Source organism: Schistosoma haematobium, chromosome ZW, assembly GCF_000699445.3.
Source record: "Schistosoma haematobium chromosome ZW, whole genome shotgun sequence".
NCBI lineage: Eukaryota > Metazoa > Platyhelminthes > Trematoda > Strigeidida > Schistosomatidae > Schistosoma > Schistosoma haematobium.
The window spans coordinates 30,572,765-30,716,943 of NC_067195.1; the positions used below are offsets into that span (position 1 = coordinate 30,572,765).

At 34.0% G+C, this 144,179-nt stretch overlaps 3 protein-coding genes across 3 annotated transcripts; 1 reads left to right on the forward strand and 2 right to left on the reverse strand.

Moving 5' to 3' along the window:
* Positions 1-877: 877 nt before the first annotated feature.
* WDR13 (WD repeat-containing protein 13) lies at positions 878-15,656 on the forward strand. The gene is made up of 5 exons (XM_051211000.1): positions 878-2,011; positions 9,526-10,102; positions 10,624-10,720; positions 12,440-12,801; positions 13,979-15,656. Exons 2-5 carry the CDS (start codon positions 9,719-9,721, stop codon positions 14,936-14,938), a joined length of 1,803 nt encoding a protein of 600 aa, XP_051071029.1. The 5' UTR covers positions 878-2,011; positions 9,526-9,718; the 3' UTR covers positions 14,939-15,656.
* A 1,317-nt stretch (positions 15,657-16,973) lies between these two features.
* On the reverse strand, positions 16,974-18,796 carry U2AF2 (U2 small nuclear RNA auxiliary factor 2). Its single transcript, XM_051211001.1, has 2 exons — positions 18,754-18,796; positions 16,974-18,637 (listed from the first exon to the last, which is right to left on the reverse strand). The coding sequence occupies exon 2, from the start codon at positions 18,593-18,595 to the stop codon at positions 17,030-17,032; it is 1,566 nt and encodes a 521-aa protein (XP_051071030.1). The 5' UTR covers positions 18,596-18,637; positions 18,754-18,796; the 3' UTR covers positions 16,974-17,029.
* Positions 18,797-28,165: 9,369 nt separating this feature from the next.
* MS3_00003259 (uncharacterized protein) lies at positions 28,166-91,751 on the reverse strand. Its single transcript, XM_051211002.1, has 14 exons — positions 91,716-91,751; positions 74,001-74,304; positions 70,230-70,588; positions 62,790-63,117; positions 56,760-57,070; positions 55,977-56,175; positions 50,043-50,335; positions 43,485-43,840; positions 36,785-37,148; positions 35,712-35,903; positions 35,179-35,299; positions 32,292-32,371; positions 30,951-31,085; positions 28,166-29,654 (listed from the first exon to the last, which is right to left on the reverse strand). Exons 2-14 carry the CDS (start codon positions 74,006-74,008, stop codon positions 28,906-28,908), a joined length of 3,495 nt encoding a protein of 1,164 aa, XP_051071031.1. The 5' UTR covers positions 74,009-74,304; positions 91,716-91,751; the 3' UTR covers positions 28,166-28,905.
* Positions 91,752-144,179: the final 52,428 nt, after the last annotated feature.

The following is a 144,179-nucleotide window of genomic DNA, read 5'->3' on the forward strand; positions in this document are numbered from 1 at the left end:
TTACAACTCATTGTTATTTATTACTACATTCTCTTATATGGAGCCTCTGACTTCATTCCACTCGAAAAAGAGATAATATGAATTTAATCTAATTTATTATACCTCTGTCTGTTCTACTACAAAATGTCAAGCAACGTTTGGCGTTCATATCCAAGTGCCTTGGTGCTCTTCTGTTTCTCCTTTTTTCTTTCTTCAGAATCTTGCTCTGAGGGCACAGCTATGGAACTTCTGTCGTCTGAAAGGAACTTGATGTACGCGCCCCCTCAAGGTCATGGCTTACAGCAAGCGCTCTACGAGTCTAAGTTATAACAACTATAAACTTAATAAGTTGGGAAGCGTGCTGTGAGCAAACAAGTGCTGTAATTTGTAGATCATGCCTGTAAAAATGGCGTGTCCCTGCACATGCAGAAATGTATTATTATTATCATTATTCACACCGAGATGCTAGCCATAGGACCTGTATAATTGACTGAGGAAACCGTTCTTCCATTGATAGCTGACCTCAAATCTTGCAAGATACCGGGCCCCGATTGGTTACATCCACGACTGCTGTCACCTCTTGCGGACTTTATTTCGAGATTGAAAAGATGCTATAGTCAGTCCTATACTCAAGGATGGTCAGAGACAGATCGTATCTAACTACCAGCCTATCAGTCTAACAAGTATAGTCGTTAAGTTACTTGAAGAGATAATTCAGGTTAAGTAACTCAATCACATTGATTTGTACAATCGGTTAACTCCAGAGCAACACGGTTTTCGAAACAAGCATTCATGTTTGACTAACTTGTTGCGAAAAAGGAGTGGACAACAGTCCTAGATAACGGTCTGTTTGTCAACGCGATATTCATAGACTTTAGCAAAGCATTTGATAAGGTCCCGCACTTAGGTCTTATGTAGAAGCTGCCGAGCTTCGGAATAACAGGTGCCGTACATGAATGGATAAGAAACTTCTTATGTGACTGCAGACAGAGATTGAGAGCCAATGGAACGCTATCCGAGCGGAGGCCGGTCAAAAGTGGTGTGCTCCAAGGCACCATCTTAGGTCCCTACTTTTCCTTCTCTATGTTAATGAACTACGCTATTGCATAAGATGTCGACATCATTGTTTGCGGATAGCGTCTGACTCTGGAGAACAATAAGAAGTAAGGCCGATCATTTTGGTCTCCAAGCTGACTTGGACGACTTAGTTAGATGGGCTTGAGTTTGGGGCTTAGAAGTTAATTCTAGGAAGATTGAGCTCATGTACATCGGACACGGTAATAGTTACCATTATATTATTGATGGTATATCTCTTCCATGCGTTCAAGAACATAAAAACTTATGAGTAATAATAAGTCATGACTTGAAAAGAATTAAACATTGCAACGCGGCTGCTGCCAAAGCTTGTCGTGCGCTATGGTCACTTTCCCGAGCATTCAAATGCTATGATGAGATGTTTTTAATTTTACATCCTACCAATGTAAGACCACACTTAGAGTACTGTATCTAAGCAGCTAGCCCATGTCTGATTAGAAATACCAACTCACTTGAGCGTGTTCAGCGTGTAGGGACGAAATCAGTGAAGGGTTTTCCTAAACTCTCTTACTATGAGCTTTAAATAGCCACAACCTTCCCCCTTATAGAATCATAGGACGCAAAGTGACTCTATACTGGCGTTTCGTAACTTTATTAAAATTTAGGTGTTAATATATCTTATCTTTTCGCTTCCTCCAGCACTAATAATCTCCGATATCATTGCAAGAATGTTCACAAACCGCGATCTAATAAACTTAATGTGGGGTCCCGTTTATTTCATCAACTGGAACGCCTTATCCAAACAAGTGGTATCAGCCCTATCAACGGAAATTTTCAAGGCAAGGCTGGAACTTTAATGGGAGGCAATCTGTCAGGATTAACACAGGCTCACCAACCTACTCTCCTTATTACTGAAGATTGAAATAGAGGTCAGGCGCAATTTTCAACTGTACCTCCTGTAACGGTATTAAAAATCATTACATGTGACATTACTAATGTGAGTTTGTTTTCCTTACTGCAGGGCGACAAAGAGTAAACGTACTAGAAGAAGAGAAACAAGCCTTATGCAAGCTGGACCCGCAGAACAATGAATAAACACATTTTATAATAAGCTTCCCTTTTTTGTACTCGAACCGCGTCTTCCAATACTGCTGACTGACTCGTAATGGTTGTCTAGTAGGACGATAATTGACCGCGGAAGTGGTTTGTGGGGAATCACATTGATGCGCTACTCTCGACTCTTCGACAGCCATTGCTGTCGAGTAGGTTGCAGCTGCAGTACTTGATTACTTATTAACGACCGTTAGACGAAGGATTGTGGTTTTCAGGTCCTGCATACTGTTAGGTAGTGGTGTTCGTCAGGGCTGTCCACTTTCTCCATTCTTGTTCAACCTTGTCATTGACGTACTTTTAGAGATAACACTTTCCTCGTCTAGATGTCCAGGAGTTGAACTTCAACCAGGAAGTTCACTTGTTGACTTAGAATATGCTGATGACATAATTTTATCTGGCGAAGACGCTGACAAAATGCAGTCTTCTGACCACTCTAGGCAACAATGCAAGCATGCTCGGCATGCGATTCTCTCCCTCGAAACGCAAAATGTTGCTTCAGGATTGGGTTGCATTGACACCCGAACTAATGATAGGGAGTGAAGTAATTGAGCGTGTCGATCGCTTCACTTATCTTGGAAGTCTCATCAGCCCTTGTGGTCTGGTGTGTGACGAAATCTCAGCACGGATACAGAAGGCTCGACTAGCTTTTATGTCTATCAACCAAAGGACGTGTTTACTGCGCAGCAGTTCGTCCCGTCCTACTTTATGGCAGTGAAACATGGCCGGTAAGAGTAGAGGATATTCGTAGGTTACTAGTATTCGATCATAGGTGTCTTTGAAACATTGCTCGTATATCATGGGACCATCGAGTAAGTAACGCAGTTGTTAGGAAACGGGTACTAGGTAAGGATGGCAAATCAATTGATGACGTAGTGAAACTTCATCAGTTGAGATGGCTGGGACACGTGTTACGTATGCCCAACGACCGACTTCCTCGACATGCGATGTTCAGTGGTATAGGAATAGGTTGGGAGAAAGCTAGGGGCGGCCAGACCAAAACATGGCACAAGTCCATGAAGTCACTGACAAGTAGACTGAGTCATGTTGGCAGGTGTAGACTACCTAGTTGGGGACCGCGAGATGATAGCAACCGATGGTTAGAGACTCTGAATGACATGGCTCAAAATCGTTTGCAATGGCGCAGGCGCATACACTCTTTGTGTTCCAAATTTTAATCTCCTTGTCTTTTTTTTTCTCTTCCCAAATTTATTTCACTGTATTATACTCTTTAAGTAACATCTCCAAACACTAATCTTCCCGATTACTGCTTATACTCTTATTACCTCTACCACTACGGGATTTGAATCGACCACTGCATCTCTGTGCTAATGTGGTGTGGCAACTCGAACTGATGTACGTACGTACGAAGTTCTACGTTGTTACTGACTGAAATATCTAATATTGGATACACGCTTTATGGATGGAATGTATTATCGTAACGTGATTTTCATTTTTCAAACATTTGCAGTATCCGTATGCAAAGAAGTACCGTTTTTGATCCGGGAATCTGTCGTGAGATCAGCTTTCGTTAGATTACCTTTTTGAGTTTTATCCAGGTTAATAGTTAACTAGTTCTGCCTCAGCTTGCTATTTGGTTTTCACAGTTTCTCACGTCAAGGCTATTTTTATTATGTTTGGACATATCGGCTCAACAGTTGGTGCGGTTGGCGAAAATGACGGAGATTCCAAACCCAGTTTAATTAGGATAACCTCAGCCTCTTAAATGGCGACTGCCACTCTCGAATCATTTCACGTCAACAGACGCTGGTCACCAACTGGAATCGACATATATCCTGACAAACTTCATGATGATGGAAAAACATAGAAGGGACAGTGACTACTCACTCGGAAAACCTTGTGTGGGTAGATTGCAATTCCTTTCGCATAAGGCTCATTCAGACAAAGAAGACGAGGAAGCTCATACGTTTCAGACCGAAAACATTACTCGCTTATGTACAAACACTGCGAGTTTACCGAACAAAATGAATGAGTTGCGTGGACTTAGTAGCGCTAATAATACTCATCTGATAGAGACATATGAAACATAGGCATCTCAAATTACGGACTAAAAGCTTGCAGTATCTGGCATGTCTTCGTTCTACAGCGAAAGATAAACAGGAATAGAGTGCAGAACAGCCATTTATCTACGATCTTGCTTGGTATCGCGTGTGCACTCAAGAGTTCATCAATCTTGATGAATCTTTATGCTGCCTAGTGAGCTTGTCTAGCTCCTCGAGGTGTCTAGTTGGAGTCATCTACAGGAAGCTCACTGCTGACACCGAATACAACAACTGTATGCTGGGGAGGGGTTGTCCCGCTCTGTTTGTCTGGAATACACTCACATCCTTATTCTAGGACACTTCAATCTTCTAAAAGTCAACTTCTGTAAACACACCTACATTGGAGATTACAACTCTACCGAAGCTCGCTTCTCCAACTTCATTAAATATTTAGGATTATTTGAAAATGCGGTGTTACCAATTCGGTAGAGAGACAGTCACGCCGTCCACCCTCAACTTGACGCAAGCGCCTACTGTGACTTATGCTGAACACGGCCTTACGTGCTACAAACCAGTCTGTCCCGCAAACGGTCCCCAAAAATTACAAGCAACATACAGTCATAAAGAATCACACTCTTCGAATGCTAAGACTAGAAAAATACTACTGGGTGGAATACAAAAGACGACAGCACACGTAGGCACTTCAAACAAGCAAAAAACCAATGCATAAAGGTATTAAGACAAGAAAGGCTCCAGTACCAGACTAAGTTAGTCGATAGAATTGTCTCCAATCTGAAAAGCTTGTTCCATCTTGCAGCCTCTCTTTGACGAGCCGAAACCAGAGTTTCTTAGTTGTTTGGTCTTATTGGCTCAACCAACATCGATAGTGATGCTGCCGATCTGGCAGAACAGTACTTTCAGACATTTCAACCGTCACATACAAATTATATGAGCAAGAGCTTTACCTGCAACTCAACAGCACTCTTAGAAGTGAATCCTGAGTGCTGACTCAATATATCAGAAACTCCAGTACCTAAACGAGAATATTTCTGGTCGGGATATGGTTCACTCTGCCATACCGGAAAAAACGGTTTCAATCTTGGCAAAACCGCTTAATGTGATATCCTCATCTTTGCTAGACCGAGGCACGGGCCCAGAAAATTGGATGCTAGCGCACATTTCACCGATTTTCAAAGGAAGCCGACGCAGTGAACCTTCAAGTCACCGGCCGGTGGCACTTCTCTCAATACCCTCAAAGGTTATGGAGTCCATGATATACGATGTCCCATATGACTACTTACTATCCATAAACGTTTCACCCTAACAGTATGGGTCACTCTTGCATAACCAGCCTACTGACCGCGGTAGACAGATGGACAACCATCCTTGGTTGATGTCGTATACCTTGACTTCGCAAAAGCTTTTGTCAGGGTCAATCATATACGTCTCATCAATAAGCTTGGGCTGTTAGGTATCAAGTCAGCGTTAAGAGAGTGGCTTAATTTATATCCAAATGATTGACATTTTAGGGTCGGCGTAAATTTCACTTTTTCCCAGGCTACAGAATGGCCCCACGAGTTCACTGCTAGGAACTCTTCTTTCCTTCATATAAATGACCTTCCTCAGCAAGTGTCGTTTGGTTTATTACTTTTCGCTAACGATTTGAAATTCTGAAGAGACGTTTGCAACCGAGCTGTCACTTCAGGAGGATCTGACTCGACTCAAAGATGGGCGTATAACAATGGACTTACTTTCAACACTTCGAAGTGTAAAGTAGCCCATCTGAGACATGTTGTAGACTACGCCCCCCTGAATGCCCTGGTACGGCCGAGAGTGGGGAGAGTCCGCTCTCCCCCTCGAAATACTCTCACACGGCCACGCGTATACAGCCTCTGCCAGGGAAGTCCTACTCATTGCCTCCTCGTGGCGGGGGTGTTGTTTACGAAAATGAGAGGACGAAAAGCGAATGTCCAGCGCTTTAACCGGATTCCAAATCAATGGTGCACATGGGCTCCAGTATCCTGCGGGAACGAATGGCGTATGAACCAATCGTTGGTCACCGGCTACCATGGGACTGCATCTACCTTAGGATCTAAAGTTTTATTCTAACTGCAACAAAACTACTTTTCGAACAAACCTTGTACTGGTAACGTCGAGGCACGTTTTTGGCCAGTTCGACGGTAGAACATTCCACTTAATCCTCAACAGCTTAATTCGACCCCTGGTGAAGTACGGAAACAGTATTTCCGCCCTCACTCCAAAAGGATAAGAATACTCTGGGATGTATCCCAAAGCGAGCCACAAAGTCAATTCGGAGACTCAAATCCAAACCTTATGAAGAGCGCCTCAAATCACTGAATTTTTACCCATTGGAATATAGACGTCTCAGAAGTAACCTAGTGACTTATGCCATCCTAAACTCTTGGGGTCTCCTTAAATACATATTTAAGCTTAGTCCCAACACATGCCTTAGGTTAACACCCAGAAATTAGAGACGCAATATAGCAGAATGGACTGTAGGCACACATTTTACACTTCACGAGCAGTTAAATTCCTGAGTTAGCTCTCGGCTGAGGTGATTCAAGACACTTCTCAGGAGTACTCCAAGAGAAAACTTGGCATATTCTCAAGGACTCAGGACACCATTTCTCTTATCGTTAAATATACCTAGGTTCCTGTCTGGAAACATCGGCGATTCACTACTACTAGATACGGAAGCCCGTTAAGCGAAAGCTTCTGCTCGAATGCAGACTTTACGATAAGTGATATTAAAATGTGCGCAAGTCCTACATCTTTTGTTTATTAGTGATGTTGCAAACAATTCGGACACTAGTCACGTAGATTCTTTCCCCTCTCTTGGCATCCTCCCAACTAGGGTAGATTAGGGAACCTTTACGTAGTAAAAGGACGTAAAAATTTATTCATTTCTATAACGCAAATAATTTGAAGCAAATATTGAGAAACTACGAATCGTTCTAGAGCTATAGTATCTGAAACGAGGTTTTAATACGAAAGCGGCTACTTAATAACTCCCAGTATATCAAAAACTCCTACAACAATCAACGCCAAAGCATTACATCAGTCTGGCTTCAAGAATGACTGTAAAACCAGATAAACATGCTGCTCAGGCCTTTTTCCTGAATAAATTCCAGCCGAATGTCTTTAGGCATGCACCTTTTCTGTATGGATTTCTCACTACGGGTGACAAAGTTTTCCTTTTAGTACTTGTGGACTGTTGAAAAGTGGACTATCATACACAGTACAGCTATAAAAGAGGGTTAAATGGACAACTTGATAGTTAGTACCAATAATCACTGGTCAAATTTTTGTTCATTTTGGTGTAAATAGAGCATAGTGATGATAATATACTTCAAATTCTCAGTAAGTGAGATGTTTCATTCAAGTTCAGTGTTTGTTCATTTACGAAGTCTTACAGAGTTAGAATGTAAACATTTCAGTCAGCTACAATGTACGACCAGGCATATATATGCATCGGTCCAAGTTGCCATACCTCATTAACACAACAAGATGGACACCGGATTCATAAAAGTAGTTAATTCAGAGGTGGTAATATATAAAAGAAAGATTGCAATAAGGATATATTACAGGAAGAAAGAATTCGTTCGTAGAAAGAAAGATATGAAATGATTTTAATCTCTTAGTTTAAGGGGAGACAGAGGGTGTATACACCTACGCCATTGTGATCGATTCTGAGCCATGTCACCAAGTCTCCAACCATTGGTTACGATAGTCACGCGGACCCCAACCAAGTAGTCTGCATCTACCAACATGGCTCAGACTAGAAGTTAGTGACTTCAAGCACTGATGCCACGTTTTGGTTTCTCTGCTCCTAACTTTCTTCCAACACCGGTTAGCATTGCACGTCATGGTAATCGGTGTTCAGGCATACGTAACACGTGGCTCAACCATCTCAGTCGATGAAGATTCACAACCTGATCAACTGATTTACCATCATTCCCTAATACTCTGCGTCTAACCTCACTATTACTTACCCGGTGATCCCAGCAGATGCGAGCAATATTTCTAAGGCATCTGTGGTCAAACACTAGTAGCTTACGAGTGTCTTCTACTCTTAATGGCCATGCTTCGCTGCCGTAAATTAAAACAGAACGGACTGCCGCGCAGTATACTCGTCCTTTTATTGATAGACGGATATCTCGCCTTCGCCATAGGTGACGTAAGTTGACAAAAGCCAAGCGAGCTTTTCGAATCCGTGCTGAGATTTCGTCAGACACCAACCTATTAGTGCTGATCAGACTTCCAAGATAAGTGAAGTTGTCAACGCGTTCGACTACTTCACTCCCTATCCTTAGTTCAGGTGTTGACGCAGACCAGCCCTGAAGCAACAACTTGCATTTAGAGGGAGAGAAGCGCATTCCAAACATTCTGGCATTGTTGTTTAGTGCTACCAATCGTTGACTATGGTGACACTTGAGAAGGAAGCCGAAAAAGGAAGTTTAGAGGTGAGTCGATGTGGGAGGAATAATAGGAAGTGAAGACGGAGGTTGATTATGAATACAGTGGTCTTGAGTGCTGTTAGAGGTATGAGGGCGGTTATCACTTCCCGGTTGCCCACACCGTGGAAGGGTTCTTCTGGAGGTAACTGAAAAGGAAATTGGATTAGAAGTGGTCTTAGTGACCTGGGAGCGTGACCGCAGTGCCCAAGGGACAACTGCTTGAGGTCGGTCACACACGACCTTTTTATGGGTAATTTTTGTGTTCGCTCCGTACTTGTTGAGACCTTACAGCCGGAGACGGATATCCATGGGATAAGACGAGGTGTGCATTTTTAGGGTCGACCTTTTCTAATACCACCCCTCCTTGTGGGAAGGCAGCATCGCTGTCATGCTGTTTGTCTGAAGGAAACACCTTAATGCTGTCACACCTGTGTACAGTCAGCAGTACGACTTCGGACCTTAGGTTTGTTGCTTTTAGTCTTACCGCTCTTCAACCGACCTGTCTGACATGGTAGGACCTTGAGGAGTGGTTGTTCCAGCCAATATAGCTCGGTTGCTTCATCACGATGGGCAAGCCTGACCACCACGTCAAGGTAGCAACAACGGAATGTAAACATACACCTGATCATAAAACCTAACGTATTTCAGACAGGATTTAGGTTTGCGGATTCAAGCAGCTATTCTGTTTTGCTTACGGAACAAATATTTTAGTACGAGTTCAAAGGGTAAGAGCTGTAATACTAAAAATGGCTTTCTATCTTTAATTACGAGAAAACTCTTAAACATTCTAACCTCTTTCCGTAGTCTTATCGTGGCTTTCCTGAATTTTGACTTATGATTTTTATATCAGTAGGTTTAATCGGTTTTTCCTGTTGAATAAATCATCTAAGAAAATATTCTCATATTATTTGTTCATATAGGAGTGTGAATCGTAGAAGCTCTTCACGATAACTTGCAGTATTAGTATATATCGTTGATGCCTTCAAAGTAAGGTTGAATATCCACGGCACTGGAGATCACAAGAATCCATAAACATCAACTTGTTTTCTGTTCGTATTTCCAAATGTTTTGGGCTTAATCAATCCCTAGAGTTCTACGCCCACCAAAAAAACCATGTCGTGTGATGTTTGGCAACAGGTTCTGGCTTTGGACTCTCGCTATAGCGCTGTCAGGCCAATAACAAAATCAAGTACTGAATTAAGGCAACTGTATCTTCGAAGAAGGAATCAGTTAACAAGAGAAAAAGCCGCACTGAGTGTCAACGAGGCTTTCAGACATCCTAATTTATCTTGTAGTTTTCAATATGCAGCTGGAACCTCTGTCGCGTCTTTTGTTGCCTACAGAAACATTCGTGAGCAGCTATTACTTTCTCTTTACGGTCCAGCCAAACCTCACAGGTGCGCCTCACCTCAGTTAAGCTTAACTAAAACCAGGAGCTACGATGAGAGTACAAAACTGCCTTCCCTACTGAACTACTCCATGACTAAGTCTATATGTGTAAGTATTTTTATACTTGCTTTTTTTGTGGCCTAGCTGTAGCTATGTGATTTCAATTGTCGAATATGTGTGAATAGTATGCTTATTGCCATTTTTAAAGTTGTTGCTCTACTTTCTCTCAATCCCCGGATAGATTCATGAATTGTCCAGACTGATATCCACTGTGCACCATGGCTGCTGCAAGACAAAAAAATAATTGCCCCTCGAACCTGTCCATTTACTTCCAGTTGAATTGCATATAAGCTTGGTATTACATTTTAGTCCGTTTTGTGTATTGTTGGACTTATGGGTTTCGAACTAATTTCCTAAATTAGAAAAAGATGTCGGTTATTGGATTATTTATAGATATATGAGCCTCTGATTTTGTAACACGTTTGTTTGTAGATCGCTTCGCAAGTCTAAATTTTGTTATTCACCGCAATCAGCTATCATTTATCAAGCCGTTTGCTTAATATCGTCAAATTTTTCAGTTTTACCAAACCTCTAATGGCTTTTTTAATTGCTCTTATACCCGAATTTAGGATACATCTTCAGATTATCTTACACCCGGAAGGACGGAAACTTTAGGCGAGAGTTATGCGTTTTCTGGTATTGAGCATATTTTTGACCACCATTCAGGTAAGTTTATTTAAAAAGTTAGATTTAGTATATCATGCCGCATCTAATTTGTGAAAGTATCAATATCTGCTCGTTCATAAGTAAAATGTATGACCTACTTTCGTAAGCCATTCGCGTTAACTTCTGTTTAAACAAAGCAAAAATGACCATATTTGCAGAATATGCTAAATTTGTCATACATTGCTTCTTTCTATTTAAACGACATGCATGAAAATAAGGTAATTTATCTTTAATTAACGTAATATTGAAAAATGAGTTGCCGATCAACAACCAATAAGTCGTTTTGAATGTAAAACAAGTTAAGGTTTTCTAAAGGGTTTTTTGTAATTGCTTGGGGAAACTATCTTAATATTCTAAAATTGTCACCTAAGGAATCATAAAAACTTTTAAGAATTCAAATTACGTACAACTTTCTCGTTATTGGTTGATAATTCATTCATCAACATGATGTTTATTGGAAACAACTGAACTTCACACTAGGAATGGAACTCATTACTTTTCACTTCCAGTGCCCAACACATTATCAGCTCACTGAGCTAGAGACTCGATAGCCATTAGCTTGTAAAACGAGTATGAGTTTCGGCTCCATCTGTAATGGTTTGGGTTATTCCATTGTTGATCAGTGAACAAATATCGCCTCTGATTAATAAGCAATGGTCTTCTCATGCAGTTTACCTCTACTGATTGTTTCTGGAACTGATTATACAGCACAGCAGTCAATATTATTTGGTCAAACATATTACAAGTCAGTCATCGTAGTCCCTCCAATTTATCTAGTTATATATATATATATCTGTCACTGTAGTGAACGAGAACACCAGTGGGGACAATCGAATGTATTTAAACACAAAATTACAGTCTCAGTAAAATCTGACAACTATACAGTAAATACTTCATTTGCAAAATGTTAATCAATTTTTTCAGACTTGACCGTTCCTTCGTTTTCACGCTAATCACTCTCTGTTCTCGTTCTTTTCTTTTCGATCTTAATTTTCTGCCTCCAGGCATTTCAGTTTCGATTGATGATACATACTACCTATATATGTCGACACCAGTAGCACACATAACAGAACGGCCGTTGTTCGTGGTTTATTGAAGTCAACAACCTTTTAATTTTCAACATTTGGTTGTTTGTTAATAAACAGGTCAGACTGTTTCTGATAGATTAGATGAGATCATCTGAATACTTTTCAGCTAAGTAGTTACTAAGCCCTTGTGTTCCAAAGAGCAACTTAAAAAGCTTCGAGCACTTTTCTTGAAAGAACCCTCAAACCAGTTAATATCTGCTTGCGCACTACTGTTCTCAAATAAGCGCTTTTGGTTTTAAGACTAAGGATTATAGTAAGTGGGAGCGAGCTTGAATACGTGATTCAATTGTTGAGAGCCTAATGATTTAACTATGTATGGCCATGGGTTAATTACTAACACGAATCATTCTTTCACATTGGAAACTTACACTTGCGAAGATAAATCACAACCTGCTCCGATTATATATTTTTATAATACAGACTAAAATTTATTTATATGTTAGCGATCCCAACTCGATTGTCTAGGAAATATTCTCATCAGCCCTACTATCTTGATTCTTATTCATTGCAGATGTGATGTAGCCGTAACAAACCATGATTACAACCAGAGCACTGTGGTAAACGTCAAGATATTTTGTTCCTCCTGTACTCTACTTTAAACAATTTGTTTTCTGGTTTGTCTTTCTTTTAGGCGCCGTAAATCGTTTGAGTTTTGCAAACCACGATTCAAGTCGTTTAGCTTTGGCTTCGTCTGATGGGACTGTATCCATCTGCCGTATCTCCCCAGCTAGTGGGGTTTTTTCCATTGCATGTGTTTTACCAGAATATCGTGTAAAACAAACAGAAATTACAGATATAGCCTGGTCCATGACCAACGAATTTCTAGCAAGTACGTCTCTAGATGGAAATATATGTTTATGGGATGTTGGAGAAGCTAAGTTGGCACGAGAGTATTTAAGTACGGAGCTGAAACTTGGCCCACTATTGACGTGCGCTTTCCAACCCGCAAACAATAACATTTTCGCCGTTGGTAGCGTTACTGGAATTATTCAGGTAAATCAATTAGTTAAATAGTCTAACTTATGTCCTTAGAATACACCAGTATTCTTTATAGGCAGAAATATTTAGGAGGGTTCTGTGTATTTACCACCGAAAAGTAGTAGGCTTATCAAAAGACTGCAATTTCCCAACAATATCTTCAGTGTTCCTTAAATGGTGTGAATTTGGATAAACGTTATCGTTACATTTATGCAGAATAGCAATTACACTAGTTGAAAGATAAATTATTTCACCTTAATAAATTGAATGTTATGTGCTTAGGTCTTAAAGAGATCGTCTCTAAATAAAATAAGTAGTTAAAATACATTTTCGTGAATTCCTCCCCATGTTTGTATTTAGGAATTCCTACCGTTAGCTACCTGACTAAGTGCTTGTTCGTCATGAATAATCACAATACCGTATATATACTAAACGAATAATTCAGTATTATATAAAATAAAGGTGTGCATTCATCCTATCTTTACCCTAGATCCGTAGTCTCGAAATTTTTTATACTTTTTATTCAGCAACTACACTTTCCTGGGACTGTACCTCGTATCTAATATTCTTCCGTGTCACTGATACTACTACTTGGCTACTGATCTTGCTGTACTGTACAGTATGGCAACTTGAATCGATACATATTCGCACCAGGTTCTATGTTGTTTATGACTGACTGACTTTGTGTTTAAAATAACACCTCCTCACAGATTGATCCTTGTACTTATTTATACGTTGCTCAAATGTTGATAATGTAAACTATAGAATTGCATATTGTCATCTCCGCATACATACCTAGAATATTTAATCAGTTTTTTTTAACTGAACAGCGACTCTATCCTAGTTGTCTTGCTGTAGTCAATTGTTGGTTTATCTCACTTATCAAAGCTGTTGATATTAGTCGATTCGCTTGCACTATTTGGGACTCATATGTATTCGGTGAATTTTGTAGTAGAAAATATGTCGAATACTATGCTTTTGTCTTTTTCCTACGTGGGACACTGCATTTAAGTTGTTATCGGAACACAATCGTGTCACTCTTGCGTTTTGTGTGAAGCTTCTTCATGTTTATTTGCACGCATGTCATTTAGTGAGCCCTAAAGATTATTTTTGTTACTCACATTTCCAAAGGTCAAACAATTTTTCGAAACCTGTCTGTACTACGCCACACCCTTTCTCGTGTTATTTTTAGATGGTGAATCTTTCTACAGGTAAGAACTGTGTTAGAGGCATGGACCGTATTCACGTAGCTGCTCGAGGTAGTAAAACTCGTCTAAATTCGTCAGTCACTGAGCTACGGGGTCTTTTGGGTACAGGATGTATTACAACTTTGGCTTTTGAAGATGCGACAGGCAATTACTTGTGGGTAGGAACTGATCGAGGCATAATCCAGTCCTATTTATGTGAACCATCAACAGGCTTTATCATCAGATCACAACGTGTGGATATATCGTCGCTGAATCTGTCTGTCGTCCCAACCTGCCCTGAGAACGGAATAAAACTTAATAATTTATTGTACGAACGACCGCCAAGTACTCGAAAAACCTATTTCCTGTCTAAAGCAGACCAAAGTTTCAAAAGGTGGAGCAGTCTGAAGAGCCGAGCACGTACGCATAATGCGATAGATAAGTTACGCAGCAATGAAGGTACATCGTTAGCGCCGAGCATAACTAGTCTTTCGATATACTCATGGCTATCCAAAGAAAAAAGTGAAACATATTTATTGATCAATGCAGCTGGTATCGGGTTATTGCTGCTTCGACTAACATTAGATAATAGGAACGTGATTCTGGAGCAAAGGTTTCCTGTGCATCATCGTTCTTTCAATTCCGTCCCAAAAGCACTTCGTCTTATTCATTCATGTTTTGCACCACTCATATCATTCCGTTCTGGAGCTTGTGCTGCGAGTGGAAGTGAAGATTGCAATGTATACCTATATAATGTGTTGAGAAGTCGTAATGCAGACCCCGCAACAGGAAACAGTTCCTCTCACAATAAACAAACGTCCACGGGTGTTGTCACCATTTTACAGGGACATACAGCTCCAGTGCTAGATGTAGCGATCAGTTGGGACGAGAATATGTTAGCGTCAGCAGACGAGAAGGGTTCAGTAATTATATGGAGAAGACAAGAAAAATCCGACACAAGTTGAAGAATGAACTCCTACCTTAAGATTAAAACTAATTTTATTTGGGATGTAATTACACTTCGATCTACGTGCTTTTTAAAACTAACTTTAATTTTCTGAATTCCTAATTTTCTCGTTTTGTTCTACACATGTAAATATATGTATTGCAACGCAATGCCATTCATTCTTAAGCCTTTGGGTCGCACTCACTTGACTTCGTACTGGTGTATCAGTGCCACTGTAGGCCTACTTCCAACAACCCTCAGCGAACAGCATTAAGAACCGTTTGCAAGTCTCATGCTTCAAACTTGAGTACACTGTCTTTACGAGTATCTGCTGAAAACTACTGATCTAGTCCGTGCATTTAGGCAGATCATAGTAAAGAATTACTCTAGCTTAAACTCAACTCATTATTAATAAACTAATGTAGCCTATACTCCATAAGCACTTCTCGACTACTGATTCGCAAACTATCTATAGGTTGCAGACTGGAGAACAACGCTTTGATGATACACGAACGTACCTCCACATAGAATTGGCCCATGTGAGACTGGTCAAATGGGTTTGCAGCACGGCAACAAGGTCTCAGCTTTCCTGAGCTATTCGGTGTTTATACTGTTCAAGTGAGGGCCAAAACAACGCGCATCGTCGAAGCGAGTAAACCATGCCTGTGCCCGGACGAGTGATCACGAAGCAATTATGGATTATATAGCGCCTTACTTGCAGAACCGAATGTTACACTTTAACTGCTATATTTCACGCTAAGCAGCTGAACAACTGATAAACCTGGCCATCTGCTCGTTTTAGAAACTAAAACGTCGCCCACACTAACGTGTGACCCCACAAAAGGAACATAAGAGCCGCTTGCTTTGCCATTATCACCTTAATTCATTTAAGACATCACGTTAATATGCGCCAACAAATCTCCCGAATAAGCAACCCGACGAGGACTTGTATGCTAATTTCTGATCAGTATACAGACGTCTGCACGATTTTGAGATTTGTTTTGGGAGCTGAATGGTTTGGCTACTGAGCTTTCAATGTTCCTCTTAACATTAGTACACATTCCCGATAGGAAAAATGTGTTTAACCGGAGCCATACATGCAGGAAACACTCCAATACTATCTAGAACTGGCACTAACCATCAGATTCAGAGAACACAAACACACCCATACGGCCTCGGTTCTCATGTTTTGATCACCACGAACCACTAAACACAATGATCTATGATCCCAGGAAGCGCTACTACTCTAGATTTCCGGTGACTTAACCGTCACCCAAATTCAACGGTGGTGACAATGCGTTCATTAAGACCATACAGCAGAGCTGTGTGCAAACCTAGGTTGCTGTCACACGACGTGCAGTTTAGGGCTTATCCAAGCAATTATATGGGAGTGCAATATTTGAACACTTATGGTCAGCACAAGTCTGGCAGCAACAACACGTATAGCTAGAGACTTCGGTTCGGTCAATGTTCACATTCTCACTAGGAAAAACCAGTCCGCAATACAAACCCTAATCGAGTATTGGGAAAAAGGCATAACTATTTAGATAGCTCTTATCAAGTCAAATCACAAGAACCTACCTAACCTTACACTCAACTTCTCTGAAAGCAAAGACTCGACTAAACCTCTTAATCTCAATAATAAGCACACGCAATTAGGTTGCTCAACCTCTTGCGTGTTAAGCAACAACGACTTCACGAGACGAGACCAAAACTAATATTGGATGAACCTGATTTTCCACATTTATACCGTTGGTTCTAAATCAATAACCCCAGGGACCGATTGGTGCCAAGATGTTGCATTAGACTAGTATCTTAGTACCGACTTCCCGGGGTCGTTACGCAAAACCCTATACAGTCGGAATCGCACGCTACGTAAAGAAAATTTGGCAAGGCTAAGGTTTCTGTGAACACAATTATAGATCTGAAGAGCAGGTAAGAATAAAAAACTAGTGTACTTAATGAGCGAGCATTCGTTGTAGTACAAACTTAATACCCAAAGTACGCACGACTATCCCGGTAAAAACAACACAAATATCGTAAAATATCAATGATTAACCTAATAAGATCATTAAAATTGTATTATATATACATCTTAAAACAGTCAGATTTAAAACTCCCTGCGATGGTAATTATCAGGACTGAAGAAAGACGTCACCACGAGTCTTTGGTTGAATTTTCTTCCTGTTAGAGCAGTGGCAGCTTTTTGACAGTCGATCAGACTTGCGAATTCAACATATATTTTTCCGACTCCTGGAACTTCAACCCCGGGGATCGGTCGAGGGATTTCTAGACTGCGAACAACACCATATTTACTACATTCTGCACGAACATCTTCAACTATATCTTCGTATTCTTCATCATCTTCTAGTTCCGAAGTCTCGATCATATTCATCAAACATAGTACTTCGGTAGGCGGCCCACCACTACGAATTGTTATATTACCTGAACCGGTCGTGTTCTGGACAGTACCATCTTCTAACCCTGGTAACGATAGCAAAGTTTGGGGAAGAACACCTGTAGTATGCTTTGCTCCTACACTTGCCCGTTGCACAATGAGTTTTTTATCACCCAATTGCATGCCATTCAAACCAGCGCACGCATGGTCTGTAACGTTTGCGTCGACATATTCGCAAAAGGCATAGCCTTTCGATAGACCGGTAGAACCATCTTTAACAAGATTGAATCCTTTCAAGGGGCCAAAGCTTAGAAGTAATTCCTTTACTTGGTCTTCATTTAAATAGTTGGGAAGACCACCCACGAAAATTTTATGTGGAGAATCTTGGACAACCGTACTAACAACACCCGGAACAATGACTGAAGGCTGTTCCGAAACACCTGGTAGAGGAGCATAATCACGTGGTCGGCGAAGCTTCAAAGCTTGATTCTGAAACAAAACACCATCTAACGCGAGACCTTGGGTTGTTTCGTCGACAGAACGAAATTCCAAGAAAGCAAAATTCTTCTCCATATTTATTTGCACGGCAATTATGGGGTTACCTTCCGCTTGAATCAAGCCTTGAGCACGCATTTGTTTATTAAAGAATTCCATCATATTCTCCTCTGTTGCTGTGAACGGTATGTTACCAACGTATAATCGGCGTGCTTGTCTGCAAACAGCACTGCCGGCGAACGGAACATTAGTAGTGAGTGTTAGAGGAGCATTCGGAGCATGAACTGGCATTGGTACCTGTCCTGCAGCGTATACATTGACCGGTATTTGACCTGATGCTTGAAGGGCTTTGTACTGTGCCGGAGTTACATGCTCAAACCCTGGGGGCGGAACATCCCAATACTTATATACTAACGTAGGACTTGAAGCTGACCGATGACGTGAATGATGTCTCCTAGATTTACGTTCTCGACTGTGGTCTCGATGTCGATCTCGGCTATGACGTCGACGATCACGACTACGACTGCGCGACTTCCTCCGCCCACGTTTTTTATCCCGAATTCGGTCGTCATTTCCAGAGTCGTATTTAGTTTGGGGCGATGATACTCGCTTTTCGGGGCGAGGAATTGCTTGATAGTCTTCCTCATCTCTTATGTGGTCATATGAAAATTGCCCATATTCCCCATTACCCATCGCGGTAGACTGAGCAGCAGACCCGTAACCAGTCTCCATGTTATTGTAATCCATTGATGACCCGTAATCTTGGCTGTAGTAATCTGCCATTTGTGTATAAACGCCTGATACCTAAAAACATTTGAAAGCATTCTAAAATGAAAAACAGTGCAAACAAGAGTAAATTTCTTCAAACAAACGTTGCTAACAAGAACAAGAGTAAAATTATCAGTATAAACAATATATGAAAAATAATGAGGACCACGTACCTTATGAAGCTAACTACCGCCCAATGGAGATGACATGTCAAGTAATTTAAAACAAAGAATTAATGTAATGAATCATTTGAACTGATGGATCGAAATTTATAACTAATAATTTTTACTTGTTGTCCGACAAATTGGAATCATGCTTTCTAAAGCAGAAGCTGTCACATCCTACAATAACTCCACGACATGCTGGTATACACTAATTATTGTAGTTGTTTTTTGGTCATACTCTGGAATAATGTGCAAGAAGAATATGAATTTTAGGTTTATTTCGCTTTCTATAAGCATATACAATGAAAAATGAGTCTGTTGATAGAAGAGAAGGGAAGAGTATGCATCATGGACAGTGACGGTTGTGTGCAATATATTTGTCCCATTTGTTTATTCAGCGTGTCTCTCGAAAGACAATACGATAATGGAATTCTTAAAAAAAGCTCTTGGTTGTGTTTGGCTCTTATTATGAAGTTGGTAGACTATGAATGAAATTAACCAATGCCTTACTGCGGCTAGGAAATGAAATACCTCAGGCGCCTCTGTAATGAGCATAACTGGCTGACCAGATTTGGGTGCGACATATTTCTCATAACTATCTTCGCTCTAGCAGACCACTCGTACTACCCACTACTGAACTAACTGTGTGAGGAGATCAATCAAGGATAGAACACGAAAGAGCTCTTACAAAAATTTTGTGAGAGATTTTTCTCGGTTAGAATCAGTATGTCGTGTTATTGCCTACTGTAGGTAAGAATGGTGGTAACATGCATTGGATCTTTAAAGTTAATCATCGACATGCCCTTTACTTCCGTAGAGATTGGTGATGGTTGCTGAAGGAGACACTCCACGATCTCTCCTCCAACTACCAACTGATGTTCTGTTCTTTAAATGAAAAAAGCGATCTGAATACTTCTCTTAGTAACTTATATTGCCATCCTGATAAGTAGGAACATCCTAGGGAGTGGACGGTTATAAATTTCTATCCGAAAACGTTCGAACATTTTAAAGTTTGATCCGCATGATATAGATTACCTCTAAGCTATGATAGAAGTACTTAGTAAATTCTGGCTCTCCTATCTTCAAATCATGAAAGCTGTATGGTGCTGAACAGAACACGTCAACAGGATCTAAGAATAGCTCATTCATGAAATTTCCTACCTCAGAGATCTTTTTAATGATCCTAAATTGTTAAAGTGTTTAAGTCTCACAGACTGGCTCTCACAGATTTATGTGAGATTTTGTCCGGAACAAAATTTTATCTGTCTGCCGTCTCGACAAGTGGTCCTTCTGAGGCCTGTAGCGGTAAATAAATCCCCAAAACCAATAGCTCTGTAAGTCTTCGATGTTTGATGCTGACCACATTAGTTTTACCGGACTCACCTAGCTGAAGTCAGTTGGTCATGCACCCGAACTAGATCACGAGTGGGTAGGCAGTGCATCACTTCTCCTGCAACCGCTAGTCGTCCTAGATTGAGCACTCATTGATATATCGATATTCTATCAAATATATCTTCGAACCTCTTCGCTCCTGACTTCTGATTTCACTGGGTTTGCATATTTCGATTATCAAGGGTTACTGGGTACAGAGCTACTGGTGTATAACTAACTGCATCTTCCCTATACTCTTCTTTTAGTTGTGAGCCGAGAAATTTGTTACGCCTACAATTCTTCGAAAACGGAGAGTCTACTTAGTCATACTTATGGTTTTTCACAGGAATTCATACAGAGTTTCACATTACCATATATGAGGCTTTCTAGACCAATTATTAAACTAACGATGTACATACTGATGTTCGATTTGAGGTTATAAATTGTTTGGATTTTCAACCTAATCCCAAAATAGCAGACACGTCATGATGTGACTACTTAACCTGTAAGATCTTACGAGGAAGTCACACCATTGCCCACATTGACTCGTTCCACCTGACAATCAGTAATATGACGTCTGACACTTCTAAAGCAAATATTTGTGCTGGGAAGAGATTAATATGCTTGATACAAAGAGGAAGGGGTTATACAGCATAACCATGCCTACATGACCGAGCCATACCATTTCGATTAAATGATTCGGCGTTCATCACTGTCAACCTTCTCCATGTGTTACATGTTGAATGTAAGTGTTCACAGTAGTTATACGCTAAGCTTCAAAGATCGTGTTGTTATGAACCAACAACACTACAGTCCTATACTCGTTCAGTTCGACATTGCCTTTTATGTTGGATACTGAGGTAAGATTATTCGTTTGTTTTGCGGAGTCTCTCTGGGTTATGAGTTAAAATGGTTCACAAATGGTGTATTTCTCTATCAATGTGGGAAAGCCAAGAGCACGAAATAACGAGGTGAGAGTGAATGACTTACAAAAACAATTACTTGCACTATAACAAAACAAAGACTGTGTCATCATTATCATATTGCGGTTAGATTAACATTAACAGTGTGCAGAATGCTACAGTATTAGAAAGAATAATGTGCATCTGGAGAAGATAATTTCTAATAAGTTCGCGAAAGTCTACTGTGAGGCAGCAAAATAAAGAGATATGACATCAAACAACAGCTGGTGTTACGTGAAAAATCAGATCTGTCAACTGCATACTGAATTACTATGATGTTTTTTACTCTCTAGAGTTAGAGAACAAACCAGACTTTTACCTTTAGAAACTAAACTTTCATAAGCTATAGTTTGGGGAATAAGAGAAGAGACTAAATTTAAAGTAGTAGTATAACTGAAACACTTCCTGAATTTTATTCCAGGAGAAGCTGTTGTAATATCTTCAGTTGAGAAAATAGTAATACGTCATCCGTATAAATTTCCGATGATAGGTATGAATGGACCAGGTAGTGAAGGCTGGAAAATCGTGAACTCGCGCGGATATATCGTTTCGGAATATACAGGTCCAGGGCCGGATACACTTACCGTTCACTGCATATTCCCGTTGGACAAAGTGTGAACAAATATATTTTTATGGTACATCTGTTTTAAAATATCTACTTCTTTAAAAAGTTGTTGATAATTATGTGATACATACGTGGTGACTCGACAGTAACATATAGTCGTGATACGATTGGGAGTATGTTTAAAGATGTTTGGACGTTAAAAATAGTCATACGATAAAAGAAATATGCAAAAACAATGATTAGTTCTACTAAGAGGTGCTTCTATTAAAGCACTAACGACAGTCTGTACAGAAGAGAATAGTCGAATCAGACTTGACTTTATTCTCCTTACGACCTTAGAACATCACGAGCGAAAATTTCAATCTACTGGCCCACAACCAGTTTGAAATGAATAATAGGATGCATAATTCTCGTGTAAATTGTTTAACATGTGGTCATCTTTTCGCAAAACGTTATTAACACATACTCCAAAATAAATATTTTGACACTCACTCACTTTTATTTACGAAGCGAGCTATCTGAAGAATCAAATTTTCGTAAACAACCTTCACAAATCGCACATCTATTGCAAAAACGTCTTTCTTCCAGCAAGCCCAGAAGTGCTTGCTTTTCATTCTCTTGCTCTGCTATAAGAAATCGAGTTCTGACCATACTGTTACAAATAAGATATACTAAAGTTAAACCGAGTTTAATTAAATATTTGGACGTTATTGTTTTCCAATCCTCTATATTGTTCTTGAAATATTGGGGGGTAGAGTAACTGTCAAAGAATTAAAAAAGCAACTGTAATGGAAACGTTTTGTAATCAGCTGCTAGCAAGTACAGTTGTAGAACATATACAACTTTGACGACCTGAACTTATATCATTTTTGAGTGCAAAATATTAGAGTTGCCGTATTGAAATAATAGTTCTGAAGTCTAGGATTTGCGTTGTGTTTTAAAGCCAGTTTATTAAATATCATACTAGGCTTAACGAAAACTTTGTTACTAGTCCTGGTGAACTCAGTTGGAGTAGCGGAAATTTTGATCGAAATGAGAAAGCTATTCCAGTTGTGAGATCTAGGCAGTAAAATTATAGATCCTAGCAGTTCAAGTGGCAAGTCATTATTGTTAAATATTTATTCAGAAGGTTTAAGATCAAATCATTCATTCGATAGGTGTCTTAACTTGTCCATTACTCTCCATACAATATAAGATTAAACTTTATTCTCCTAGGGCAACTACTACTAGCTTCCAGATACCTGTAGGCCTAGTGTTATGTCACTGGGCACTAGCTAAGACATCCGACATTCGGGTCACTGAATATCTAACAGTTTACAGATTGCCATCAAGGTCAAAATATTTAACGATTATCATCTGCAATTAATTAGACTTTCATAGAATTATTCATAACTATTACTGCACAAACTTTTATCCAACGTCAAATCTTACATCATTAGTGACTTATTTTATTTATTTATTCTGTTCATTTTGTAATACATATATTACTGTTCCTTCTTGTTTTCTCAAACACTCTTATTAAATCATTTACATATTTCACGCTTCTTTCCCTCGCTTTTTTCCTTTTCGTTCTTTAAAGTTAATTCAGTATTCTAAATTCAACAGAACCTGTTTAAATATGGCGAATATTATGCACACATTATTGAAACTTGTGTATAACTTCATTTCGGAAGAAACTCAAAATGGTTTCATCACAACACTTATATACCAATAAGCTGTTTGTGAATAATAATGATAATAATAATAGCAATAATAATTAACGCGCACCAACCACTTGCACGCGGTGGACTAACTCATGCGGCAGTGGTCACACTGTTTCTTGTACGTACTCTTACCAATTCATTTCTGTATTAACGTTGTTTGTATTGTATGGTCGTCAAAGTAGCTATAGTACCTGGATACGACGAAAGGGTGATCCACGCTAGGTAGTAACCGTGAGGTGCGACTTCGACGTAAGCTTGTTGATCATCTCATACCCGTCCAACTCTACTAGACCCCCAATCATCGACACAGATCACCTGCGTTGGTGATCTACAGTAACAATACCAAACAAAGGTCAGATAACCTTGGAGACATCACCTTCCTCTTCGACTTCTTGTTTTGAAATTTCCCAAGACAAATTATCCAATTAAACCGGACGGAAAGAAAGTGCCAAACCACCAGTGTAATCAAAATACTCCTTCAAATCTGATAAAACTTTGAATTTAAAACAGTTTTAAAACGTTCAAACGGTATTTTACAAATTCGAAGAAGTAAGCGACCCTTTATTAAAGGACTTTGTGTTGTCTCCAAATTTTCAGACTTCGGAGCGACTAAGAGACAAACATTCAATAGATTAACAATCCGAAACTAAGTAATACCAAAACCAAAAAAATTCCTCAATCAAATAGGAATTTTGTGAATATAGATTAAAGTCTACTAAACTATTGTTCTTTGCAACAATTACAGAGATAAATTAGTGATAAACCTTCAGCATTTAAGCCTCCTTGTGTCTATGAACAAAGGGACAAACTCAAGGGCAAGAATGGAACCAAAAATCCAAAGTCAAAAAGAAAAACAAACCAAGTTTAAGGATTGATTATGTCGAGATTTAGCTAAAAGGAGCAGATTTTACAATAACACATTTACTTAAGCTGTACATTCGTATATATAGTTATATGGAAAATACATGTCTATAGGAGGAGAGAAAACATTGCATCACAAAAATGGATTCGAGACTTATTATTAAATGAGGTTACGTACTAATCAAGGGGTAAGGAGGAAAATCGTTTATGGGTCAGATATCAAGAAAAACGACAAGCATAGAAGTCATAATAATAAAAACTGAATAATGATCAAGCAAACTTGTATAAGATAATAATAATAATAATAATAATTGATTAGAGTTTAAAATTGCAAAACAATAATTTAAAAAGAGCAAGAACAAAGATTCTAGCAGAATAACATGAATTCATTTTATTTCGTAGGTTCTCGTCAGCTGCTTACAACCTATAATATTTAAAAAGATAATAATTACATAATGGGTTTGAATTGCTTACATGAGAGGGTTTATATTTAAAGTATGACATGGGTGTAAATGAAATTAATAGGCTGAATATTGTAAATATATACCTAATGTGAAAGAATATTCTAGAGCATTAATTGTGACAACAGTTCAAAGGGGTAGAAACAATTGATTACATAATGAATAAACATTGATAGGAACATAGTGAGTAGAGTTCAGTTGAAAGACTATTAATTTTTAAAGATAGTTGAAAAAAATAAAATCAATGACGTAATAAATATAAAAGATAAAATTAAAAATAAAATTTTTTTTATTTATTTTAAGCTGCAGCGGAAGAATATTTGTCACCAAGGCAGGAAAGATTAACAATTATCTCCTTCTGAACACATAAATCAGGTTTTGGCGCCTGATAGCAACTGCTCCAGCAAACTTCAGAAGACTGGAGTTTGGCTGCTTACTAATAACCTTGAATGATTGTAGGGTGTCAACCTGATGGCCTGTGTCAAGCAGATGTTTAGTGATTGCTTGACACAGGCCATCAGGTTGACACCCTACAATCATTCAAGGTTATTAGTAAGCAGCCAAACTCCAGTCTTCTGAAGTTTGCTGGAGCAGTTGCTATCAGGCGCCAAAACCTGATTTATGTGTTCAGAAGGAGATAATTGTTAATCTTTCCCTGCCTTGGTGACAAATATTCTTCCGCTGCAGCTTAAAATAAATAAAAAAAATTTTATTTTTAATTTTATCTTTTATATTTATTACGTCATTGATTTTATTTTTTTCAACTATCTTTAAAAATTAATAGTCTTTCAACTGAACTCTACTCACTATGTTCCTATCAATGTTTATTCATTATGTAATCAATTGTTTCTACCCCTTTGAACTGTTGTCACAATTAATGCTCTAGAATATTCTTTCACATTAGGTATATATTTACAATATTCAGCCTATTAATTTCATTTACACCCATGTCATACTTTAAATATAAACCCTCTCATGTAAGCAATTCAAACCCATTATGTAATTATTATCTTTTTAAATATTATAGGTTGTAAGCAGCTGACGAGAACCTACGAAATAAAATGAATTCATGTTATTCTGCTAGAATCTTTGTTCTTGCTCTTTTCAAAATGATAAAGAGAACTATGTGTATGAAATAATTTAAAAAATCAATAATAATCAAGTAAAATTGAAAAAAGAAAAAAACTCAAAACTACCAACAAAGGGAATTAGGGTTAAGGAAGGATGAGAGGTTGGACGAATTGTTTCTGCACACAAAGTTCGGGCTTGAGTTCGTGGATTGTTAATGCCTCAGCAGTGCATAAAATAATGATTCAACATTCCTTCGATCCAATTCCTTTGACTCTGTATATCACTTTAAAAAAGAAATCATTTGGAGCGATGTGTCCACAGCTGATTAAATGCTCTTATATAGAAGTAGTAATTGTTTTACATTCTCCTTTTAAAAGCCACGCCGATAGTGTTCTGAGATGCGTTTGGAAAGTGTGCCGCCTATGTAACGTGCCCCACGCGAGCAAGTACATTCCTAGATACACACTGATGTAGCCCAAAGCGGAAGTTTATCCTTAACACATCCATGAATGTTAGGCCGGTTTGAGAAAACAGTTTGGAGTTTAGCTGCGTAGAACGTCTTGTCCAACGATTTTGAAACTCGTTTATTTAAGATTTTATCAGCCGTGTCTCATTTAAATTCCATATCCATAAAAAGGGTTTTCTTTTGTCCTGCCGAATCAATTTATGACTCAATCTTTTCTATCCTCCTATAGACATACATTTTCTATATAACTATATATACAAATGTACAGCTTAAGTAAATGATTTCGTCGAAAAGAAAATTTCCTTCGCTGAATTCTTTTCTTATTCAATGGCACTATGGGTTATTTTACTTACCTTGTGATAAGTTTAAGATTTTATGCTTCACCTGTAACATCATGTGTTTACTACTTTTACAAAAGGCAATATACAACATTTTCTGAAATGAAAGCTGAGAAACGTTGGTTTAACAATTTAAATCTTTAAGTTCAGATATGAATATCAGACTCCAATCTCAATGACTTTCGAAAATCAGTTGAGTCTATTAGTTGGGATGAGACATGCTTTGAAGAACTGAAACTAGAAATGCTTTAATAACCGTACAGTACTTCTCCATAAAAACCGATGAGTTTTAAAAGTTTTCTGTTTGTTATCGTATTTTTGTCGTAACAGAAGAAACTTTTACCGTATTTTCACAGTTTGACTAAATAAACAGTAACCAGATATCATTTTTTAAAAGGGCAAACTGTTAATTTTGGTTCTGATTAGATATTAAGAAATTGAAATTCTAAATTAGTTTGTAGTGGTTTGGCTTATCTCAATGTTGATATTTCAACTGAATTTCGATAACCCAAATCATTACAAATTAAATTAAAATCCATACCTGTTGCAAAAGTGAATGGCTACTTGATCTCAGTAGCTTAGTGATTGAATAACGCTTTGATTAGTCGAAACAAAAGATGGTGAGTCTGAATCACGGAGTGACCATTAACACTAGGATTCAAGTACATCCACTCATTGAGTTCTGAAGGAGACGAAACGTAATGCCTGGATTCTATTCCCGTCCGAATATAACCTAATGTGGAAGCCACTTCTTTGGTTATTTATTCTCTGAAGAAGTGACTTAAACTGAATCACGAAACGTCAGAAAATCTAATTTTTCTACTCATTGAGATATTACAAATATATTATTTTGTTTACAACAATCTACCCAACGCTCAATTTCTTCGAAAATATCAAGTCAAACCTAGGTAATGATGCCTACTACGCTTAAATTCCCTAAAACGCTTAAATCAATTGTTTTTAAATACGATATGGGTGAAACAACTAAACTCATGTATATTGATCAAGAATGAGTAAAGAGATGATTCACGAATATTTCATTCAGAATAAGCTTTTGATGTTCTTTCTAAATCATCATATTCTTGAAACCCATAACTATTGTTGTGATACTCAACTTATAAACACAAACCTATGATCTATAACTCTAGAAAACTGATCTTAGATAATGACCGTAAATTGTAAATCCTAAATCCTGACACACCTAATCTCTTGTCTTAACTTCTAATTACTAAAGTGTATGCGAAAGCTAGTTAACATATACAGCGAGACTACAAATGTATTGCCATAGTTCAATGATCCCTACTTAATAAAGGAACTCTTGACGCATATAGACATATTAATCATTTGTTTAATCTTCCCTATATCACCAATTCTTCTGAACATTTTTAAAATTTTGTCTTCGGTTTAATCTGTTTAATCTTTCTTACCAATTTCTGAAGAAGACATTTAGGTAACTAGTTACAACTCCTCACTGATCCCAGTAACATCCCTTTTCACATGCATCTTAACTCCGAACTCATTAAGTTACAAACAAAAGTACACGAGAAAAAGCGCAAAATCAAAAAAAGAATTAAGATAAAGTGATTTCTGTGGAATTTATTTTCAACAATAGCTTCTAAAAAAGTCCCTTACATTTTAATCAGTATGTTAACTTTATAAGAAGAAAAATGCATTCCAAAGAAGAAAACAAAACGAAAAATTAAAACTAATGCACAAATAGGGAGAAGTAAGTAAATAAAACAGAGAACACGAGGTTGCTCGCCTTTATACAAAAAAAGAAACAATATTTTATTTTTAAGTAATTAGTCAATATTACTAACGTTCTTATTTACAAGGATAAGTGACTAAAATCACTGTATCTACATATACTTCTAAAATATACCCATATGTACCTAGTTTAAATCAATCATTATATATCTATTTTTGGATATATAAGCATCAAATATATCATACTCAATAAACTGTTCAAAAATGACGAGAGAAAAATATACTGTGGTTAATACATATTAGCACGTACTAACTCACTAAAAAGAGGTCATACACCTTTTAAACACAACATAATCACTAGAACACTCTGAAACAAAAAACAAAACCAAAGGATGAATAAAAGAAAGAATGGAAATCACATTTTCAACCTGAATAAAAGTTATACATTTCATTTTAGTGGATAATATTACAATGTACAAAAAAAACCAATGGAATGATTAGTTATCAGAAGTAGATTTGGTGAGCTGTTTTTCATAAATTACAGTGATAGTAGTAATATCAATATTTAGCTACACCAAGTCTGGTATACATAATATTACTTGGAGTTGTATGTGAACGAAAAGACCAAAAAGTGTGGAAATTTCATCAGAAATGAGTTAAACTATTGATATTTTTTGCATTTTCTCTCTTATAAGTAACCCACCGTCGGCTGTTGTTGATAAATTTCTTCCAGTTCCGACAATCAAACCACTTGTATTATTATTACTACCTCCGCAACTATGTACAGAATCCGATATTACTGTACCACCTCCATTTTTAACTAATGATCCTGAATGTGACGATGTCCGGTGTTGTGTCTTATTATTTAATCTAATCGTATGACAATAATCGTGTTGGTTATCGAGTGAAAAGTGTGAACTATGACAGTCATGAGATGCATTGATTAGTTGTGAGTGTGTACTGTGTTCAGTCATCTTTTTGTTGTAACTGTGGTGGTGGTACCGATGAGAGTGAGCATGTGGCGGTAACTGATGTGAATGTAGTAAATGACGATGTTGATGATGGCGATAGTGTTGCTGGTGCTGATGCTTCTTTATTGGACCGATATCTGTAAAGACCATTTCTTTATCGGTTGACAAATCGCATAACAACCCTGTACTCTGTGAATTATGACACTTATGTAACTGTTTTTTATTTGGACAGTGGGTGGTCAATCTGTGAGCTGACTGATTAAGTGATAGAGAAGGCTTTGAACCCGTTAATTCTGTTAGGGGATCCAATGGCATATGTTTTCGGCGTTTATATTCACGATAGTAAATGTAGCAAGCTATACCAAGAAGTAGAATTAGTGCTAGTAGAATACCCGTACCAATATGAACTAAGTTGTAACTCAGTCTCAATGAACCTATGAAAAAAGTACACAAAAATAAAACACTAAAGGTTATAATAGTGATTATGTTTGAAAATTTCATGACACTGCTCACAAAGGACAAAAATGTGGTCTCCGTTGAGGCTAAGATTAATGCTTTCAAACTCTGAGGGAATCATATAGGTCACTAAACTATCGAACTTCAGCTCACCACTTGCGAATTTTGGTGTAAATAACATTCAGTTATTAGTTTACTTAGATACTTGATTTTTAATATCTGTAAGACATCGTAATGTGAAATTGATATTTGTGAAAAAATGTTTCTTATGAATAAGCTGGATTTGTTTTATGGACACGAAAAATGATACAAACAAATTATATTTCGACTCCTCATATCCGTTTGTAAGATGATTTAGATGGTTTGACAAAGATAGAACTAGCGACAATATATTTACTTCCTGAACAAATAGTAAATAATCGAGTAGGAATATTGTGAATGAAGGCAAAGGAAAGCATGTAATCACTGAAATGTCATATAGAACAAAAGGCGAAATAATCCCCCTTTTGTTGTGCATATCAGTTGATATCATCTTTATAAATACGTAAGAAAGATTTCAGAACATCATTTATTTATTAGTACCCTATCATAGTAACGAATTGAAAAGTACAAAGAGTTGCTCTCATAAAAATTAGGTTAGAAAGTAACAAATATAAAATCTTCATGAAAGGAAGGAATGAGTCTAGCATTTGATTCACCTTCAGGGAAGATTGGAATTAGTAGGCTCACTGTAGACTTAGTGAGGAAGTTTGGAGCGTGAAGTAATTCATTGGATAGTAATTTTAAAAATAATCGTTTTTTTCTCACTAAATGAAATACCTTAATCTCTAAACCTCTGAACTAAAACTAGAGTAAATTCATTAACCCTACTCTTCTATACAACATATGCCAGTTGTAAAATTAGATCTTTTTCGAAAAGGAAATATAGATTGCTAAAGACATAAAATAAAACTGGGATTTACGAGGATGAGTGGTGAGATCTTGTTGATTTGTTTTTCATAATATATATTTCATATGCTTCATGACAATACCTGGTGAAAAATGCTTTTACGGAACTCCCGAATTATCCATGAGGGTCTATGAATATATGTTCACACATTTGAAATAAGTCTTATTCATTTCACTGTCAACCCAATCATTCAATCTAAAATGTATTTTCATAGCCAAGTTTATGTCAGAAATCAGGACATTTAAGTCATACACATGTAAACAAAATGAATTAATCTTCTGGATCGGTGACTGTTTCGTTAAATAACGTTCTATAGAGTACTTACAGCTTGCTTCATCTGATTCATCCTTTAACCATTTTCCATCCTTTTGATACATTCCACAATTCAGTACTTCATTACATTCTAGATCTGTATATAAACAATGACCTGTGTTTTCACAGAGGAAACCTTTACATCCAGCTGAAACAATAAATACATAGAAACATTTTTTACATGTATGGTTGTGAAAATGTAAAACTGATGTCCTGGAATCTAATCTGAGAAAAATGCACTCTGTTTGGAAATGCTGGAATACACTTTTTGGTAAATTCCGCGGCACTAATATATATATGTATATATATATATATATATATATATATTCGATTTTCTAAACTAACTAATAACATCTATTCAATTCACTATTATATCGTTTCTGACTAGGCTAGTTGCCATTCTCAAAAACAAAATGTTTAATTTTCAAAGAGATGAATTACCGATTATACTTGAATAGTTTTTGCTGTGCGTAAAATTGTATGAATTTGTGATCATTAAGAATAATAAGAATTTCTGTAGAACATTGATTTTCACTTTCGTTCCCTGATAGATTAATTAGAAATACAAAAATAGTTATTCTTGGCTTGATAGCTCTTCCTATAAATCAATCTAAAACATATAGTATACTTACGGACAGCCAAAAGCACAGGGGATTTCAAAGGTTTGGTCTCTAATCTAGTTTACTTTAGGTTAATAGTGTTTAAATTTTTGCTCTAATAATCATGATGATTCTTGATAAAGTTGGTAAGACATGTTGTACTTAATGGAAATGATAAGTGGAAGAACTTTCCAACCTAACATTTCATATACTTGATTATGTTTTTTACTCTTTATTATAAAGATATTTACGGATATATGTTGACAGCCAAAACAGAAAAGAATATGTGGTGGCAAACTTGTTTGATTCGTCAGATCAGGTGAAAATGTGAAGTTTTAAAGGAAATGCTGGGACTGTTAGACAAAACTTAAAAGATAACAATTAAAATGAGTCAAAACGAGTTTTTAACTGTATGGTATTATGGCTAGGAAGCTACGAGAAACTTAAATAGATGATAGTAAAAGTACTTGTAACACAATTAGGCTATTCAGTAGACTGAATATACTAAGAAGGAGCACAATAATGGAGACTAACCTAGACGAAATTAGTAATAATTGGGATGTGCTGGAAATATTGTCATACTAAATTTAATTCAAACTCAATTTTTGTAAGCGTATATAGATTTGATTAGCTTAGTTTTAATTTAATCCACTTAAATTAAAAAAACCAGTTTGTAAACTCAGTATTAGAGTTCGTTGTTGGGTTTAAATTCACAGTCCCTATGTTAACAATTCTAGTAAATATTTTTAACATACTTTCAGGATCTATTGGTAGTAGATCAGTCCAAATTAACTCGAATCCTTTTGAACCAGATGCATCCGTTGCTGTGTGCATTCTGTTTAGAAGTTTTAAAAAGAAAGCATATTCCATAAAACTACTTGGTCAGCACTAAGTAATCTTTTTCAAACAGTATGGATATTTTTAATTCACCAATTGATAAAGTTAAGACAGTTGGAAGACATGGGCTTTTAAAATAAGATATCAACTAACAACACCGTTTCGTAATAAGTTGGGACATTGTAAAAGTATATAGCGGCGATTACATCTGTCTCTGGACTAGAGAACATCATGCCCCGTGAATAGGCTTTGCCATAGATCAATCAGTTTAAAATCCAGTGGTTACTACTTTTCATAAACTCAAGAAATAATATTTTTCTATTTCACAAAACCTTCTTTACTAAAACAATAAGCTACAGTTTGGGATAGATGTTTGAATATGAAAATCTTGTTAAGATCACATGTAGATTGTTTGAAAAATTCGCTAACCATAAGAAAATCTGTGGCGAACTCTGAAGTTGTAAACATAACATAAAGCGACCATCCGAATTAGATATATCGTTTTATGCCAACTGGTCAAACATATTAAACTGGTGGGGATTTACAGGTTGTTTCTGTTTAGTCACCTCAGTTACTAGCTTGACCATGTAAGTTACATACCCATATTCTTTCTTGAAAATATTGAACTCGATAAGACAAACTACTAGCAAAACCATTTAGTAACAAAAGTTATTTTGATAATCATTTTGTTTTATGCAAAATAATAGTCACGTTCACATTTATTTAAGCGAAATGACAACAATTGATGTAGATATCATATCCTTAAAATCATAACATTTAACATGGAGTATTAAAGATGATTCGCAAATTAATTTTAAATATCTCAGTCATGATCTAAGACTAACCAGATTTTTTCCGATGAAAAAAGATTACTGAAAATTATGAGACAAGAGAAGTAGTTTATCTATATATATTCACTGATTTGGTCTGTGCATCCGATATCGTACAGGTGGAACAGGGAGCCCTAATCAACATGATCAGAAGCTTCCGGGTTCATTTATGGGTGAGTTTGAATATATTTACCAGTTAAAAGCTTCTAACTATGCATATATATACTTCCAACTAGTGCATCACTGGCTGAAAATTTTCATCATGGGATCGAGTAGAAACAAGAGGCTGCTGCGTAAACCTTTCGTACTAAACGATTAAAATGTCAGTTGAATTAAAAGTGATCGAATCCAAAGTATTTTAAATGGGATAATCAGTATATGAATGGACGAATATCTCCTTACTATCGTGTGGATATGCGCCTGCGTGGCTTAATGGATAAGGCGTCTGCCTCCTTAGTAGAAGATTGCGAGTCCGAGTCCTGCCGTGGGTGGGGTGTGAATCATACTGAATATAATCTGATGGATTTGTTTCTATTTGTTTGAAAATAATTTTAATTCAAAAATACAGTCACTTGAAAAGAAACAGAAGCAAAACTCCATCAAAAATGACTATTCAAACATAGTATTCAGTTACTACATCGGGTAACTTGAAAGTGATAAAAACTAAAAATCATCAACATTTGTTAAGGGATTTTTAAAGATTTTTATCTTTTCACAACCACGTTCATTAATTTTGAACAAATCTACTATTCTTTCTGGAAATAACCCGATATCATTTAAAATGTAAGCAGTTACGATCATGAACCCCCAAAAAAACTAAAATTATTTGTGGCTCATACCATGCATGATCTAATATAATATCCATGTGTATTAGCATTTTTAGGACTAGATTTCCAGTAACTCATTAACCATCAACATCAATACGAAATTGAAAACGATGTTCAAAATAATTTTTCATCAATATTCGTATATATTTTATTTATTCAGAAATGATAGAATATGCTGTGAATGTGCTATGAAATAGAAATAGGTTGATTTGGATAGACCAGACTATTATAGATAGCTTCCAAAATGATCGGTGGTAAAGTTACTTAATCAGTTCCTCAAAAATATGATAACGTGACAAAGCTCGTCAAATGAGTTCAACTCAAAGAAACTTAGAAACGACTAGACAGTATAAGATAGTTTACATAAACATTTTAGTGTAACAGGTAAACAATTCTGAGAACGACTTCCGATTAATGAAGCTGAAATCTAACGGTTATTTAACTTGACGGGACATTTCTATATACACTCTCTCTGAATACTGATCAGAATAACCGTTAAATATCATGACCCATTGAATTTCATCACAAAGCGTATTTCTATTACGGTAGATGGCAATTAAACAATCCATCTTATCTGTACAGTTAACCCATGTTGACTAAAAAATTTAAAATCTCAAGAAAAGCAATCGGTCGGATAAATTGCTCAAATTAAAAAAAAGTTATAAAATGTCAATTGACATTTTGCTGATTATCCGTGAAATTTACCACTTTGGAGGGTTAAAACGTATAGAAAGCGTTCAATTGTTGTAATAGGATAGCAACACCGGTTTCTCGCTCTCTCATGTGGAAGTGAAATACGAAACTTGAAGAGTTAAATGATATTCAGACCTAGGATAATCTTTGATTCGGCGCACTCAGTCAATAGGACATTAGTAATTCTAAGAGATTAAAAATCGTCCATAATACAGTTTCACATTCCTTCCCATTACTTTGTAAGAAATCAATCAAGGATACTTCAAGTAGCCTCATTAATACCAGAATACATTGAAAGTATGTTCTAACAACTCACCTAACTTTGGATCTTAGTACAAGTTATTAAACAAGATTCTAGGACTCCTCATAAATATGCTATACAAACTATGATAGAGAGTGGGGAGCAGATTGGGATTTAAAATTTACTTTAAAATTAAGTATTATATTAAACCTACTTTACTCGTGCTACAGAATTTGGTATAACGATAGGCAGGAGTTCATTAGGATTTCCACAAAGTTCATATGAACTTCTTGGGTTACGACCTTCATATATCCGAAGAACTGCTCTTGAACAATCTATTATGGCAGAGGAAAACATGATAAAAAGGTAAAACATAAATTTTTAGTGTACAAGATAATATCTGCATACATAGTGTTTAAGCTTCGGTTATAGAAGAATTCATTTTAAGTTTAAGTAAATGCAAGCGACAAATGATCTCGCAATTCCAATGAATATTTAATTTCTATTTGCAAAATCTTGTTCATTCCGGTAAATAATCTAATGCTTTATATAGTACACCGCGTCTGATATATACATTTAGTATGTCACTGGAATATAAAAATAACAGAGGATATCTGTTTGTCTGAAAACTAATCAAAGCTTCAACAGAATAGGATGTATATAAAGCAAACATGAACAACATACAAAAGTAAATACATGGGAAGATCCAATCCACTATCCGAATTTCATTTTCACTTAGAAACTTACTCATTTTCGAACCTTCTAAATCCAATGAATTGAAATATAATTGAATGCGACTTTTCTCTGTAGTTCCTTGAATATACCATTCATAATTGAAGTCCTTGACATATAAATTGGGAAAATTTGGTGAAGTAATTAAACCACTGCTAGTACTTTTGACTGGATGCTTGTCGTCAGCACTATCACCATTTTTGTTCCCTAAAAATATTTTCACAAATTAAAACTACGTTATCTAACCATACGATTGAGTTATATATATACATTCAATGCTAATTTATTGATACTACTTGTTAAAAAATATTTAAACATGAACTGTATCAGAAATCCAATGAATCACATAGTAATTTAGTTAAACGTATTTAGGTGTGGTGACTTTTCATCTATAATGAGATTGTTTTTGTTTAGAGCGGAGGGATTATGACCTCCTATCATGAGATCACATACAGTGTCTGGAAATTTCCATTATCCAGATTGATAGTAATAGTTAAACTACGTCATATGTCTTTCAGTGTTGAAGTATAGAGTATTTTTAAATGATCGGGAGGGTTTTTTTAGCTCTAATCATCGACGAATGTTGATAAATTTAGCGTATATCAGTAGTTGTGTTCGAAAGGACCAAACCATAGACAAAATGTCATATTACAATATAAATCGGCTGCGGCACCACCATGACAATACTTTATAAAAACGTCCTGGTCCATTGAAGCTTAAATATATAAGTGGATAAATCATATTGATTGTATAGTGAAAACGTAAGTTGCAAAACTATTTATCTGACTGGAGGACCAGGTGAGAGGATCAAGATGTGTAAGTTTATAGTGAAGCATAAGGTTGGTTTTGAATTTACAGGTGTACCACACCTCGCAAGATGAAATCATTTAAATTGCATTGCCTAGTTGGTTGAAAAGTTTTAAAGGGAGTCTCGAAATCGCGTTCGTTTTCTATCACTCCTTAATTTAGCCAATTATGACCTTAAGCAGTTTAAAATAAGTTCAAGGTTTCATTAGTTAATACTTAAAACCTTTATTAGTAATTTGTAAAGCAAATGAATAATATTAATGTAATATATGGTAACATACCCGGTTTACCAACAACTTTTGATTTTATTGGATCAAGACGTATTTTTGGGAGAAATTCATAACTTAATGTGAAGCCCTTTGAAGTTGTATTTTGTCCACTATGAAATCTCATTAAAATGGCTGTGGCAGTTGGATCTGAGACTATTGGACCCGGTATATATTTCCCACAGTATATACTTATAGGTTCAAGTATATGCTGATTTGTACCTAAATAAATTTGTAATTCTTTCTCTAAATTATGCCAACGTTGTATCCAGACATCATATGATACTTCAAGTAACAGTGGATAATTGACACGTGAAGTTAATGCACTCATTACTTCTTCTTTTAAAGGAATGTATAACTGGATGATTTCAAGGAAATCCTAAAATAATTCAAAGCATAAAATGTGACTAGCAAGTGAATATGCCAGTGTAGAGTGTTAATAACGATTATATACTTAAGTAAGCAGTCTATGAAAATTAGTCTCCACCATGAAACGTTTCACCTACATTTATGGTTAACATTGGTATTTGATTTGCATAACTATTCCCACTATTCGTTTTCTGTACTCGAATGGTGACATTCGGGTATCAGATGGTAGGTGGTAGTTATATGAAACATTCCAAGTTAAAGCTGAAAACACGACAGTATAAGTCTTATAGTAGATGCGCTAAATGGAAGTCGTCTGACTTTTGTTTGTAGTGTTAAAGTAATAAGGTATCCAAATTGACGAACTTGTAAGAATCCATCAACTTTAATTGGCAAAAATCAAGATAAGTGAGGAAAGGATCAAGGTCGACTAGACTAAGATCAATATAGGAAGCTAACGACTGTTGATTTGAGTACTGTGGAAAAGTGTGGGAGATCTTAATAGTGTTCCCGACATATTTGAATTCATAAAAGCTAAACAACGATTGTTACAGTTTTTTTCAATCAATAATTTCATTGAGCCATCTATTCAATGTAACTCTATTTCTTGAAGTTACGATGTAAACTAAAATCTTTAATGGAATGTCTCTAGCAGTGGCATTCAGGACGCGCGCTTCGTTCTATTTGGGCCTTATGAGCTCGAAGTACCTATATCCCAGAGTTAATGTTCTATTCAGGAATTGAACCCAGTACCGTTTTCTACAAAAACTATCACGTTATGTCGAGGCAATCCACACAGGATGCCCTCATACCAACCAAAACTGATCAAATTTCAGTCAAAAATGTCAACAACAGAATGATTCAAACTATTTCAAATTCAATTAAAATCTTTAAGTAGAGTTCACAGTTTTTTGTAAATGGTTCAACATTCAACCTAAATTGTAACAAATTATAGGCAATGTGTTAGTATTTTAGAGAACTAAGTTTTTATGTTCACAGAAAGTAACTTTCACGGTGGTAAATTTCAGCTGATCATCACAAGTTTTAAATGCTCATTTTATACTCTTTGTCCAAGTCTACTCTAATAAGAAAGTTGTTGTTTTAATCAGCCTTAAAACTAGAACTTTAAACACTGAGTTCTATACCTATATTAGTTTTGAATCAAATTAACTCATTAGATCTGAAAATATATCGCATATAAGATTAATCTTCATTATCACTAAAAAATAATTAAATTTACGCAATCAGTAATTAAATCTAAATACTTTTTTACCAATCTTTTCTGGTCAAAAAGTTACCCTAATTATTAAAACTTCAGCCAAGTATAAAATTGTTTTTGTATAACTAACATCTTAATAAAACACTATTTTAAGTATATTTTAAAAAAATATAGAAGACTAATCTGTTTGACAGACATTTTGACAGATAATGTTGAAATGTTAATGAATGTTAGGAAAGTAAATAATGGTTGTGTTTATGAAACAGGAATATTCGTGTATGTTAGCTTTTTTGTTACCATATAAACTAATATATTCACTGGTGTTTGTGTGTAGGTTTTAAGATTCATTCAGTTGATTAAAATACTAATCATAAATGAAAAAAACAACAACAATAGATTCTTTTTCAAATCCATATAGATTAAACTGAACAGAATAAAATTAACATCCATATAGTCCACTTTATTTTTAAGTTTAGTGAAACTATTTCAATGGTAATTCTAAGCTTAAAGCGGATTATTTATTCTGTTTTACAGTAATATAAGAAAATAAAGCTTGGACGCATAGATGATGATGGATAGTTTAAAGTAATCAATAAAAGGTCACTTAACGTAAGTTTTTTGAAAGATGAGAATTATCAACAAAGTACAACAAATTAAGCCATAATTAGAATTAAAATCGAAGTTTCCCAGAACAAGTATAGTTCACATGTTCTGATGGTTGTATTAGGTATTGAGTAAAAATGGATCTACGGTGAAATTATTTGGAGTTCCAGACTTTATATCACTTGAACAATATAAAGTGACAGTCTAATACCCGTGAATATGACATTGATTCAGTTACCCTGAGATACCACGGTCATTAGGGGTATAAATAAGAATGTAGTATTTTGAACAACTCCATCTGTCCCAAGGACGGCTAAATGAGGAGAGTTGAGCATGGGGTCAGCATCCCAATCCCGTAGAAAACAACCTTGCTAAATAAAAACGCTAACCAGAATAAACAATTTAAACTGTACCCTGGGAGTTGAATGGTCTTGTCTCAGATGAATTATAACACCTCATGGTGATAGGCCAGATTCTTCTCAAGTCATGGGGATGATGCGCCTTCTAACAATCAGAGCAACAATTATTATAGGTACATGGAATGTTCGGACAATGTGGGAGAACTGGAGGACCAACCAAATAGCTACAAAAATGAGGAGACCCAATTTGGTGGTGCTCGGAATCAGTGAAGCTCATTGGACCCAAGATGGACAGAAAAGGATAGATTCCGGAGAGATACTGCTGTACTCTGGTCACGAGGAAGAAAATGCTCCACACACTCAGGGAGTTGCTTTGATGCTATATAAAGAAACATGTAAAGCACATGTAGGATGGGAATCTTATGGACCCATGATCACCAAAGCATCCCGCAAATAAAGAAGGAGGGAATCACAATGAATTTTATTCAATTTATACAACCACCAATGATAGCAACGATGACGATAAAGACCAGTTCTATGAGAGGCTGCAATCAATCATAGCGAAGTGCCCAAGAAAGGATCTCACCATTCTGATGGGAGAGATAAACGTCAAAGTTGGAATGAACAATATCGGATATGAAGATGTAATCGGACGACATGGAGTGACTGGGAGAAAGGAACGAGAATGGTGAGAGATTTGCAAATCTATGTGCATTCAACAAAATAGTAATAGGTTGCACGATATTCCTACACAAACACATACGCAAAGCTTCGTGTGTCTCACTGAACCATATCACACTACAGAGAATTAGATCGATCACATATGGACCAGTGAAAAATTCAGAAGGTCTATGGAAGACGTGAGAACCATGAGAAGAGCTGACGTAGCCTCAGATCACTACCGACTGGTGGTTGCCAAGATGAAACTGAAGCTAGGGAAGCACTGGATGACTGGAGAGACAGCATTTAAAAGATTTAATACAGCATTCTCTCGTGATGCTGACAAACTCAACGAATTCGAGAAAGCTCTAAACAACAACAGTTTCCAAGCCTTACAAGATCTACTCCAAGAAGATGAAACTACTATGGAGGGCAACTTGAGATGGATTAAAGCAACACTAACTCCAACGTGTTAGGAGGTGCTAGGCCACAAGAAGCATCATCATAAGAAATGGATCTCCATGGGAACCCTGGACAATATTGAAGAAAGGAAGAACACGAAGGCAGCAATTAACAACAGCCGAACAAGAACAGAGAAAGTCAAGGTACAAGCTGAATATACAGAAACAAACAAGCAAGCGATGAGGATCATTAGAGCTGACAAGTAGAAATACGTGGAAGACCTAGCATGAACAGTGGAAAAAGCTGAAAGCGAAGGAAATATCAGACCAATATATGACACAACGAAGAAACTGGTAAGGAAATACAGCAAACCAGATAGACCGGTCAATGACAAAGAATGAAAGCCAATCACTGAGGTTCAAGAATAGAGGAACGGATGAGTAGAACACTTTGAGGAACTCTTAAATAGGCTAGCGCCACTGAATTCACAAAACGTCAAAGCAACACACAGTCATTCCTATAGATCTCACTCCACCAACGATCGAAGAAATCAGGTTGACCATCAGACAAATCAAGAAAGGGAAAGCATCAGAACCGGGAAACATACCAGCTGAAGCAATGAAGTCGGACATAGAAGTAACTGCAAGTATGCTCCGCATTCTATTCAGGAAGATTTGGGAGGCGGAACAAGTATTAGTAGACTGGAAAGAAGGACATCTCATCAAGATACTAAAGAAAGGAGATGTGAACAAATATGAGGACTACGAAGGCATCACGCTACTGTCATTACAAGGAAAGGTTTTCAACAGATTCAACAGGTTCAGATCAACAGGCTGGTTTTCGTAAGGATCAGTCGTGCACAGACCAAATCGCGACAGTAAGGATCATCGTTGAGCAATCAGTTGAATGAAGCTCCCAACTACACATCAACTTCCTTGATTCTAAGAAGGGTCGCATTTCTACGGTTGAAGAACATATGGAATTCAAAACGACTGTCAACCAACATCAAAGTCAGAATTTCCATTACGAACGTCAAGACAGTTCTATTGGACGGAGCTGAAACTTGGAGAACTACCACAACCATCATCAAAAATGTACAAAGATTTATAAACAGATGTTCACGTAAGATACTGAATGTCCGTTGACCGAATACTATCAGCAACAGCGTACTATGGGAGGGGATAAACCATATTCTAGCTGAGGAGGAAATCAGGAAAAGACGTTGGAAGTGGATAGGACATATATTATGGAAAATACTGAAGGAAGGTCTATTCTCCTTCACGTGGAGTTACAGGAGTAAGGAAGTAGTTTTGATTACTTTTATAAAGCTGTTGGTGTCTATTTATCTCATCAGAAGAAATAAATATAAGTAAGTCATTAATACGGTTAATTTAAAAATAAGTAATTATAGTTGGAGTTTCCCTGAAATATGACCAACAACTAGTTTCATTTATTGGCCAAAAGGAAATATATATATATATAGTATTTTGATGATTGATACAATCGATAGATATCAGTCTTATCCCTGTATCACAGTTAAAAGGCTCTATCAATAGGACTATCTTATTCCACTCATAGCATATTAAAAAGCCCCGACCAAATTACAAAAGTAATAACTGTTAGCAGAGAATATTCACAGGTGATTGCAGAAAGATGAAGATATATATAAAGTGTGGGGAATTTTTAAAGACTACTGTCGATAAAAAACCTCCATATCTGACGGTAATGCATTTGCATTACCTAGAGTAATAACATTTATATATTACAGTTCTGACTACTCAATCATTTGACTGTAATAAATTCGTAACATTGCTAGTAGTTGAGCTTTGAGATCCTATGGTGAAAATCAACTCAGTAAGTCTATATTTGATCAAAATTGTTTACCAGAATCAAATATTACATTTGAGTGGTGGAAGTTTATCAAATACTGATTGTTTTGTACAGCTAGTAATCCAGGAACATTACATCGTAACTGCATTAGGTTGGTTTCAGAGTCTAATTTGATTTATTTATTTAAACTAGGGCTTGAAGTAAACTGTTCAAAAGAATGCTTTGTAAATATCACTGCAATATCTATACAAAAGGACAGTTACTCTATTTTTCCCTACTAAATCTTGGTTATCACTTTTATGTTTGTAATTTAAAGTTCTGTTATTTGAAGATCATATCTACAACACAACCGTATTATTCAGATGGGTAATAATAAAACATCGAAATATCATGAAACGAGATATTCATCAGTCCATTGATGCTTCTGTACGATTTGCTTTAGTTCCATCGGGACTACGAAATATATTTTTAGCTATGATGAGAGTGATAGGATATTTTAAAGTGCTAGACGGAGGTTTTACATCATTAGGTACTTTGGAGTAGTGACAGTAGTCATATTCATGTAAGACGAAATTGTGGGTCACCAGGTCACATTAAGGGCACTTTGTTATTCAGTGTGGTAGACAATTTAGTAATACCACCAAAAAGCTGACTATTGTTCTTCGAACTTAAATATTTCTCCTGTTTACATAAATATGTGGGGAAAACTATACCAGACACAATCGATTCTTGACAATTATCTTAAAAGAACAAGCAAAACACAATTATGACAATGCCGTCCGTTCTGAAACAGACATATCTGATCAACATGATATGGGTGTAGTATCGTGGTTATGTTTTTGAATAGACTGTATAAGAGCTAATCATTACCCAGCATTTTGAATCTTGATCAGTTCTGATTTCTGTGAGACTAAATTTCTTCCGAATACCAGAGGCGCTATGCAGAAATGACAGTATATTTGAGCAAAGTACTTCACTGTACTTCATATTGCAAAGTAAGCAATATTACCACCATTTTTCAATCTACTAATAGACATAAAGCAATTTTACACGGACTAATGACAACGCGAAGCTGTCAAATGGTGAATGACGTGAGCGTCTATTTCCCAGACAGAATGAAAGTTCTCATGTTTTTTGGTCGTAGTTCTAGTAGTTTTACAAAAACCTAATAACGATCTATCACTTTTCCGTAAACCATCTTAACATTGAATTTTTTTACGCGAAATTTCGTATTCTACTTCAAACAAGGTAAGTTAGTTAACTGGAGATTCCTCACCTGATAACAAATTTGAAATTTTTCCAGTTCTGATTGGTTTTCAATTGATACTTTCGACTGGGTTCGATATGTAGTTGCAAATGTTTCAAAGACTAGACGTATGGATTGTTCTACAGCAAATTCATTTTGTGGTGTAATTATATACAAACAATCTGAATTAGGTGGGTAATTATTTGGGTAGAGAGGTGAGTTGGTCCATCCTTTGAAATTTACTGTATTTGTTTTTGAGGTAGATGAGGATGACGGTTCGGAAGAAGATGATGACAATGAAAAAACAGAGGTTGTCGACTGCGATGGATTTACATACATAAACTGACAACTTTCAGGATTAATCATTATACCGGGAATACCAAAGTCTACAAATCAATAAGAACAGTTGATAAACCGTTTTATAGCCATAGGAGGAAAAAACCAAGTGTGTTTCACACAGAAAATGTTCAACTAGTCGAGTCCTCTAGCTGAAGATTTTAAACTATTTACTCATTGTTACAAAATCAGTTAGCGTCAACACTTCAAAATTATATAATTGATATCTAATCTTAGCTGCATAGTTTTATGACCTATTTAGTATATAACCAGTTAAATGTAAAGACGTCCTCTGACTTTTGATTCATATTATGTTTTATATTAAAGCAATTATCGTTTTCAGTCTTAGTGACTAAAATGTCTATTGTCATTAGAACTTCAGTGACCTAAGCTACAAATATTTACAGTCATATAAATGAAATCCTCCTCATATCTCCACAAGTTAAAAATTTTTAATGATAACGAGCTAAGTAGACTCGGTCGCATTAGATAACAGTTGGTAGTATGATAAGTTCATTTGAGAAAATCGTCAGTAAAATGTCTTAACATTTCATCAAATATAGTGTCATCACTATGACCTGAGTTATGTATGACTCCAGTCGTCCCAGTGTATAATATCATAGTGAAATCAATCACAAGGCACATTTGCATAGTGTTTCTCAAACTTTTCTCTCTACTCAAGTTATAGATAAGTTTCCACTACTATACTCAAATTTGATCAAATCAATCTAATCAAATTCTTTCTTATTAGAGGTCTTTCCATAATTTGTTTTCTCACAACTGAGGCTTTTCGCTACCTCTCATAGAGTGTACGGAGTTACCAAAAAGCATCACTAAGTCTAGCATTTCTGTTAGTCTATGTCAGATGCAACATTTTTTCTCGGTACTTATGGACATAATTATTGGATTTCATGAAAAGGTTATACCAAACCAGTAGCGTGTAGTAATCATAATAATCCAAATCAAATCCTGTTTACAAGCAAATCACACCCCTACCATAGTCTTATCTATAATCTTATTGATAATTTCCAGAAACTACCGTTTTAAAGAAACCAAATGTTCAAAAATGTGATGAAATTGAACTTTCGTTTGTCAATGTTTTCAAAGTACTACCAGTTTCCATTCTATCTGCCTATCAACAGTTGTGTTAACGTGAGGCACGCAACTGTATGTGCTTCATCTGACCAAATTCTCACTAAAATAGATTCAGTAAGATTGAAATCTAAATAAATTAAGGTGGATGAACTCAAGGTTAAATTCATAGTCAAATCTCACATCTTAGCACTAGAGTGCTATTACGGAAAAACCTCGGATATATTCTGAGTCCATGGGAGATTTTCCTTTACCTCTAAATATGAATTTCTGGATACCTAGTCTCAGTTAAAATATGTATGGTCAAGAAATATTCTATCACTCAGACAAATTGAGTAGGTTATTTATAAACTAGTTCATTTTCTAATTCCCATAGCATCTACATTAGTTGACAACGGAATAGAAGTCAAACAATAACACCCATTCTGTGTAGTCATTACTACTAAATAAATGCATCGACACGATAACTCGATTTGTCTCATTCATTCTATATATTCTGTAGGCCATAGTAACAAACGTTTGTTTCATGGTGGAATTTAATCGTATCGTGATCATTAACGGAGAAAATAAGTTAAATCAGTCAAATATTCCGATTAGCGTGGGAAGTAGAAAACTACGTTCATTGGTAGCAAAGCACATAATTGAAACGGGGTATAGAATTGACACCAATACAACTTTTAAAACCTTGCATGGGAATTGCCAAGGACGAATTCTTAGGTTTAGAGAAGCTTTGACTATTCTCAAATTCACAGATCACTTGTGTGTACAGAAACAATTTCTCATAACCTTGAATTTACCCTGGTAATCCTAAGGTAATTTTATGATCTAAGGTAGTGCGACAATTTTCTATTGTTTCCATACAATATTGATTTTCTTTCTCAACCATTTACAAGTATTAATTCTTCAAAAGTAATTATCTAAATTTACGGTTACTTTATTCCAAGAAAAAGTATTTTGTTACAGTTTGTAGTAACAAGAGTGGGTTTGGAAAACTATTAGTAAGTCTAAAACCAGAAAATCATTTCATAAAGCAATAAAAATAAAGGAATGTACATTGAATAAAACTAAACGTGAATGTTAGAGACATTGGATCCTCATTTATATTCTTATATTAAATTAACTTGTATAGAACTATTGTATTCCTTGATTATAAAAATTAAGAATTCACGAAAGAGTTAACAAAAATGATTCAAGCATTTTAATTTGAGTTACAGTTATTATTGGTAATTTCAAAATATTGACGGTCGACTTGATGAGTTGATCTAAAATAGAACACCATTGAAAACCTGGAAGCAGTGAACGGCCATTTCGTTCTAGTATGGAACTTCTCAGTAGTGCGTGTTCATGATCCCGTACACCAGATTCGGACCCAAAACCTTCGGTTCGCACGCGAACGTTTAACTTCTAGACCACTGAGCCGGCATCCAACAGTGTTAATGTCTAACTTCAACTAATCTATGAATGACTAAGCAACCATTCTTCCATTGTCTGAGGTAGATACCTGTCTCCACTCGACACAGACTGAACTCCACTGGTCATGGTTTCTCACTAGAACTCCGAGAATTCCCTTCACGAAGCTAGTAATTAGTGAGCACATGGTAATTATCAGTATGGGGTTGTGGAGATTGTTAAGTTTTTGACTGAGATCCCGCGTGCGGGACCGTGGATGAACACTGCCGAGGAGTCCAATACTAGGACGAAATGACCACCCAGTGTTCCCACATTTTCAATGGTGGTCTACTTTACATCGATTCATCAATTCAACTATTAAAATTACTACAGTCTCCACAAACCCCATTCTGATCATAATTATTACTTTGTTTGGTTGAACATTCATTTATTGACCTTTATTAATTTTCAGATAAAATGCCTTGACAAGTGTTTGTGTTTAGATTGTTCTAAATGTCTAGCGTAAATACATCACATCTTTTAGATCAACTCCGTCTTCTTGTTGATCTATAAAAATTTAGGAAAGGGATTGATTACTTTGACATAAGAATCCTGAAAGATATAGATATCCGATTGGTTTATTTCTTTATTTTGCATATTATGATGTTAAGGTTTTTTATTAGTTTATCAAGCCACCAACTTTATTTGTATTCGTCTGTATGGATTGGTGAAAAGCAACCGAACCTTAATGATTCGTGCACATAAAGATAAATTTCATTTATTTTTTGTCAGCATAAGTAAACTAAATCGTCAGGCTATATGAACTTAAAGTAGAGATAATCATAGTCATAAACTACAGATTCAGCATAGTCTATTTTTAAAATATTTATTATTATTAATAAATAACTTTATTTTCAGATTTTGTAATTAACGGAATCTTTCCATTTCCATTCTCTTTCGATGAAATAGATTGGGGTTAGCTAGAAGTTGACAATGTCCTTGTATAACTTTCCCACATAGAATATAGTCTTGAATAGAAGTTATGGGTGATTAAGTGATGAATCTGTGAGGAGAAATGTTAAAGCTTTAAGGTACATAAACAGTAACCTGATTTTACACAGTGTAAAACAAGATATCAGTATTTCACGGATAAAACAATCTCTGTTAAGACGAAGCATCAAAATATATTCCAGCTTTGACATTACAGTGTTCATAATCAAGGTACTCCTTGAAACGTCTTAGATTCCTTTGTCGAAACGAGTTACGTATGAACAGTGGACTGTTATGTATAACTTACTGTTCATCTATATGTGATTTTTTGATACTTTGTTCAAACTGCAGGCATCAAAAGTCTTAGACTGGTTCTAAATTCAAATGGATATTCTGATTTTTGATTCTAAGTAAATTGGTGGTGTATTCAGAGGAATTCCGTCAGATTTTTAATAGCTCTAAACCGAATAAAGAGGCTACAAAGTTCTTTGAAGTTTAGATGTCAACACTTTTATTCACTTATATCTATGTCTAGCCTACGAATAAATTTTAATCTAAAAGGTGCGTGGGAATTATCGTAATGACAAAACTTTGATGACAACACTTACAGGTTATGTATGCATTGCTCCCTCATACTTTTTTATTGTACCAATATACAACAAAGAAGTTATTTGTCCACTAGATGGCTTATTCTTTGCAACACGCACAAGGGTTCGACTCAGTCTGTTTTAAAAACCAGATAGGGATGTATTTTCTAAAGTATTTTGTAATATATGAATCGACTTCAATACACTTTTCATACTCAGATTAGATGGACTAAAAGACCTTGAACAACTCTTAAGTAACTCTAATCATACATCCAATTATATTATTATAGATTATTTGTCGAATGAAGGTTTATTTACTCTTCTTTGCATCAAACTTTATATAAAGGTTTAGATTATTACCTGAATACTTAAACAGAAGTGGAGTGGGATCTGAAAATGTAGCCTGATAATTGTGAGTAATGTGGTGTAAGCTCAAACACATTTCTTATCACGAAAGAACATTAGCTTGAAAACTATCGAAAACCGTATAGCACTGTACTTTGTTCTATTTTTGTTTAGGACTGTTTTGTCCAAGATTCCTACTAATCATTGCACAGTTATTGCATCTGTCGAGTCCTTTTCTTGTCTAAAAATCTTAAGGTAGTTTGATATACAACAATCATTAGAGGAATATATGAGTTATGAAGATTTATCAACGGCTTCATATTCATACTTCTTCAAGCTTGGCACACATTGACAAGATTTTTATTTTTATGATCTAAGAAACTAAGGCCCTGTCTAAAGCTAACTCCTCTTAGCTTTGATAGGTAACGGAATTTAAACAACAACGACCAACAAATGAATTTGATGATATTCAAAATGTTTATTGTGAATAAAAATATTAAAAAACTCTACTCAATACCATGTATTTATCTAGAAAATAAAGAGTAGATCATACTGGGTTGACTTAATCCGCTATTCAATGAAATGGTTAGTATTTTGTAGTTATAGTCGTCAACGACTTGAAGATTACCATTCAACTTATTCAGCTGGTTATTAGAAGACAAGTCGTGACTAACTTGAAACTAACTGATTTGAAATAGTCTGTTTAAACATTTGGCAATTGAAATAGAAGTCATAACAACCGTTCAAATATTGCTTACCATTCACTTAATAGTCAACTCCATAGCTAGTTACATATTACTAACACGCAGGAATAAGAACCTGTGCAGATTTCTTTTTCAACGAAATAAAGAAAATACTTTATTATTCATTTGATAACCAGCCTAATGACTAGTGGATAATGCACAAAGATCTGACTACTAGTTAAGTCTCGTGCTTCAAGTTTATATTACATCAGACAAGCAACTACTAGGCCTCTAGTTGAAATACGGTGGCGATATAGTTCAGTTTGTTACACTCATAAAAATATATTTATTTGAAATTACTTCTATATATAGGTATTAGTATTTTTAAAAATTGTGTTCTATAAAAGAGGATTTTACAAGCTCTTGTCTACTGGTTGCTTCAGCTCAGGTCTTACCTGTGTAAACGTAACAATTAAGTGGTTTCACTACTCAGTAACTTTTTTTTTATAGAATAATACGACTGTAATGAAAGTTAACATCTACAATAGTACTTTCCACACAAAAATTGCTCATGGGAGTATTTAATTTGAATATCACATAACTTCAACCACTCGTGAATGATTAATGATTATTCACTGAATCTCATCTATAATTCACTTTATGATCTTACGCAATATTAATGGGGAGTAAAGTTTTCTACTAGTGGATCATTTATATTTTCAATGAACTGTATCGCCAGACCGATCGTGTTGAATAGTCTGTTTGGTAGTACTTAGGGTAGTGTATGATCCATTAGTTTCCCGGATGCGTTTTAAGTGAAATGTAAAACGGTACGAATTTGTGCCACTTGCTTCGCCATATGATGATTTTATGTTTTTCATACTAGAAAAATTAATCAACACCAACACATTTAGAGTGTAAGTAATAGCTTTAATTTGTAACCAGTCAACATATGAATCAAACACTGTTTTACCTAGCATCATAGTCCGTCAAATAAGTTAGGTCAACAGTAAGGACATGACTACAGTATAAATGGTTTTTCTTCCCTCAATAACCCTACAAATTATACAGAAAAATAACTGGGATGTGGTGTCATATTTCGAACTTTTAATTTATATGAAATCTAATTTAATCGCTCAAGAATAAAAATAAAAAAATTAACATACCCTTTTTAAACCTATAACTTAGAATAAACTTCATATTTAAACCGGGTAAGTCGGCTCCCGTTGAATTAAATCTCACCAGTAAGACATTGTGTCGTCCAACTATTGGATAATCATGATGTTGAAAACCTGATCCGATTTTGAGCGATTCTAGTTCATTTGATCGATCACAAAACACATGATCGGGTTCTTTATTAGTTTGAAGTATTTCATGAGAATATTCATAGGTTGGTTTGTTAATTTGTTCACCAGGTAATGATCTACTACCATAAATTGCCATGTGTCCACGATCACATCTGTAAACGTAATCACGAAAATAAAGTTGTATATACCATTATGAAGTTATACTATGTGGAATTCAGAGTGTTAATCCTATACGGTAATAATGTTAAATCAAAATTTTGAAGTAGCAATATTTTGTTTCATGGTGATATATAATCTAGAAATGTAAGGCTAGAGATTTTCGTACACTTTGAAAAATGTCTTCACAAATAGCTAAGTTCATTAGAATTTAAAAATATCATTTAGATAAAATATTGTACTTCGACTTACTCTTCAAACAAACCCCTAATAATCTAAGTAGTGGAGTTTTAGACCACTCTAATACGAGTCATTAATGAAATAAATTTCCCACTTATTTCTGATAGACACTAATATGTGTTAAATATACTTGAGGTATTATTTTCTACTGATTGTCCACAAACGTCCAACATAAATAATGGTTATTTTTAGTTTAATTTCGCTTCGAAGCATAAATTAAATTCATTTTAGGGAGGGAGATTCAATTTCAAATTGCATAAATTAATGTTCAGTAATATCAAATATCTATTTTTTTAAAGTGAACATCATGGCACTGTAAAACCTAACTAGAAATTCAATATATATCTTATTTTCCAGATAAATTTCTAAAGCATAGAAAAACAAAACTCTGCAAACTGCGGCAAGCATAATGAAAATCTTTGTTGTTGTTTTTCACCACAGCAATAATTTTTAAATTTAATTAGCTTCTTATTCATCATTCTTACTTGCTTCTATCAACCTGATGAAGGAAAAACATCTGTAGTTTCCACCCATAGTGTTGCACTATATAGTGGTACAAACTTCTCATCATTGAAGTTATTCAGGATATCATACTTATTTATTACCAGTAGATAATAGCTATGGTAGCTAAATCTTTAGACCATTACCTTGGTAGGGCATTTTGCAGTAAAGCCTAATATTTTATCCAACACTTTCCACTGTTTACTCCAGGACTTTCAAAACTTCAAAACATACAAAAAACTTACAAATGAAACAACATATACCACAGAAGCCGAACTGATAGCCAGGATTCTTCTTACGATAAATAAAAAAAACTGTCTCTATTTGTTCATTATCTGATGGAGTTCTATTTCAAAAGCTGGATGTTATCGAAATAGGATATTTGTATTCCTGAAATTTTCATGTCATTTGAATCATGTGAATGCATGAATATGATTTTTAACTTTATTACTTGTCTTTAGAGGATCCGATTTCTGCAGTTTTCATATTCCAATACAATAACCATTACGGCCGATATTTCATTATTCTTATAGCTATTACTTAAAACCAACATTTTAGTCACCTAAATCATGTAAGTGATTATTATTTCGATTAAAAGTCAATATGAACGTATTAACCATGGGCTGCTGTAGTGCTTTTACTAGTTTCTGTGACATATAATCAATAGCAACACCGAACTAGGATCTACAACCCTTTTAATTAGCTGAAAATCATATCATATAAGTTCTCGTGGTATTTCATAAATTAATTTATTTAGAACTGAGCTCACTGTTTGAAGTATTAGTGACAAGTAACGACAATTAGTAAGCGTCTTATTTCTTCCCGAACGTTTCAGTAAATTAAATTCCTCCATAACCTACATCAATCTGTCAATGAGCTCAAACTTACGGACAATATTGACAATGTAAACGAATGAGTCATTCTAAACAAGCTTAAGAGACTGTCTGCTTGCTGATTTTCATTCAAAAATAAATTTTACACAAAATTATAAAAAGACTAGCACAAAATTCTGATTTTCAGTACAAAAACATAATTCAGAAATAAACATTGGACATGTAATCAGCCAGAAGAAAACATAGAATTCGAGACCTGTCCTTGTTATATTTCGTTTAAGTTTCAAGTATTGTAACTAAATTAAGTTATGAAAGTTTAGAGGCATTTAAAAGAAACCAGATGTATTTTTGCTTTATACTAGTGGGGAGATAACTAGTAATATGAATCGAAATATTCTTAAGTCAAATAATGTTTTAGATAATTACGTATAATCAAAATATTAGGAAAATCGATTAAAAATAACCTAACTGCTGATTAAGTAGGAAACATTTATATAAGAGAATTGGTCCCAACAGTGAAAACAAAGGAAGCTAGGAAGTAACGATATTAGTGCCAACTCTTATGCCTAAGTCATAACAAGCTGTCGAAAATATCAAGTTACATTATGAAGATTGACTAGTGAAGATGAATAATGATCTCAAAATCCATATATCAATTCCGGGCTAGGGTGAAAAAGACTGGGTATTTTTTAATTTTGGTTGATTGACGGTTAGTCAATGAATGTACAGAGTTTCTGAACTCAGACTAAAAGTTGTAAATGCATAGTTCCCATTATTTATTGCAGTCGATACTTGATACTACAAAAATAATATTGATAAAGTATATCCGACTTCATTGTCCAGTAAAACGTTTGTTGCGAAAAAATTAAATGAATATAAAAATTAGCAATCAGTAAGGTGACGGGTTTGGAAAACACACCCAGTGATTTGGGTAACTGTGATTGTCTGAAAATCTATACTGTAACACGATTCAAATGTTTTCTGGATAATTGTCCCATTCTCTACGGGTTGTGCAATGACAGCTAACTGTTCACCAGATTTTAATATTTTTTTTATAATGCAGAATTTTACAGGCTGTTGCTAGTTCAAAATGTTGACTGAGTAACGTTAGTTAGATGGAATCTTCAAAATAAATACAATAATCAACAACATTGAACCCTTTAGTATTAATGTGTCTGAAAACGTACTAAAGTTTCTATATATTATAAGTTGCAGTTTCATGGTTTATTTAATCTAGAAAAGTTTTCCCTATTTAGTTTAAATTGGTAGGATATATATATGTAATTTAGTTTAATTAAAGTCGATAAGTATAATGCTCTTACAGATATTACTTAGGTTTACTTCACTCGTACAAAAATATCTAATCAAAATAGTATTTATTTATAGTAAGTTTGTTCAAACTTATTATTACCGATAGTAACATCAGAACAAATCTAATGATGGATGGACAATAATTAAAAAGCCGCTGAAAACCGGATTATTAAATAGTAATTTAATCCAAATTACAACATCAACAAACTAATAACCCTGTCTAAAAGCTTGTCATTTAGTTCGTGAGTTTAAATTCACACTTTCAACTTGAGCTGATTTGTAATTTATCAAGACCACTACACAATAATATCCCTAAAATGATGGCATTTAGAAAATCTGTCCTTTAAATGGATTTCGCCGAAAGGTGGTATACAAATAATATAATGGTGATAGGTTTTGGACTGGCAGTTTCGAGTTAACAGACTGATTAGTATATTCCGTCATCATAAAATAAGTGCAGTTCAAAGCCAGAACATTACACAAGCCTGTATTCGGTTATCAAATTATTTTATTGTGTTAGATGAGTGAAGAAAAAACAAGTCAGCACTTATGGTTCTAGATTTTGCATTTATTAGCAATTGTCGGTAGTATGGATCATTAAAAAGCGAATTTCCAATGCAATCTCACAACACAACCGCTGAAATATCTACGCTATAATTTTTTAACTAGAAAATTTATGTTATGGAATCAATCAGCCAAGCTAATGGGACTGGTTTATTGTGTTTCATTCACCAACAAAACTAAACTATTTTAATCGGCTGCAAATTTATATGGGTTATGTGTTTTAGATTAAGATCGTGAATCGATCGATGTTAGACTACCATTGAAAATCTGGAAACATTTACTTTGATCTAATTCACAAATGATTAAATTGATGTTAGATAGTTAGAAGTGATCTTCAAACCTAGATTTTATACAAGATTGCAATGTGAATTATCTTGAGGCTTCTGATTCTATTTTTGGGAGTGAAACTTGTATAATTCAGTGCTACTGTAAATTGCTCAAGCTAAGACTAGCCTTCTGTAAAAGTGAGAATTTTTCATTAAGCAGTCTCGAAGTTGTGACTAACTTAGTGTTATCTAGTTCGTATTGTGTATTATGTAATACTGATCAGGTTTACGATTTGTTCTGGAAAATTAGGCTATTTGGGCTATTAAAAATATAATAGTTAGAAGAGACAAGTCGCACCATATAAGGCGAAACTGAAAAGCATATTCTGTGATGTTTCGATGATGTGACAGGAGTAAAGATTAGGCTAGCAAATTTAGTCGGTTTATTGATCAATGGTAATATTCGATGTAGAAATGGTGCTTTGGATTTCTGAATTATAGCTGTAAGTAATAAATTATCCAATCAGCCAGGATCCAGTAAATACTGACCAAAATATTAATAAATGCTCCCTAAGTTAATTTGAAACATAGAAACACCGTAACAATTAGATTTATTATTAACAGGTCACTTCATTTATTACTTAGTCTTTCATTCTTAGTTTAGTCAAGTAAAGATAGACTGAGACTTTACCACTGTATCAAACATGAGTGAATTCGGTTTCCTAGTGTAAAATGTCTTTAAGAAATTTGCGTTAACTTTTAGTTATTCATCTTTTTATCCCATTTTCTATCTAAAAATAGTCACATCATCTATGATAAACTGTGCGGCTTCTGGATAGTTTTAGAAACAATTAAAGAAAGCAAAGCATCTTAAAGTAAAATATTTACAGATGAAGGGTAGACAAGGTGTAAGAAAGTGAACTTATTGAGTTCGTTCTACACTTTTACGATTTTTGGTACATTCGTTTTTGGTACGAGGATTTAAATTGAAGGCCTGCAATACAAATTGACTCAATTATTGGTAGAGTTGTTTTATATTTTCTAGCAATACACATTAAGTGTCAAATGTCCTCACTGTAAACATTATTCTGGCCTCTTTAAGCGTCATTGTCTAACGTCACAAAAAAAGACCCAATTTAACAACCTATACCTCTGAACTGATCATAATCTGTGAAGTTTTTAAATTACATGGTAGACTTTTCTATAATTAGTGTGAGGTATAAATTATGAATAAAATAATCACTTTCGTAAAGTTTACAGATTACCATGCAACTTAAAAGTGAGTTCAAATCGTTGCATCAAAATCAGTATGATAGTGGCATATTTATATGCGCAAAGTATAGAGATTAAGGACCATAGCCGGTAGTTTTTACGATGGAAATTCATCAGCATTTTATACAATCATACAGATTGAACTTCCAATGGTCGAAACATGATAGCTACTTGTGTATTCGCATTATTGTAATTTTAGTCTTACAGAATTATATTTTTATTTATAAAAGAAAGGTGAATATCAACAGTTTCACATTGTAATAAAAAAATCTATGGCGAGACTATAATTTATGGACGAACCGATGAGATTTGGGATTACAGGTCTTAGATTTTGGCGCGAAATCTATTCATCCACTTAGCTAAATAGAATTTTGGCTTTATAAGTGATGTCAGTTCGTGATGAAACTCCTAAATATAATTCCTAACCCTAACCATCAACGGTAAATCATAATTCTAATTCCTCAAACAGGTTTATAACCTTTATTTAGTTCCAGTTATTAGGTGGACACTCTCAAGGTCAGTCTAGCGTCGCTCAAAGGTCGTCCATAAATTATAGTCTCACCAAATCTATCATAATATCAATAAGAAGTAATTACAATTACCACATAAAAAAATATTGATCATACAAAAATATGAATACAATCGCCTACATTTGACTTCCTTCACTTGACTTAGGTAATTCGATTCGTTCAAATCCAATTGATACGCTTTCGATGTATTGTTCAAATCGTTCTCCGATAAATATGAAATTGCATACTCTATCTGGAGTTAATACGAAATTATTGCGCATTGTGGGTGATTCAAACTGTTTTTCAATGGAACCTTGACTTTTTATCACATAATCACATTCTGAAAAAATTATTTTTTAACATTAAAATGAAATTCGGTAAGGTGTCGAAATTGACATTTCGGAAAATTTAACATACACCTTTAAGTTAAACACCGAAAGCTTATTTGACAAAAAGCTTATACATGAGAAGTACGAACAAATTATGATGGATTAATATTTTATTTGATATGATAATCAAACTGTTGTTGGCTTGAATCTGAATAAGAATCGGCAACAATATTTATCAGTTCTAGTGACACATTTAACGGTAGAACTACCAGAAGCAGTTTCGACGTTATTACAAATTGATAGCGAGTAATCTAAACTGGACCATGAAACTGGTGAGGTACGCATATCTACGCTTTATCAAAACCAGCTCTAAATATTAATTATTTCAGTAGCCTAATTTTGTTTCAACTAACCTATCTTACCATATTATTGGCCTATTTACATTTTATTACTAACTGAAAATCTGGGTTTGTTCACTGATACAGTTTGACTAGGTTGGACGTGATACATTATATAGGGTGATTGAACTTACACATAAGAATTATTATCGTTTAGTAAATGAACTGTTATTCACAAGGTTTGATACTCAGTTTACCTGTTCCACGGACGTGCTCGCCTCCAGGTGCTTCACTGACAGGCAATAACCTTTTGGTAAATGTATAACGTAATCGAAAACCTCGACGTCTTGTACTCAATGCATTCATTATTACATTATCTCTTTTATTATTTACATAATTTAGCAACTGAATTTGACCAGTAACGAATAGTATCACTAAACTTGCTCCCGTAGATACGATATGAATATTATTCGAATTATCACATATTCTCTGACCGATAGAATTTCGACTTATACTGGTATTGTCTATTTGAAAACCATCATAGAATTGGATAAAATCTTTTGGACATCTGAAACACAAAATAACGAAATGATTGACACAATAAATAAACTAAAGATCATTAATATAAATAAGTTAAATCAGAGCTGTTAGAGAACCACTGAAATCTGAAAAATCAACTTTCACATTATATTCACGATCATTTGATAATAGTCTATTAGTCAGTTCGGTTAAAATAAGCAGGAGAAGCCTGTAAACCCCACGGGCAAAAAGAGCTTTTCCAAAGATTGCACGACAAGATTGCTGAAGAAACTAAAGCAAACGGACACGTTAGCGGTTTATTGTGTTGCAGGGACTTCTATTTGTGTAGTGCAGACGGCTATGTTAACAGTTTATACTTTCCAATCACATCTAGAAATCTTGTGACAACCGAGAAAACATCTAATGAAACAACCCTTTCTGTAGTCTTATAGGGGCCATTATAGATTTTTTAAGTATTTACCTATCATATAGTTGAAGAACATATGGAATTCAAAACAACTGTCAACCAACATCAAAGTCAGAATTTCCATTACGAACGTCAAGACAGTTCTATTGGACGGAGCTGAAACTTGGAGAACTACCACAACCATCATCAAAAATGTACAAAGATTTATAAACAGATGTTCACGTAAGATACTGAATGTCCGTTGACCGAATACTATCAGCAACAGCGTACTATGGGAGGGGATAAACCATATTCTAGCTGAGGAGGAAATCAGGAAAAGACGTTGGAAGTGGATAGGACATACATTATGGAAATCACCGAACTGCATCATGAGGCAAGCGCTAACTTGAAATCCTGAGGAGAAACGGAAACGAAGAAAGCCGAAGAACACACTGTGTCGGGAGTTGGAAGCAGACATGAAAGGGATGAATAGCGACTGGCAAGAAATGGAAAGGATTGCTCACGACAGAGCTGGATGGAGAATACTGGTGGACGGTCTATACTCTTTCGCGTTGGGTAACATGCATAAGTAGTTAAGTAAACAATCTATCTAACTTAGCGAGCAATAAAGGGTATACACCTAACAAACAGTATTTTGCCGTTCAGTAGAGATAAAATTTTGAAATAAAAAAGAATTTTAGAGTTAGAATAAAGAAGAAAGTCAAACTTTCTAAACCTTCTCTATTGGTTTAATCAATTTTTAAAATATTATTTGAGAAAAAGTTAAAACCAACAAAGCAAATTTCATTGACAGATAGTCAGCCATTATCTTGATCATGAAAAGAGAATAGCTTTACTCAAAAGACATTAAATAAAATATCACCAATGTTGAAAAGAGAGATAAGTGAGAAATTACCGGTTCCACAATTCAGATAGATAGCCTGTGTTCCAGTCTCAGTATATAGTCTTTTCTGATGTAAGTATTTTGAACAAGAAACTAAGGGTATTGGTGTCAAATATCCATGTAATCGTTACAGGAATTGTTGGCATAAGTCCAACCAGTGGCTCATCCATATACTACTTAAATGAATAGTAATACGGTGCTTACTTGTAACTCGCTAGAAAATACCTCTTCTGTAATTTGGGCAAGAAGTTGTGGTATGTTAACTAAGTCAGGAAGGAGACTGAATATTTGCAAGCAACATTGCGTTATGTTCACGCCATATCAAAAAAATAACTGAAAGAGGTTTTACGTATTCCACTGACTAGTATTGTGTCTTTCTAAGCGCGATTTCGCGAAGTATTCTTATTTCAACTAAATGTTATAAAATACTTGATTCGTAATAATTTAACTCTCACCCCAGGTTCAGTTTTACTCTATATGAGTTATGTATTTCACTTGCTGGACGTAACATGTTTGGCTACTTTCGTGTCCATCGATATTCAATATTTGTTGACTACAGAGAAGGCACTTTTGGACATATACGTTTATAATTACATCACTAAAATAATTAGTATACGGGAACTTTGCTTCCTTGTTTTCAGTTGCTGTCTAAATAAGATTAGTCCTTGATATGAACTAGCAAAATAACTGACTGTATGTTGGATAATATCAAGCTTGCAAAAACTGAGGTGTACAGGAAAGCAATTTGAATACTTGTTATCTTATGATTTGTTAGTCAGATAAGTAGATGGAACCCTTTGAGTTACTAGGAGTTTGGTGGAGTTCGTCATACTCTTATTAAAACACATAATGATTTTCATTCTTTTAATACTACTCAGGACTATAAAGCTTTTCAGTTCGATGAATATTTCAATTAAATTTTAAGTAATTTTCGAAATGGTACTGATTAGATCCTCAAAGAGAAAATCATGAAGTTGAGATACCATGATGAAACTCAAGCTGAGTTCAAAAGTGAAAGATTTAGTATAATAATTAATCTCTATGACCTGGCCAACACTACGATCCCAATACTACTTGAATTCTTTGAATTCACATGATTAGCTTGATAATGAAATATCAAATAGGTTTCTATTGATTCACTACGTTCACTGGAGTCCGATAAGCACTGAAGGTTAAGTAGAATGATATTCTTTTCTATACACAAAACGATTTTAAAATCTCTTCCCTCACATTACATAAGTGATCACTAGAAATAATGAAATAATAATGAATAAGTTGATAGGGATAAAATGACCGTAAATATTCTCTTGTTTACTGACAAGAAAATAATCTCATAAAAGCTACATATTACAGGCTTTACATTTATTTACCACTCAGCATCTAACGTCATAAACTGAATTATTATTGTTATCTAGAAGTTTTGTATGATGATGTATTGCACAATTGGATGAATATAGTGTTTTTAATCTATGTTGTAGCAGTGCTGCTATTTGTTTGCTCAAAATGATTTTCTATTATAGAAAAAAATGAATAAATTAAATTAACATTTAGGAAATCAAATCCACTGTTCTATTTTATTTCTAAATTACTCAAGTGGAAAACTGTTATCATTATGAATGTTGCTCCCACTATATGGATGTGTTTAACTCATGTGTCAATGAGACAGCAGAGGAAACAAGCAAAAGACTAAGGCATAGTTTATCAGTATTTTAAAGAAAAAAACCTCAGTAAATTAAGAATTTTATTCAATTTTAATACTGTTTTGATCATCAGGGTATATTAGTCCAAAAAAGACAGATGAATAGTTTTTTGGTTGCACTCTGAGAGATACTGTTAGTTACATTTCCCAGGACTGGTCAAACTGTCAATTCATGTCATGAATTGATTGATACAAACACTGTTAATAATTTAAATTATGTAAAATTATTTGAGTTGGGAGATGTTGCCAAAAAGAACTGATAATTTCGTGTTATTGAGGAGTGTCTGTCAAAATAGAAGAATTTTTACTAACCCTTAAAATCCAGTGATAAAAATCAAATGTCTCATCTACAACAATAACTAGATAATACAACATGAGGTAGTTCAAACATCTAATTTCTTGTACCTTAATTTAAAATGAATGCTGCATAAATTGGCTTGAATATGCAAATGTCTTTTCAAACAACACTGAACCTAATAAATGAATAAATTTGTAATGTGTAAACACCTTATTGGTGTTGTAAACAAGTGGAAGAAACGATCTGTCTGAAAAACAGATAGACCATGTTTTAATTCCGTGATCGTTTTTGTATAAGATAATGAAGAAATAGAAAACTAGGAAAAGAATTAGGCAACAAAATCAATTAATCAAATAATGTCACATTCAGATTGCTAGAGTTTTTATTATAATTTATATAAAATGTGACTTGCAGTTCAGAAAACTGATAGGCTTGAAATCGATTATGCATCTGTTCTATACAGTTCGTGAGTATTCAGATAAATAAGGACTTTAAAGCACCTGTTCTATCGTTTCTGATTAGTTTAGCAAACTATCACTTTTAACTCGTATCTATAGCTAATGATTAACTTATACATGTAAGCAATAGGGATTTTGACATGTATAAACAAAGATGCAGTACATTTAGGTACAATGTTAAAGCCTGCGGCTAAGCAAACAGTTAGTAATTTATTCAACCACATTAAAATATATTTGAATAAAATTTACATACATTCATTTCACCATATTTGAACAATTTGGCAACAACTAGTTAATTCTTAGATGTGTCCACTGGGATTAGAGAGTAGTAGACAAGAGAAATTCAATCCAAGTGTTTGACTATATAGTAGAGGTGACAGCACAATGCAAGCAACCAGTAAAAGAAGCCTGATATTATCAATAAATATAGAATAATGGGAAACATAGTTTAAACAACCCTGTCTTTGTATTATTGCCTTTGAAGATTCTTATAATGTTTGTACTATAATGTGAAATATTCTTAGGAAACGAAATCTGCTTAAACTATATACATACATAGATACTAGTTGATCACTGATATAGATATAGGTTTGTTAAACTATGGAATAGTAAGTGCAGTCAACGAACAGTTGGTCCTTAGGAGCATTTTTGTAAAACTTTCCCTACGAATTTGAAAAGACATGATTTTCATTGTCATGTGGATGCTTGCTGTTTTTTGAGTTTATCTATACAGTGTTACAAACATACTAGGAGTGAATTCAAGAGGGCCATATGTGACTCGTATGTTGGTAACTGCTTACTGATTAACTTACAAGCAATGTCATAATCCATGTAATCAGTTTTTTACTTGTAACAAAATCTCTACCCATATGATACATTCAATCTGTTGATAGACATTACCTTACTAGTCTTCTGCTAAATTCTTTATAACTCATTGAAATAATGGGATACTCTAGGAGCATTCAACATAATAGGAAGTACTTAGTTCACACAAATTTCTGAAGCTATACTATAATAATCATCAACCAAATAAAAAAAACATGCAGTTGGACATTATGAACAGTCATAAATTAACCGTCAGTTAGCCAGTTCACTATAGTGATCAGAAAAATTTTAAATCCAAGAATCTTTGTTTGTTTGCGACAATATAGCAGTATAGCTGAACAGACTTGACTCAGAAACGAAATCCTTTAGGCCATCTAGATGTGACCATCTGACTTCAACAGTCAACTGATCCATCTCTCCACCTTCAGAAATTGATGAAGTATAAGTGGCCAGGAACTAATCAGCTTACTGTGACGAAATTAAACAGTTTTACAAATAAATGTTGAAAAGCTATTTGCAGAATTCGCTAATTAAACTGAATACATAAACTGACAATCAAATTCATTTACCCGTATCTTGCAAGTGTAAACTGAATATGTTTGAATGCTGAACTTTAACTCACTTCATCGGTTTTTTTAAGGTAAGTATAATTTAACATTAGAGAAGAGTAATGGAATAGTACTGAAATACTGTCAAGTCACTGATAAAATTATTTATAAATTACAAGATATAAATACTGAAAAGAGAAGCTGACAAATCACAATTAATTAAAACTGCAAAAAACAAGTGGTCAAGTGCATGATTTGAAATTAATCACGTATGGTTATAAATGCTAGGTGCTTACCTTGATTTATATGTAAATTACATGACTTACAAAACAAAACATTTAACATATAACAATTTCCAGTTTAGGGCTTGTGGAGATTGTTAAGTTTTTGATTGAGATCATGAACCGACTGATGTTTACTTATTTACGCTGTGTTTTCCTAAGCTGACTACTTTATCAATAAATTTTCAGCAATGATGAAATGCATAAATGTTTAATTCAGTTGGTAGATAGGACTATAATACTAAGTGTCGATAAGTCCCCACACCTGGATTTCATGGTGTTTACACCATAGATTTAAAAAATGGACAACACATAATGCTAGTATGCAATCGAATGATATATTACTTACCCTGGTGATCCTGAGTATAAGTCTATGTCCAAAATATCCAAACTAATTCGCTGATATGGAAGCCCAATTAACTGATATACACAGAGAAGATTGTTAGGTTGGTAACCTGGGTAGGTAGGTGAAATTAATTCACCAGATATTTCATCTAATTTAGTCATATCTCCATTTATGTTAGGTTTAGCAATATGATCTGCTTCAATACGAAAACGACAGTTACTACTAGTTATGGTGGAAGTAGCAGTAGTATTGCCAGTACTAGTAGTAATGTCATCTTCAAATGGTATATACAATTCAGAGGAAGAAACAGCCTTACCAGGATAGAATGCATCTGCAAACACAAACATGTAGGAAAAAACAACGATAAGACAAAACGAATATTTTATGTCTTTTAAAACAGTTTGTTTAAAAGCGAAGACTATTCAAGCTTACAATGGTTTTTATTTAACCATCGGGCAAACCTACCAAGATATTTAGAGACAATTCTAAAACTATTAATGAACTTCTATTTCTTGTAGTTCTTTTGAAAAGTCGTATTCAGGATGTTTTTTGTCTTACAAATAATACCATTTATGTCATAATAGACATATTCAACTCCAAGCAGAATTTTACCACCTGCTGTTTTTTAATCGTTGTACTATTATAATAGTATCACATGCTTCTGGAAAGCTTTTCATTCAGATTATCACATGGAAATACTGTAGTTTCTTTCTGCTCTGAGTAATTGTAATAATGCTAATAATTTCAATAGCATACATTGTTGCCATTGTTACACTTAATTTTCCAGCACCAGCTGCTGTTGCTGTCAGTGTTCAAGTATCTGGAGGTAAAGATTAAACCTATGTTTTAAATGTTTGGCTGAATAAAGTGTATTATGATACTTCGTAAAATTCAGTAAGTAAATAAACCAGTTTTATTTAATTTAAATTTAAAGTACTTATGTTATTCTTTTCATAGTTAAATAGTAAATAGTATATTCATGTATAGTATATCAAAACACACAGAACAGCTGTTTCGTTTAAGCATGGAACTTCTTATTAGTATATACCATTGGCCAAAACGGGACCAAAACCTTTAGATTGTGTTACAGCATAAAACCAATGAATCGAATTTCAGTGATTCCCATTTTCAACTCCAGTCACATGTGGTGACATAATGCATGTCTCATCTAATATAATTGGAAGGAAGGGGTAATTCACAATTCTCAACATTCTTGAGTAACGAGTGAAATGACTCCATAATATAACTCTACTGAGAATGAGAATCCAATCGGTTTAAAGATTATATAAAACTTACTGGTTTGGTGACAACCTAAAGATGGTCACTTATGGTTCTACCACTGATGAATCAACAGTCAAATGCATAAAAAACGATTATGGATCAAGTTAGTTATGCTACCATGTGCGAAAAAAACTAGCAATGAAAACGCTTACAAGTAAAAGGTCTATCATTTTTACCTTGAGTGAAATACTTTTTTCAGAAGATCAGTGATGTAATCTGGTGAAGGCAAGATATTTTTAAAATACATTTTATTCATTTGAAATCTTTTGTTGATATTTATTTCACTGTCTATAATGACTAAGATAATTTTCATGTTCACGCTCCTTTCGAACGTGACACGTTTTAGAACAAAGATCACGAATTCAAGCTGTTATAAACAAGTTATTTGGTCAATGAAAGTTCAGTCGTTAATGACTTTCAGGTTGTTTTTCAACCTTCGTAATAAGTTATCTATAGAATGGTTTAAAGCCTGAGGAGAAATCTATTTAATATATAGTTAAATATTCTACTCTTGGTGCAATCATATTTTTCTAAAGGCTTTATTCAAGTAAACTATTCTAAAGATACTTTAGAAAATCAATCGAACAGTTAAAAACTGAAATTTAGAAGCAAGGTCGACCATTCGAACGATTCATTGCGTTTTATGCATATCATGGTACAATTACTTAAGTATGATATTAAGGCTTTCGTAGTTAACCACGAATATGGATAAACCATGAATAAGTGAGAAAATAATTCAAGTAAATGATTGTGTTTTATTAAATATGACAATAATCTTTTATGTATTACATAAAATAAAGCATAACGCTAATAGCAAGTTATATTTCCAGTGTTTGTTAGGTACTAGTAATTAATGACTGAAAAGGTAAGTTAAGAAATATTGAACAAAGATATACGGGTGTATATGTTATGCTGTTTTCTGAGAAATAATAAACCAGGTTTCACTATTTGTTTGACAGTTGAGTCTCAAATAAACTGTAGAAAATTGGTTATTGTCTTGGAGGAAATAAAATATCATTAACTATGAGACTGGTGATAAATTGAAAAAAATTTGTTTTATTTAAAGGCGCCTGTCTTCCAATAGTTAATCAGAAAACTTTGGCTAAGAATTTTTGTTTCAGCGAATTCTATTTAATCTGTTTTCAAAACTATTAGAAAAATGTATTTCCTGTCTAAAAAGAATATTTACTCAACCACAACTGAAAGCAGAAGGCATAATGTTTTTAACTTTCTTATACTTAATTTGCTACGAAAGTATGTATATAACGAGAATACTGTGTATGTTATTCAAGAGTTACTTAACAAGGCAACTGAACAAATACTTTTTTATGGAATAAATATAATACGACTAGCAGTAAAATCCAGGACGCATGTTTCGTCCTGTTTAAGACTTCCTACCTGGGTGTACCTGCATCCCAGAGGTGATTTACCCTCCAGGACTTGAGCTCAAAACGAAATGCTCGTCCCAAATTCTACTGCTCGTCACTTCCCATCTATCCTACGTTAACTTGTGTCATAATGACCAAATTGAGTAATCTGTACAGGATATATATATGCCCATCAAGACTGATAAAATGTCAGTTAAAATATCAAGCTACTTCCGTGATATTTTAATGAATTCCTTGAGAAATTTGATTTGAATATACCTCTGTTTTTTAATTACTTTTTAATTCAATTATTCTCCAACTTACTTATTTATCCTGGTCAGACTGAATCCTATGGTTCTATTTATTTTTTTGAATACAGTAAAAAGACTAAAATTATTTAAGACTATTGAAAAATGTTTGTTTTTACGTTGTTGTTTGGCCCTTTATATCGATTGATCGTGAGGGATGAGTGAAGTGATTAATAAGTAAGGTACATTTTTAACCTTTTTTGTTAGTGTTTCTAAAACTAAACCAACTAAAATAAAGAATGATTATAATCTTTGAGTTACTAAGGGAATAACTGAGATTTGATAAGGATAGATAGACGTATGAGTAGAATGTACATCTTTACAATAAAACACTTTAATATCACAAAGCAAACTAGAAAGCTTAAATTACAAGTTTTATATTAGATTCACTTACACTGATTCAGAATCACATATGTATGTGTTTTAATGAAAGCAGACATTTAATCAAACAAGATATTCATACAAACTGTGAGTGTTTTTAATTTATATACTAATATGTATCGTCTGTTGATCAAACAAACGTTTACTCACACAATCATCTGAGTGAACAGAATCATGTTATCACTCAGATGAGAACAAATGTACATTTTTGACTAGTGCGTTGTATTCACAATCATTTTATTTATCATAAAGTATATAAATGACTTCAGGCTTGGATATGCTGGTTGAAGTCCAAATCCTGACTTATTCTACTGTAGATATGAAAATGTCTGTTTACAAGTACAAGTCGACTTTAAAAATCAACAAAAATCCAGTCAGTGTTATTGATCTGCGGTGTTCACTCAAGATTTTGCCAGCTAATAGGCTTATTATTTTCATCTGAAGATTAAAACTAACTGTCGTAGGGCAACCATAAAAGTAAACTGACGTCCAGAATCAAGTACTTATTCAAATTACCGTCAAACGATCCCAGCGATTGCTGAAATATTTCTGAGTATATTCTAGCAAAGCCATTTGAATATCTAAAGTTGAGAAATGAGAGTAGCTAAACTTTTAGTGAGACTAATTTCAAGTGTAATATTTCTAAGCCTTGATAATAAATTACCATAAATTCTCAAAATAATTTCACCCACCTCCAGTATAGATCAATCTCGTATTCCTATGTACATAAGACTACAGATACATGTGTTTATTTGAGGAAAAACGAACAGTTGATAACTGATTTAAGAGTCGATTCTTGTTCAAATTTTCTATATATTTCCAAGTTACCCGCTATATTACATTATTATTACTATTATTATTATTATTATTATTAATGGCTTTATTCAATATTGTATTTTGGTACAATATAAAAATTATCAGCACAGGGTATTTCAACAAGTTTGTTACACACAAAAAACAGAAACAAAGACAAAAAAGGGAAGGAAAGGTTTAAAAAAAGAAATCTGAAAAACTGTACAACTTTTCAAATTAGAGACATGTTAAGAATGCAGGTTATTGACTAGGTTAACTCTGAAAACCTGTTCGTCACAGAGTATATTTGCTAGGCAAGGTATTATAGAACTTTTATACTTTTGCTTGCGTGCATGAATTTTAATGTAATTACGTCTCGTTATACCAGAAGATATACAAGTAGAAAGATAAGAGTGAAGGGGATGGTTAGTATCTGATAAAATAACACCTACCAGGAGTTTGCATGACTTTAGATGTCTATCCACAACCATATTAATTATGGACTCGAAAGATTCACCACACATCTTGCTAACCGCCTTCAGCACTCTCCGTAATACAGCAAAATCTTTTCTCAAAAGCCCAGGAAAGAATAATGGAGAACAGTAAAGAATAATAGGTAATATGCAATAATTGACAAGTTGTAAGAGTAAGTGACGGGTAGTCCAAAGAGCATGCAATCTCTTTATGTAGTAAGTCAGACGGAAAACCTTCATCGATAACGATAAAACGTGAGAAGACTAAGAGAGATCAAACGAAAAGGTAACACCAAAGTAATTGACCTTCGATACTGTGTTTATCAAAGAGTCTCCAATGGCACAAGCATTATGGGATCTCAAAATGGTGTTTAGATGCCGTTCATGTCTCATGCTAAAGTTAACAGTTTGACATTTAGACGGATAAAGTATAGGACCATTACCAACAGACCAACAATCAATACGAGACAAAAAACTCATTCATTACTATGGGATGTAAAGAGGAAGAGATAGACATACATACAGTGAGATCATCGGCATATTTCACAAAAGTGTTTTCTGTGGAAGATGGCAGATCATGCGGAAAAGAAGAGAAAAGAAATGGTGAAAGAACAGCTCCTTGTGGTACACCTTCATGAGACAGTAGAGACTCTGAACACTTTCCTCCAAGCACAGTGTACTGGTCCCTTCCAGAGAGGTAGGAACATAGCCAGTTGGTTATCCAGCTGTCAGTGTTGACGCTGATTAACTTGTTAATTAAACGTTGTCTTGGTATAGAATCGAAAGCTGAAGTATAGTCCAAAAAGCACATCGAACATACTTCTTACCCTTTTCTAAGTTGAACACTATATTGTGATGCAGAACAGCAACAGCATCTAAGATACTTCTTTTGCATTTGTAAGCAAACTGATACGGATCAATATGCTCTTTTATCGCAGGCTGAAGTGGAAGTATTATTAATTTCTCCATTGTTTTGAGGAAGGTTGAAGTTATTGCAATAGGTCTAAATTTCACATTCTTATCACCAGATACTTTCTTAGGTACATGGATTATCTTTATCTTTCTCCACATTTTCGGTATGAGATTAGATGAGAAGGATCTGTTAAAGATAGTCGTGGATGGATAACATGGGACGTCAGCACATTTTTTTAAAAAGGAGGTTTAGGATACCATCAGGTCCTAAACATCGGGATGAATTACGTGAGTGAAGACATCTTCGGACATCAGTTTCAGTGAAACTAGGAACACAGCTATTCTTTAAACCTGTGGATGAAGGGAGCATTACATCAGATGACTGACGTACAAAAAACTTATTTAAGTCACAAACATTCAGCTGGCTATCGCTCCTAATCTGTCTAAATTTTACATACTGTAGCTAAAAGTCATCTGTCAATCTCGTTTCTCGATTTAAAAAATTCATTCAACTTAGTTGTTTAGAATGTCGTAAACAACAGATTAATAATAATAATTACCTAATACAGAAATAAATGTCACTCTCACAAATAATATAATGAACTTCAATGTAAATCACATTCTATACATCACCGCTTATTATTTATAAATCTTAACTGATCATGCTGTGATCAAGTATGCAAGTTCACTAGGAATTTACGCGAATCCTTTTACTTAAGCCTAAAACAAGTACCCTAAGTCAAACGAAAGAAATTTATCAGTACTAAACAATTGGGCCTTTATTTACTAATGTGAATTGAACGGGTGAATTTTAAGTTTTTTTCATATCTGATTATGAAAATTTAGAAATGAGTTCACCTACTTAAAAAGACATCAAGTTAATAAATAACACAAATGATATTAACTAACGGTCAATAACACTGTGTATTGAGCGTTAGAGTACATGTCTTATGTAAAAATCAGGTGAACCCTGAACTTGGGATAAATTTATTAATTTATATCCAAAAACGTTTAGTATCAGTTGTTTAATTCCTGAATAACTAAAAACAAAGCACTGTTTTCAACAAGGTTTTGAGTATGGGGTAGGCGTTTCAGCCATTCGGACACTTTAGAAGCGTGAATATTAGCAATATTATGAATAACAGGAAGCTCATTGAGTGGTAATTTACAAAATTCAAGCATTATCATTTTATGCTTAAAATATATTTGGCCGCACGGTTAGAAGAAAGTCTGTAAATAGTGAAGTGAAACATTTAAACATTTTTGGAAGTAGTATATGTGAATGCTTGTCAATAACACAATAAGGTAGCATACTAACAAAAACAAAAAATAACTTTACGTAAATCATTTTTTCCATAGTGATTAATAACTTTCTGCATCTCTCTGTACATACCATTCATAGTCAATCTAATCACAAGGTTTGCTACGATACTGTGATGTGATCGAGTCAATGTTGGCTAATTGGAAAATATTGACTGATAATTGTGGGTTTTATGTGTACTTATCATTACTCATTGTATGACCCTTAGGATAGGTCACAGTTTGATGATAAAGTAATGGAATATCTTTCATGTGTTATGCGACCCGGCATTAGAGTGTATTTTGCATTACACAACCAGATTACTTCTTAGTCAACAGGTTTATATTTGCACAGAACAACATAGTACGGACTGCATGTTTGAAAAATTAATCCAATAGTATTTCTAATCAGTTGAGATTTCAACAAATTGTTGTTTATAGCATTGACTACAACCATGAAAAAACCAGACTTGGCTGCTTCAAACAACAAAATTTATTTTGATCGTTCGATGCTCAACTTCCTTCTGAGCACCCTTAAACATATAACATGAATTTCTCGTTAACGTTAAACGCTATACATCAAGCTAGTGTAACAAATTAACAAAACAAAAACACTGTTATTAAGCTTACCATCATTAATAAATTCGAATGTTCCGTTGAAACCGAATATAATGGATTTTCCAGTTGTATACCAGGGATTTGCCACTTTTTCTAACTCTGAATAAAAATCCAATACAATCTCTCTGTGTAAACTAATAAATGTGACAGAGTTGGTCGCTAGATAATCACCACAATATCGGCCCAATAAATCTGATTTATCTAATACGGAAGAATAAACAGAGGCTGAAAATGGTGTTGTTGTGTGTAGTTCATTAGATGATGATGATGATAAAGAAGAAGAGGCTTCAACAAGTATTGCAGCTTGTCTATCCAAATCTAGTGTTGACGAAGCAACATCAATATACACATCCAAGAAGTCGACTGAACAACTGTTAGGAATAACAGTGGGAGAAAAATAGAAAAAGGGGTATTTATCTAAGTTGTTAAATAGCTTAAAGGTTCTGCAGAAGGGAAAACTAAATATTCAGCAAAATTATGAGTCGCCTCGTTAAGACATTTTTTGTTACTTAGTTTTGTCACTTAGTTTTGGGATCTTTCTCTTCTAAAATCTTCGCATTTATACCCAGAGTAATTGTATAACCTGAAATTCTCATTTAGTACTACTTGATTACTATCTATGATAACCTGGTACTGGATTCTGGGGAAAAGGTGATTGAAGGATTCTGCCCATACATTGATATTAGAATATAGGGTTATAAACAAGAAAGATAAAGACTTTAGAGTGAAACCATCCAGATCAGGTCAATACCATCGAAAGCAATCAGATGACACACAAATTTTCACCATGATGTTTAGAAGGGAATTCATGTAGCATTCAAGCAAAATCAAATTTCATTAGTTATTAGAATGAAAAGGAAAACCATCTTAGCACTTGACTCTAAGCCATACAATAGCGGATCTAGACAATGTTCAACAGATCACTTACTGCTATCTGGAAATGGCCCTAAATTATGAATTGATAGGTGATTAGTTGGCTTTTAATATGTGATTTATTTTTGTAACACATGAATAATCATTTACTCTAGAAACTCATCCAAGCATGTGTTTGGTTAAGCAGCATTTACCTAAACTAAATGATCACTTTATTTTACACACAATGAAGGAAATTTCATCAAAATCGGGATCTTTACTTAGCCAACGTTGTTAACCACAACTGAGTACTCACTAGCTAGAATTTCTATTAGAAAATCGAAAGCTTTGAACAAAACGGAAACTCATCGGTAACATTAAATGGAGACTATAAGGTTAGTTGGAGTTGCAGGTGTGGGTTTTTACCCCAATAGTTTTGGAAGATATTGAGTTTATTCGATATTCATCCTCATTCGTTACAGTTGGCGCTCACTGTTTCTGAGCACTGAACCACAATGATACAGTTATTTAGTGTTCATTGGTTCTCAATGGTTCGTGATAAGAAAAACTTATAACTTGTACAATATCTCCACAAATCCAATCCTAATGTTATAGCTTATACCGGGCATGTAATGAATCAAAGTTTATTATCTAAAACAAATTTTATTATCATTTCAGTTTTCAAGAATTAGAAGTATATTTCGCAATCCATAACATTAAAAATGATGATTAGTAATTTATCACTACTTTTTACATAATAGTAATTAATAAATTTCTTTTCAAACTATAGGCAACTAATGAGAAACTAATGACGTTAATTAATGAAAAGATATGTCTATATTTAATGTTTTTCGAGTTAAGATTATAAGGATTGCAATAATCTAATATTAACATTTGTTCGTCAGAAAGTTGAAGTACTCATAAACAAATAAGAATTATTTATCTGTATATTGCATAGTTTACACACGGAAATTATCGCACATTTTCATCGAAACCATACTTCACTTCTCATATTTAGTTGGACAGGTAAGATTTTAAAATTGTTTTAAAAAATTAGTGATTGTACAACACAACAAGATTAATGCCGAATAATATATTTAACAATGATCAATAAATTCTAGTTCAAGCGTCCGCATAACACTCAACTATGAAGTTTTGCCTGAGCCCGAGAATGTCGCGCTTATGATATTTAGAACATCATAACCCTTTTTTTACCGTAACTGGAGTTAAAATATTAAATTTAGCTCACGAGAGCCTATCGCTGTAGGTAAAAAAATATCAATATATTGGTGTTGTCCACAAAAACTATGAAAGCTTTATGATTATATCCCCTAGATAGGATCACTCAACTTCAACAAACTCATACTCGAAACTACAGATTCTCTACACCATTTTAACTTGCTAAATCCAAGAAAGTTGTTTGTTTTAAAAACTCTCCCAAGTCATATCTGGGTTTGTGATAGTGTAACGAAAACAATTCTGCTGAATGTCTCAGTATTGGGAGATATTTGTTTTACAATGTCTACTTAGAAAAAATACATACAAATTGAGTGTAACTTAATCACAAAATTTTTTTATTTAAAATAATAACAAAAAATAAAATGAAAAGTACGTACAATAAATAATATTCATAAAGAAATAACACACTGTTAAGACACTTTTGGAAAGCACAATCAGTCAAGAATTTATTGGCTAATACTTTTTGAACACAACAGGGATAAGGTCTGATAACAACATAATATTCCTTGTTAATTTATTATTTTTACTTAAATATAATCCACTAGAAACACTTGCGAATAATAGATTATCGTGACTGCAATTGACCCTACATAGATGTGGGTGGGATAATGAATTTCGCAGCATAATCTTCCATACAACAATTCCATCAGTTTATTCAATTTCCTGCTGTGATGCATTTTAAAAAACACCAGTATATTTGTATTGTTATTAAAAACATTTTTCACGCCTATAAATTAGAATGTTATATAAGAATATTTATGAAGTTCGCTGAAACTTAGGGGACATTTTCGATTGAAGTTTTATAGCTGAAAAATCAATGAAGGACAGGTATCATTGGTCATACATTTTAACGTATACATACATGATTCAATATACACTTCCTCCTTTGTACGCTATCAAATCCATGAAATCTAATATCGCTATAAAAGTGTATTAGAATGGTCCACATAATTTGTTCCCAGTTATGACTAGTTATCATCTATCATTCAACTTAATTAATGCAGAATAATGATGGAAATCATTGTGAATTAGATCAACTCCCCAGTATAAAACCAAAGAATGAACACTGTTAGAATAATGAATGAAATGAATCATCTCTAACAATAATTTATCAAAATATCTTTATATCCTGGATTAGCTAAAAGGAGTAAATCAATTTAACACATAGAACATTTTACTTATTTTTGACATTTTACAATTGTTGGTAGGTCAGTAGATGATATAATATTCACACGAGTACAGGAGGTAAGCTCTGGTTTAGCTGACTTTTGCTAGCTGTTGCGCAAATAATAGGCTACAATACGTACATATTACTTAATCATCTAATCTAGAGCACACTGTAGCTGCGATACATGATTTTTGAAGATGCCAGAAGGATCCAATTATATGATTAGAAAAGTCCAGCTGATAGTAGGTAAATATTCAAAGACATGTATAGTGACACCCGATTGACTTTTTTATTAGATAATTCTTAGATTATTTTCTTCATAATTAATTGATAAGATGGATAATAAGACAATCCATGTATTAAAAAAAGAAGAATATGAGTGATAGAATTATGTTCTTTCACAATAAGCTATTGATTAACCTTTCAATATCTGTTTCTCGTTCACATTATTTCAGTTTAGTCGATTACAAAATAATAAAGAACTACTGGAAAACTATAAAATCAATAATAATTGATGAACTAACCTTGGCATATCACCCGATAAAACAAAGTGATCAAATTTAATATGAACTTTCTCACCAACATCCGCTATAAAACGATAAACACAACGTGTCCCAGATTCATATGATTTGGGCCATTTTGGTGAGGTGAATATACCTTGTTTTATTAAGTGCTTTCCGTTTCCATCTTCGTTGTTACTGTTAGAAGTTATATCGTTTTCTACTCGTTTCTCCGCTGAATTAAGTGCGGAGCTTCGAAGTAAAATTTCTCCAGTACCAGGAGTACAAGTGTATCCACTGATTATAGGAATAAGCAAAGTGATAAAAACTGAAAAGAAAATATATGCAATTGAAAAATACGAAATGTCTGATTTGAAAAAACTCATTTATTAGATTGCTTTAAGTCTAAAGATGGTTTAGGGTGAGACTATAATTTATGGATGACCTTTGAGCGACGCTAAAATAACCTTGAGAATATCCCCTAATAACTAGGACTAAATGAGGGTTATAAACCAGTGCAATGAACCAGAATTATGATTTATAGTTAACGGTTAGGGTAAGGAATTAGATTTAGGGTTTTCATCACGAACTGACATAAGCTGAAATGCCAAAATGCTATTTAGCCAAATGGATGAATGAAATCGCACCAAAATCCAATACTTGATTAGTTCATCCGTAAATTATAGTCTTTCCTGATTAAGGTTATGAAATCAATTATTATTACTTATTGAAACTGCAATTCTTACTAAAGTCACTGATGAGTAATAATCATCAATCTGACTTCATATTTCCAAACCATATCCCCACTTTTATGTTGCTTTGATTGTAATTGTTTTGGAGGACATGTACATTCTGTCTTATATGAAATTATTCGCTGATGATAATCATTATCAACCTCCAGTTTAACAATGAAAAGTGAAATAATCGGAAGCATATATATATCACCTAACTCATTCGGACAGATATATCATAAACTTATTTTTCGGTCATAAAATAATCAATATTGAAGGTAAAAATGTATTCATGTAATGCCTGATTTATAAGTAACTCTTCTAATAACATGATCTATTACACAGTTTAACCACGTGAACATTAGCAAACGCTTTTTATTGACCGTCCAATGACTATTGAAGCCTGTAGATCAATATGATCACTGATATATAGTGCGAATTCCTCTTATTGAAAACATCCCGTTTATAGGATATCTTACACAAAAGGCACATAACAGAATGTTGTAGAAATTTGGTAACAAGTTTTTTACAAACAACTTTATTAGAAAGTTCAACAAGAAGGACATTTATACATTCTTCACACCGTTCTCCTAAAAAACTAATTAATTTTAGTGTGTTTATCGATGCCCGTTTTAGTAATGTCTGACATACTGTCATTTGCTATTAAGAGAGTAAGAGAGAGAGAATGAACGGGAGAAAAACAATCAAAACTAGTAGATTATGTTCCCATCAGCAATCACGCAATGAATAGTCAAATAGGAAGAGGAATTGTTGTATAGAAAATAGATAAAGAACAAATGAGGATGAAGAAACGATGAACATAATAAGGAATTAAATCAGATTTCACCAACTTTATTACAGTCTGGAAATTCGATCTAAATAAATTAGATTACGTTTACGTCAGTACAGTATTCATTATTATCACTTCGACAAGAACAATCAAATACAAAATTTCAGATATTTCAGTAAATGATTTAATGATGGATATCCAATATTGATGTCAGAGATCAAAATTTATGAGGTCAGTTAGTTATTTTTTATGGTAGTAAAATGTATCACCTTTAAAAGTACAAGAATATTAGTCTTCAACATCAAGTGATGCTGAAAACTCTGTTTTTCAACCTGCATAATTAACAGGTTATCTGCCTAATCTTAGGAGTAGTATTCGTGTGCTATTTAACAGAAGTGATCCTTACAGAAATCTAACATTGAATAAACTAGAATTCTTGCAGTTTTAAAGTTTGATCCTAATACTTAATGTGTAAAATATTTTATAATCATTCAGAAAACAACTTTTCCAAGGTGTAGCACCAAAAAACTCTAATCGTCTTTTTACTTACTATTTATTTCAGTATCAGTTTAGACAACGGAATTTTCGTGAATAAATATGAAATCTAATAATAATATGATTAGGTGGAAGTGTTTGTTATAGTTATTCAGTATTGATATAGATAAAAGATTAGATTACCCTCATGTTTTGCACTGATCGACAAGCAACACTTATTTACTTTTTATAAATACAGATGTTACTCAATGAACTTAAAGTTATTATATTTCTGATAACTCACATTTCACCTTAATTTCAGTCGTTTTATTAAACCTGTGTTGTCGTACATTTTCTGCTCTGTATCTGTTATTTATGTAGATAAAGCTTAGGTTGATGAATATAGAAAAGTATAAAGTGCTGCATATTGATAGTTTTTTGGCTTTTAGCTCAAAAAGACAAAACGGTAAAATGTTGGTGCATATCATATTTGATTTCTGAATAATTGATGCCTGAATTATTTCTATCAACTACTTTTACACGTTTACGATGAATTACTAGTGTGGATGTTTGGAGGAGGAGAGAATGCACTTACTGAAACTAGAAATATATTGGCCTAAGCTTGGCCTAAAATCTTTCGCCTTTGATATTTAGAAGAAATTAAACATTTGACAGTAGTGAGAATGATTTTATTCAGAGTTTTACTAATAGGGATAGAGTTATTTAGAACGTATCGATGCTTTTTTAACAAAATCCACTGTTACCAAATATCGTAGATGCAAATGGATGTCTAGGAGAAAAGTATATAATAATTAGATGACAACAAACAAATCCATTTAAAAATGAAAATAATCGATCATCGCTCCCAAAGAATACTGTTCTCCAGGTTGGAGATAAATCACTCTTCTAGAAGAGGAGCGAATGTATATATTCAATTCATTTTAATGAAAGTTAATGAAAAAAAAAACATTGATGTCTCGAAGAAATTAATAACAGGCTTTCCACCATACCGTGATGTGTGCTTACTTTTATCTACAAAACTGGAGTTTATCACTTTGTTATTATAAATAGATAACTGATTTAAACAAAATAACACATACACACAGAGACAAATACTTTTAAACGAAGAACCGATGCATTTTTACTATTCTATCAATTATTGGAACGCTATAATGTTGTTGTTTTTTCTCAATCATTGTTCATGTATAATAACTACAAACCCCTGTCTCAATTGATTAATTACTATATAGTACAAGGTAAAAAATTAGTTGATTATGATACCCAGAAAGGGAAATAATACTGATAAAATTGTGAGATCTAGTATAGATTGATTCCCTTCTTACTAGTATATAACCCAATAAGTTGCCAATAGAACTTGATGTAAAAATTTGGATGTCAGTCCTATTTCCACTCGAGACGGGTAAAAAAGAAATTTCTGATAATGAAAAATTTGAAAGACTAATGACAATTAAACTTATGGGAAATTAATAGCCAGAGATTAATTCAGACTACACAGTTGCTTTCCATTTCATCTACTAAAGTAAAAAAATATAGTGCAAGGATACTAGTAGTTCGCCTTCACGATACAGCCCTAGGTCAGTGAGATCGAACCAAGTACATCTAAAACTGAGTAGCAGTAGGTAAATCATCTTTTAGATTATTAGACATGTCCCATCAAGTAGATTTTGAATTATTTAACAGATTGAACTCGGTTAACTTGTGATAGTTTTTCTACATAATATATTTTGTTTAACATCCATTCACTGAGCATTAGCTGACACTATAATGTCACTGGAAGTTTATAAAAGTATTTGCAAGATAGTGTAGACAGGTTTAAGTTCATAAAGAAAGAAAAATTCTCATTACATGCACTAAGTGAATAGCCATTATAAAGAAGAATATCTTGCGATGGTTTCCTGTATACCGTCTAAAATGATGACAAAATGTTTCAAATAATTGTTTAAAACATGTTTCTTACATTTATATGGTACAACTTCGTGGAGTTGGTTGTCAAAATAACATTCCGTAGCAAGGTGTTGAATTTTTTTACGGTTTATTAAAGGAAATGCAGACACTTTTGGGTCGAAAACAGCAACAAACAAGTCTCACTGGCCAGTTTTTTGCGTTCCTTGCAGTAGATAAACATATGATTTAGAAAACTTCTGGGTTTAATTACGAAAATTATGGATTTTGGTAACTAACCAATTTATAATTTGTAAAATGGATGTTGTTTGGGTTGAAGTTTGATTTTGTCATATTACACCAAATAATTTGGTTTATTGACATAATTATCAAGATGACTAGATAAGATCTTTCTTATCAATTAGACTTGTAGATTTACACTGAGCTTCGCTACTTCATGTTGAATTGATCGCTTTTCGTAAATAACCTAAATAACAAAATATTACTTACTAGATGGTTTTTGTGCCTTGCATTATTATTTATCAGAGGTTACTGGTAAATGATATTACCTACGTCCTATTATAATCGGCATTAAAGTATAAGTACCTACTGAACCTTAGTTAATGCCAGTTAGACAGTTTAAAAACGTGAGCAGATTATATTAATTATATTAATGAATGATATTTTGACGGAATTAGATTAGCTTGAGACTAGCATTCCATATCCAAGATATGATAATGACTAAAGAAACGATAATTAACCAACCTCAGCCTATAATAAAGATTCCAAATAACGATACATGATTTATTATGTTCAATGAATTAAAATACAAATACACAATGAAACAGCTGGAAAATTAGTATATCGCATAATGATATATTATCTGTAAAGCAATTTAAATTGATTGGTATATATTCAAAAGTAATTATCTGAATTTACGGTTACTTTATTCCAAGAAAAAGTATTTTGTTACAGTTTGTAGTAACAAGAGTGGGTTTGGAAAACTATTAGTAAGTCTAAAACCAGAAAATCATTTCATAAAGCAATAAAAATAAAGGAATGTACATTGAATAAAACTAAACGTGAATGTTAGAGACATTGGATCCTCATTTATATTCTTATATTAAATTAACTTGTATAGAACTATTGTATTCCTTGATTATAAAAATTAAGAATTCACGAAAGAGTTAACAAAAATGATTCAAGCATTTTAATTTGAGTTACAGTTATTATTGGTAATTTCAAAATATTGACGGTCGACTTGATGAGTTGATCTAAAATAGAACACCATTGAAAACCTGGAAGCAGTGAACGGCCATTTCGTTCTAGTATGGAACTTCTCAGTAGTGCGTGTTCATGATCCCGTACACCAGATTCGGACCCAAAACCTTCGGTTCGCACGCGAACGTTTAACTTCTAGACCACTGAGCCGGCATCCAACAGTGTTAATGTCTAACTTCAACTAATCTATGAATGACTAAGCAACCATTCTTCCATTGTCTGAGGTAGATACCTGTCTCCACTCGACACAGACTGAACTCCACTGGTCATGGTTTCTCACTAGAACTCCGAGAATTCCCTTCACGAAGCTAGTAATTAGTGAGCACATGGTAATTATCAGTATGGGGTTGTGGAGATTGTTAAGTTTTTGACTGAGATCCCGCGTGCGGGACCGTGGATGAACACTGCCGAGGAGTCCAATACTAGGACGAAATGACCACCCAGTGTTCCCACATTTTCAATGGTGGTCTACTTTACATCGATTCATCAATTCAACTATTAAAATTACTACAGTCTCCACAAACCCCATTCTGATCATGATCTTGCGCAAACATTCATCCATTGTCTCAGGTGGATAAATGTCTTCACCCGTCATGGATTGACTTGAAATAGCCAACGTTTATTTCCTATTACGAGGAATTTAACGACGTTTTCTTGAAGTTTTACATTATAGTCTGTAATAACCGAGTGTTACTAAACAAAATTTTTGATAACCGTAACTTTTCTATTCAAATCAAAATACAATTTTTCTTCAATTGTAGAAAATCTGACAAAGAAGCTGGACGAAATAATTCAGCATATTCAAATTCTCTCGAAGACGTTTCGGAACAAGATATGAATAGTGATATGTGTCAGTTGGCACGATGATGAAAAAGAGATTTGCCCCACCAAAAAACGTTAATCTTTAAGAATTCGCGCAAAATAATTCATCTTTAAATATGTAATCATCTGATTGCAGCCTCATAACATTTTTGTCCTAAAATATTTTTATTTTGAGTACAAACTTGGCTGAAATTCTCCATTTTTTGCTGAGAAATATCCAAAAGTTTGTAAACTGACAAGGTGGTGTTATTATGTCGAGTTTTGGAAGAAAATTTAAAAATTTCAATAAAAATGTTATCTGGTTAGGATGGGTAATAAAGTCGAATCTTTACTCGACTTGCATCAAGTTATTCTTCCTTACCAAACTGACGAAGTTTATAACAACCGGATTTCGAAGTAGATTACTCATCTGATTCTTTTTAATGAGATTGTTTGCATAAACATTAATTATTCTATCATAAAATTCGTGATTGCATATTAATTCTTTGGATTTACGTTTTAAAATGCTTATTGTCAGTATGGGGTTGTGGAGATTGTTGAATTTCATTGAAATGATGAATCGGTCTAAGTTAAACAACCACTGAAAACTTGGAAGCATCTGACGGCCGTTACATCCTAGTATGGGAATCTTCAGCAGTGTGCAACCAGGAATTAACCCAGGGTCTTCGGTCGAACTTAGATCGGCTCACGATTTCCATGGAATTTAACGATCTGCACAACCCCATACCGAAAATTATTATGTACTCACCAGTGACTAGCTTTGTGAGAAAATTCTCAAAGTTCTGGTGAGAAGCCGCGACCATTTAAGCTAAAAAGTACTGGATGTGTGACAGTGACCCATCAAAGACAATAGTAGATGGTCATGCAATGTTTTGGATTGACTGAAATCGGATTTTCACACTGTTGGGTGCCAGCTCAGTGGTCTAGAGAGTAAGCCTTCGCCTGCAAAACCAAAGATCCTGGGTTCGTGTCCCGCGTGCGGGATTGTAGATAGGCACTGTTGAGAAGTCTCATACTAGGACGAAACAACCATCAAGTGCTTCCAGGTTTTCAATGATGATCTAACTTAGATTGGACTATGATTTCAAAGAAACTTATTTTAATTTTTCAAAATAGTTTCTTTCTAAACGGAAACTTTGAACTGCACAATCTAGTGTAAGTTCTTCGAAAAGAATATAATATAGTTTTAAAATTAAATCGATGGTCTTCCAACCCTTTTAACACAGGTCCATATTGCAAATTTCCTTTAAAAAACGCTATTTTGCTACTGTACAGAGTTAAATGTAAAAGTAACTATGCATAAGACATAAGTTGAAAATCATAACAGTTATCTAACTCAAAGTTTATAAATTTTCTTTTATAAACCGATTTATCAGCTTAACCACAGTTTCGATATATAAGTATGTAAAAAGTGTGCCTTATCGACAATCCCTATTTTATTCCATTGCATTTTTTTACTCACAAATATTTGATTGAACTTTTGAACCTCGAGAAAAAGATTTAGGAAGATACGTTTGCTTTATTGAATTAGTTGCAAACAACCAACACCGGTATAATTGTTCAGTCATTCTTCATCTTCATGAAACATGATATAGTATGAACGTCAGATAACTGGGAAAACAAAAACATTATTACACAAGTTTGGTGTTCAAAGTTCATTCCAATTAGAAGATCAAACCATCATATTTAAAAATTCACCGTAGTCGATATTTCGTCATTCATTTGACAAACGATAAAGTTTTAACTCTTATCTGTTGATTCACCTATGACTGAAACTTTGATTCATTCCACATTTGTGGATTTTCCAAGAGATGTTTTACAAAACTGTCTCTTAAACAACGTTCATAATTATAATATAACCTGTCTTCCAACTATTTTGTAACACAACGCTATTCGTTGGTTACCGTCGTGATCTTAGTATGATATATAAATCCATTTTAAGAAATATACCTCGAGTATGTTCGTCCATCTCGTTATGTATCGTTGCACTGTTAATAAAAATCAGCTGAGTAACACGGGATGTATTATCCAGCTATCATGTGTGGTTGAAATATGTGATTCAGCTTTAGCAGTGAAACTTAATGTCTAAACATATCATAACCCTCATTTTTAAGTAAAATCCTAAAACCCAGTGACTGACTTTTCATAATCCTAGTGTGTGAATAAGAAGTGAAAAGCAAATTTAGTTTAATTAAATTTGTTTCTAAAACTTGACAAAACTGCCCAGTAAATACAATTACATTTATCTTTGCTTTACAACAATCACAATTACACCCTAACCACCAAGTTTGTATGCTTTTCAAAACATATTCTTATAGCTAGCAATCCGTATAAAACTCTTGTAAAATAAAAAAATATTTCTTTTCTTTTGTTAATTTGCTTTCGTTGTTCACCTAAATATCTTATGTCATATGGTCATGTTTAAGCTCATTCTTCATCGTAGCTACATTTCTTTGTTATCTATTTATATGGCTGCTTACTGTTTAAAACATCAAAAACTATTGAAACATTACTTAATCTATATGATACATTTTATGATGACACTAATGAGGTCATAGAAGTATATATACTAGATTACACAAGTGATTGTATTCACATTCCAAATAGGACATTTGTATATAACTGTCAGGAAAAGAAATTTAGGCTAATTTCATATAAAACTATGGATGAACTAAAAATGAATGAAATTTTAACTGTAACTATTATCTTTTAACTACAAAACCACTCTCACTTCACAGCACAGATAGTAATGACTTAAAACAAACGTTATTCATGGCTAAAGGAATACGGGACTATTTAAATTATCTTTTGAAAGAATAGCACGGTATATCGTTTCAGGATGGGTTATCTCATTCACTGATTTGTCGACCAGTAGTAATGTTTTGAAGAAGAACAAATGGTGATTGTGACGATTAGGATAGGAAATGCATTACTGTCCAATTATCTACCTACGAATCTACCATAAATTTTGAAAACTAAACATAGAAAACTCAAGTAATAACAAATTTGTAATATTAAAGATAGCTAACAACCCAACTATCCTTGTTATTCTGTTTTAAGAACTTACCTTTGCAATGTATGTTATTCCTTTGTGGTAATTCATTTGTTTTAATAAGGATTATTGTATGGGAGAAAAAAGAAAGCTTGAATTCGTACTTCTTTCAAAAATACCTGTATATATTTCCGTGTTTTTTGTGTCATAATTAGCCATACCAAAATAATTTCATTCTACGCAGTTCCAAATTTACTTTCTAATATCCTTACTGTTGAAATTCCTCATATCTTTTATTAGAATGTGTTGATGAAATATCGACTTATTTGATAATTCTATTTGTTTACTGGTTCATAAAAATAATAATACCTTTTTGATTGATATTTCACTTTGAAACATTCGTTTACTAGTTTTATAGAAAATATCTTACTGACTATAAGAGAGGAATAGATTTTTGATACGATTATAGATTTTTCAAAAACTAGATCTGCCGATAATCTGTTAGACTACGTACGTTGGAGGAATCAATTCAAAAACATCAACTCATAAAACCTACCATATAGTTAATTATCCTGAACACAATTGCTTACCAGTAACACTTCTATTCAATAGTCTATATGCATTTTCCTCCGCCTGGAGCCCCTCTGGGGCTAACCCCGGTCCCAAGCCCGGATAAAGGATGTGGGTTGGGCATGGGGTTAGCGACCCCATCCCGTAGAAAATTAACTCGCTAAAAGAACTCTAACCAGAAAAAATTATTCAAACCACTTAAACTCTGTCCTGGGAGTCAGAAGCTTTTCATTTAGAAGAGTTATGACGCCTCATAGTGAAAGCCGATTTCCTTCGGAAGCCTCGAGGCTGATGCTCCTTCTGACAACCAAAGCAACCATTTATTTAGGTACATGGAATGCTCGTACAATGTGAGAGACCGGGAAAGTCTTCCAAATGGCTGCTGCGTTTCCCTACTTTTCCGTAATTAATTTATCAAATTAAGAGCTAATGTTTGAGAGGATAATTGTTTAAATAGCTTCTTCCACAAGCACTTACAGTTATGAATCCATTATTATTTTATTAGTCCAGGCAAAATATTAAAGTATGCATGCAAACGTTCTTTTTGAAATAATGTCATTGAACAATAATAAATTTCACGTTAAATAAGGCTTAAACACAAGTAAAATACTACATTGATAAAGTTTTACAAGGAGGGTTAGGAAAAAAAACTGTATATCTTACGGTGATGAGTTCTAACTCGTAGATTAAAATCATGTGCAAAAGTCAGTACAAATTAAATATTGTATTATAGTTGATGGATAATGATAACTATTATCAGTAAGATTATCACATCTAATCTAACATAGTCTTTATGGAGAGACTCAGGAAAAATTATCCCAGAAATTGGTTAGCACAAAATATTCTTTGTTTCTTTTTCGATAGATAATATTTTAATAGGATTGCATTCGCCTTTTTACTAAACTTCTATTTTCAAATAAACATAAACCAAGACAAAATATAAGTGAGATAATTATCGTATAACCACCGTGGAGTGTGTAGTTTTTCATATAGTTGCTTGTATTTAGCAGCCAAGACATGTATATACAAAAAACTCTTTTCGTTAGCATTTTAGTACATAAAATGAACAATATTAGTGTTAATATGTATTACAAAATGATGCATCGCTATGAGCTTTTGGTTTTTTTCCATTTCCTTGACAGTCTCTTATTATTCTGTTGTTAATTATATCAATACTACTAATATCTTCACTCGTGTTGAATGGAAGTTAATTCTCATGGGTTATAATTGTTTTTCTTCACGTAGCGACTTATTAGTACGGTCCTTACCTTATTTAACTAGAGTGAAGTCAAATACAAATTGTGTATAAGTCTGTGAACATTTCAAAACCCAACTTTACACTCAACTTGACCATGTCAAAAGATGAGAAAAGAAAATTAGAAAATGCAGAAATAAATGGTTTTTTAGGTTAAGAGTATAGCGATAACAGGTTCGCTGTGCTACATAAATTTCTTCGGCTCTATAACCACGAAAGTACACATCTGCATTACATTTGGAATTTCAAAAAATATGAAACAAGAGAAACATTTCGTTTTTTATACTCTAACGCTTCTGTAAATAATATGCACAAAGTCATGAGCTGATGACAAAAAACATCGATTCGTCCCATTCAGTTCGCTTGAATATCAGTAATTATCTAAAGTCTCACGTTGACGATTTTCAGCAATCTCACTTGAAAATAAACCCAGACAACTTAAAAAAGTAATAAACAACTGTTGGTCATTTGTTGTGATTTTTTACAAAATGCGACAGGATGAAGAGCACCAATAAACCTGTTAGAAAATGAAATTCAACTTTTTCTAAATCATCAGTATGAAGTTGTGAGAATTGTTGGGTTTTTGGTTGAGATCAAGAATCGATCAATGTTAAACCACCGCTGAAAACCTGGAGAAATTGTACGACCGTTTCGTCCTGGTACGAGACTCCTCAGCGGTGCACATCCACGATCACGCACACAAGATTCGAACCCAGGACCTCCGGTCTCATTAAAATTTTAGACTAATACAAAACAGAGTAGAAACGAGAAGAAAATAGCCCTCAATTATAAAATGAAGTTGGCCTAATTTATTCATTTGAAGAGGCTTCATTAAATTTATAGTTTATGCAATAAGTTTTGCGTTTTGATTACATTAAAGTAATAAGTAGTAGATGTAAACTATGAGTAATCTCTTTACATAAACCCAGTCTTTATATATATATATATATATATATATATATATAGAGAGAGAGAGAGAGAGAGAAAGAAAGAAAGATTTTGTCCAATTCCTTGTTACTTCGTAATAATTTATGACATTACTGACCTTAATCTACAAGCTTTCTACGAAATATTAAGGCCATTCGGTTAAAACATCAAGATGGTATTTTAATTAATAAGATTATAATTAATTTTTTGTCATTCCTCTTTCTATGAATTAACTCCCGTTATTTTGTGAGAAATTGTTCATTCTATAATTCACACGAGCTTTATAAAAGTGGGGAAGAAAAACATAATCTTTCGATACCGTGAAACGTAACTAATTAGTTACAGATGAAAAGTTTTAGATTATAATGGGCTATTCGATTTTTGGATAAGTCTAAATTCACTGTTCGCCTACTTCCTCATTTACCGCTATTTTTTGTAAGCATACGAAACAAACATCGTTAGGATTATCAAGCAAGTTTACTATCCCAACTGGAATTCCATTCAAGCTAAAGATCCTACAAATCTCTTGTTTAGATGACAACGGGGTACTATACTTAGAGATTATAATAAATCAGTTACACTGAGCAGCTAGTTCTCTTTATTGTAATCAAAAAAATTTTATCCCATCACGAAAGATTTGGTTAACTTGAATCCTGATGGGGTTCAAATCTTATTAAAGTCAAGACAATCAGCATATAACACTAAACATAAACTTAAGGAGAGTTATTACGACACTTTATTAAACGCCATAGAAATTAAACTCAAATATACTAAACTTGAATTGGAACAATAAAAATTGTAAAATTCATCCCTCTCCTATTTTCATAACGAACAAATATGTTGATGGAATTCACTGATGTTTATTTTATCAATAATGTTATTGTATAGCATTTTTAATGCTGTCTTAGACTACTTCTGTTTAGAATAATCAACCTTCATTGTGCGAAAATTCCAACTTCAGAGTCAAACAATCTTGGCATCCGGTATTAGTTATCGAGGAAATAATATATACAAAAGTACCGGTTCGTAATTTCACGATCAACAGCAAATCACAATGGCTTTTTCACTTCCTAGCCATGACTTTCTTAACAGTTTCTACGTAACAACAATCCGAAAATGTTGTTATCTGAACGTCTTGATGTGTAAAGTGAAACGACTTCAAATGTTAAATAGATGGTCATGAATCATCGATGCATATATTTGAGCTAAAGTTAAGCATAGTCTAGAAATGTCTTTGTGAGAAATCGTTGAATAATTCAACAAAAAAGGTTGATTCATACCTCGTGAATACTGACATTATTCAATATTTCTTTCAATGTCACTTTAGTTTTTTAGCAACTTGTACCCAGTAGGTTTAATCAAGTAAGTATAAGTTGAATTAGTGTTTTCATGTCAATATTCAGTATTCGTTCTACAACAGTTAGAAGTATTTGGCTTAATTATTGTACGGTCAAAATGTTTGGTTACATCCGTTATATGTTTGTATTATATGCGTGGTCTTGCTGACTTCGAATTTCTAGGCTTTGGGTGCTAGTGTTTGCATGTTATTTAAGTAATGACATGCTATTATGAACCGTTACTGCAATATAGAATCAGTCGAGTACTGAAAAATTGCTTATCTGACGATAAGCTTAAATCACACTCTGATTTTGAAATCATATTGAAAAACCAAAAACCATTCATCTTGATAAATCCAGTCTCAAATGACATAAACTACCCTTTCTTTAACATTGAACTTACTTTATCCACTATATTCTGCATAGTGGTTTAAAATGGAAACCTTGATTATTTATAATTGTAAGGAAAAGATATTTTCGAGCTTAAGCAGACCCATTTTTCTATGAAATTGAATTTTATAAGATGGTAGAAGTTAGTCAGCAAGACAAGTCGCTTATCATTTAGTTGAAATTGTTACATTGAAGTTATTGCAAAATAATTTTCATAAACCATACTCCACGTTCATAATAGAAATCGAGTAGAGCTACAAGTTATTTGTCATCCGGTTCAACTCATTCTTGGGGTATTACATATTTTTCAACAGAGGAAGGTAATGTACCTCACCCTAATTGTTGTAATGAGTCAAAATATCAGGCATTTTTCAAAGAATGACCAATCAGACCATCAGTGCAGGACCAAATTATAGACGATAGATACTGATTAAAGAACTTGACTATTCAAGATCTGGATTAATTTTCTAAAGGACCCATACCGATATTAATTAATGAATTTGTACATATATATAATTCAGGTAAGTTGATAAAAGCTTCCGATTTACTTTTGGTTTTTCCATTCCAGTAGCTTGTTGAGCTCGCATATAAGAAGTATATTTATTGGCATCAAACTCAGACGACCATACAACACAGTATTATCATTCTGACTTCACTTATCACTTCGGATTAACAGAGAGGATTAGTCGAGTGAACCTGATCATTACACACTCACTAACTCGGGCTCTGGTTAGGTATTCTTATAGATGTTTCATAATATCATTCTGTTATTCTAATTATCTATTCAGCATATTTACCATAATAATTTGTTTGGATTTTCACGATAAATGGATAGTTTATTTAGAAGTGATGAAAGTACATGAATTGTTTATTATCTAGGCCCCTGTCTCCAATGGATAGTACCTCTTAATTACACATGAAAAAGGTGTAAAAGTAACGGTTGATAATCCTAATCAAAATTTCAGGATTATAGTATTACCAAGTATACTTGAATGCATTTTTTCTCTACATTCAATCACATTTCGTGAGATATCTTCAAAAGAACTATGAAGAGTGTTGTAATTTCGAATACTTTAGTCAGTATTAAACCAAGTTTTATCTTTTTAGTGCATAGTTAATTGTTTCAATTGGCAGGAAAGAGCATTGGCAAATTAAATACGTAGTAAGTTGTTATAGGTATATTATACTCTATTTTACATTATAAGGCACTCATTTAATTCGATCTTTCTCACTTAAATTATTTGAACTTCTTTTTGCAGCAAAGTAATAGAATTAGAATATTTGATTTAATCGAAACCGGTTAGTATAATGACATTTCTGTATTTAAATGTTGTACAGTTATTTACCCTAAGTTCACAACGAAAGATAACTGGAAGAAATACACCAACTTAATTTCAATGTCTGTTATGAGGCGGTAAAATATTCTTTGGTGCAGTTTACGTTTAAATTATTTCACTTAAACAAGTTTCTCAACATTGGATTGTGGTTCTGGTTAGCATAAGGTGAATTCGGACTTAAAGATGGTAAAACCAAATAGTTTTTATTACTTAGAAGTGATAAAAACTATTTGGTTTTACAAATATGATGAACTATCGATAATTATGGAAAATACTTTTCTTGCTTCGATTAACAATCATACTGAATAAGTACAATGACAATTAAGTAAGCTGAGGTCAAAAGAAAGAATGAAAATAATATTTATAATACTAACAATAAGGTGAATAGTATGTAAATTGTAGATATCATAAAAACTGGAAAATGAAAGATGTTTTTCTGGCATAATGTCGTTATCGTGAATGTAAATACGTTCTGATATCAACCGATGACTTGCTTAACCGTTACCGATACTAAGTCTACATAAAATGCAACCTCCCAAATACCCTGGTACGGCCGAGAGTGGGGAGAGTCCGCTCTCCCTCTCGAAATGCTCTCACATGGCCACGGGTGTATAGTCTCTGCCAGGGAAGTCTTACTCACTACTTTCTTGTGGCGGGGGTGTTGTTTACGAAATTGAGAGGAAGAAAAGTGAATATCCAGTGCTTTAACCGGGTCGGTGGACACAGAGAGTCCACCCAGAGGAGTTGGAAAACCCTGATTCTAAACCACTGGCGCACATGGGCTCCAGTATCCTGAGGGAACAAATGGTATATGAACCAATCGTTGGTCACCGGCTACCATGGGACCGCATCTCCTTACGGTGCTCCACTGCCTTGTGGATCAGACGTTCAGGTCGAAGGCTCAGGGAGTGGCCCCCTAAGAAAACCACCTGCTTCGGTTTGGGCACTCGGGCAGTATCACAGCCCTCATCGAATGAGATTTGTGTGGCGCATATGTATCTAGTGCACCCTTGTACTAATATATATGTGTTCAAATAAAATAAATAATAACTAGGGATTACTAGCTGAACAACTTCTTTGTAAATATAAAATATATATTGTTGAATCTTCTGCAAACTAAATGTTGTTAATTAGTTCACATTGTCAGAGATATAAATGAAATGTATAATTGTTTGTAAGAGGAAAACTTTACCACTTCTATTCAAAACCAATACAATAATAGCATTCCGTACTTTCATAACAATTCAACTGTAGTGAAGACTACAACAGTTTAGTGCATAATGTCAAATATCTGATTTATGTCATCATTTGCAATTTTATTTGCTAACGCCCCAATACAAATGCACAGGTTTTCGAAACGCCGCACGTAACAGTTTCATTAGTTACCTTTCAACAAGGAGTTGAAGCAATCTCATTAGAATTAGATTGCGACATAACTTTAAAATGTTATGCGCAATACAATTATGTACGTAATTTTCCTATAAAATGTTATTTTATTAATTTTTTTCTATTTAATACTTTGATATACTTTCCAGAAGAAATCTAATCACCGGTAATCATCCATTTCCATCCGACTGGTGCATCATAAATCCGTATCCACCCTACTTACTTATTTATTTGCTCCAAAATACAGTTCGTACTCGAGTCAAATATCAGAAGCCAAAAGTTTTTATAATCAACGCATACAATTTTTCAATGGTAGTTCAAGTTCAGGGTGAAAAGTAATCATTATAGGTTAATAGGGTTTTAAGATTGAACAACAATGTCCAGAGTTAAAAATCTCATCTATATTTAACTAGCAATAAGATTAGTAATGTGAATTTAAGAAACAAATAGCATATTCAACGGAGCAGTGGGTACATGCGAATCACCTAAGTTTATAATGAACGCTTGTTTTCTGATCTTACTTGATTGATTTACCACGTAAGTTAATAACATTCACCGCATAAAGTGAAATTGCTTAGAATGGTCCTCACCCGCAGTACACACTTATGCCTTAAATAATTAAAACTGATAACATTCTTTTTATCTATATATTATGTTTAAATCCTTTATTTTAATTAGGTAACCGATGCAATCCTTACACCATCACGATTGAAAGATTGTCACATATAACAGGAAAACTTTATGAAACCAAGGAGAATGAGGACTTCAAAAGCACTACACGAATATAAATTTTTAAAGCGTAGGAAAAATGGACACCAAACACTTTAACAGTAATGTTTTCCTAACACTAGATATCATTTGATTATGATTTTATATGAACGTGGTTATAAAGTCCATTATACGTAGTAATCATTTTGTAATCTAATGATCGAAAAGAAATGGGCATATAGTATATAAAAAGATAAAAAAGAATCATGTTTGGACAAGTAGTTGAGGTCGAATAAACCCTCATTTGATTAACCGAAAATGGTAGATATCTGGAAACTTATTCCAACAGCGAACTCAAACAAAGGCTGGTCTACAATGTTTCTTTTTATCAGGTTTAGTGCTAAGTACTGAAATTTCTGGTTGATCATTTTGACAATCCTTCAAAAGTATTTAGATGACATCTGAGGACAGTTCTCGAACTTTGGAGAGTCGATTTTCAAATTCCATTAGATGTCTCAACGAGAGCATATAAGCCACAAAATCATAAATTCCATCAGTAGTTTTGTAGTACAAAAATTTGTAACAATGAATTACTGCTATCCATCTAAGTAACTGTCTTTAAAAGACTCATGATTAATAAAAATTTCACTTCTTAATAGCAGAATGTAAGCGCCAAACACTTTAAATTGATTTCCAATTAAATTAATCTTTCGAACATACACTGGCTTATAAATCTCGAATCGGAATTCAATAAACCCTTTAACCGTAACAAAATTAATAAAATTTGCATTTATAATGAAAATGTTGAGTATTATTAATAGTTTTTACACTACTTACCGAAATGGTATGTAATAAACACCATTAAAAATCCAGAATATTTATTTGCCATTGGGAGAAAGGATATAGAAATGTATATATATATATATATATATATATATATACATATATATGTAAAAAAATCACGACTCCATAATTAGTTTGCCTGTCATATTAGAATTCATTCATTTTGAATATAATATTAGACTGCTTTGAGTAAAAACCTTTACAATTAAATTAATTCATTGCTATCTCTTTTACGTCAGTAACATTAAAAATGATCATAGTCTATTTGCTGACAAGACCAGATGAAATTTAATTCATTTGGTTGTATTCTAAAAATAAAATGATATTCCGCACATTTTAATAGAATAGTCTTCATTAGTCAAAACTTTTCAACTTATCTTGATTAGCAGAATAAAGTGAGGTAAATTTTTACAATATCAAATGGTCCGATTGTATCAAATGAACCAATGATATAGTTCATATGTTTTCCTTTTATTGATTTGAAATGTAAAGAGTTCTGATTGGATAAATTATTGTCTATCATAATATGCATAGGACGTTTGGAATGATTGTCAGTTAAGACTAGTCATTTTCATTTTAGTAAATAATACACAAATAAATACGCAGAAAAATATACAGAGTTCAAGAAAGGCTTTAATTAGAAGCGTATTGTGTTGTTGTGGTTTGCTCCTATCACCATTCTTTTATGTCCAGTGTAAATTAAAATCTGAAGTTCATTACTCGTTCTAGTCACCTGATAATAATGTTAACTGAGTTGGCTTTAAATTTATGAACTTTGTTCGCCCGGTTGAATTTAATCCACAATAAAAAATAAACTTGGATATAAGACATGATAAGACTGTTAATTTTCGCAATAATAGAGTTTATATAATACGTTGTTTTTTCAAGAATCACATATTTCAGATTGAATGTTGTATTTCCAGTAAATGGAGTATTCCAAAATTACTGTTCCCTTTAAGTCCCAAATATTCTTATTGTTCGGAAGATATGACCTAACCACATGATAGACAGCATTGGAGACTACTCTCTCTTAAGTCCTAAAAGATTTTTGTCTTAAAGACCCTAAAATTTCTGGATTCTAGATTTATTATTCGCAATAACTATTATTTCATCCACACAATCCGCCTGGTCAACTAAGACAGTACAACTCCCTCACAATCGACCTGCTATTGTGGATGGTTTGTTTTCCTTCAAGGAACTAAATGTCTTTATAATCATTTCACACACTTCATCTCTACATAATAACAATGACCGCAGTTTAATACTGCAGACAAAAGTGATGTGAAAAGGCAGGCTTAATTCGAATGAGAAAACTGTTTTGTGTGTTCTCTACGACAGAGATATGATATCTAGCATTCTAAAATGGGAGTGAAGCTTCAGTTATGCCACTTTCTTAACGTATACACACAACCTTTATTATGCACTACTTATTACTCATAACTTTTTGATTACAAGATTTATGACTGCTACCATGTACATTTCGTCAATAATGATGTACTTTTAAATGATGTTACGTTTGATTATACATTTTACGTTCATCTAATGCTGCAGATTATTCACAACAACATCACTCATTCTTGGTAAAAGTAACCCATAAATCACGTCCGTTCGGATACTGTACCCTTTGATTTTAATGTTGTCTCTACTTTTGTGTGAACTCGATCATGCCTGTAAGCTAGTGTGAATTATGAAATCATTTTTACAATATATAATTATATATAAATTATGTATTTATGTGAGAACTTTCAACTAAATTTGAACGAATAGTTTCACAGTATTTGGGCGCCGATTTGATGTAAGACATTAAGGAGGAAGAACGTGTTTGTAAAATCTCAGCGAATGAATTGGAAATAAATCTAACGTTTCGCTTGGCAATCTGATCCAAGCTTTTTCAAAGAAATACAATCAAACATCAAAATAGGACTTATTTAATGTACAGTTAACCGAAGAACCATGTACTTATTTATGTTCGATAATTTTGATGTTTGATTGTATTTCCTTGAAAAAGCTTGAACCAGATTGTCAAGAGAAACATTGGATGTACTTCATATTCATTCGCTGAGATTTTACAAATACATTCTTCCCCCTTAATTATGTATTTGCTTTTAGTAACATGAGTAGTTGGATGGTATCCATGCTGAATAACAGATTTAATATCAAAGGTTCAAAACAGCCTGAACATAAAAGGGCTTTCTGCTCCTTTAGTGATCCAACTGTTTATACTTATTAGACTTTCGTGCCTTGAGAGATTAGTGTATTTGTTGTTTAACAATGTTTTATGTACAAATGACGAACAGTTTGATTCCAGCCATTTAGATGACGCAAAGTAATTATTTATTATTTCTAATGAATCTGGACAAAGGATCAGATGCTCTTTCATACACTTTTGAATTGTTCCCTTACTCTGCTACTGTGATTTAACTCATTAAATCACTGTTGTTACTATCGTTAGTATAAATATAGTTATCGATCTGGTCTAATATTTAACTGGTATCAAACGTTACAGTTTAATTCTCAGGCATTGTTGTTTATGATTATTGTTAGGCGCCGTTTTATTGAAAATCAGCCAATGACAATGTATACATATTTATCTATGATTTCATAATTCAGTTGAATTAATCCAATGGTCAACACGAAACACATCTCCAGTTTATCTGTTTGCTGTCGTCTTTTCTAGTTTAGATAAATCTGTCGGATAAACATCCCTATAAGCATTAGAGAAAGAGAGAAAGAAGGGAAACTACTTAGTTCCTTAGTGAGAAATAATTATTGTAGTTCGCATGATATTGTAATTTTTATTTTTATTTTTCATCAAGATAGAAACTTTAAGATAAAATTTATCGATGTGATACTAGTAGTAATACTGAAAATTCCATCAGGAACTACTTGTTATTGATAGTTGTGATTTAATGTCTACTTATTTGTTTACATTCGTTTGTGTTTATCGTACATATATAAAAATTTGTAACTGCTAAAACTATTCGTTAGGTGAATGATATATTATTCATAACGAGACATGGGTCTGGCTTCGTATAACGTCGGGAATTCGGATTATTGAATAGCTCTGAAAAATGGCAGAATAATATTTGGTTTCTTTCTACCTTCCAATAAACAGTATTCTTAAACTAATTAGTTATAAAACAATTGATTTAACAATTGAGTCCATTTTCGAGAAGTTCATTTTTAACATTGTACACATATATGTATGTAGTTAATCATGGGATAACGTATAATCGCATTTGCTAAAACTTTATTGGTTGTGTAGACTATGACTACATAATTTTTAAATAGGCAAACAACTGTTCAGACGTAACAAATACATCACAATTGATTGATCACTGGGTGGTGATCAATGTCATGTGTGTCAATTCCTTATTAGTGCAGATCGAATGCTATCGATCAAGTTGCAATGTGGCCACCAGTCTAGGTGACTCGACACTGCGTGCACTATGTTGAGATTAGATGGTGGTTGAAGGTAGTCGACAGGAAACCCTGGACCCGGGTTTCGTGCTACTTGGCACTCGTCAGCAAGGTGTACCTGTAATCTTGAGGGAACTGGTGCTCCCTGACAGATTCGATCCCGTATCAGGGTTACCTGTTGACTACCTCCAACCACCATCTAATCTCAACATAGTGCACGCAGTGTCGAGTCACCTAGACTGGTGGCCACATTGCAACTTGATCGATAGCATTCGATCTGCACTAATAAGGAATTGACACACATGACATTGATCACCACCCAGTGATCAGTCAGTCATGATTACATCTCAGTCCTACAGGAGGTTAGTCACGGCTCGGATAGCTCAGTGGTAACGTCTCTGACTGTGAAGCTGGGTAACACGGGATCGAATCTGTCAGGGAGCACCAGTTCCCTCAAGATTACAGGTACACCTTGCTGACGAGTGCCAAGTAGCACGAAACCCGGGTCCAGAGTTTCCTGTCGACTACCTCCAACCACCATCTAATCATAACAAATACATAATCAGTATGGAGACTGTAGTATTTTCACAGCTGAAATCATGAGTCAATCTACGCTAGACCACTACTAAAAACCTGGAAACATTAGACGACTATTTCTTCTTAGTGTGGGACTCCTTAACCATGCACATCCACGATCACACACACAGGACTCGAACCCAGTGCTTCCGGGTTCTCAAGGGTTGTTTAGCTTAGGTCAACTCGTGAGTTCAATTGTGAAAACACATGATCAGCAGGGTGGACAGAGTTTCTGGGTCTGTCTTTATGTTGAAACAGAGGAAATATGAGAATCGTGATTAATAATTCCGAGTAGAGACAAACTTTATAACAATAACAGCAAGATAGAGCCGACTATAACCATTTTTGTAAATGTAGAAGTGGGATATTATAATAAACGAGAGAAAATAAAATAAAACAGTGGTAAGGAGGATAGTCTAAAAAATTGTTTCCTTACACACAACTGGGATTTTAAATTATGGATGGCCAAAGGTTCTGTAATATAAAGTAGGTTTAAGCATACTGGATATTATAAATGATACCATAGAATGATACGGAATACTTTGTATCTATTGTATACTGTGGAATAGGTGACATGTTTGGCCGGTTTTCCTCTGGTAACCTACATTGGTAGATGTTCTCAAATGCGATGAAGGTGTGGCCTCGACGAACGACCTATATACTCACTCAACTCCACGGGTACAAGTGAACTGATTTTATTTATATTAAATTTGTTAATCATGGCAAGTTATATTTCACACAACGATATATAAGAGAATAACTATGATAAGTTTCACGAAGATTTGCTATAATAGATGTCTTTCGAACTAACATCTTCAGACGGCTTTTAGTATGTTACTAGAATATCTCTCCTCAACCGAAGACGTACAAAAAGAGTTCGTTAATGGACAATATATTTAGTCTATGAAGGCTGTTTCCCTTTTCATCTTTTACCCGATAAACCTCAACGGGTATGCATTTTCTAGGAAGGTGGATTTTGAAATGAATAGTTCATGATCTGGGCGGTCTAGTGAATAATAACAATATCGTGAGCGTAGGAACTCAATGATATTTTATATTTTCGTTATCAAAACCCAACTGTGAATATTTGTCAGTTGTCGGTTTCATGTAGTTTTTCTGTTTAATGACTTTTGAATCAAACCATTATTTCTTGTAGCAAGGAGGACACCGTAGAGTGGTGGTTTCGATTCACAATATTGTTCCATTCCAGCCATATCTAGAATGAAACGATTAGGTAACCCAACCTTATGTAGGTTTGGTAAGCCGTATAATCTGGGTATTGTACCACCAGTAGATTTAAGATTGCTAAATTGCGTTGATGTTATTGCAGAATTATTTTTTATTCTCATTAGAAAGTCTGTTGTTTTCACTGCCTTCTTCATTTTGCTTCAAAAGTCTATTAATTCCAGACAAAAAATTATCTACTTTGGTTACATACATTTCTTTCGGATTAGTATCACTGTTCATTTTCCTTTATCTGATCAGGTTGATGCAATATCTCAGTTCTGTTTAAGAAGTATTTTTTATTAAATATGTTCGTTATTTAAGTGTAAATCACTAGTCGGTCTTGCATTCATAAAATGAAAAATACACTTGAGCACTGTTCAGTTAAAATATTGTTGTTCAAAAGATATTGGAACCAGATCATGTGTATGAATAACAAGATTTTCAAAGGTGGAATATCATTAAATGCACGGCGATTTTTGTATTTTTTAAAAAAATGTTTTTTTCATCTCATTTTTAAGAAAATTTTCATTTTGTTTCATCCAATTAAAGGACTAGTTATAAATTCGTAATAATTGGTTATTTATTTCTTAAAATTAACATAAAATGTAAGTTCTTTTCTACAGAGCACTGTTTCTTCAAATTATGGACGATGATAACGTACAAAGTGCAAGCTCCATTGTCCCATATGCGGCGAGATTACCGAATAATAGTTATGTAATTGTTCAGGACAATCTGAAATGTTAAGAGACCGTGTGAAGGCTATTTTAGGTCCACGTACAATTAAATTTAAATTCTTTTGTTTCAATTAGTTAAAGAAAATGGTGTCGGACAGTTTTTTTAAAAACCTCATTCTCAGTGAAGTAGTTTAACTGTTTTGTCTGATAACTGCGTACAACAATTCATTCATTACTGATGAAAAAGTTTTTTACCTTTAAATGTTTACTGAAAATTGATACGAATAAGTTTAAGTCATCACCAAGTTGGAAATTAGGTACTAAGACCAGTTCACTGGTACAACAAGATTATTTCTATGGGAAAGGTCAAATGAACTAACACTAATGAATTATAATAAGGCCATAGTGATTAAGCTACATAATTATTTGAGTTTATCGCTCACATAAAGATAATAGTATTTATGATTTTCAAATGTCTGTATCATCTAATGAACACTTGACTATGTAACATTAGTACATACAAACTTTTATGACAAGATTTTAATGTTTTTTACATTGTTCAGTTAGACAAAGGCAGGCTTTTATTTATTACATCGACATTAAACGTTGCTAAATGTCATTTGATATAGTTGACCTTATTCTCATTTGGCAGTACAATAGACATAAAAATTTATTATGTCAGACGTAGGCCTGTTAATTTGCACTTAATATATCAATTACTTGTCAAAAATAGTTACTTTTGTAATGTTAAGCTGTTTCGAATTTAATATGAACATATTCAAATATTACGAATCTGTACATAGAATTTGTAAATGTCCTTCGAATATGTTTAACAAATAAAACCGATGATTTGAAAAATGATTCCAGACGTTATTCATAAATAACGTATGCGATGTCATTTAGAAATGATAAAAATTAAAATAATCATTTGGTCTTACTTCATACTTACGAAACAATTGCTATTAACAGTGTATGAAGAAAAAACCTACTGTGCACTTCCCAAACACAATAACTGATTTCAATTACTGCATACACAAACAAGCGTTTTTTTTTCCTAATCTTAATTATAAACTGCTCAACTATATAGAATGGACAATGTATAGTTCGAAACAATTTTTATTTTTGATGGGTATGCAAAATAATACAGTTCTAATCTAAAGTTTATTAACGATACCATTTTCAAAGAGAAACTAAACAACTTTTTTGTATTACTGTTGGCAAAATCATCTAATCATAAATATTATTTACTTCTTTCTCAGAAATCATTATTAATTTAAGGTGTAAAAGTTTATTTATTCACCGATCTTTGACGTTTTGGCGAGATTATTACATATCTTATTCTTTATCATATCGCGATGATTTGTTTATATGTTTACATGTACATAACGATTATTACAAGATTAAACTCTGTATTAAAATAAGTCACGGAAATACTATAATGAAAATCAGTTTACCACTTGTGCATTAAACATTTTATTACCGTTTAAGTTCAGTAATCATTATAATCAACTAGTAAAAACGGTTATTAGTTTTTCTCAAATTTTCTTTTAATGGTCTACAAATTATTTCTCTTGTCGTGATATCCAATGAATACAGTTCCATTTCTACATGGTTGAAAAAAATATTTAAATAAACTTTTTATGTCAATATCGATTCACAGACAGTAGTATAGAAGGATATTCGAATGGAATTAACGTCTATTTTCGCAGAAGTTAAATTTTTTTTACCGAAATTCCAATGGAACAGCCAGACAAAATCATTTATTCAAAATAAAATTCAAATGTAAAAATGAAAATTCTCACATCCATCCGAAGCACTTTATACTATTTGGACTTGAACTAATCAGATTACAAAGATGCACAAATTACTACACGCGACAAAATGCTTGTTTATTATCACATGAGCACACACTTTCAAAAGCATGTCAATCACTTATTTCAAAATTTTTTAATCACACCCTAAAAATCCTCATCAACGGGGGGGGAATCATAACCGCTTTGCAATAATTGTCAACCATCCGTTTGGTTAAATGGCATCTGAGCATTATAGCTGACGTCCGTTCGTGATAAAAACCCTAACTTCTAACTATTGATCCTAACGCTAGTTCCTCATACTAAATTATCATCCTGTTTGGACCTTAGTAGGTAGGTGAGTTTTCTCAAGGTCACTTTAGCTCATCGCATAGGTCTTTCATAAACTATAGACTCACCTTTAAGTTTAACGTTGAATTCCGCACTGAAATCCAAAACTTGCTACCTTTAATTTCACAGGTTCATCCATAAATTATAGTCTCACTTTTTAAAATTCAGTTTACGTGGATAGCAACTTATGCTTGTCAGAATAAGAACAATATTTTGGACCTAAAAATAGTGCATGAGTTTGTATGGTCATGAGGTGCACGGATGAACAGTTTTATACATATATCAGTTATACAAAGAGTCTAATTGATTTTCAATATTAAAATTAAAACACGAATTTCAGCGAAGGGATCTCTTTTCAACGAATTTATTATCAAGCTTTACAATCGTATATATATGAAATTTTTTTTGTGTTTTGTAAAAGTACTAATTCCGTGAGGAAATGTGAACACAGTTAATAAAAAGGTTATATTACTAGATTACGTAATATGAATAATAACAATAACAATAGATTTAGTGATTATAATAAAATGATTAAAATGTTTTTGTTATAATAATTAAAGGTCATATAGGTGTAAAAATAAATATGGTGATATGATGAGTATTCACGAATAAAACAATGAGAATATAAGACATAAGTAAAGGAGAGAATGCAGTAATAATAATAATAATAATTGGATAATCAAAGTAATTAAGGCCAAGGTAACGATAACGATAAGACGTACTTCTTTTGTACACACAGTTCTGGTTAAGCTCCTGGATGGTAAGAGCTTCGGCTATTTTTAAAAGTTGGATGTGAAGAAATCTGGGTAGATTTGAACGAATCATATAAACAACCTTAAAGTCAATTTGTGGATCTGTTGAATGGTTACAGTCGATTAGGTGTTCAAGTATAGAACTCCTAACTGCTTTCCTTTCACCCTTATAGAACCAAGCTGGGATATGTTCTCGTATCCGAGTTGAAAGCGAGCGCTGGCTACGGCCAATGTACCTTGCTCCACAAGAGCAGGTGAACTGGTAGATGCACATGGAGGCGACCAGACGCGGAAGCTTATCTTTTATGGATACAGAAAATAAGTTTCTACTAGTGAAGGATATTCGCAGTTTTGCCGCGTTAAATGTTCTTCTAATAGCTGTTGTTAGACGGTTTTTGATTACGTCCGATGTTCGGTCACCTTTAAATTCCAGACTTATATAAAGGTTTTTCTTTGGAACGGAACAACTAGAATTCTTCTCGCGACTACTTTTATTCATATTCTTTTCTATGAACCGTTCTGGGTAACCATTTTCCGTCAAAGTCTTCTTGTGGAATGCGAGTTCTTCGTTAATGCATTCCGTACTGCATATGTGATGTATGCGATGGCATAAAGAATGGATAAGGTTTCTCTTCCTACTTAACGGAACCCAGCTATAGAAGTTGGTTAGCTGGCCATTCCATGTTTGTTTTCTAAAGATGGATCTTTTTAAAGAACCATTACTCGTTCTCATCAGACGTACATCGAGAAAAGGAATTGATTGGTCTTGTTCCCTTTCTAACGTGAAGTCTATGGAAGGGTGGCACGAGTTAAAGGTATGTAGAATATCATCTAAATCAATATTATTGTCACAAACAACAAACATGTCGTCCATGTATCTCACGTATAGGTGGAATCGATTGATCATTGAACGGAGTTGGTCATTTTCTACTTTTGCCATGAAACAGTCTGCTAAAATTGGATCCAATGGAGACCCCATTGCGATCCCATCCCTTTGTCTATATATTTCATTATTGAAACTGAACTGGACATTAAAAGTACAGCGTAACAATAATTCTTTCAAGTGTTCAGTTGGCAAACCTAGATCTATATTGTTAGAATCAATATACTCACATATATAACATATTGTTTCGGTTAAAGGTACGCTAGTGAACAAAGAATTAACGTCAAGCGAGAACATGTGTTTTTCAGAAGCATTAACGTCCTTAATACGATCAATAAATTGGAAAGTATCATGAATAGAATGTTTACATACTTGCCTTCTAACCGGTTCCAATTTTTCCGCTAACCATTTGGCGATTCTGTGGTATGGAGAACTTGACATGTCCAAAATAGGTCGTAACGGTAAACCCGGCTTATGTATTTTCGGTAGTCCATATAAGCGCGGGATGACTGAACCCATGGGACGCATGTGATTATATAAATCTTGGGTTATTATCCCCTTATTCTTAAGATTTTTAACATCTGTTAGCTGTTTTTCGATTTGTAATGTTTTATCAACTTCTTTAGGTTTAGAGAATTTAGTACCATCCTCTAGAATTAACTTTATTCTATCCAAATATTCTTTGCGGTCAAGTAGTACTACACCAGCTCCCTTCACTGAAATTCGTGTTTTAATTTTAATGTTTAAATGGGAATTATCTGTCGATTTTCAATATATCTGTTTAAAGAAAAGTTTTCTTTTTAACAGTTAAGGTGTATGGAATACCAGTTTTCCCATATAATGTAATATTGATTATTGTTTTGACACTCTAATGAAAGATATGTAACTAATAAATAACAGCTTTAAATTTCTAGATCATTTAGTATTGTTTATAGGTTTCAAGCTCAACAAATTATAAGGTTGACTAAATTCAGCCCATTTCAATGTTGTCCCCTATAGTTGCTAAAAGTGAGTTACAATTATGAATCGTACTTCAGTTACTACTAAACAACTTATATCATTACTTGAAAGACGGGAACTAAAAGAAATAAAAACAAGATAATAATTTTTAGAAGCATAGAGCAACCTTCGTTTAGAACATAGTAATATGTATTCGATATTTACACAAACAGAAATAACATGCACTGATGAGACTAATGGGGTTTCGGAATCAATTCCAAAAGCCCAATCGATACTAATTTCTTAAAACTTTCAGTGCAAATGGAATAAGTTCTACATTTTTAAAAAATGATAAAATACAGTGTTTAAATGCTTCAGATCACTTACCATTTAAATAGGTTTATTCACCTTCAATCTCTTAGTATTGAGACGTAAATACATAGAAATGTATTCGTCAAGCATTAACGTAAATTAAGGAGAGTGATGAAGTATTCACAAAATATTTAAAAAATATTACAGTATATCTATTTCAATAATACATTCTTTAAAAGATCATAATATTTAAAGGGAATTACAATATATAATTAATAAACAACCGTACCAATTTTGTAGGTGTTGTTACCAAAGTTTGACTTGGTTAATTTCAAATAAATTGAGCGTTGGGTAGATTGCTTATAGTGAGTCAGGAAACGTCAGAAAATTTTAAAAACTTAATTTTTCTACTCATTGAGATATTACAAATATATTAATTTTTATTAATAACCATTACTGATAATTTACCAGTTTAATTTTCATCGTTCTTAGCATTACGATTTGTTCTACAGTGATTTTAAAAACCAGTTATTAATGTGATTAACGAGGATGTAAATTAATTACTAATCACAGTTAAAACAGGAAGTCACTCGAAAAAAAAACCAGTACAATGATAATAATAATAAATGAATACTACACCGGCTAAAAAATGAAATAAGAACTCAACCATGTAAAAAACAAAATTATGGGGACAATTAATTTCTATAATTCGGATACATTTTAAAAATATGATTGAGCTAGTAGAGACTATTTTACATGAATTCCAATTTAAGGATATTCTAGAAAATATTAAAAATATAAAAACAAAAAGCCCATGGCTATTAGTTCGATATTTAATGACTCGGTCAAGTGATAGATTTATTGTCAACTCTGTAAAGAAATTATTGGAACACATAGTAATAACACTATTCTACAAAACATTTCATCAATTTGTATCAGAAGGGGTTTTGTGGATATTATAGTAATCTTGATAGTTGAGTCAATATTCACAAAACCCCTTCTGATACTAATCAACATATGCTCAATAGTGACTGACTTCAAGATGTACATCCTGGAGTTCTAGTGAGAAGCAGTGATCAGTGGAGTTCAACTGGGTCTGTTGTGAGATAGTAACTCACTGAAGACAATGGTGGATGTGTCGCTCAATTTCGTGGATTAGTTGGAGTTAGACATTAACACTGGCTCAGTGGCCTAGAGGTTAAGCGTTCGCACGCGAGACCGATAGGTCCTGGGCTCGAACCCGAGAGGCGGGATCGTGGATGCGCACTGCTGAGGAGTCCAGCAATAGGACGAGACGGCCGTCCAGTGCTTCAAGATTTTCCATGGTGGTTTAGCTTCAATTGACTCGTGATCTCAACTATTAAAATTTCAGCATTTTAAAAATCCCCATAGAATAATAAAAAATGAAGAATACTTAAGCCAACAATTGTTTTCAATAACTTCATCATCAGGCTCTACAGTTACAAGTCCATAATCATGATATTTTACAATGGCCAAAAATAAGGCATGTATTAATGAATTTGACAATGTTGTGTTAAAAATGGTGAACGTTTACATCTGTTACGACATATATATACTACAAAATTGTATTATTTGCAAATTAGAATGATTTGGAGTAGTGTCCAGTCACAATAAGTTGAATAGTATTATAGCAGAAATAAAAATGCAAAATTGTGTGAATAAAATGCATAGTAGGAGAATTTCATCTTGTCAATTGAGATAATAATAATAATATTGTTGTGTGAATATAATATGTAATAAGGAGGGTGTTATCAAGGTAATTACGATTAACAATTTGGGAATGATGGATGTGAAGATAAAGATAGAGGTAACCAAAAAAAGAGGGGGTAAGATGTTTATAATATTCAGTCTAGGTATCCGGTGATCCAGTCGTGGGCCAAGGTAAACATAGAAGCTGGATATACTTTTTCTGATACATAAGTTTGGTTTTCTGGAGTTGATCCAGATGGCTTCGACTTTGTAGAGCAATCATAATCTAGCTGCTTGAGGTAGATATTTTGGAACTTGATATAAAACAGAGAAAGCCTGCTCTATTTTGATATGATGTTCACTATCTACCAAGTGAGAAAGAATAGTACTGTTAATTGAAATTTCATCAACTGTCCAGCAGTAAAACGTTAAAACTTCTCAAATAATATAGGGGTATGTATCAACAACTCTATGGATAGCGTTGAATATGTTCAAAATTCAACTAGAAATTTGAATATTTATTATAATTCCTTCCCAATCACAACTGACCACATGTAATCAATAAATCATCTATAGTCATCATTTTTAGTCGGTTATTAGCAGCATAAATAATAAGTAATAGAAACAAAAAAGACCGAACAGTTTCCAAATATCTTTATGGAAACGCTGTTGGTTGATGTTGACAACCAGTTATGTGTAGTGGCTATATATGACTGAATAAAATTTGTATTAGTATAGAATGAGCTCATAAAATCCTTTCTCTAAATGACATTGTCATAGATTCTATTAATAAACCTAATGCACAGTGAGTAAAATGAAAACTCATATAATATACATGTCACATCAACTCATGAATTTAAATAAGGTGCAGTATAAAAACCATCATCTACATCATATACATTTTCAGTCATTATTATTCACTTGTAACACGTGTCCCCTAACAGCGAAATTTGATCTTCATTGTCCAGAACACTGTAATTGTCAATCAATCAAAACACAACAGTCTGTCTACACCATTATATCTGATATCACGCAGCTCTTTAGTGGTTTATAACTTTTATATATGGAAGGGCATTTACGTCAAGCACTTCGTTGAACATTTGTGTACAAAAATAAACAAGTAACTAGACAAACTGGAAAGAACGAAGTATGTTGAGACTTACTATGCTTCTGCATTCCTCCTACGCGATATACCCTAACTTTTGACAGGCGAATTGTTGCAATCTTTCCAGTCCTCTTGTCATTTATACGTATCACCTTGAGCATGCATTTATGATATTAGATATGTGTCTATATACTGACTTGCATCTTTTATACCTATAAATGTTAAGTCATGTTTTAATCAAATTGTGTAGGCATATCTACCATCTACTCACAGCTCCTTTCGTTTATCTAAATTGATGAATTTCCACACACACCTCCAAAAACACTCGTATTCGACTTTCGACATTCCGTTGTTCTGACCACGTTAAGTCTCTAGAAAATTTGCGAAGTGAATTAGGATATCTATTTCATTAAAAGCGATATTATTCGATTAAACTAGATTCAAAAGGGTGCACAAATATAAAAGCTGTCCAGGAAGAATACTAAGATTTGTTGAAACCTTGACCATATAAAAATACGAACCCTCTGTGTTTTCGAAAACAATTTGAATGCACACTAAACATCAGTCAGTCAGTCAGCTACAACGTACGACCAGGCATATATATGCATCGGCACAAGTTGCCACACCTCATTAACACAACAAGATGAACACCTAGTTCATAGAAGTAGTTAATTCAGAGGCGGTAATATATAAAAGAAAGATTGTAATAAGGATATGGTACAAGAAGAAAGAATTAGTTCGTAGAAAGAAAGATATGAAGCGATTTTAATCTCTTAGTTTAAGGGAAGACAGAGAGTGTATACACCGACGCCATTGTGATCGATTCTGAGCCATGTCACTGAGAGTCTCCAACCATTGGTTACGATAGTCACGCGTTCGGTGCTATTTATTCAGCTTTTTTGGATCTTTAATTTAAACTTCTACAAACTACAAAGGCAGCATCCGACACCTCAGTAGGAATCGAAACCAGGGTCTGCGGTTTTGTGGTGAGCGACTGACCTCTAGATTGCGGAATTGTCAATCATTGATTTACATGTTTGACTATGATCAATTAATCATCAAAAGTCTTCCTACAGTTCCAGTTTGTTACAACAGTGGCTGATTGATAAGATAAATATTGTTCAGTAGATATTTATTCAAATACGATATCATCAAGCTATGATTGTCATAATGTTCCACAAATCTGTGTGTTTGGCACCAATGCATTATTAGTGTCTTATTTAATGTAACATGGAAATAAGTGTTTATAACTTGTTAATCAACAACGTAAGTGAACTCTGTGATTCCTATGTTAATGTGCTCACACCATAATCTTAATCGTTATGACATGATTCTAAAAGAAGTTTAAGAAAAGGAACACCAACTGTTCATTATATTCTGAAACCTGATTATGACTAACTAGTGATAAGTGACATTATAATAAACCTGAAATCGCTCATGAGTTGTTCTGTGAAGTGAAGATCGAGTTACTGAATATCAACAAGTTAAATATGAATCATAACTTTAAAACTCTAGAAGACTTAAAGTAAATACGTTAGATCTTTTCTTTGACAGTCTAACTTGGGCATCTTACGGAAATGAGTGAAACAAAGTTACGAAATATTAATAAAGTAAAAACAATCCCGTAACTACATAATTGTTTATTCTTGGTAAGATGTTGATTTTACCTTTAGTATGCCATTTACGATGAAATATATGCAAGTCATAGAATGAATAGTTATGTTAGCACTTTTAAAAAAGTATTGTCTGTTAAATATCCCTATAAAATATAAAGTAATTTATTTTAATCTATCACTCCCTAACATTTTCCCGGTCACAAGGTGAATTTCAAAAGTACATTCTAGCAAAGAACTTTTTTATTCCTTCTCTTTCCTGTTTATTTATTTATTGAATTGTTTGACAACACTGAAAGGTAATAAATGAAAATACAATAATTTTTCTCATGAAAACAAATAACTGTTGAAGTTGGTGATTTGGGGGGGGGATGGTACGTAAGAGAAAAGGATAAAATCGAATTTACCACAGTCCATTTGTTTTCATCTGACAGTTAAAATAAGAAACGAATCTCATTTTATCAGTAAAATATCAAAACTCTTCTCCGTTGTAAAAGGAATATTCCAGAATGCAATACTGAGTCTGAGAAAAATGATGTCATACCTGAATAGAAGTCTATTTATGTTTCCTAGTACAGAATAAATTTTCTTTATTCTATTGCTCAACATCTCCAAATAGCAGTCAAGAACAATGAAATTAGAAACTAGTTAGCTTAGTTAGCCCAATAATTATTTGCTAAGATATAATTATATATTTTATAAAAGGAAATAACTGGAATCAAGTTACAAAAACGTAGCTAACTCACATGAAATTCGACATCATCCAATAATACTGTAAATATTGTTAATATATCACTGAGATGGTGTAGAGGATTTGTAGTTCAGATATATGATTCAGGTGAAGTCTGGTGTTTTGAGCTGGATGGTGTGGTCGTGAGGCTCTCATCTTTCTTTTGAACAACATCGTCAACAGGAACTATATCATTATCTGTCTAGTCACTTTTTATATGGAAGTAAGCACCCTTATATTAAATATTTACTAAACTTTGTTTCAATACATTTTGACAAATATACTGTTGTATGGCAAATCTTACAGTATCATCAAAAATATCATTCCTTTTCTTTCCCGTTTTTAAAAAAATATGCTGAAAATCCAAAAGAGATTTTCCAAGCGCTTACGTTTGAACAGTGACGAAATATATTCACTGTTTCTTTGAGAGTAACTGACAGAATTTTTTTATAAAGCATAATTAAGGTCGAATGTTCTAATGTCATTACCCTGGTAACAAGAGCTGATCGATAAATAATAGATTCTCTATCTGATAGACTTAATTTTAAAGTGTTGTCACCATTCTGTATCCTAAAATAAACATCTGGAAGGAATTAAATTGTTAGATTAGTTACTTATCAATTCTTGAAATAAATAGCTTAGTCAGAAGAAACTTTTCGATTTGAAATTATCTTGATAAATCTTACCAGCGTAATAAGTTTTTGATTTCCTTGTTTTGATTCAGCTTTCAATTTAGTAATTGAGTTCATCACAGTGACTCACCGTAAATAACTCTTCTACCTTGGAGGTTGACAATATGAAACTAATAATTCTAGCATTGACAACGTTCCATAATATTCCTTGGCGCCAACTACTTCAGGAATCAAATATTAACTACAAAATTTATTTGAGAATTGCTGAAAGAATCTTCTTAAATAAGTATTTATTTCGTATAAATATGTTACACTGTCCTTGGGATTTTGACCACAGAGGACACTTAAACAATAGAATATACCAGCACTAAAAGTGTATAACGAAAGTATTGCATATGCATTTTGGGAATAAAAGTATACTCAATCTAATCACTTAAGAATTAGTGAGTTGAGATATTATTTTGTGACATTCAGATAGATCAAATTACCAGTTATTGTAGGTAAAAAAAAGAGATAGACTCATACGTACCAGCATACACACATGTATAAACTATGCTCAAAGTTACAAGTGAGCAATTGGCACGACCCAATATATGAGTGAGAATAATTTATCTGTCCAAACATCATAACAAATCATGTAAGCATGTGTAATAACTAAAACTAAGAGTTCCAACCACATTTGCAAAATATCTCCAAGTCTACTTTAATATAATTTCAGTTACAAAAAAACTATAGACAAAAACCATCCCACACGAGGGATCGTGGATGCTCACTGCTAAGGAGTCCCATAAAAAGACGAAACGGCCGTCCAGTGCTTTCACGCTGAGACACTACGTCGAATCTTAACTGTACTACTCAAATATCAGGTTATTCACAAAAATGTGAAACTTTTGATTTAACTCACAGCTACAATCAAGTAGCTTAGATCGACTACTATATTTTTCTCATAATTCGAAAACCGTTCTTACCTAAGTGCAGTTTACTTGGTACAGCTACCGATTTACTAGCATTGTTTATATGCTTCTGAACTACCTATACCACCTTCATTCAGATGTGCTTGATTGGTAACGATCTTAATATAAAACTTAAAAATAAAAGAATATCCTATATGTAGATTAAGATGAAAAATCCGAAGTCATTAACGTAGAAGATAATACTCTAGTGGTCCCTGTATGAAAAACGAAATTTGGATGTAAGTGATGAATATAATTTGTTGCTCAAGTGGGTGCTATTGATGGCGTTGTGTTTTCTGAGATAGATTGTTTAATTTAAGACATTTCGTTGTCGTTATGGAAAACATTGTCAGAGCCTAGTTCTTTAGAAGTATAACCACTTTGAAACTAACGAGTAGGACAAAACACATATTCTGCAACTAGTAAAATACGAGTAAGATGTAAGTAGAAATAATATGCAAAAAGAAAACGGTCAGTTCGATCTCTCTAATAAAAAGTTTGAACTGCGACAAGGGAGTGAGTGAATTCGAACGTGACTCTAATCTGTATTGTAACAGTCAATAGGTAATAAAAACAGTATTCTTGTATATTTCAGTGCTAAAGAACGATGCTCAATAAAATTTACTAACAAATTCAGCATTTTCACCTAAAGGTAGGCACTATTGTTCAGAAGTATTGTGATAGTTATAAAATCGAATTTTACATCAGAATCTCATTTCAACAAAATGTTTAAACGTCAGATCGTGATTTAAACAAATAGTTCAAAACTATGTTTTCGATTTCGCTTAAAAAAAAACATTAAAAAGGAGGGGAAAAATCTGTTCCATTTTCTTACTAACTAAAAGACCTTCATAATCTAGCAGAAGGAAACAAAACGTTTCACGAACTTGATTTTGAAAAATAAGACTCATGGTCCCATTGTTTACTTTCAGCTATTTTGCTGTAAATCTACTGTTATTCCGTATGTTAATTTCAGTAAAAATGTATTGATAAAAAACCCAGTAGTAAGTAATTCATTAAATAGTTCAGCATTCGTTTATTTCTCGTATCCATTTTTACGCATCAATTTCCTAACAAGAATTTAACGATTGATGTACGTTTTTTGACACCACTCGTATGTGTGTGTGTATTTCAAAGAATTCTACAACTTTCTGCATTTCAAAATCTAATGAAGGAAACCATGCGTACTTTCGTATATACTTGTGGCAACAATCAAACAAAAAAATCGACATCAGAGAAAATTTATCTTTTTCCCTAACAGATTATTTAGTGTACTGCACTTACGAAATAAATTAGATAGTCGGTCATATGAAAATACCTGTCATATAGTTTTGTGTACAATGAATTTTCCTCTTATTTGTCCATCTAATTATTTCAGTGAGGCTGGCATTTAAATATACATTTTGATTTGATGATAATCCCATCAAAAATTAGTCATTGGTCAGAATAAAATTGTGTTTTGAAAATTCATTCATTATATCACGACGGCCAACTAATGTTACTAGTGAACAGACATTCTCACTCGCATATTCAGGTTTTATGACAGGTTTTAGTGTTTAAAGGATTTTTCTCCGTCGAATTCTTCTCGTATCAGGTAGCTGTCCGAGAAGCTAGTCAATGATCCAACTTCTATACATCCTCAACTAGTTTATTCAATAAATGAAGTCAGTATATTAATTAAGTGTAAGTGATTTATGGCAAAACCATAACCACTGGACCACTGAGCCGGCATCCAGTTGTGTTAATGTCTAACTTCAACTGATCCACGAAATTGAGCGACACATCCACCATTGTCTTCAGTGAGTTACTATCTCACAACAGACTCAGTTGAACTACACTGGTCACGGCCTCTCACTAGAACTCCAGGATGTACATCTTGAAGTCTACAAAACCCCTCCTGATGCAAAACCATAAGTTCGTTGCTCAAGACTTGCACAGCTGATTCCACAAAATCATTTAGTAGTTAGGTTTTTAGAGTATACTGATCAATTACTCGGTATTGATCAAATTGGCATTATCTAGTTGCAATGTCAGAAAACGATATAACCATTAATTGTTTGAACCTTGTGGTATGCAATTATTGATCCTGTGCGATTTTGCATAAAATCTGTTAACAAGGTCTAGAAAGCTTAGTGGTTATACCTGAAAAGGTATCATGGATGTGCATGGACTAGAACTTTACAGACAACAGTAATTCCCCTGAAATTATTGTTAATTCTTGTCAACAATTTTCAAGATAGAAATCCAAATTCATATATTTAGAAAAATTCTTATTGAATGAATTACTGTTGGTACGTAGATTAGGATTTGGCGTATCCGAAATTCACTTAGACCATTATTCTCATATTCAGCTTGAAAATATTAGCCCTAAGTAGACAAATTCAATTAATTCTAAGGACAATTATATGGTAAGGAATTTCACTGAAATCAAAACTCATTAACAGTATAGTTATACTATTTTATTTATTCATACTATATTTGTACCACGTTACCGATCATTTTATTTATTTTACCTTCTTTTTCAAGCTAATTTAGTTTCAGTTAACGAATAGAAAACCGTTTTAAAATGGCACTTTCTATTTATCAAATGGGAAAATAGGGAAAGAATGTCATCTTAACATATAGGCTCATTTGAGATCATTAACGTTATCACTTAGTTGGATCTGGTAATTATACGGTGTCCTTAACAAGACTCCAAAAGGTATTAACTGTTTTTTGGAATTTTTGTCATGAAGAGGTTAGGGTTATAATTTATCATTGTTGATCATTTGTGTAAAATCTAATCTGTACACTCACACTAGTTAGAAATGATATTATTCTAGTAAGGGTGAAAACCCACTTAACCAATGTTTTAGTGGTTTTCAAACAAACTCATGTTGAATGTGTGACTCCTATATCCAGTGTGTTCTAATTAATATATAAAAACGCGAAAAGCCACAACCAGTTACAAGTTTAAGCATAGGTTCACAGAAAAAAGACAAAATGTATCCTTAGACGATAAATTAACAGTTACTGACATCACTTGATACTATCCCATATCAACAAGATGAGCTGTCAACCATCTGGGGAGAGATTCTGATGGCTCAGTTCTGTTTCAAGTTTTCTGTGCAATGAAAACTATATGAGCATAGTATTTAAATTAGAGAACATAATTTTGCCAAAACTTTGATAATTGATGATGACCCTAAGTTTAATAATTTGTCAAAAAATATCACAATAAAAAGATCTTTCTACTCTGAGTTCTCTGTACGTATATTCCCTATTGACAAATAATGTTACAAGATGAACAATGACTCTGGTTAACTGTACTGTACAAAGCTGAATTGCCCTGTCTGCAGATAATATGATTCAACAATAAAATTTATAAGCATCTTTTTGCCAATCAATATAATACAGTCAATCCAAAAATTACCTGCCAACGGTATCAGATGAACAGTGTGCAGCATGAAAGATTGACTGAATTTGGAAGCGTGGATTCATTTATCTTGTACTGACCTTAATTATAATTACTTTGAGGTTGTTGACAAACACTTCTGAGGAATTGGGAACTCGTAGGAATCGCTTACCTACTAATTTCTGGTTTCTAATTGTTTTTCCACATATGTCGCTCTGTTTCAAAAGCCGTCCTAAAACTGACCCAACTAGTTTCATAAAACACTAGCATTCTGTATAGTTGTAGTGAACGAGAACACAAGTGAGGACAATCTGATGTATTCGAATATAAAATTACAGAACATCTTAGTAAAATCTGAGAACCACACTTAGTTTGCAAAATGTTGTTTCAAATTTGACTGTTCCCTTTGTAAATGTCAGTCAATCGTTTTAGACTTCACTGTTCCTTTATTTCCACAACACTCATTCACTGTTCCCGTTCTCTTCTCTTCGATCTTCATAACCTTCTGCTGCCAGGTATTTCACTTTCGATTGATAATATATATTACTTATATCTATCGAAATTAGTAGCACACACCATAGCTTGTTCCACAGAAACCGAAATAGACTACTGCAATGTATTTCACATGGTACGTCAGCTCACAATTGAAGATACGAAAAATCCCTCTGGCTATAATATTTCTACACAACATTTAGAACCAATTATTGATAACAAATTTTGTTTTCTTCAGCTTTTTTAGATATACAAGAAAAATAAATAAAATCGATTGACTAATTAGTAGATTATCCTGTGTAGATGGATCGATGATTCTCCCTTATCTTACATTTTTCTAATTAAAAATTATGTTTGTTTCACAGGAATTTATTGAAAGGATAACCAAATAAATATTTGAGGGAAGGAAGAGTGAATGAGCGAGGCCAAGATGAAGCAATAAGTAAATAAGTGGGGAGGGGATCTATTATCAACCAGAAACAAAACATAATTGAAATTTATCGAAGATGGTGAGAGAGTTTGAAATTCTACAAGTCAATAAATGGGACAGTAAGATAATTAAATATATGATTTACCAAAGTTTTCTCCTCAGTTGTACTGTCGACAATCATCTTGTTTGAATGAATAAAACTAAATAAATAAATGGATAGATAACCAAGTAATTTACCAAAAAATAATTTGTTTATCAGTGTACTTTGATGTATAATCACTAGTGTTATTCAAATATTTAACCGATAAATCCATTTTAATATATAGAAATTGAGTGTGAAGATAAAAAAAATTCGAATCATACATCCTAGTTTAGAACTTCTTGAACGACGAACCTATGACTTTCGGGTCTCGCGATATGCTGCACCTTAAGATGAAAGAGACAGGACTCGATGCTTCATAATTTCGAATTCAGTTAATAAGTTACAAAAGTGCGATTTTCAAATAGTATTATCAGTGAGTTGTTTATCACTGTTAATGACTTTCCGTGTTATACTATTTTTTTCCTACAGTAATAAGCTATGGAGTCACTACTTAAATGTCACTATTTCCTATCTTATATTTTAATGCAACCAATAGAGAAATTTCCACTTCAAATTATTTTGAAATGCAGGTAAGTAGAAAGACAAATAGCTGAAATTTTCATAATACTACTGACTAACTGTTCAATGGGATTCTCAGGAAGATTAGGTAAGTCGGAAACGTTGGCGGATATAGGCATCGTCCTCGTGAATCATATTATCTGACTTTAAAATGGATCATTGTCTCAAATTACTTACTACCGATTGATTATATATAGCATCTGCTACAAATGGAAACAAAAATTCAAGTTTACAGTTGTTAGGGATTTCCTAAATGAGTGAACTACCGACCTAAGTTTTCTATGCACTTTGTTCATTTCCATCAAGAGTTGTGAGTATATACTTCTGAGACGTTTCAGACTAAGACTAACCATACCCATAGAGTTTTCCTATTTCCATAAGGCTTTTAGGTGAACTTAGACCACGACCAACTTACTTTTAAGATATACAAAATTTCAAACAAATTCAGCCAAAGTAAATTATTACAAATCCCATATGTGATAATGATAATTGTAGCCTATGTAATTATACAAGCAAACTATAGATTTACAATATGTTAAAGATTACATATATCAATCAGTGTTCAAGTGAAACATTTTGACTACAAAAGTGAGTGACACATTTTCCATTTATTTATTCATGAAAGATAAAAGATAGTATCTCAAATAGAGTTTGAAGTAAGTGTATAAGCACGGCGACGACACATTTTTATACGAAACTTCTTAGATTTGATATAAAGTAATCCTGAAAACACAATGATTCAAGTTCTACATTTTTTTCTTTTTCCTTAGTCCCTTCATCACAGTTTTATTCAGTCAGAAACTAAAAATATCCGTTGATGGTTAAAATTGGACAATGAGTCCAGCGTTATTGTACACTTCGGATTTTCTTTAAGTCACAGAAATTTCCTTATGTAAAACGGACAAACCCCCTTCATTATAAAATAGATGGATATTTCCGAAATGTTTATGCCATTGACTTTATTTCAGAGCATACATTTTAAACCTTCCTACTGTTCCGTTACTTTACATCTGATATAGAGACTTCGTTTCAGACTTTAAAATCTCAGCTGCCAATCAAAAATAAAATCCGGAGAACTACTGCTTATCAGGTAAACTAAAATTTAGCCCTGATTTAAATTATTTTATCATTTGGATTTGTATTATAAAATGCTTACTGTTCCTACTTATTTCTCTAGTTATTTTTAGACAACGAATTTCAGATTATTTAATTCAAGCTAGTGAGTTATTTACTGCACCCTAGGAATATATTTTGTGATCCTCGATTAATAGATAATCAAATCAATGATGCATCCTTCTCTAAGTTTCGAAATCATTCAGTGTATAAATAAAAAGACTTCAGTTTCTTTAAACAGATGTAAATCCTCTAGCTAGTTGTAATGAGTAAAACAATCATTGGTATAAGATAAATTACTAATTAGGCATATGAATTTCCAAGCAATGAAACTTTAGATTTCTTGTTACCAGCAGAAAAATTCAAGTGCACTTAGTATTTTTATCAAACAAAAAACTGCTTATAAAATACTGAGATGGAAAAACGTTTATCAAACTTATTGATTTACCTAGTAAATATATAGCACATATGTTGCTCATATGGCTACACTAACAAATGTGTTCTTCAAGATGGTATTAATTGAAATAGAGCTCTTGATGATATTTCAGTCATCTTTAATTCGGCAGTAGGTGAAGGGGTCATAAAACTTTTCTCATCGTAATCTACATTGATGCATTCTGTCTATTTATTTGCTCGTTTCAGTATGTTTTGTTCCCATTAGCTCAGATTTCGTGTGAATCCAATACAAAAGGTGAACAGAATAAGTAAATGCAGAGAATCAGGAAAGTCACATGCAATGAGCACTAAAACTATATACTTTACATATTAAGTTCAATATTTTACAGAATAAGAGGAGCATGTCTAATCAAGTCAAGCTTATACAATGACATTAACAAAGAAATAAGTCATAATTGAGTCCATTCCAGAGTTTCAATCGGGTGAACTAGCCAACTAGTCGAATTGAAACTATTCACAATTTAAAATCTAAGAAACTGAAAATAAGTCATTTTAATGAACCAATCAACTAAGTTTAATAGTTGTTTTTTTTCTTATTTTCATGGTCTTGTTAATACTAATACAGTTGACTGTTTCACAACTTATTGCATAACATCTCACAAATCTATACGCAGAAAGACAATACAAAAAAATGAATTAGCTCTATAAATATGTTCACAATGTAAAATTAATTATATGAATAACAAAGAATAACGAATAGTTTTACTTTTCTCAATATCTCACATAATGAATGATTCAAATTTGTTAAATGACTATCCTTACTTTTAAATTGATTTGTTTGAAATAGGTCAACTACTTACGATATCTAATATTTGAAATGCCTTAATAGAATTGTCAAGGTTGAACAATATTTATAGAATTGAAACAAAAATAAATTTATAAAAGCGTTGATTTATTATGTTTTTATTATATTTTTTCATCTAATGAACTTTTTGAAAAAGTAAAAAACACAAATAAACAGACCTAATCAAAATAAAGTTGAATCTGCTTAATGGCACCTTACAACAGTTAAGTATCGTCTTCCATTAAGTGATATTCTCTTTTAAGAGAGCTTTTGGATTGCCTTATTTTATTGTTGTTCTTAATGTTTATGAAGTGAAGTCGTTTTATTTCATTCACCGATCGTTAGAATTTCTTCCTAGATCTGTTGGTTAACTATTAATACAATTCTAATTCATTAAATATATTTAGTTTTTCTCATAGTAAAATTACTACACACAATAGTTAATATGTTTAATGAAAATCTCTAATTTACGCTTTATTGAACAATTTTTATTTAAATACATTTCTATTCAAATGAGATAGGTTATTATACGAGAACGAAGTTTGTTCCCTTTTCCAAAAATAAGAAAAAGATTGAAGATGATAAGAAATATTAAACTACATTAAGTAGTGAATTTTGTCTATAGAATTAGTTTATTTCATTTGTTAATCGATTTATTCTAATTATTAAACATACAGTAACCTTAGATTGAGAAACGATGCACAAACACAGTCTACCCAATTAAAAGATGCACTTTAATATCAGTCATCTTCTAGAGAGAATGTCAAAGGATGGAAAAGATTGGACGCATTGAACAAATGTTGTACTGGTGTAAAACACGACAACAGGTAGAAAGAAGTTACTAAGTAGTTAGATAATACATATACATAGCATTCAATCTTCCATTTGCATTTTTTGGCGTGTCTGTCTGGTCTCCACGTCTTCTTCACTGCGACTGACAACTGCTGAAACTTCGATGCCATATTCCGCTACACACTACTTATAAACGTAGCGACTACTACACTACTACCAACTAATGTGATTGAATTGTGACTGGACTACTAATTTATTTCCCTACTTTTCATTGGAAACAAGCAAAATGCAAAATAAAATATTCCATGGCTATTTAAGCAGTGAAGTCACATCTAAAGTTCAAGCTCAGAAAACATCAATTCCTTCACGAAGGATATCTAATGAAGAATAAATAGTTTATTCTGAAACTCTTACAGTTGGCTGGTTTTGTAAACCATAATGATATGTCATAAAATGTTCCTTAAACCCATAAGCACCTGTTAGAAGCTAAGCCACTCTTACCTGATTCTTTTCTTATACTCGGTGTATTAGCTCCATAACCAAAAAGAAAAGGGTTCTATTAACATATTTATGTTTCTGTACCAATGGAGGAATATGAACCTATTTTTGATTGGCTTCAACTAGCTAACATCGTACATTGTACACAGAAAACGCATGAATATCGCCACCTAGTCAAGTATGTCTTAAACCATTTTGTTTAATTAGATTTAACAAACTTAGAAATGGTCATTGTTTTGACTGTGTAAAGTCAAATCTTTTGTAAAGCATACATTGAAGGTCTGTTTCGAAGTTGATGATTAAAGTTAACTTACAGACCACCTGCTGATTGTATTTCACTTTCTGCTATTGTCAACAAATTCTTAACATTGAAGTAAGTATTTGAATGTTACAATCAAAATGAATCAACAATACTGGGTTTGCTTCGTGTGACTGATGTTTTAATAACAACTTCAGTTTTCAACCATTATGGAAATTAATATTGTTTTATTATTATCACAACAATTTCAAAGACACTTCGTTTAGATAATTGGAGACTATGAAGAATGACGTTCAAACTGTTGAATGTTAAAAAAATTCATTGTGTTTATGAAACTGATGGTTCAGCTTAAGCAAATTATCAATTTATGGGCAAAATTCAACTTCTAAAAACTGTCATTGGGGTGTACTGATACTTTACTCTATAAATGGACGCAGTAATCGTCCGCATTGTACATCATTCTTATAAACTTTTCGATTCATTCGACTTTGCTCATAATCTATCATCAAAGAAGATTAAACAAACAAATTGTTTAAGGTAAATGTCAAAACATATTTGTAACTGATGTAACTCTGTCATTGGTATATACTATAGGCCAATACCAAGAGGTAGATTAACCATACTCATTGCCAAATCAGTATGACACCTTTTCCCGTTTTCTCTCTTTGTAGGACCAAGAGATAAATTTTAATTAAATTAGTTTAAATTGCTTAGTTTTATCTTCTGATAGCATATTAATTATAGAGGGGAAACAAATTGTTTATATGCTTTTCAACACTAAACTCTTTCTGTTCGCTTATTATTATTTGACTTATAGACTAATCGTATATTTTGATCAATCAGTCTTGGTTCTCAGTAAAATTACAACTGACTAGCAGGCATTGGAATTATAAGGTAATAAAGTATACCTAAATTATTCAACACCTAGTTGCTGATATCATAGTTTCCATTGCTGAAGTAAACAAAGCAACTATTTTAAAACGGGAACTGGACATCTTAGGTAATTTATAAATCTGTATAAGAGGTGTAAGTTAACTTTCAAACGGATAGATTTGCACTTACATGTATAGAATAAAGTAACTGAAAATACTTTAAAATTCACTTATTTAAAACATAAAATAAACCGGTAGTAACAATTGACAGTAGGCTACCAAAGTGAATTCAATCAGAGCTAGAAAGTAAGCATTATGTCATTACTCTCCAATGACTAATAAATATAAAACAAGAAATGCCTAAAGGAATAATTATTCACAATAATTCCATGAATTATATATTTTAATAATAATATAATATGTAGGTAAAAATTTATACTTCACAAAACTGAATGAATTAATAAAATTTGGTGTTTATTGTGATTCAAACTCTTATAAGATAGACGGTCAGTTGTAATAAGGGATGAAAACGTATAGCTTTCAGGCGATTTAGTTATCATATAGTATCTCTTGGTTATAAACAACAGAGATTCCATTTGCCATCGTGTCTGATGAGCTTTCTACCAAAACTTTATTTCAGTTAAAGTATCCGATAAGAGTATTGTTTTTGTTTTTAAAGTAGTTTATCATCGGCATTTTTGAGTACTTTGTTTTTATTGTATTTCTTAGGACTTTTGGCTCTAACGACTTACAGTTTTCCATCCTTTTAGTCATAAATAACTTTTGTCTCTGGGTATAATTGTACCTAGTTGCTTTTTGAAAGCCTTTTTGATGGTTGGACAGTGCAAGAAAAGCAATTGCCAACACCCAGTTCGTCGATATTCCGTTGAAAGCGGCATGCAGTGCGACGAGTGCAAAGGCTGGTACCACGAAGTTTGCACGAATTTGACGCCTGCGGCTTTCAAACGGTTCGGTAAAAACGGTTACGTATGGCTTTGTCAGCAGTACTGATCGAACGCAAACAGCTTGCTAACCGAGGCCAAAAGTTTAGTAGCAAACGAGGTCGGAACACATCGGACAGCACTCGCTCTGTCGACACACAAATTGATGTGAAGCCACCTTAAGTGAGCTCGGAAACAGCTGACTCACATCGATCAAAGGGGGAAAGATTGTCTTCAAAGAGGTCTGTCCTAAACGAAAACTCAAGAAAGAAAGTTTCCTCTATCCCCCGTCCTCTAAATGGTAGGCGGCAGGAAACGTCTAAGAATCGTAATCGTAAGGCTCGATCTGTTTCTAGAAGGAAACAACCTGACTGCCCAAGTCGTCGATAACCCTCAGGAATCCCACAGTATGCTTGACGCGACTGTGGTTGCTACTCCAACCAAAGTTGATGAATGGGTACAGGCCGGAAAAAAGAAACTATATAACGATAAAAGAAAACCAAACCCTCGAAAAGTAGTCGAGAAATCAAAGACTGACCACAGTAACAGGTTATTTGTTTTTCATAGAATCAAGGAGGGTGAAAGCTCTGAACCGAAAACTCGTTTTGAGCATGACATTGGGTTGATAAAACAGCTACTAATTCAGCTTATACTTCAGGATATCTACGGAGTCACCTTGCTACAGGTGTACAGACTATGTAGTCAAGCAAACTTAAAGCTGAATGAAACCAGGCTGCTTAAAGTAGTATTCAAAGGTAGTACGAAACATAAACCTGAGAATTACTGACCCGTTAGCCTAACTAGTGTAGTCGTTAAAATCTTAGAAAAGATTATTCGGAAGGAGCTATTTAAGTATCTCAATGAAAATGGGATCCTTTCTGAGAACCGGCATGGTTTTAGAATAGGTTATTCATGTCTTACTAACTTATTAGTGGCTCGTGAAAGTTGGTACCCTCTTAATAGACCAAAGTTACATTTAGACGTAGCCTAAGTTGACTTCAGCAGAGCTCTTGACAAGGTTCCTCACAACTGGCTCTTATATAAGTTAAGAAATGTCGGGGTTGGAGGCAATCTATTGATGTGGATAAAAGACTTCCTAGTTGGGTGCCGACAAAGATTACGAGTGAACTTCAAGTTGTCTAGCTGGGAAACTGTACTTAGTGGAATACCTCAGGGTACAGTTTTAAAGCCAGTGTTATTCCTCTTATATGTAAATGACATTCCTCGTCTCCTATCGTCACCGGTCTTGCTATATGCTGAAGATGTCAAGATATGGAGAGCGATAAGAAGTAAGCGTGATAGTTTAGAACTCCAACATGACCTGGAGAAATTATCTGAATGGTCTCAAACCTGGCAGTTGCAGATAAATACTTCCAAATGTATTGTGATGCATATTGGTCATCAATGTACAGATATGTGCATGATGAATAACACTGAGCTACCTGTTGGCCAGACACACAATCAATTAAAAGTCACCGTTAGCCAAGACTCAAAGACTACTGCACAATGCCGTACAATAGCCTCCAAAGGTTTTAGATTTTATTTATTTATTTATTTATTTATTTTAACACATAAAATTCGGTACAGTGAAGCACCAAATACATATGCGCCACACAAATCTCATTCGATGAGGGCTGTGATACTGCCCGAGTGCCCAAACCGAAGCAGGTGGTTTTCTTAGGGGGCCACTCCCTGAGCCTTCGACCTGAACGTCTGATCCACAAGGCAGTGGAGCACCGTAAGGAGATGCGGTCCCATGGTAGCCGGTGACCAACGATTGGTTCATATACCATTTGTTCCCTCAGGATACTGGAGCCCATGTGCGCCAGTGGTTTAGAATCAGGGTTTTCCAACTCCTCTGGGTGGACTCTCTGTGTCCACCGACCCGGTTAAAGCACTGGATATTCACTTTTCTTCCTCTCAATTTCGTAAACAACACCCCCGCCACAAGAAAGTAGTGAGTAAGACTTCCCTGGCAGAGACTATACACCCGTGGCCATGTGAGAGCATTTCGAGAGGGAGAGCGGACTCTCCCCACTCTCGGCCGTACCAGGGCATTTGGGGGCAAAGGTTCTAGAACCCTATGGTCAATACGTAGGGCCTTTAGTTATGCCGACGCTAAAACTTTTTTGACTTTGTATACAGTGTTAGTGCGTCCTAAACTTGAGTACTGCATACAAGCGGCTTGCCACTGCTAAAAAAATACAATGAGGTTTTGAAAAAGGTTCAGAGGACAGCAACTAAGCTGATTTCCAGGATAGCGAAGCTCCTGTATGATGCTTGACTGGCCAATCTAAACCTATTCCCGTTGTCATATCGAAGAACTAGAGGTGACTTGATTTCAGTTTTCAAATTACTTAGTGATAAATTTGCACCTGATATGTCCTCATTTTTCTTGTTTTCCAAAACACTGAATATACGAGGACGCTGCAAAAAAAGTTCACAAACCCAGGACTAATTGCTTGTCGGATGACTATCGACTTTCCCACCGAATCATCAACGGGTGGAATTCATTACCTCAGCACGTATTTGAGGCTCCACTCTTCGACTCTTCCGAAAGAGAGTGGGACCAACTGAAAGACCATCATTGGCAGGACTAACATACGCCATCATGCCTCCCGTTCTTTCCAGACTGAAACTGAATTAATAACGCGTTGTAAATCGTTTATCTCAGTAACTGGTTATTATAAGTAATCTGAAGTTTCCTTGGGTTAGACTTGATGACGGTTATTCGTGGTTAACCATCCATTTCTTTCAAGCATCCATCACCAATAACCCCCTTCACAATATCGGAACCAAAGATTAGACAACGTGAGATGAGTAAACATCTAGTAATTAATTATTCTATCCTATATATATTTCCCAGGTGAAATTCCTAATTTACTTTTTGTCTTTTTCTATTTCGTCATTGATAAAATGCGGTTTAAGGAAATTATTGATATAAGGCAGATACCGAACTGCCAAAGAACAACGGCAAATTATTGTTATTGATTAGCGAATGGTCAAATTATATGTGCATCAATTTGACCACACTTATTTGACAAATTTCATTAGTGTGACAGCACTAAAGAAAACTCTAGCCTCATAATCAATAGTCATGTCTCATTGGTTGTTTGATGAACTTGAATTCGATCGATCACTCAAGCTGCTACTTTTTCACTCCTTATTTCATTCTATATAAAAAAATACGAGATAAGTTAAACAATTTGCTTCTACCAAATTAGAAATCAATGAAGTCCCAGTAAATGGATTGCCATCCTGATATGAAAAAATAAGCTAAGGTAGTTTCATGAATGATTAAGTGAGTGAATGATTATCACTCAAGCATTGCAAGTTGAAGCATGATCAGTTGACACTATTAATACGCCGAATAAAAGAATCAAAATAACGTGTTTTATGTGCAGAACTAACAAACAGCGGTCGGCTTAGTGAAAGAGCTAAATATATTAGGGAAGAGAAATGAGATGGGGTGAAATTTTTCTTTTGCTTTCGCTTAAACCTACGAAATTCATGTAGAAACAACGTTATCTTTGTTTTCACTGATTTGCAACTCAATTCAGGCAAGGGTTTCATTTCATATTTAGTCTGAGAATTGTAAGTATCAGTAGGGCAGGAAAAGAATAATTGAAAATTTATTTGCTTCTACTATTTTTGACAAATATAAAAACAGGAATATACTGTGCGAATATATTAACCTATTGAATTATTCTCATATATATATATATATATATATATATATATATATATATATATATATATATCATATTCAATAAATCAGTAACTATACTGGATAAAGTAGCCTATGTAGAAAAAGTGATAAAGAATTTACGATGTAACTACAACTACATTGGGGTAGGATTAAATTAAAAAGTATTTTGTATAACCGGGCTGCATATCTTTCAGTTTTAGTTACAAACTTAATAGCAGTATTGAGGTCTGATATCTACCTGTTTGGTGAGTAGTGTCCTTTTGGGATTATTTGAGATGGTACTTCCAAAGTTATTCCATTTATAACAGTATGAACTTATTGTGTGGCTATAAATGTTGTTTTCTGGTAGGTGAATATTCATTATAATAAATTCCACTCAACCTATTTTTCATGCTCCCGGCAAATTTGGAAAAGAAAAAGTATCTTTATAAAGTTGTGTCAGTAAATAAATAACCGAAGGATGTGAAGGTTGAAATTCTTGCTGGTCACCTTTTACCGTACAGTTCAAAGTTTGAACTTATGCTTATTTTAGGCACATTATATTGATAAATTTTTACTGAAGCTGTTGTCGAACATTTTTCAGCAGTGAGTTAACCAATTTTTTCTTAACTCAGTACAATATCTGTTCTCAGTAGTATGAAAAAGAATGGATTTCCAAATATTCAACTAAACGTTTATCAATATTTTGAACAGTATTTAGTTAAGTGACAAATATAAAGTAGAACAACACATGTAAGTGAACAATTAAAAACAATTATTCGCTTACATGTGTTGTTCTGATTTTCACAATGGGAATCCTTAATATCCTAAATATGAAGTAATAATATAAGTTTAAATGAACGGTGAACTTGAAATTAATTTAGTTGGATGATTGTTTTGTTTACTGTAATGTTGAAATAGTTGTATTCGTCACGGACTGACTTCAGCTTCAGAACCATTGGAAATAAGACAGCACCGGACAGCAGTGCGTCTTCAGCTGAAGTCAGTTCATAAGAAATACGACTACAACCAAATATTAGAAAAGCCATACACCTGTCCAGAACAAAGTAGACTGTTTGTAGTCAAACATGTAGTCCAGTGGCTGAAAGCTACATCTTACAATATTGAAAAGTAATGATTTCTTGAAAATCTCTCTAATCTATGTTAGTTTCGCAAAACCTTTGTTGAATCTTTTTTCAGCACATACTTGAGATGTTCATGGTAATCAAGATTGAGATGTTGCTTTAAAGCATAATAAAAGCCTAAAATAAAAATTTTCTTTCTGGAAGAAGCAAAAATTGAAACGAAACACATCTAGTGACCAAAATCCAATCATATTAATCACCAGTCCCATTTAATCACATCATCGTTGTCTAACCATAAATTAACCAATATCGTTGATTAATGAAAACGATTTTCAATTATCTCTATAATCCAGTAACATATAACGTACAGTTTAGGAACTGTTGCTATTAAATCCCTTAATGATATTCTATAAATCCTGTACCAAAGTATGGATATTGTGATTTCTGACGAAAATCAGAATGAAGTGACCTTTGCCAAGATAGAAATTTCTAAATACTACATAATGAATCGTGCTAACAATTGTTTTGTGTTTCTAGAGATTTTGGAATATCTTAACAAGTGATAAATCCAAATCCTTCTACGTTTTAAACAATGCAAAATTGGATTAATCGTGACCAGATGGAAACAAAGTTGTTTAACAGATATTTGACTGAAAGTGGAACTATTGTTTTATTTTATTCTGAACTTACAGTCTGATTAAGCTTTAAAATAAGTACCAATGCATCCAAACGAATTAGGGACACATACAAATATGCTCCTAGAGTAACCAATCTTGAGCTACTGAACTTGATAAAAATCAATTTATTAATCAGAGTATTAGTGATTAGTGTTTGAATAATACTTCCACTTTTTAAACCTACCCCTTCAGCTATGAAATACCATGACAAAATGAACATCAATTATTGTTATTACTTTCAATGGGGAGATAAGCTTAATGACGTGAATTATTATGAATGAGATTTGCATATTATTCTTCCAGTGAATGTACGAAATTATCTGTGTACAGAACGCTAAGATGAAAATAGTGGGGCTCAAGAAGAAATGAATGAGCGACGGTCACAACTCAGATATAAGAAAAAAATCGATAAAAGTGAAATTCACATACTGAGTAAATATTACCATGGTAAATGAAAATAGAGGACGTGAGAACCAAGAGAGGAGCTGATATAGTATCAGATCATCACTTGCTGGTCGCCAAGATGAAATTGAAACTTAAGAAGCACTGGACAACGGGGCGGACAATATCACAAAAGTTCAATATGGCCTTTCTTCAGGATACTAACAAACTCAACAAAATCAAGATAGACCTCAGCAACAAGTTCCAGGTCTTTCATGATCTACTCAGTGGAGAAGGAACTACTGTGGAGAGCAACTGGAAGGGGATCAAAGAGGCAATCACTTCAACATGTCATGAGGTCCTGGGCCACAAGAAGCACCACCACAAGGAATGGATCACTGTTGACACACTGGATAAGATTCAAGAAAGGAGGAACAAAAAAGCAGCAATCAATACCAGTCGAACAAGAGCAGAAAAAGCCAAGGCACAAGCTGAATACACAGAAGTAAACAAACAAGTGAAGAGGAGCATCAGAACCGACAAACGTAAATATGTGGAAGATTTAGCAACGACGGCGGAAAAGGCTGAAAGAGAAGGGAACATGAGACAACTGTAAGACACGACAAAGAAACTCTCTGGAAATCACCGTAAACCGGAGCGACCAGTGAAAACCAAGGAAGGCAAGGTAATCACCAACATTGAAGAGCAACAAAACAGCTGGGTAGAACACTTCAAAGAACTCTTGAATTGACCAGCCCCACTGAACCCACTCAATAGCGAAGCAGCACCTACAGACCTCCCAATCAATGTTGGCCCACCAACAATTGAAGAAATCAGCATGGCCATCAGACAAATCGAGAGTGGCAAAGCAGCAGGACCAGACAACATTCCAGCAGAGGCACTAAAAGCAGACGTAGCGGCAACTGCAGGGATACTCCACATTCTCTTCGATAAGACTTTGGATGAGGAACAAGTACCAAAAGACTGGAAAGAAGGCCTCCTGATCAAAATACCGAAGAAAGGCGATCTCAGCAACTGTGATAACTACAGGGGCATCACTCTTCTCTCAATACCAGGAAAAGTCTTCAACAAGGTATTGTTAAACAGGATGAAGGACTGCGTAGACGCCCAACTTCGTGACCAACAGGCAGGATTCCGTAAGGATAGATCGTGTACAGACCAAATCTCAACTCTACGGATCATTGTGGAACAATCAATTGAATGGAATTCATCGCTCTACATCAACTTCATTGACTACGAAAAGGCATTTGATAGCGTGGACAGAATAACACTATAGAAACTTCTTCGACACTAAGGCGTGCCTCAGAAGATAGTCAATATCATACAGAATTCCTATGATGGATTACACTGCAAAATCGTGCATGGAGGACAGTTGACAAAGTCGTTTGAAGTGAAGACCGGTGTCAGGCAAGGTTGCTTACTCTCACCCTTTCTCTTTCTTCTGGTGATCGACTGGATCATTAAGACGTCAACATCTGAAGGGAAGCACGAGATACAATGGACATCTAGGATGCAGTTGGACGATCTAGACTTCGCAGATGATCTGGCCCTTCTATCCCAAACGCAACAACAAATTCAGGAGAAGACGAACAGTGTGGCAGCAGCCTCAGCAGCAGTAGGTCTCAATATACACAAAGGGAAAAGCAAGATTCTCCGATACAACACAGCATGCACCAAACCAATCAAAATTGACGGAGAAGATTTGGAAGATGTAAAAACCTTTACATATTTGGGCAGCATCATTGATGAACAGGGTGGATCTGATGCAGATGTGAAGGCGCGGATTGGCAAAGAGAGAACAGCATATTTACAACTGAAGAACATCTGGAACTCAAAGCAACTGTCAACCAACACCAAGGTCAGGATTTTCAATACAAATGTCAAGACAGTTCTACTGTATGGGGCAGAAACCTGGAGAACTACGAAAGCCATCATCCAGAAAACACAGGTGTTTATTAACAGTAGTCTACGCAAAATACTTCAGATCCGTTGGCCGGACAATATTAGTAACAACGTACTGTGGGATAGAACAAATCAGATTCCAGCGGAGGAAGAAATCAGGAAGAAGCGCTGGAAGTGGATAAGACACACATTGAGGAAAGCACCCAACTGCGTCACAAGACAAGCCCTCACATGGAATCCTCAATGCTAAACTAAGGAAAAGAGGAAGACGAAAGAACACATTACGCCGGGAAATGGAAATAGACATGAGAAAAATGAACAAGAATTGGATGGAACTAGAAAAGAAGGCCCAGGACAGAGTGGGTTGGAGAATGCTGGTCGGCGGCCTATGCTCCATTAGGAGTAACTGGCGTAAGTAAGTAAGTAAGTAAGTAAGTAATCGAAAATTGGCTACTAACCCTTGTTAAACATAGTCAGACATCACTCTCCTAACTAATATGGATTCTGGAAACCGAAGTTAACCAGTATGTTCAGATGTCCTGAGACATTTTCGGAAAAGCAAGTAAATGCTTGATGACAATCACTATGTAGAGCAATTCAGCCGAACTAGACACCTTTTCTGTTTGATGCTCGAAGTATCTAGTTAATCTTATCTATTTACTGATGATAAATAGGACTACTTAAAGCTTCCTATTTAGCATCAAATATAATTATATAATTCGGCTTCCCAAAAATGTGTGATAAACTTTATAACTATTTAATGTAAATCAATATGTTAGTACTTCCAAAATTTAACAGAAGATAAACTCCTCTACAATGAGAATAAGAGTAAAATAATTGGATCTCATTCGAATAAAAATCTGCACATCTCTGACTTTACATTTATCCTGAGTATGGTTTTCATTCTTTTTCAGGATAGGAATATGAACTTCTGTTAAGTTAATCTTCACTGCAATATTATTCCATAATCACTACCCTTTATAGTAATCACAGAAAGAATAGTCTTTACTATTTTTGGTACTAACTAACAAAATCGGATTATTTGTTATGTTCTAATAAGGAAATTCAATTGTAAACACGTCTAAATTTAATCAGATCCTGTTTATCTACTGACTGATTGATTAAATAATAAGTGGATGGATAAACAGACAAGTAAATGAATGCTTGAATGAGTAAATGAATTGTTGAGTTCATTAACAAATAAAAGAATGCCTTTAAGAATAAATTACAAAAGAAATATATATATATATATATATATATATATATATATATATATATATATATATATATATATATATATATATATAAGGGGTAAGTAATAAAGAAAAGAAACAAAGTTAGGAGAAATTAATGTTAGTCTAGTTAAATAGGCGGATGAATCGATATGGAGAGATAAATGGGTAAACATACAGGAGAACAAATACTGTAGCGATAAACAATAGAAAGATAGAATAAAGTGAAGAGAGTAAAAAATGATTAAAGAATGCATATATCACAAACAAAAGAATTTCACTACTCTTCTCTCGATGAAACGAGGAAAATTCTAAGAACAAGGCAAATATATACCTATTGAATAAATTAGTTTATTTTTTGTCACAATGGTAAGTAAAATAATGATTCAAATAAGTACATGGTTGACCTCACACAATTATCACAAAGTGGGGGTAGAGCGGATTCCTGTTTAAGTGTCCAATAATTCTAACGGACACACAAGAATGAAATCTATGCTGGAATACTCATTTTCAGCAACTTGATAAAACAAAAAAACTGAATAAGAAATATGAATGAATTTGAAAATATTCGGGTCTTGTGACTCATCGTCCGAAAACTGAACAAAAGTGAAATATTTGATAATTCCAAGGTTGTACAACGGAGATGGAAAATTGTTTAAGTATCATAACTACGCTCTTAGCAGTCTCTTTTTGGTAGATTACATGATAAATGTAGTGATTAAATCATTTTGTAGATTGTACATAATTTCATGATTTATTATTTCCTATCGAAAAAGTGCCTATATGACGTCAAAAATATAAATGATCACTTAGCATTGTAGTAGCAGATGCCACTTAATTTTCAAATACCCTGTATTTAATCTTAAACTCAATATGGGTTCATTCTGGATGGTGCCAGTCAGTCTAGTGGTGACATTACAAATACTAGTCAACAAGAACTGTCTTCCTCAGAGAATACTTACTCAATTTTGACTACCGTCTGCCTAAAATTTCGCACAGATTTACAATACTCTTGACACAACAGTGGCCTAAATCCAACATCAAAACATGGTTTTCAGTGAGATATCATTCTATATACTGTGTGTCTCAACAATTATAAGCTTCTAGGAATAAACTTTAATTTCAAAGTAAATTCCTTACGAAAACTGAAATTCTACTCTCGTCTAGAAAAATGATTACTTCTCTCTTTCTGTGCCATTAGACGACATCGATGGAATACATAGTGAATGAGGAGTGATTTAATTCCGAAAACGGTTTTCTAGAAAGAAGCAAATCTTTAAAAATATGCCATATAACAAGTCATTCATTATCATAACTTCAATAAAATGTAAATAGACTAGTAAAACAAAACATAAACATGCGTTCTTCTAATTGTGAATTTCGCCTCAGGTGAAGTAGGTTTACATACTGAGATTATAAAATAGATAAAATAAAATTAAATGGACACTAAGTAATCAATACTTTTAGCGTTTCAGATTTTTGTTCTTTGGAATAATAATACTCAGTTCGAAATTGTTCATCTAAAAAAGTAAAGTAGTTTTTTAAAATAATTGTTGAAACAAATGGTTTTCACTTAGTCATGGAGTCTAGTTTAACAAAACTTTTTCAATTATAAGCATCCAAATTATCATATGTAGAGACATTGTATATGCAGTCAAGAAAAATTTGTATTCCATCTACATAAGCCAAATAAAAGTTATTTTCACCGTGACAGTAACAATTTGACATCTACTTAGCTGTGGTTACTTCACATTTATTGTTTCCAGATCTGATATGTTTTGTATAAGATTTTTTGAAACTCATGAAAACAAAGATGTGAAATTTCGTGTGTGTGTGTGTGTGTGTGTGGTGACTTGTAAACATTCCCCTTAAAAAGCTGATTCATTATATGCTTGGAAAAATAAAAAAGGAGTGTAATTCATTGTTATCATTTTTAATTAAAAATAACACCGAAATACATATATGATTTCATATAACTCTAAATTATTCACATTCACAATATGAAACCACTTCAACGTCTGTGTATGAATGAACAATTGTCTATTGAGAAATTGCTTTTGAAGAATTCCTTCAGCAAAAACACCACTGAAGTTTGGGGAGGATTGGGTAACTGTTTTATTCTAGTATTGGAATTCTTAGCTCTGTGAAACATTGGAACTATCTAATCTAGAAATATAAGTTATAAATCAACACGAGTTGGAAATGTAAACTATTTCACTTGGAATCATGGACTTAAATATCTCATATTATCTACAGAATATTTAGGCAATTGACCCGATCCTGAGAAAGGTCATGGAGGATATTCATTGAAATAAACCGAGCTATAGAAAAGTGGTTGTCAATTGTCCCCTTTTTTTCCACCTGATTTCAGACTGATACTAATTGGTGAGAGGAATCTTTTCAAATAGTAATTTTACTAGTTATACTTTAATCTGCAAAAGTATTCTCGATTTGCAAACGACCCTCTTTTTACGACATTTCAAATCATATGAAACGATGAATATATACTGTGAATTAGAACAACATATATAAGCTAACAATAATGTTTTCAATTGGATCTTCATCAGATAGCATATATTAACATAGGTAAAAAATTACAAATTGATAGTGTGATGACAGGTGTACTAGTTGGGATAAGAGTAGCGAAGGTCAATCACTTGAAAAATATAGGCACTGAAATAAAATACTTAAAATTATAGGATTACGCAATAAGAAGTGTTTAGACAATTGAACAATGAAACGAATATTTGAAGAAAAAGGAGGGTGAAGAAAATAAACAAACTAAGAGTATGGAAAATAATAATAAATAAGATCTTTTATTGAGGCCAATTGGACCAATGAAGAGATAAAAGTGTTACGAAATTCTTATGAATACAAAGACTTGGATTGTTAGTCCCCGACCGTTTCTACTATCTTGAGGTGGTGGTCAGGTTTGCCTATAGTAATGAACCAATCGAGCTATAGTGGCTGAAACAATCGCTCCTCAAGTTCGGTTGAAGAGCACTATGACTAAAAGTAGCAAACCCAAGGTCCGAGGGAGAAGTCGTAATGTTGACTGTACAGAGGTGTGACAGCAGTAAGGTGTTTCTTTCAGACAACCAGGATAACAGCAATGCTGCCTTCCTAACTTGACTATCAACTTTAAACTTGTTCCTCTTCAAGTGTCACCATGACCAACGATGCTAGTGCATGAAACACTGTCCCAGGTCTACTGAAACCTCGCTCCAAACTACACAGTGGAGCCTTCAATGTACATACCCTATGTCAAATCGGCCAATAAGCCTCTTTGACTAAAATCTTAGAATCTCGTACGATTGGTGTATGCTGTGTCTCCGAAACACTCATATAGGATCCTAGTGTGGTCATTCACTTGAACCCAACTAGTCAAAACGGAGAGACGATGAGATACACCGTCAGTTTATCTGACGCCCCGATAGCTAGTTCTCGTGGACTGGAGAGTGTAGGTGTAGCATTGAGTACGACAGCAGAACAAGCACTTTTAGAATGGATTCCTGTTAACATTCGCTTATGTGCTGTTCGGCTAAACGGTTCCGTATGAACTCGAAGGGATAGGAATACACATCGTTACGTTTACGTCGTTTCTGCCAACGCACGCACAGACTGCAGCCTGGATGAAGTGAAAGATGACTTTTACAGAAAGCTTTCTGAACTTCTGCGTAAAGCTAAACGCCCAGATATAGTGCTCGTAGCAGGTAACTTTAATGCCCGGGTAGGTGGCTTAAACCAAACAGAAAGACATTTAAATGGGTACTTTAGTATATATACAAGTGTTATGAACGGGGAATTAAGAAGCCCAGACAATTACGAAAGCTATTTTCTTGGGACGTTATTGCATTTCATTCAAAACCTGTAAAACACTTATATTTATTTTTGTCCCTATCTTATTCTACATAACACGAGCTTTCGTTCTATGTATCATTCACTAGCATACCCTTTTTTGTTCCAAAAATATTGTAATTTAAACATTATATTTTGCACTATAATTTCTACCCTAATTCCCTGTTTCGGGCATAACTGTATTTTTCCAAATTATCCTACGTCGTGGTCAAGATATGCACTTATTTATTCATGTACATTTTTGTAGTAATCCGAATTCAGAGAATCCAGAGTTTAGTGTTCCAACTGTCTTGTCTTCTTTCACTCGCGTGCTTGCCAACCAATCAGGATTTAGAATAGTTCTCTCTACCCCAATCGAACTCACGCATATTAGACTCAAGGTTAAGCCACTCAGCCTAACGCGTCAAGGTCATAATTTAGACTACACCGACCAAGGTCAAGTCATAACAAGTATCACGGGGTAAAAGCGATTCAAGGTCATAACAACTGGCGACGGAGAATTTTTTTTCTTTCCTATATTGATTGATCCAGTACAAAATGCCTGTTTCATTGGATGACCTTAAAACTATTCTTCAAATGCAGCAAGCACAAAATGAGGCAAATCAGACGAAGCTTTTGGATGCATTCGCACGAATGTTCTCATTACAGTCGTCCTCAGCTTGTCAATCAGATAAGCATGAAAGCATCATAAATTCTATTTCTGAATTCCAGTATGATCCTGAAGCTAATGTCATTTTCAGTTCGTGGTTTCACCGCTGTGAAGATATTTTCCGCGTTGAATGCTCTCATCTTGATGACGCAGCAAAAGTCCGCTTACTCTTAAGAAGACTGGGAACACAGGAATATAATAAATATGTGAATTTTATCTTGCCGCAAAATCCACGAGATGTATCATTCAAAGATACAGTCCAGATTTTATCTGATATTTTCGATGAACAGTCCTCATTATTTAATACTCGCTATAAATGCTTCCAAATAACGAAATCTCCAGAGGACGATTATCTCACGTATGCCGGGAAGGTAAATCGACAGTGCGAACGCTTCAAAATAAACGAAATCACAGCGGACCAATTTAAATGCTTGATTTTCATATGTGGTCTAAAGAATGAAGAAGATGCAGATGTCCGTACCAGAATGTTGGTACGCATTGAACAAGAACCAAATATGACATTACAAATGGTCACAACCGAATGTCAGCGGTTACTTAATCTCAAGCATGACACTGCGATGGTGCAACAGAAGGGTAAACCTTCCGGTTCTGATTCAATTAATGCGCTCCGATCCATAAAATCATCGAAACAAAACTGTACAAGCATGAAAAAACCTGCCAACCCCCCATCACCATGCTGGTTCTGCGGAGCATGGCATTTTGCAAAATTCTGTCCGTTTAAGAATCATAAATGCCGCAAATGTCATCGCATTGGCCACAAAGAAGGTCATTGTTCGTTAAATAAACGCAAGACTAAACATCGTAGTGAAAATTCAAAGCAACAATCAAATAGTCAGATTAAAACCACGTTTGCAACCTTTAAAGTTGGATTTAAAAATAGGCGGAAATTTGTAAATTTATTAGTAAATGGAAAACTTATACGACTTCAGTTAGACACTGCTTCTGATGTCACGTTGATTTCAAAGAACACATGGCACAAGTTAGGATGCCCATCCATCCGACCGACAGAACATGTCGCCCGAAATGCGTCAGGAGACATAGTAAAGTTGACAGGAGAGGTCCTATGCAATGTTCAACTTATGGGAAGTAAATTTACAGATGTTTGTTATCTAACAAATCGACACGATTTAGATCTATTGGGATTAGATTGGATTGCACATGTTGATACTTTGAATAAATTATTAGATGAGGTATGTTCTCAAAATGTTTCCTATGATTCTATCCAAATCCCTAATGATATTTCTAAATCAAATGTCTCCGACGAATCATCCTCTCTGGATATTAACGAATTAAATGCTTCTGATGAAACATGTTCTTATGATCTTTCTGAATCAAACAATTCAAATGTTATGTGTTCTCACCATGTCAAATCAAATACCGCCGATTCATTGCCTTCTCATAAAATTTCCAAATCGAATACTTCAGACAAAGTATGCGATGATGAAACTTCGGAATCTCATGTACTTCTTTCTAATGTTATGTCTACATCAAAGTCTTCTGCTTCCTCTCAATTGTCGTCCGTATCTTACATAAACCATCTTCGACAAATTCTTCCAGTGACAGCTGCTCGAATCGCTGAACACACTCGCCGCGATCCTATCTTAAGACGATTATCTACATTTATCCAGCGTGGTTGGCCCCCACGTATAACATCTCATGAACTGAAACAGTATTATCAACGACGCCAATCTTTATCCATCGTCAATGACTGTATAATGGTTGCTGATCGCGTAGTGGTTCCGTATAACTTACGCTCACTCGTCCTGAAACAACTGCATACAGCCCATCCAGGTACTGGAAGAATGAAAGCTATTGCTCGAAGTTATGTATATTGGCCTAATATCGATGAACACATCGAAGATTTCGTGCGTGCGTGCAGAAAATGTGCTGAGGTTTCTAAGTGTCCACGAAAAGCTGAACTACATTCCTGGCCATCTCCAGAAGAACCTTGGTCGCGTATACATGTTGATTTTGCTGGCCCATTCCAGGGTACGTACTTCCTCGTTTGTGTTGATGCTTATTCAAAATGGCCGGAGATTTTTCCTATAAATCAAATCACTTCGCAACAGACTATCATGAAGCTACGGCAGTTATTCTCCCGTTTTGGAATTCCAGATGTTCTCGTGACAGATAACGGCACTCAGTTTATTTCTTCCATCTTCTCAGATTTCTGCAAGAGGTTTGGAGTCAAACATGTCCGTTCACCTCCGTACCATCCACAATCGAATGGTCAGGCCGAAAGGTTTGTAGATACCTTCAAAAGAGCGCTACTGAAGGCAAAAGGGGAGGGAAAGATAGAGGAGATTCTTGATGACTTTCTCTTGGTCTGTAGAACAACTCCAAACCCATCAACACCAAATCAAATGTCCCCAGCAGAAATTATGTTTGGTAGAAAAGTAAAAACTGCCCTCGATGCCATGAAACCACAGCAAATAGACATCGGAAAAAGAAACAGAAAGATGGAAAACCAATTTGATCGCCATCATGGGGCGAAACGCAGAATTTTCCAGAAAAATCAAAAAGTATACGTCCGCGATTTCCGATATTCACCTCCACAATGGACCAGTGGACGCATACTTAAGAGACAAGGGAACGTAATGTATGTGGTGGGAGTTGAAGGACAGAAGTGGACACGCCATGTCAACCACGTACTGGAAAATGCTGGCACTTCACAGAAAACCGAGAAATTAGACTCAATGTGGAGAATCATTCTGGACAGTTTTGACATAAAATGCTCAGCGACTCAGAAGACCACGCAACCTGAACAGAGTCCTATTAGGAAAGCATCACGGAAACGCAGAAGACCAGATATTCTACAGGTAGACCCAAAGAGGAGAACATACGTTTCCGAAGGAAGATATCAATGATGATATCTCAGCACTTACCTGTATATAGTAACTAACCATTTTTTTTAATTTTTTTTTAAAGGGGGAAGGTGTTATGAACGGGGAATTAAGAAGCCCAGACAATTACGAAAGCTATTTTCTTGGGACGTTATTGCATTTCATTCAAAACCTGTAAAACACTTATATTTATTTTTGTCCCTATCTTATTCTACATAACACGAGCTTTCGTTCTATGTATCATTCACTAGCATACCCTTTTTTGTTCCAAAAATATTGTAATTTAAACATTATATTTTGCACTATAATTTCTACCCTAATTCCCTGTTTCGGGCATAACTGTATTTTTCCAAATTATCCTACGTCGTGGTCAAGATATGCACTTATTTATTCATGTACATTTTTGTAGTAATCCGAATTCAGAGAATCCAGAGTTTAGTGTTCCAACTGTCTTGTCTTCTTTCACTCGCGTGCTTGCCAACCAATCAGGATTTAGAATAGTTCTCTCTACCCCAATCGAACTCACGCATATTAGACTCAAGGTTAAGCCACTCAGCCTAACGCGTCAAGGTCATAATTTAGACTACACCGACCAAGGTCAAGTCATAACAAGTATCACGGGGTAAAAGCGATTCAAGGTCATAACAACAAGTAGGGCCGCATCCCTACAGTTGAAGAACATATGGAATTCAAAACAACTGTCAACTAATATCATAGTCAGAATCTTTAATACGGACCTCAAGACAGTTCTGTTGTACAGAGCTGAAACCTAGAGAACCACCACAACGATCATCAAAAATGTACAAGTATTTATAAGCAATCGTCTACGACAGATTCTAAATGTCCGTTGACAGAATACCATCAGCGACAACGTACTGTGACAGAGAACAAAACAACCCCCGGCTGAAGAGGAAATTAGGAATATACGTTGGAGGCGGATAAAATATATACTGCGGAAATCACCAAACTACATCACGAGTCAAGCACCAACTTGGAATCCTGAAGGGAAACGGAAGAGAGGAAAGTCGAAGAACACACTGTATCGGTAGTTGGAAGCAGACATGAAAGGGATGAATAGTAACTTGAAAGTACTGGAAAGGATTGCTCGGGATAGAGTTTAGTGGAAAATGCTTGTGGACAGTCTATGCTCCTTCACGAGGGGTTACAGGAGCAAGTAAGTACGTCTGGGGATTATTTAACCAAAGACAATGTTAATGGAATATGCATAAATAAGATGTAAAATGAAAGTTTATGTAATAACATATTGCGAAACAAGGTTTAAACTCGATAATACATAAATTTATTCAATCACTATGCCTTTCTGATTATGAAACTGGTAGTAAAGAATTTAGCCAAATATTCTTAAATCAATTTATTATTGGTTATTCATAGAATAACTAGTAAGATATTCTAAAAATCTCAGTCCTTTTCATAATAACTTGGTAACCATCCTTACTGTATGTTTTTATCATCATAATTATTTAGTCTTATATATATTTGCAAGTGAGTGATGAATTAATTCAGTCATAAATCGGTCACCACGCCGTATACTGGTACACTTAATCTATTTTCAACGTCATTATAATTTCTTCAATATACTTACTTAAGTGATTTCTGATTTGTAATTACATTATCCTCTCTCCCACCCGATGTTAATCATATTTATTCTGATCACTTATCTCACAATTTTATTTAACGTATAAACTTATTCAAGTTAACACTTCATATTAATCACCCCAACATTAACGATCTTATTTTATTTTATATTACAAACAACCCTTGATTCACATGTTATAATTTTAAATGATGTACTTCTCCCTAAACTTGGCCAATTTCTTGGATTATTAATTCGGATATATAATTGTAGAACCTGAAGAGAAATTATTGAGAAGAATATTCCTCGTTCATATATCTGTATTTTAATATCACAGGAATTTTTCAGAGATTAAAACCTCGAGATAACTCAAACTCATACTAATAAAGATACTAGGTTTTACAATTGAATTCACGAGTCAATCTAAGCCAGAATACCTATGTAAACCTGGAAACTCTGGACGGCTGTCTCATTCTAGTATGGGACTCCTCAGTAGTGCTCATTCACGATCCTGCACGTGGGATTTGAACAGAGGACCATCGCTTTCGAGCGCGAATGCTTAACCTGTAGACCACTGAGTCAGAATCGAATCGTGAACTCAACTGTGAAAATACTACAATCTCCACAAATCCCCGTACTGATACTAGGTTTTATTTTAATCCTTCTTTAAAAGTGGAATTTAATCTTATCAATGTAAAACGAATCATGCAGATCTATGCTACTTGCTAGAAACCACTTTATTTTTTTAAAAGTAGTTTATCAGAAATCATTTGTTCAAATTAACCAAGCTGAATTATTCTAGATATACGTTAGACTGACTTTAATCCAAACTAACAGAACTATCATATAGTGTCTGAACCCCTTCAATCTGATTATCAAATCCCGGTAACTTGCAGTAGTATTCTTTAACTAATTATTGAAACTAGTCAAGCGCCTGTCGAACAATTAACTGGAAAAATGAAATGATGATTAGATAACTTACCTATTGGTTATTATGGGGTGAAGAATAAACGAAAACTCTTAAAATAGAAAATTAAGTACTGTCAATTGGCTTAGACTATGATCTACAAAAGTCATAACTAATCTAAATACACAGTAATACATTTAATGTTTTAATTTAATGTTTTGTTACTAGACTCAGGAATTAATTGAAATATTAATTCGCTTCAAAAACCTGTCTCTGAATACCTGAAAAATTATAGAATACTATAATTTCTACCCGTTATCTTCTCAGTCTGAAAAGTGAGGAAGATTAAACAGGAGATTCGTAAAGTACTTTTATTTATACAACCTTCTTGTAATTGAATAATCCACTTGGAGGTTAATTAACCACAGAATATTAGTAAACTGGAAGCCATAGTCTAGCTACCATTGTTCTAAATTGAAAATTGAGGATTATAGCCGTATATTATCCCACTGTTTAAGAGCAAATATGAACACTAAGAAACTGAAGTGTCTGTATTCGGTTTCGCTTGTGATTAAAAAAGTACATTTTCACATGTTCAACACTTCCTGAGTTTCACCTGATTTCACTTTGTATTGAGCGTAACTTTAAGAAACGTTGTATTTTATGACTTTTAATAAATATACTGAGAGATTAGTCATAATTTGATAACTTTACATTTGACTACCGTGCATATTCCTTTGGAGTACTGAATAATGTTCATCAAACTAGCCCATAGATCATGCTGAACATCACATAAACGAAAGCATACAAAGAGAAAATGAAACAGTAACAAAATGAAAATTATAGAATATGCTTCAAAATAACCAGATTTATGAGAAATCTAATACTTGAAGGCTTGATAATGACTTCTAAACCTATTTCTAGATGCTCGAAATTCACCCACAAGTGAGGACATAACGATAGACAAATAGAGCAAAGAGAAGTCAAGCTATATGTCAATTATCTAGAAGTTTATAGGACGCACAGTGAATGGATGGAATGCTCTCAGTCTTTTCCTAGCCTCTGAAGACCTTATAGAGTAATTCTCAGGGGATCGTAACACGTCAAAAATATGATTTTATGTACAGAAGAAGAACAAATGAAACAACCTAGCCACCATTAATTTTAACCTGTTATTTTAAAAAGCAACTAATTTTGAATAAGTATCAAAGAAAAAACATGGGGATATAAGCAAATTTAGTGTAATCTTATAGTTTGTTGATTTTCTTAGATTTACTTTAATTCTTCCTAAATTCGACTTGTATTGCATATATATATATGGTTTTCGACATTTTGTAAGAAATGTCATGGTATTTATGTTCTAACAGCATATTGTATGGAATCAAACAACAATTTTACATGCTTATGATTTAGACAGAACAAAACCAACTGTTCAATAAATTAAGGTCACAATTACATACTTGTCATGATATACTTCATCACAAATCAATATTAATAAAAACGAATAATAGATATTAATGATTTTACATACTGTTCATAAATTCCATGCAATTATAACCATAGGATTTCGAATCTCTAGTTTCAGCTCCATGAAGTTACCATTGAGATAGTTTTTGTACTTGTTAACACTCATCTACGAGGTGTACCTATAAATTTAGGGAGACTCATATCCCACTGAAGATTTGAAGTAGCATTATGCATCATCTTGGTGACGGATATTAAGATCGGATATTTAGACAACCACTGATACCTCATAATACTGAGTTATTCTAGTAATCGAATGACAGTCAATATCATGTTCAAGTGATGAGTAATGAACATGCCTAGATCATAAATAACATTATATTTCATACACATAGTTCCCTTTATTATCTTAAATAGAGCAAGAACAAAGATTGGTGCAGAATAATATGAATTCATTTTATTTCGTTAGGTTCTCATCAGCTGCTTACAACCTAAATTATTTGAAATTCAACATTATTACAGATATTGACATACTTATACATAAGAGGGTGAATAAGGATCAATACATGTGTATGATGATGTAGCAAGCAAAGATTCAGATAGAGTTAATGAGCTCATAAAATGTTTGATTCGAATAAATAAATAAATAAAGTTAGAGAGGGGAAGTTCTGGAACATTGAAATAGTGATTAGAACTCATGAAAATAGATTAATGGTAATAAAGAAAATATGAATTGAAATCAATCAGTTATATATGATGTAATTTATATTTCAGAAAGAGTTGCAATAATGACGTAATAAATAAATAAATAGGAGCAAATTAATAGAAAGAGTGGGGGTTATTGTTACCAGGGTAAAGAAAGATTTATTACTGTCTCTTTTTGTATACATAGATCTGGTTTTAAACGTTTGATTGCTAACGCTTCAGCGAATTTCAAAAGGTTCGAGTTTGATTGTTTGTTAATCACCTTGAAGGACTTCAGTATATCAGCTTTATGTCCTGTATCAAGGAGATGTCTTGCGATAGCACTGTTGAATGAGTTCAGTCCATTTAATCTTAAACTTTTAGGAATATGTTCTTTGAATCGGACGTAGGCTCTCCTTTCTGTTCTACCAATGTAACTGCTTTGGCAGGTACATGTAAATTTGTATACACAGTTGGTGGTAACATGAAAGGGATACCTGTCGACCTTTGATTGTGTCAAAGAACATGTTGTTTTGGACAGGACAATCAATTTCGCTGAAGGATAGGTTCTTGTCAGTGCAGTTTTTAGTCTCATATTTATTGATCCTGTGACATCGTCACCTTTGAATTGAAGTTTAATAAAAATAGGCTTTTTTATTTGCTGTAATTTCTTTCGGTTTTTTATCTTCACATTTGCCGTATTTCTCAATAAATTTCAGTGGGTATCCGTTATTCTTTAAACATTTTTTAACATTCATAACTTCCTCTTCTAGTGTATCGGAAGTACATATTCTTTCTGTTCTGTAAAACAGTGTTTTGACCAGTGCCTTTTTGTAACTGATTGGACAAAAGCTATTGAAATTAAGATAACTACCATTCCATGTGTCTTTCTTATAAACTGAACGTTGAACTGTACCATATTTTCTTCTTTTCATCGCAATATCGAGAAAATGGAACTTGTTTTCTTTTTCATGTTCCATAGTGAAATGGATATTCGGATGTGCTTCGTTGAAAAACTCTAGCAGATTTATTGCTTGTTGTTTATTATTACATACGATGAAGGTATCATCAACATACCTCGAATAATACGTCATTTCATCAATCGCTCGTTTGAGTTTGGTTCTTTCGAGTTTAGGCATGAAAATATCTGCTAGGACAGGACCTAACGGACTTCCCATCGCTACACCATCGGTTTGTTTGTATATGATATATATATATATATATATATATATATATATATATATATATATATATATATATATATATACATCATATATAACTGATTGATTTCAATTCATATTTTCTTTATTACCATTAATCTATTTTCATGAGTTCTAATCACTATTTCAATGTTCCAGAACTTCCCCTCTCTAACTTTATTTATTTATTTATTCGAATCAAACATTTTATGGGCTCATTAACTCTATCTGAATCTTTGCTTGCTACATCATCATACACATGTATTGATCCTTATTCACCCTCTTATGTATAAGTATGTCAATATCTGTAATAATGTTGAATTTCAAATAATTTAGGTTGTAAGCAGCTGATGAGAACCTAACGAAATAAAATGAATTCATATTATTCTGCACCAATCTTTGTTCTTGCTCTATTTAACATTATATTTCTCCATCCAATTATACCAGTCACCAATTGGAGGTCGAGTATGTCATACATAAGCAATCAAAAACCATTCTACACATGATTCCACCAAAGACTAAACTCAGCATTCCTGGTGGTTATGAAAAGCAAAACCAATAAGCAATTAAGATTTATTGATTGTAATTACCGCTTTCAATTCACTAGGCATTAATTAATAGTAGGCTAAATTTAGAAATGCTCTATTACACTAAGTGCAATAAAAATAATAGGTAATTTTTTTATGGTGATCTAGCTTCAACTGACTCATGATTTCAACTATTGAAAAAAAATTGTTTAGATCACTCTCTAATCAACTTTTCGTAAAAAAACTTGACTACTTCATAACGAAAGCTAAACAAAGATTTTAAACTTGCTGTATGGAAGCCGTCATCTCATCATTTAATATACAGAAATAAATACTAGCTGGTTACTAGATCACAAACAATCTCGTTTTATCTACGTTTCAGCAAATGAAGAGAAGATTCGCTGGCTATCTTGTGATCATCAACTTTATCCCTAATAAATTGCTTAAAGGAGGTAGGTCATAATTTCTTGGCTGAATTTTTGATGTGCTAATCATAGCATTTAATCCTTCTCATATATTTTTATGTTTAGCCAGTCGCCCAATGCTTCTGTTTCCTCGAATCCATTCTGTTGAGCTTTAAGGTCAGTTCCGCAAGTACATTGTCAGTAATTTTATCAAGTCGATTCAATCGTTATAACAATCTAACCTTTGGGTGGGACCTGCTTCAATAGGAAATATTTGAAATGGTGTACTTGCAAACTCAGACTTTGTTTGCAATAATATCTCTTAATATAGCTATGAAAGATACTGGCTTCAATGTCTTGATGAATGACACCTCCACAGAAGTCACAGATGTCTATTTAGTAAACATAAACAAATATGAGAGTTGGTTCAAATTTGCTTTATTGATTGCTCAGAAAATCTAGATGATAAATGCAGTCTCACAGTGTCCAGTCATTTAGTTTAACGTTCAATGAAAACTTGAATAGAACTCTCCAGTAGTAGGAAAGTGAGTAACAATACACCTATAACGCCTTTGTGTAGTGAACTTGGTGTTGAGTGAAATACATTCGATTCAATGAAAGGTATAACTCCCCTCAAGGTTGCAAACACACTTTGTCCATGATTATCAATAAATACGGGACGGTTTTGTTATTTATACTGAAATACCTAAATCTATTAGTCACCGTTAAGTTAAGGAAAATCGTGCTTTTCTAGTTAATCTGTTTTGAGATGGTCACTAACCTTAGACAAATCTGCTTTCGAAAAATATATGAAACCTTAAGGTAATATCATTTACTATAAAATGTCCAGCGTAACTTATTTTTGGATCCTATCATTTAGAGAAATACAGATGATCCATTAAGTATATAGATATAGTTGTCTTATTTATAATTTTTGACATATACATGAAACTGACATGGATT

Coding starts and splice junctions, on each gene's coding strand:
- WDR13 (XM_051211000.1), top strand. CDS start 9,719: ATGTCGTGTGATGTTTGGCAACAGGTTCTGGCTTTGGACTCTCGCTAT. Junction 10,721..12,439: donor TATTTTTGACCACCATTCAG/GTAAGTTTATTT, acceptor TCTTTCTTTTAG/GCGCCGTAAATCGTTTGAGT. Junction 12,802..13,978: donor GCGTTACTGGAATTATTCAG/GTAAATCAATTA, acceptor TGTTATTTTTAG/ATGGTGAATCTTTCTACAGG.
- U2AF2 (XM_051211001.1), bottom strand. CDS start 18,595: ATGGCAGATTACTACAGCCAAGATTACGGGTCATCAATGGATTACAAT.
- MS3_00003259 (XM_051211002.1), bottom strand. Junction 37,149..43,484: donor AATTTCAAATTTGTTATCAG/GTGAGGAATCTC, acceptor GAATTATTTTAG/GATTTCCTTGAAATCATCCA. Junction 29,655..30,950: donor TGAATCAGATGAAGCAAGCT/GTAAGTACTCTA, acceptor CTTTTTTCATAG/GTTCATTGAGACTGAGTTAC.